Source organism: Trichechus manatus, unplaced genomic scaffold (genome assembly GCF_000243295.1).
Source record: "Trichechus manatus latirostris isolate Lorelei unplaced genomic scaffold, TriManLat1.0 scaffold00081, whole genome shotgun sequence".
NCBI lineage: Eukaryota > Metazoa > Chordata > Mammalia > Sirenia > Trichechidae > Trichechus > Trichechus manatus.
In genome coordinates this window covers 2,108,401-2,251,657 of record NW_004444017.1, presented here as the reverse complement: position 1 = coordinate 2,251,657, position 143,257 = coordinate 2,108,401, and the positions used below count along the sequence as shown (strand labels likewise).

At 48.5% G+C, this 143,257-nt stretch overlaps 2 protein-coding genes across 3 annotated transcripts in view; one reads left to right on the top strand and one right to left on the bottom strand.

The window, feature by feature from the left end:
- TSPAN9 (tetraspanin 9) overlaps positions 1-76,365 on the top strand; it is a 262,588-nt gene extending 186,223 nt beyond the window's left edge. For both annotated transcript variants that reach the window (XM_023735677.1, XM_004381179.3), the window contains 6 exons: positions 66,137-66,328; positions 66,710-66,784; positions 68,365-68,466; positions 69,197-69,328; positions 69,701-69,784; positions 72,672-76,365. In XM_023735677.1, coding sequence (XP_023591445.1) covers positions 66,137-66,328; positions 66,710-66,784; positions 68,365-68,466; positions 69,197-69,328; positions 69,701-69,784; positions 72,672-72,743 — 657 coding nt within the window. In that variant the 3' untranslated portion in view covers positions 72,744-76,365. The remainder of the gene's footprint in view (positions 1-66,136; positions 66,329-66,709; positions 66,785-68,364; positions 68,467-69,196; positions 69,329-69,700; positions 69,785-72,671) is intronic.
- A 13,529-nt stretch (positions 76,366-89,894) lies between these two features.
- On the bottom strand, positions 89,895-139,181 carry TSPAN11 (tetraspanin 11). The gene is made up of 7 exons (XM_004381178.3): positions 139,068-139,181; positions 124,105-124,296; positions 103,555-103,629; positions 102,154-102,258; positions 99,205-99,363; positions 98,748-98,834; positions 89,895-90,148 (listed from the first exon to the last, which is right to left on the bottom strand). The coding sequence occupies exons 1-7, from the start codon at positions 139,179-139,181 to the stop codon at positions 90,089-90,091; spliced, it is 792 nt and encodes a 263-aa protein (XP_004381235.2). The 3' UTR covers positions 89,895-90,088.
- Positions 139,182-143,257: the final 4,076 nt, after the last annotated feature.

Below are 143,257 nucleotides of genomic sequence, written 5' to 3'. Positions count from 1 at the left end.
GTCTATACATTTGCCTTTTCTTGTCTTTTTATATAAGTGAGGTCATATAATATTTGTCCTTTTGTTATTGGCTTATTTTGCTCACCATAATGTTCTCAAGTTCCATCTATACTGTAGCATGTATCAAGGCTTCATTTCTCCTACTGTCTAAGTAGTATTCCATTGTATGTATGTACCACATTTTGTTTATCCATTCATCCATTGATATGCATTTAGATTGTTTTCAGCTTTGGGCTATTGTGAATAGTGCTGCAATGAACATTTATGTACAAGTCTCTTTTTGAGCCTCTGCTTTCAAACCTTTTGGAGTGGAATTGCTGAGTCATATGGTAGTTTTATGAGGAACCACCACACTGTTTTCCACAAGGGCTGTACCATTTTACATTCCCACCAGTAATGGATAATTGTTCCAGTTTCCCCACATCCTCACCTACATTTGTTCTTTTCTTTTCTTTTTTTAATCTTAACCATTCTAGTGGGCGTGAAATGATATCTCATTGTGATTTTGATTTGCATCATTCTGATGGCTAATGATGCTGAACATCTTTTCATGTGTTCGGTGGCCATTTGAATGTCCTCTCTGTTGAAATGTCTATTCAGGTCCTTTGCCTATTTTATGATTGGGTTATTTGTCTTTTTGTTGTTAAGTTGTTGAAGTTTCATATATATTTTAGTTATTAGATTCTTGTTAGATATATGGTTTCCAAAGATTTCTCCCAGTTGGTGGCTTGTCTTCTAATGTCACCTTTTTGATAAAGTCTTTTGATGAACAAAAGTTTGTAATTTTCGTGAGGTCCTATTTATTTATTTTGTCTTTTGCTGTTTGTGCTTTTGTTATTATATTAGATATTACATTATATTAGATAATCCATTGTTGAAAGCTAGGCCTGACAGTTTTGCCTCTGCTTGTTCTTCTAAGGATTTTATGGTTTTAGTATGCACATTTAGATCTGTAATCCATTTTGAATATGTTTTTGTGTATGGTGTGAGGCATGGATCCTGTTTCATTTTTTTACATGTGGAAATCCAATTTTCCCAGCACCATTTATTGAAGAGACACTTCTTTACCCATCGAATGGATTTAGCACCTTTGCCAAAAATCAGTTGGCCATAGATGTGTGGGTTTATTTCTGGACTGTCAATTCTATTCCATTGGTCTATGTGTCTGTTGTTATACTAGTACCAGGCTGTTTTGATTATTGTAGCTGTATGTGGTTGTTGTGTGCCGTCGAGTTGACTCCAACTCATAGCTACCCTATAGGAAAAAGTGGAACTGCCCCATAGGGTTTCCAAGGATTGGCTGGTGGATTTGAACTGCCAACCTTTTGGTTAGCAGCCTGAACTCTTAACCACTTCGCCACTAGGACTCCACTGTAGCTGTGTAGTATGTTTTAAAATCAGAAAGTGTGATTCCTCCTACTTTGTTCTTCTCTTTCAGCATTGTTTTAGCTTTTTGAGGCCTCTTGCTGTCCCAAATAAAGTTGGGGATTGGTTTTTCTATTTCTTTAAAGAAAGCTGTTGGAATTTTGATGAGGATTGTGTTGAGTCTGTAGATTGCTTTGGGTAGTATTGACATCTCAACCATATTAAGTCTTCCAATCCATGAACATGGAACATCTTTCCATTTATTTAAGTCTTCTTTAATCTCTTTTAGCAGTGTTTTTTAGTTTTCATTGTATAAGTCCTTCATGTCCCTGGTTAGATTTATTCCTAGGTATTTTATTCTCTTAGATGCGATTGTAAATGGAATTATTTCCCTAATTTCCCTTTTAGATTTCTCATTGCTGGTGTATAGAAACCAAACTGAATTTTGTTTGTTGATCTTGTATCCTGCAACTTTACTAAGTTCCTCTTTTAGCTCTATAGGTTTTCTTATGGACTCTTTGGGATTTTCTATATATAGGATCATATCATCTGTGAATAGAGATAATTTTAGTTCTTTTCCTATCTGAATATCTTTTATTTCTTTTTCTTGTCTTATTGCTTTGGCTCAGACTTCTAATACAATATTGAATAGAAGTGGTGAAAGTGGGCACCCTTGTCTTACTCCCTATTTCAAAGGGAAAGCTCTCAGTGTTTCTCCATTAAGTGTAATGTTTGCTGTTGCCTTTTCATATATGCACTGAATCATATTGAAGATTTTCCCTTCTATTCCAATCTTTTTTAGGGTTTTCATCAAGAAAGGGTGTCAGATTTTATCAGATGCTTTTTCCACATCCATAGAGATGATCATGTTGTTCTTCTCCTTTGTTCTGTTGATGGGGTGTATTACGTTGATTGATTTTCTAATGTTGAACCATTCCTGTAATAAAGCCCACTTGGTCATGGTGTATGACTCTTTCAATATGCTGTTGGATTCTGCTTGATTAGTATTTTGTTGAGGATTTTTCCATCTGTATGCCTAAGGGATATTGGCATGTAGTTTTTTGGTTTTTTTTTTTTTTGTGGTGTCTTTGTCTGGTTTGGGTATCAGGGTTATGTTTGCTTCATAGAATGAATTAGGGAGTATTCCTTCCTTCTCTATCTTTTGGAAGAGTTTAAAAAGTATTGGTGTCAATTCTTCTGTAAATGTTTGCTGGAATTCCCTAGTGGAGCCATCTGAGTCAGTTTGGGTAGCTTGTGTGCTTCTAAGAATTTGTCCATTTCGTCTAGGTTATCCAGTTTGTTGCCATACAGTTGTTCGTAATATTCTGTCATGATTCTCTTTATTTCTATTGGGTTAGTTGTAATATTCCCTTTTTCATTTTTTATTTTGGCTATTTGCATCTTTTCTCTTCTTTGTCAGTTTAGCTAAAGGTTTGTCAGTCTTATTGATGTTTTCAAAGAACCAACTTCTGGCTTTATTAATTCTTTCTATTGGTTTTCTCTTTTTGATTTTATTTCTGCTCTGATCTTTGTTATTTCCTTTCTTCCTGTAGGTTCAGGCTTAGTTTGCACTTCTGTTCCTACTTCCTGGAGTTGTTGAGTTGGGCTGTTAATTTGAGATCTGTCTTCTTTTTTTGTGTAGGCATTTATTGCTGTAAGTTTCCATCTGGGTACTGCCTTCACTGCATACCATAAGTTTTGGTATATTGTACTTTCATTTTCATTTGACTCTAAGAAATTTGTCATTTCTCTTGACTTCTTCCCTGACCCATTGGTAGTTTAATAGAATGTTGTTTAATTTCCATGTTTATACGTATTTTCCAGGTTTTATTTTTTCTGATATTGATTTCTAGCTTCACTCCGTTGTGATCAGAGAAAATACTTTGTATGATTTCAGTCTTTTTAAATTAATCAAGACTTGCTCTGTGACCTAAAATGTGGTCTGTCCTGGAGAATGATCCATGTGCACTGGAGTAGAATGTATATTGTGCTGTTTTTGAGTAGAGTGTTCTGTATACGTGTGTTAAGTCTAGTTGGTTTATAGTGTCATTCAGGACCTCTGTTTCCTTGTTGATTTGTTCTTCTTTCTAGATGTTCTGTCCAGTATTGAAAGTGGTGTATTGACATCTCCAACTATTATTGTAATGCTATTTCTCCCTTCAATTCTATGAGTGTTTGCTTTGTATATTTAGGTGCCCTGATGTTGGGTGCATATATATTTATGATTGTTAAATCTTCTTGATTAATTGACCCTTTTATCACTATATATAATGTCCATCTTTATCTTTTCTGACAGATTTTATCTTTAAGTCTACTCTGTCTGATATTAAGATTGCCACCCCAGTTCTCTTTTGGTTATTATTTGCATGGAATATTTTTTTCCGTTCTTTCACTTTCAACCTGTTTGTGTCATTGGGTTTAAGGTGTGTCTCTTGTAAACAGCATGGAGTTGTATCATATTTTTTTAAATCCATTCTGCCACTGTCTGCCTTTTGATTGCAGCATTTAGTCTGTTTATATTCACTGTAATTACTGATAAGAAGTGACTTACTTCTGCCATTTTGTTATTTGTTTTTTGTGTGTCTTAAGCCTTCTTTGTCTTTGTCCTTTAGTACTGCTTGCTTTTGTGTTTTGTTAGTTTATTGTAGTGAGCCTTTTTGATTCCCTTTTCCTTTCCTTTTGCATATGTTTTTTATATATTAGTGGTTACTATAAGTGTTACATTTAAGAGCTTGTATTTATAACATGCTGGGGTAAGTTGCTAACAGCTTAACTTTAGTAACATACAAGAAATTCTATATCTTTATCATTCCTCTCTCCCCCCTTTAGTTGTTGTTATCACTAAGAACATCTTTATGCTTCATGTGCCCTGTAACATAATTTTATCCTTGCCTTTTATATATTTGTTATTAAAAAAACATGAAGAACAAAATATTTAGATTTATCAAGTATGGATACCTTATTACTAGCTCCTATACTTGTCCATTCATTTCCCTTTATTAGGGATCTTTCTTTTTATGTATAGCTTTGAATTAAACTTTCTAGTGTCTTTTCTCTTCCATCTGCAGAACCCCCATTATTATATTTTGTAGGGCCAGTCTGGTGGACTGCGAACTCTATCAGCTTATGTTTGTCTGGGAATATTCTAATTTCACCTGCATTCTTGAAGGATAGTTTAACTGGGTATAGTATTCTTGGTTGACAGTTTTTTTTTTTCTTTCAGCACTTTAAATATATCACTCTATTGCCTTTTGGCCTCCAGTGTTTCTGAGGAAAAATCAGCACTTAATCTTTTTGGGGATCCTTTGTATGTGACTGTTTGCTTCTCTCTCACTGCTTTCATAATTCTCTCTTTAGCTTTAATTTTTGAGAGCCTAACTATGATCTTAGTTTAGATCTCTTGGGTTTAACTTGCTTGGGGTTCTTTGAGTTTCTTGGATTTGTAGATTCATGTCTTTCATTAGACTGCGGAAATATTCTGTCATTTTTTCTTCAAATATTCTTTCTGTCCGTTTCTGTCTCTCATCTCCTTCTGGAATTCCCATGATACGTATATTAGGTCTCTTGTTGTTGTCCCATAATTCCATTAACCTGTGCTCAGCCTTCTTGAGCCTCCATTCTTGTTGCTCTCCAGCATCTGTCATTTTGACTATCTTATCCTGTAATTTGCTGATTCTTTCTTCTGCCTGATTAAATCTGTTGTTAAGTCCTTCTGTTGTGTTTCTCATTTCAGTTATTGTCCCTTTCAGTTGCAGTACCTCTTTTTTTAGATCCTTATTTTGTTACAGTATTGTTTTGCTTATTTCTTTAAGCTCTTTGTCTAAGTTTTCCTTTAGTTCTTTAACTGTGTTTAATGTGGCTGTGTTATATTTTTCCATTTTTTTCATTTGGTCATCCCTAGATACGCTTTCACTTCATTTGTCACGTTTATTTGGATGGGCCGTTGTTTCTCTGTTCTTTGTGTCTTGTGATTTTTTGTTGGGGTATTGGAATTTTTGAGGGTGTTAGCTTTCTCAGTTTTTCCCTGTATTTGTGTTTTTGCCCGCACCACTTTCTGCAGGAAACTCTTAGGTGGGCAGAGCCTTTGGTTTTTGCTTGCTGTTTCCTCTCCCTCTCTCTGATAGCTTCTCTCTCCATGGTTTAGTTGGGATTCAAAAGTTCTAGATCTCATTTTTCAACTTTCAGTCTCTCTCAAACACATCAGAGAACACTCTGTGGTCAGTTTGTTCCCAGTGGGAACCACCACTTAGGTGAGAGATAGTGTACTAATCAATTTGTCCACCAGGGGGCGTAGTTCCCTGTCCATGCTTATTACTCCCTTCCCTTCTCTGTTTCTGAAATCACGTTTTTAGTTGGAAAATCCACACCCAGCAAGCCCCCTTTGGGGCTGGGTTTTGCCCTCCAGTTTTGCCAAAGGTTTCCGTCTCTGTGCTGTGGGGGCTGCTTATATCTGAGCATTCAGGAGAAGCACAGGCAGACTTTCCTCCATTTCAGGAGGAAGAGGGGCTGGCACTCCTCAGAAGGACCTCTGAGAGATATGTCTAGTTGGTTTCAGAGCCCCAGTGGCCCTGAGGTGGTTGGGAGAGCAGTTACTCACTTTATGATTCAACTGTAGGGAGCCTTCTATAGGAGTTTGTATCAGTCTAGTAGCCAGCAGTTACTGGTTGGTGGAGAAGTAGTCACACTCCAAATGGACCTCTAGGAACATCTACCTTGTTGCTGTCTGCAGGGGCCTTCTGTAGCAGTTTGCAGCAGCCTGGCAACCAACAATTACCAGGTGGGGGAGGGGGTCTCACGCTCTGATCAGATCCCCATGGAGGTCTGCCTTGTTGCAATCAGAGTCCCCCCCAGTGGATTGCTGGCTGTGAATGCAGCCTCCGCGCAAGACTCCTGCTTCCTAACATACTGCAGCCTCAGTCAGCAGTCCTCAGTACCAACTGGAAGTGCAGGCAGACTAACCCTAACTGACCCCCAGGGAGGTTTGTCATGCTGGTTTCAGAGGCCAGAGCTATGGGTGTGCAGGGAGGTAGGTAGAGTGCTGACTATGGGAGCAGACTCTACTGCAAGGCCCTTCTGTAGCATTCACAGCAGGCTTGCAAATGACAGTCTCCCAGTGGAGGAGGGGCTGTCATTCTTCAAACAGACCTCCAAGGAGGTCTGCTGTGTTGCTGTCAGAGCCCTCTCTGTAGTATGTGTGTGTAGCCTCCACTGAAGATTCCTGCTTCTTAGCACACAGCAGCTTCAGTCAGCAGTGCTCAGCACCAACCAAAAGTGGGAGCAGACAGACTTGAACTGACTCCATGGGACATCTGTCCTGTTGATTTCAGAGGCCTGGGCTATGGGGTGCACAGGGAGGCCAGTAGATTGTTTACTGTGGGAGCCGACTCCACTGCACGGGCCTTCTATAGCAGTTCGCAGTAGGCTTGCACCCAGCAGTGCCAAGGTGGGGGAGGTGCTGGCACACTCCAGATGGACCCTTGGGGAGGTATGCCTCATTGCTGTCAGAGCTCCCCTGGAGTATGTTGGCTGTGGGTGCAGCCTCCACTAAAGATGCCTACTTCTTGGGACACAGCAGCCTCAGTCAGCAGTCCTCAGGATGGACTGAAAGAGGGAGCAGGCAGACCAGAACTGATTCCCCTGGAGGTCTGTCCTTTTGGTTTCAGAGGCCTGAGCTATTGGGTGTGCAGGGAGGCAGGCAAAATGTAGATTATGAGAGCAGACTCCACTGCATGGGCCTTCTGTAGCAATTCACAGTACGCTTGCAACTGACAGTATCTGGGTGGGGGAGGTGCTAGCACAATCCAAATGGACCCCCCCCCCCCCGGAAGGTCTGCCTTGTTGATTTTAGGGTAGAGGCTTGGGATCCTGTCTCTTTGTATGGGCAGGGCTTGAGGTGGTTAGGGAAGCAGGCTCTTTTTCTGAAGCCACTACCCTGGTTTATAGCAGTCGGCAGCCCACGTGGCTGGAGGAGGGGCAGTGATGGTGGGAAAAGTGATTTTCCTACCATATGTGATTCATTGATTTGTTGAGTCTTGCCTGTCTGCAGTTCCCACTACTTTCCTCTGCTCCCTGATTCAGAGTCCCTCAAAGCCGACCACCATTTCCGTGTTGTATTTCTTGTGTTTGTGGGGGAAGGTTGAAATGATGGTTTGTTTATACCGCCATCTTCCCAGAATCAAGTACCCTGTTTTTTTTAATTGTGGTAAATATATATAACATACAATTTGCATATTATGTATGCAATTCAGTGGCATTAATTATATTCACAATGTTGTATAACCATCACCACTATTATAATTTGAAAATTTTTCATCACCCCAAATAGAAACTCCATGCCCATTAAGCAGTAACTTCCCACCTCCCAACCATGAATCCACTTTCTGTATCTGTGCATTTGCCTATTCTAGATACTTCATTAAGTGGTATCATAAAATATTTATTCTTGTATGTCTGGCTTATTTCATTCAGCATAATGTTTCAGAGGTTTATCTGTGTGGTAACATGTATCAGAACTTCATTTCACTTTATGGCTGAATAATATTTCATTGTGTATTTGTACCACATTTTGTTTATCCATTTGTGTATGGATGCTTGGGTTGTTTCCACCTTTTGGCTATTGTGAATAATGTTGCAGTGAACATTGGTGTACAAGTATCTGTCCCTGCTTTCACTTCTTTTGGGTATATACCTCAGATTGGAATTGTTGAGTCATATGGGGTGACTTTATGTTTAACCTTTTGAGGAACCACCAAATTATTTTCCACAGCAGCTGCACCATTTTATATTCCTATCAGCAGTGGACAAGGGTTCCAATTTCTCCGCATCCTTGCCAACACTTATTTTCAGGGTTTTTTTTCTTTTTGTAATAGCCATCCTAGTGGGTGTGGAGTGGTATCTCAATGAGGTTTGAGTGCCCTGTTCTAAAAGTGTACCCAACGGGAAGACATTGTCTGATAAGCCCTCTTTTGGGGGCCACACCGTGATTTACTGTCATAACAATACAGCCCAGTATGAGTGGTGTCTCCCTCTTCCCTGCTCATCTCTCAGGATAGGAGTGTTACGTATTTGGCCATTCACTTGCATCCATTGTGATAATTTCTGCCTCTTGTTGAGTACTCAGAGGTGTACAGGCCTGTACAGAATGCCTCACCTTTATTATCCTCATCTGAATTATGTTTACCTGATTCTCCTGGGGACCCTGAAAGGTAATTACTGTTATCCCATTTATAATTCCACAGCAGATGAAACTGAAGCTAACCAGTTGCCATTTAGTTGGCCCCAATTCATGGTGACCCTATGTGTGTCAGAGTAGAACTGTGCTCCATAAGGTTTCCAATGGCTGATGTTTTGGAAGTAGATTGCCAGGCCTTTCTTCTGAGGCACCGCTGGGTGGACTTGAACCACCAACCTTTTGGTTAGCAGTGAAGCACATTAACCTTTTGCACCACCCAGGAAGTTAAGACACAGCTGGTATGTGAGGGAGGTGACATTCAAACTTAGGGCTATCTGGCTTCCAATCTGTTGCTTACACTATGCCATGCCTGTCTCCACTGTTCTGTGGTATTAAATACGAGCATAATATTAACTCTTGTTATTTAATGTGTATTTAATATATTAGAACAATAACCCTAAAATGGCATGGATTTCTGAGAGTGGTGGTTTACTGGCTGTTGCTGTAATTAGGTTTGTGTAAGAAGAAATATTAGTGATTAATAAACATGAGAAGGAATGTGTAATGTCACTAGTAATCAAAGAAATCCAAATTATGGCAGTAGTATGCTATTTTCTTGCCTTGCAAATGTGCAGATTTTTAAAGTGATAATTGCTAATATGATGCAGCACTGTAATACAGTGCTGGTGGGAGGCTAAAGTGCCATAGCTTCCGTGGAAAACAACTTTGTAAAGTGTATCCCGAGCCTTAAAAACAGTCTCACCTGCCGACTAAGGAGCCCTGGTGGCGTAACAGTTAAGCACTTGGCTACTAACTGAGAGGATGGCAATTCGAACCCACCTAGTGGCTCTGCGGGAGAAAAGACTTGGCAATCTGTTCCTGCAAAGATTACAGCCTAAGAAACCTTATGGAGAAGTTCTCTGCCCAGTAGGGCCACTATGAGTCAGAATCGACTTGACGGCACCCAACAGCAAAAACAGTAATAACCTGCTGACTAGTAACTGTACTTCTAAGAATCCAGCCTAGGAAAATAATCAGAAAAACTTTCAAATATATGTTAGGGTGATCACTAAAGAGCCATTTGTAATAAAGGAGAATAAAAGACAACCTAAGTGTCCTACATTAGGGGCATAGTTAAATAAATTATTGCCTATGGATGAGTGAGTTTGGGAAATTATTAAATGATACAGGGGAAGTGTTCACTATGTAATTTTTTTTTTTTGGTTAGGGTATGTATACTTTATAGACTGTAAAATTCACTGGTTTTGGTATACAGTTCTCTTAATTTTGACATGCACATATAGTCATGTAGCTACCACCACACCATATAATTTTTTTAAAAATAGACTTTATTTTTTAAAGCAGTTTTTAGTTTTACAGAGAAATTATTCAGAAAGTACATAGAGTGCCCATATACACCTCCTGCCACTGCATACGGTTCCCCTATTTTATTTTTAATTTTTGATAAAGCCACAATCTCCAGTCAACTTTTTATTAGTAGTAAAGATGATAATTTGACTTCTATCTGTTTGTCTTCTGGGTGTTTTTTTTTTTTTTTTTTTTAAATGCACTTTATATTTTAGAGCAGTTAAGTTTCTAGAAAAATTCTGCGTAAAGTACAGAGCATTCCCTCTCCCCTCCACACAGTTTGCCCTATTATTAACATCTTGCATTAGTATGATAATTCATTACAATTGATGAACCAATATTGATAACCTTATTGTTAACTAGAGTTCATACTTTATATTAAGGTTCATTCTTTGTGTTGTACGGTCCTATGGGGTTTGACAAATGGGTAATGTCATGGGTTCACCACTGCAGTATCATGCAGAATAGTTTCACTGTCCTAAAAATGCCCGGTGCTCTACCTATTCAGCCCTTTCTTCCCTTCCCTTTAAATGAGAAAAACTAGTTTACCATACTGAGTATTCAGCAAGTTTCTAAATTTTTAAAAATCTGTATGTATGACTGGACGGCCATCACCAGAATGGGATCACAGGAGAATGTGTGGCACTGGAGAAATGCGCTGTGTCATTTCAAACAAACCAGGTGTTCTCTCTGGGTCTCGGTTTCCTCCCTGTGAAATGCCAAGGCTGGACTCTGGAATCTGTAGGTTGCCTTCCCAGCCTTGATGTCCCACGAGTACTCTTATCCTAGCCGTGGTCAGTTTAGTGTGGTTGGTGTGGGCTTGGGCCTGACCTTGGGTGGAGGTCCCGGCCCTGCGCATGCGCCCAGTGGGAGGCAGTGGGGAGGCAGGGCCGGCTCTGTCAGCCTGGGGCTCTGGTGTGTGTCACTCCGCTCAGTATAGAATGGAATGCTGCTAGCCTGGGACATGTCCTGACTGAGGATCAGTAGAGGGCAAAGTCCTCTCCCCTGCCCCCTCCTACCCTCGCTGCCAGGCAGCTGCTTCAGAGTTGGGGCTCCAGCAGGTGGGGGGCTGCCAGCCCTGGATGGGAGCAGTTCCCCCTTTCTCCTAAAAGACCTGGAATTCCTCCCTCTTCTTCTGGGTAGGGTCGAGTCATCAAGGGAGAGAACATTTCTGCTGTCCATCCCTCTTGCTGCCTCCCTGCCGCTATGGTGTTCCCAGCTTCAGGGGTCTCTTCTTAGGGTAGCATTATTCTGATTTGTTCATCTTGTGCTTGGCAGCACCGTTCATCAGCAGGCAGGGAGACACCTGCACATGTGGTTGGTCTGAGCATCTCAAAACAGATCATTCAGTCATGAGCCAGAGTGGGAAGGAGCTGGGCTGCTTCAGGGCAAGTAGGGCACCCTGGGAGGGAGCTGCCCCTGCCTTCTCTGGACTGGAGTGGGCATGGAGAGGCCTGAGGCCCTAGGTATGCCTCTGCCTGGTGGCCTGGTGCCCTGGGATTCCACCCAGCCTGCCTCTCAGCACTAAGCTTCCTCTCCCACCTCACCCACCTCTATCTGGGAATCACAGATTCTTAGCCACCAGCTAGTACAGCTCCCATTCTGTAGATGAAGAGCAAGCTTAGAGATGTGACATGGCCTGCCTAAGCCTCAACAGTGAGTTCTGGGCAGAGCCTAGACTAGAATCTGGGGTGCCTGATGGCCAGGTGTTCACTTTTGCCTGCCAGCTCCCTGAGGATGGGGAGACCGTCCCTGCCCTCCTCTGTGCTGCCCAGCTCCCAACCCAGGGCTCCACACGGAGAGGATATAATGGACGACTGTCTGCGCATCTTTCAAAACAAGGGACGCCAGCAGTCAGCTGGGCTGGACTCATGCCCTGGCTGGGGGAGGTTGCTATAGTGGGGAGCCCTAGCTCTGCCCCGGATATGGGGTGATATCTTAGGCAACTTGTTTCCTCTCTGGGTCTTGGCATCACTGACTCTCTGGGACCCTCCCATCCTGGTTCCTTTCCTTGCAGGATTTTGAACAACATCAACTGTTGGACATCGCATTTACTTCTAGGGGGGCTGCTCCTGACTCCCCACACATGCCCTAGTATTACACAGAAGCAGATTATGAGCCTGTCCTGGAGGGAACCTGTGGCAGGGCATTCAAACAGGAACTCTGTAGGAGAACTGAGAGTCCCCATGCCTCCTAGCACAGCCTCTGAGCCACCCTAGAAAGTTGGGGTGTGGATGGACTGGTATATTTGGGGGATCAGGAAGGACATCACTGGGTCTTAAAATGGGCCTTAAAATCCAATGTATAAGAAAGAATAGAATATAGAGGTATCCCTTCAAACTTATGATGGCGATGTTTTAACTTTGTGACCTTTTTCATCTTTTTTCTTGTACTTAAGTCACTATACAATTGTTGAGTTCCGCATCTCATTTTCTACTGAACAACCCACCATGTTACCACTGTAGCCACCATTTGCGGAGCTTCTGCTGTGGCCCAGGCACTGAGCTGGGTGCTGCACTCATATTACCTTCTTGAATTCCCACTACAGCCAGGAGGCAGGGACGACTGTTATTCTTCTGCACGTAAGGAGGCTCAGAGAAGTTAAGTAACTGGCCCAGGTTTTCACAGTAGTTTGTGGTAGCACCAGCTCTGACTTGAGGCCCATGCTCTTCCCACAGGGCCCTGCTGTCCCCTTCACCCCCCAGATGGCAGAGCCCTGAGACGAGGAGGTAGGGCTGTTGGCTAAGCCTCTTAGTGCAGGACCAGATCACAGCCAAGGAACATTCAGTCATGGGGATCAGTAACAGGGAGAGCAGCTGGGCTTTAGGCCCCCTCCTCCGTCACCCTCCCCAACTCCCTTGCCACGGGCCTGCCTTGCCCAGGGTTGGCTGAGGAGGGTGGTGTGGACCCCGTTGAGTTCCTGTCTCTTCTGATCCAGGCTGTCAGGTGGGGAGGGCTTGGCTGAGTTGCCTTTGATGGGCAGCAGGGGGACAGAGGTGACCGAGCTCATAGCCATTGCCCCTTTCTCAGTCAGAGAAACCTTCTTTGACTGAGATACCCCCTTGCCAGCCCTCCTGGGGCTCCTCTGCCCCCACATATCCTCTAGTTCTGCACTGCTGGAAACCAAAGGCTTATCTAAGGCCAAGCCTTAGCTGTTAATCATAAGCTCTCAGGTCTCCATTTGCCATTGCCTGTTGTGGACAAGGATCCCTGGTGGTGCAGTAGTTAAGTGCTTGGCTGCTAACTGAAGGGTTGGTGGTTGGAACCCACCAGCCACTCCGTGGGAGGAAGATGTGGCAGTCTGCTTCCGTGAAGATTTATAGCGTTGGAAACCCTGTGGGGCAGTTTTATTCTCTCCTACAGGGTCACTATGAGTCGGAATCAATTCGATGGCAATAGATTTGTGTGTGTGTTTTTTTTTTTGGTGGACCGATGAGTGTGAGCTTCAGGAACAGAACAGGACCTGTCTGAGGGCATATTCCTCCAAGATGATGGGTGCTTAAGAGATACTATTTTGATGGTGACCCTGACAGTCTGCATGGAGGCAGGGAGATGTCTTTGTCCATGACGCAACTTTCTTGGCCTAGACTCTTTCCCCCTCCATTAGAGAGTGTGAGCTACACAGACCCTGGTCACCTGCAGGATGAGTGAGTCCAGGCAGGTCACGTCCTTACCCTGGGCCTCCGTTTCACTGAACCTCAAAGCCCTCTTGTCCCTCAACCATTCCCACAAAGCCTGTGGATATCCCTGGAAGTGAGGTGTGTGGGAGACCACCTGCTACCTCTCTGCCCAGCTGGGTAGGGGGCCTGGTCCTTCTCTGCCAGTCACAGCCTTCCCAGATGGCATGAGGCACACAGATGGGGCAGGAGAGGCTGCTGGCCACACATACTGGGCCTCTGGGGATGGCCAGTTGCTGTCTGCTTTGGGAGAACGTGCTGTCGGGTCAGCTCGTGCCCCACTGGACCCTGCGCTACAGGCAGACAGTGAACATCAGTGACAGCATGTCCTGCCAGATGGTGAGCCCCTGGCCGCTCCCCTAAAGGAGACCATCTGGTTGATGGTCTTTTTCATTATGGGTGTAAGAGCCCGGGTAATGAGGAGAAAGGGTTAGTGGGAGCCAAGTTGTGTCGGAGTCTGACAGCAGAGCAGGAGGAGAGTGGGGCCCACTAGGTTTGCACCTGCCCAGCCAGGCTCAGGAGCTTTCTTCCCTCGAGAGTCAGAAGCCTTGAGTGGCTTCCTTGTCAGGGCTCTTCTCTCCTCCTCCACCTCCTTCTGAAGACAGTCGATACAGCCCTGCCTCACTCTATCCAGCACCAAGCTGTTCTGGCTGCATTTACCCACTTCTTCTAAGCTGCACTGCCTCTCAGTGCCTTAGCTTCCCTGCTCTGTAGGCATCCCAGTCTTCCCAGGCTTTGGGGGAGAATACGTCTGTGTGCTGTAGCCCAGTTCAGCGAGGTGCTGAGTATTCCTGAGAAGAAGAGAGGAAAACAGACCATTCCAAATCTCCAGGTACTATCCATATAGCCCTGCAGCCCCAGGCAGGCTCTGCTCCTCAGCCTCTTGCTGGCAGAGTCTGCTTCTGGAACTCAGCACCACTCCGATTGGACCATCCTGGGGCAGCCAAGCAAGTGAGCAGATGCCTGGACCAAAGCACGTTTCTCACACCTGCCAGCCGGTGGAACAGCCCCGGAAGGTGCCAAGCCCATTTCCGGCTCTCAGGCCCCTGCCAAAGGGAGGTGCCCAGGGGGTGCAGGAAGGACAGATGGATGTCCTAGAAGCTGCTCCTGGGTTTCCACCCTGGAAAGGGAAAGAGAAAGCTGGCTCTTGCCAAGAAATATTTTTCAGCTTTCTTTTTATCAAACCTCATTTGAACGCTACAAAGGAAGGAAGCTAGTTGAGTGGAAACCTCTAGACGTGTTGGAGGGAAAGAGGGAATAAGGCAGGAGCAGGGTTTGCCCTTGATTTGCCACATGACCTTGGAGCACTTCTCTGGGCCCCAGCCACCCATACACCGAATAGGAAGAGGGCTGCCTGTGCCCCGAGCCTCACCACTCTGCTTCCTTGTAGTGTGTTGGTGAAATCAGAGCCACTGAAATGGTCAGAAGAAAGGGGTGGTGGAGGCCTGGGCTGCTTCTACCAGCCCCCAAACACCCTCTGTTCTCAGTGTGGCGAGCAGGTTTGAGAAGCAGAGGATCCAGGATCGCTATATATGCATCTTCGTGATTGGTGCGAGCTCTCTAGTTGCGTGAACTAAAGAGTCTTTTCCAGGCAGGTGTACCATTGTCTTGGACATTCTCTTCCAAAGTGAAGGGCAGATTGGGATGCCCAACCCCACCCTGCCTCTAACCTGTGGGGCTTGGGACAGTCTCTCCCCACCTTTCCTTTCCCCCGCCTTTGCCCAGCTCCAGGACTTCCCACCCCAGGACTCTGGTGAGCTTGTTGCAGCTACCCCGGGGCCAGACCTGTGGCTGATACACCAGAAGGTCTTGGACGCTGGTTACCCACTGAGGGTGCTCCTCGCAGTGGAAGAGAAGGAGGCAGATGGTCATCTGGCAACATTTCCTACTCAAAAAGTTTGGAATTCTGAGCCCATACCCCTGTCCATGCCAGGGAACAGTAGCCCAATTGTTACAAACCTGTGCTATCTGGGTCAGTGCGTTTGCATCCTTCCCCATGATGCCCCCTCCAAGTCCTGGGCCTAATACTACCCTCATTTGGGTTAGGGCAGAGCAAAACAAGAGTTGGTGGCTATTCAGACCCTGGCATCATCCCGAGGTCCCCTCTCCAAGTACCATCCAGCCACCTTGCCAGCCTCGCCCTCAAGGCTAGTGCACAGAGCTCCTTCTGCTTCTAATTCTCTAAGTCTTCCACAAAAAGACAACAACAAACCAGTCTAGTTGACTCTGACTCATGGCAACTTCATGTGTGTCAGAGTAGACCTGTACTCCATAGGATTTTCAATGGCTGACTTTTCGGAAGTAGATCACTAGGCCTTTCTTCTGAGGTACCTCTGGGTGGACTCTAACCACCAGCCTTTCGGATAGCAGCTGAGCACATTCATTGTTTGTACCCCCCAGGGTTGTTGTTGTTTGGTGTTGTTGAGTCGGTTCCATCTCATAGAGACCCTGTGTACAGCAGAACAATACACTGCCCAGTCGTGCATCATCCACAAGGTCGTTGCTGTGTTTGAGCCCATGGTTGCAGCCACTGTGTCAGTCTATCTTGTCGAGGGTCTTCCTTTTTTTTGCTGACCCTCTACTTTACCAAGCATGATGTCCTTCTCCAGGGGCTAGTCCTTCCTGAGAACACGTCCAAATTATATGGGACGAAGTCTCACCACTTTGTATCTAAGGAGCATTCTGGTTGTATTTCTTCCAAGACAGATTTGTTTGTTCATCTGGCAGTCCATGGTATATTCAGTATTCTTCACCACACCGTAATTCAAATACATCAATTCTTCTTTGATCTTCTTATTCATTGTCCAGCTTTTGCATGCAGATGAGACGATTGAAAATACTGAGGCTTGGGTCAGGCGCACCTTAGTCCTCAAGGTGACATCTTTGCTTTTTAACACTTTAAAGTGGTGTTTTGCAGCAGATTTGCCCAATGCAATATGTCACACCCAGGAACTCTTTCTAAATCTTCAGGGCAGGAGAAACTACAGGAATGCCTGAGATGTTAGGCCAAGATGACCGGTGAGATCTCAAAACCTCCTTAGGGTCACAGTGCTCTCAGAGACAGGCATGGTGGGGAGAAGAGAACTTGAGAGAAAGGAAGTGTTCCAGTCCAGAGGAACGACCCCACAGGGCACCCACCAAGCAGACGTGGCCATGCCTGTGAATCAATCTGACTCCATTCCCACTGTCACTTTTCTTTCCTGCTGCCATCACATTTCCAAGGCAGGCCGACCTGGAAGATTCAGATTCTGCTAAGCTACCTAGCTGGTCCTTTGCCCAGCTCCCTCACATCAATCCCTCAGTGGCAGACCACTGAACAGGTTGTGCTTGCTGCTTCCCTTGCTGACTTCCTTCTGAGCTATTTGTTTCCCTCAGCTGAGCTCCCAGGCTCACAGGGTGACAGCAGCTCCCCTACCATCCTACAGAAATGCCCCTGGCACCCCTGCCTTCCCAGCCCTTTGCCTGCCCATGTCTGTTGCCAGAACAGGGCAGTGTGTACCTTCAGGGGAGCACAGCGGGCATGGCGGATGATGGATTGGAAGTCTGCATCTTAATCACAAGACAGACTGCTTATCTGCCTGCCCCTCTCCCACCAAATGAGAGCAACAACTACTTGATTTTTATCAGGGAGCTAATTGCTCTCTGAATGCCTCCTTTCATGACAGTATCTGTCGCCAGGGGATTTTGATAAGGTCTCCCTCATGCTGACACTCACACCCCATAGTTACTTCCTTTGAGTTGCTGTGGTCCCCGTTGGCACACCCTCTACTTACCTTTTTGGGACAGATTTAGAGGTGTCATTCCTCGGGGGTCATTGTATAGTCCGATAGCACAGTCTTGGTGAGGACCAGCAGCATAGGTGCATAACTCTGGGCCGCAGGGGAGGACTGGGTGCTACAACTGGCTCCTTCATCGGAGAAGCTGTTCTCTTTCTTGGACTGTTGAGATGTTGTGCTCTCCTGGTTTTTCTGCCGCTTCTCTGTCTTCTTCAGGGTTGCTCCTTGCCTCTGGACCTAATGTTCCTGTAAGTTACGTCTCTGGGCCTCTCCCTTCTCCTTGCTTCTCTCTCTCTCCCTTGACAAACCTGCCCAGCCTCTTGGTTTCAGCTGTGAACTCCAATAATCACAACTGACATTTATTTTTGTATGCATTACATTTACTCCTTATAATATGCCTGTGGGCTGAAAGAGTTCATTCATTTTTCAGATGATGAAACAGAATGAGTAAGCCACAATTTGTTTGGTTACCTCTCCTCCTTCCCCTCGTTCCCAAAAGGATTTGACTTTGAATTTCACAATACATGGTAGAGCTAGGGATTGAACCCACACCTTCTGATACCAAATAGAGCAACCCTCCCTCACCACACTTCCACCTGCTCCCATGTCTTCACATGGGTATTCATATGGTTCTTCAAACTTGACTTGTTTCATCATCTTGCTTCCAAAGCCCTCCTTTGTCTCTGTTGGTGGGGCGATCCCACCATCTGCCAGAGTCCAGGCTCAAAACTTCTTCCTCTCCCCATCCACTCCACCTCCATGACGTCTCTTGTGTCCTTCCATCTCTCCATTTGATGGCCATTTCCTTAGGTCAGGCTTTTCTCACCTCTTGCCCAGACAGCAGGTTCTTCTCTGATCTCCTTGTCCCCAGTTTCTCCCAGTCTAGTTAATATATACCAGTTGCAGGAGGAGCTGTGGTGGTGCGGTGGTTAAAGCATTCGGCTGCTAACTGAAAGGTCAGTGGTTCAAACCCACCAGCCGCTCTGCGGGAGAAAGATGTGACAGTCTGCTTCTGTGAAGATTATAGCCCTGGAAATCCTATAGGGCAGTTCTGCTCAGTTCTGTAGGGTCACTGGGAGTCAAAATTGACTTGATGCAGTGGGTTTGGTTTGGTTTGTTATTCCAGCTGCCATCAAGTTCACTCCAACTCATGGCAACCCCATATGTGTCACAGTAGAACTGTGCTCCACAGGGTTTTCTTTTCTTTCTTTTTTTAATCTTATTGTGCTTTAGATGAAAGTTTACAATGCAAATTAGTTTCTTACTCAAAAATTTAAACACAAATTGTTTTGTGATTTTGGTTTTAATCCCCACAATGTGACAGCGCTCTCCCCCTTTCTACCTCTGATTCCCCATGTCCATTCGTCCAGTTTTCCTGTACCTTCCTGCCTTTTCACCTTGCTTTTGGGCTGGAGTTGCCCATTTGATCTCGTATATTTGATTGAATTAAGAAACACGTTCCTCATGTGTGTTATTGTTTGTTTCATTGTTTATTGTTTGTCTGAAAAGTGGGTTTTTTAGAGTGACTTCAGTTCTGAGTTAGCAGGGTATCTGGGGGCCATGGTCTCGGGAGTTCTCCAGTTTCTGTCAGACCAGTAAGTCTGGTCTTTTTTTTTGTGAATTTGTATTTTGTTCTACATTTTTCTCCTGCTCTGTCTGGGACTCTTTTGTGATCCCTATCAGAGCAGTGGGTGGTGGTAGCTGGGCACCATCTAGTTCTTCTGGGCTCAGGCTGGTGCAGGCTATGGTTTATGTGGTCCATTAGTCCTTTGGGCTAATATTTTCCTTGTGTCTTTAATTTTCTTCATTTTCCTTTGCTCTGGACAGGATGGAACCAATAGGTATATCTTAGATGGCCACTCGCAAGCTTTTAAGACCCCAGATGCTATCGCCAAAGTAGGATGTAGAACATTTTCTTTATGAACTGTGTTATGCCAGTTGACCTAGATGTCCCCTGAGACCATGGTCCCCAGCCCTCAGCCCCAACAGCTTGGTCCCTCAAACTGTTTGGATGTGTCTAGAAAGCTTCTATGACTTTGCCGTGGTCAGGTTGTGCTGACTTCTCCTACATTGTGTGTTGCCTTTCCCTTCACCAAAGTTGACACTTATCTACTATCTAGTTTAGTGGTTTCCCTCCCCATCCCTCCCCTCCCTCGTAACCATCCAAGATTGTTTTTTTTTCTGTATGTAAACCTTTTCTTGAGTTTTTATAATACTGGTCTCATACAATATTTGTCTTTTTGTGATTGACTTATTTTCACTCAGCATAAGGTCCTCTAAATCCATCCATGTTGTGAGATGTTTCATGGAATCATCATTGTTCTTTATCGGTGTGTAATATTCCATTGTGTGTATACACCATAATTTGTTTATCCATTCATCTGTTGATTGAGCACTGAGATTGCTTCCATCTTTTTGCTATTGTGAATAATGCTGCAATGAACATGGGTGTGCATATGTCTATTCATGTGAAGGCTTTTATTTCTGTAGGATCTATTCCTAGGAGTAGGATTCCTGGACTGTATAGTATTTCTATGTCTAGCTTTTTCAGGAGGTGCCTTATCGTTTTTCATAGTGGTTGTGTCATTTTACGTTCTCACTAGCAGTGCCTAAGAGTTCCAATCTCCCTGCAACCTCTCCAACATTTATTATTTTCTGTTTTTTTTTTTTAAATTAGTGCCAGTATTGTCAGGATGAGATGGTGTCTCACTGTAGTTTCGATTTACATTTTTCTAATGGCTAGTGATCATGAGCATTTCTTCATGTGTCTGTTAGCTGCCTGAATGTCTTCTTTGGTGAAGTGTCTATTCATATCCTTTCCTCATTTTTTAATTGGATTATTTGTCTTTTTGTTGTTGAGGTGTTGAAGTACTTTGTAGATTTTAGAGATTAGACCCTTGTCAGGTATGTCATAGCCAGTCTGTAGGTTCTCTTTTTACTCTTTTGGTGAAATCTTTTGATGAGCGTAAGTGTTTAATTTTTAGGAGCTCCCAGTTATCAAGTTAGTACATTGTCAGTTATCGTTTGTATTCTATTTATGCCATGTATTAGGGCCCCTAGTGTTGTCCTTAGTTTTTCTTCCATGATCTTTATCATTTTAGGTTTTATATTTAGGTCTTTGATCCATTTTGAGTTAGTTTTTTTGTATGGTATGTCCACAGGGTTTTCAATGACTGATTTTTTCAAAAGTAGATTGCCAGGGGAGATGGCCCAAGATGGCAACTTAGTCACACACAGCATGCCATCTCCCTACAGCAAAGAATGGAGAAACCACGTGAAACAGATACAGATGAAAATCTGGGAACCCAGAACAGCAAACTGAGGGATGAAGAATTAGATCAAACACCAAAGGGAAGGAGAAACTGAATGAAAATAGTGAACTAGGAGACTTAACAAATTATAGGCACCCTACTAGCCAGCCCTGCGCAGCATATCCATCTTGAGACAAAGTGAGCAGCATTCTCAGGTGAGGAGCACAAGAAGGCAACTTCACGGAATACCCAATAGAAGTCAGAGATACTGTGTGCAAAACAAGGTGAACAGAATGTGAACTGGATCTAAGGAAGGAAAGTGCAGGAAGGGAGGTGAGAGACCTATTGATTCAGGTGACCCTAGAGCAGGGAGGGAATCAGAAAATAGGGACAGAACTACTCACCAGCACTGGTCCCTAATCATTTGGGTGAGTGGCACTGGCAGAGTGGAGTATCCTTGGAGTGGTGGCTAGAGATCCCCCATCCAACCGGTTTCTGGACAGCCCTCCCTCCTTGCATTTGGTCAGGGCCAGGTCCTGATTGCCAGCCGCACTGTGTGGGGAGTGCCCCAGCACCAACGCCAGAGACTAGGGGAATATGGTGCCCCTCTACCCCCACCCCCCCACCTTCTTGGTGACCAGCGGTGAGCCCCCATCCCCTAACCTGGCGATCCATGGCATGAGCTTCCGTGCCATCGAACCTGTGAATGGAGGCTTCCGCCTGCCCCCACCCATACCCACGCTGCCTTGTCTGCCCGGCAATCTGCAGTGCATGCTCCCATGTTGTTGGACCTGCAACCAGAGGCTCATGCCCACCCCTGCCCATCCCCGTGCTGCCCTGTGCACCTGATGATAAGTGGTGTGATTTCCCATGTCATGGACCTGATGACCACTGACCTGTGTACTCTCACCGTGATCACTCAACAACTGATGGTGCGCACACACAGCATGCAACCCAGTGACCAGCAGGAATGCTTCTTGTACTCATGCCCCAGTGACCAGCTAAACAGATGCATCACCTCACTGGCAACACCAAATTCTGACAGGCGCCATCTGTACCTCTGCCAAACGATGGGCAGGAGATCTTAGTGCCCTCAGCTGCAACGTCACACATTCCATACCCAAACAGTTCCTGCAGGCCATCCGCACTTGCATTGAAACCCCTAGATACTCCGCCACCTACTGAGATGCCAGTTCATGCATGCACAGCAAGCCTGCCCCATCTATTTGGGTAGCACTGCCTCACAGCAGTACAGTGATGTCCTGCCCTGCCCTTCAGAGAACGCACTAACTGCTAGCACCAACCCAGGAGGATGCTACAGTTCCACAAGGGCTATAGAGGGACCCAGACTGTCCAAAACTTGTCACCCAATATCAGGGAAAAAACCTGCTCTTCCATCTCCTCTCAATCTGATAAAGGGAGACATACGAGCCTAACCATAGAGGACTCATATATGAGTGAGACCCACCATAACCACTAGTAAGAGGAAATCACGCAAAGCCAACAAATACCACCAAAGTCTCACATAGACCAGAACCACAAAACAACAACGATTAAAGTAATACAAAGAAGAAAGTCATTCAACAGAGAAATAGAAGAAGCAAAGCTCTGGTTACATCAAAACAAAACAAAATCATCACACAACAAATATACGTACAATCAATAAAGAAATGTAAATAAATAACACCTTAATGCCTTGGAGACAGCAGACAATAGCAAATCATATGATAAGATAGATCAAATAAGTGAGCAAAATAAAGAGGCAGAGAACCTTCCTGAGGAAGAAATGGTAATAGAAATACCTGATAAGGAATTCAAAAGACTTGTATATAGGATCCTCAAAGAGATCAAGGAAAACACAGACAAAACCCTAGAATAATTCAGGAAAACAACCCAAGAACAAAATGACAAAATAAACAATTAGAAAACATCCAAAACAACTAGAAATCCAGAAGATTAACAATAAAATATCCAGAAATAGGTAACTCAATGGAAGGACACAGAAGTAGAATTGAATCAATGGGAGAAAGATTCAGTGAAATAGAGGGCAAATCCTTTGATTCTGATTTGTTAGAGAAACAAACAGAAAAAAGAGTGAAGAAAAAATGAAGAAAGCCTAAGACTTATGTGGGACTCTATCGAGGAATAATTTATGTGTAATTGGAATTCCAGAAGAGAAGGAGAGGACAAAAGTACAGAGAGAATTTTTGAAGATTTATTGGCAGAAAACTTCCCTAATATCATGGAAGACAAGAAGGTTTCCATCCAAGAAACCCTATAAACCCCATATAGGATAGACCCCAACAGAAAGTCACCAAGACATATCATTTTTAAACTTCTCAAAACCAAAGACAAAGAAAGAATTCTGAGAGCAGCTTGTGAAAAATGAAATATCACCTACAAAGGGGCACCAATAAGACTAAACACTGATTTCTTTGCAGAAACTATGCAGGCAAGAAGACAATGGGATGACATATATAAAACCTTGAAAGAAAAGAATTGCCGACCAAGAATCATATATCCAGCAAAATTGTCTTTCAAATATGATGGCGAAACTAAGACATTCCCAGATAAACAGAAATTAAGGGAATTTGTAAAAATCAGACCAACTTTACAAGAAATATTAAAGAGAGTGCTTTGGTCAGAGAACCAATGACATCAGACAACAACCTGAGATTAAGACATATGCCAGCATCACCCAGATACCAACCCAGAAAAAGAATTATCAAAAGTAAAATAAAGCTGCAAAACTGAAAACGGGGAACTAGACATGTCAATCTGTAAATGGCAACTTCAAAACAGAAAGGGGAAATAATTGATGTAGTTATAGAACTTCCATAGGAAGAGGAGGTCCAGGTGATATGAAGATATAACAGACTGTTTTAAACTTAGGAAGATAAAGGTAAATTTCAGAGTAAACACACAAAAAAATTAATAAATCTACTAACCAAAATAAAGAAGAGAAAATAAAAAAGACTCAGCAAACACAAAATCAACAAAAATGCAGGAAACAAAAAGAAAATCCATAAACAAAAAGAACTCAGCACAAAAAATTAAGCGAAACAAAGAAACTGTTAGCACCACACACACACACACAAAGCATAACAAAATGGCAGCAGTAAATTCATACCTGTCAATAACCACACTGAAAGTAAATGGCTTAAATGTACCAGTCAAGAGACAGAGAGTGGCAGAATGGATTAAAACAAAAACAAAAACAAAAAAAAAAACCCATCAATACACAAAGGCATAAATAGGTTAAAAATAAAAGGATGGAAGAAAATTTATCAAGCAAACAGTAAGAAAAAGAGAGCAGGAGTGGCAATAATAATCTCTTATAAAAGAGACTTTAAGTTGAAATCCATTATAAGAGACAAGGTAGGGCATTATACAATGACTAAAGGGTAATCCACCAAGAGGACATAACCATAATAAATATTTATGTATCAAATGACAGAGCTCCAAAATACGTAAAATAAACTCTAACAGTGTTGGAAAGAGAAATAGACAGTTCTACAGTGATAATAGCAGGAGACTTTAACACACCACTTCTGATGACAGAACAACTAGAAAGAATTCCACAAAGATACAAAAGATCTAAATAACACAATCAATCAACTTGATGTCCTAGACACATAGAGAACACACCATCTAACAACAGCACAGCACACATTTTTCTTCAATGCACAGGAATCATTCTCTAGAATAGACCATGTTTTAGGCTATAAAGCAAGCCTCAGTAAATTCAAAAACATCAAAATAATGCAAAGCATCTTCTGTGATCATAATGCTATAAAACTAGAAATCTATAACAGAAAGAACAAGGGAAAAAAATGAAGTACATGCAAACTGAATAACGCCCTTAAAAACTACTGGTTAATAGAAGAAATTAAAAATGAAATTAAAAAATTCCTAGTATCTAATAAGAATAAAACACACCATACCAAACCTAACCTTTGGGATACAGCAAAAGCAGTGTTTAGAGGAGAATTTATAGCAATAAATGCACGCATCAAAAAAGAAGGGCCAAAATCAATAGCTTAACCCTGCAACTTGAACAAATAGAAAAGAAGCAGCAAAAGAAGTCTACAGCCATCAGAAGAAAGGAAATAATAAAGATCAAAACAGAAATAAATGAAATAGACAACAGAAAAACAATAGAAAGAATCAACCAGACTACTGTGTTTTAACACAAATAACATGTGCCTTCTGCATTTGTTTGCCAGCCACGCCCTCCCCCCTGCGAAGTAGTTTCATAAGCATACTATGTTATTTATTTATTTATTTTAACAACAACAGGTGGAAGAGGATTGGCATGGCAACGCTTGTGAGGATGCCTTGTTGGGGGAGGGCACAGCCGGCAAACAAACACAGAGGGTGTGCATTATTTGTGTAAATATATGGTAGAAGTTGGTTGTTTGAGAGAATCAATAAAACTGACCAACCACTGGCCAAAGTGACAAAGGAAAAAATGTAAAAATGCAAATAACCAAAATAAGAAATGAGATGATGACATTACAACAGAACCAACTGAGATAAAAAGGGTCATAATAGAATATTATGAAAAATTTGTACTACAGCGAATTTGAAAACCTAGAAGAAATGGACAGATTTCTAGAAACACATTAAAGTGACACAAATAGAGGTAGAAAATTTGAACAGACTCATAACAAAAGAAGAAATTGAAGAGGTAAAAAACAAAAACAAAAACAAAAAAATCTCCCAACCAAAAAATCCCTAGCCCAAACGGCTTCACTGGAGAATTCTACCAAACATTCAGAGAAGATTTGACACCGTTTCTCTTCAAAGTATTCCAGAATATAGAAAAGAAAAGAATACTCCCTAATTCATTCTATGAAGTCAGCATAACTCTGTTCCAAAGGCAGGCAAAGACACCACTGAAAAAGAAAATTACAGACCAACATCCCTCATAAATATAGACGCAGAAATTCTCAACAAAATTGTAGCCAACAGAATTCAACCAAATATAAAAAAAATAACACATCATGATCAAGTGGAATTCATACCAGGGATGCAAGTGTGGCTCAACATTAGAAAATCAACGTAATTCAGTACTTAAATAAAACAAAGGAAGAGAATCACATGATCATCTCAATTGACACAGAAAAGCATTTGAAAAATCCTACACTCTGATGAAAACTATCAGCAAAATAGGAATAGAAGGGAAATTCCTCAACATAAGTAAGGACATACATGCAAAACCAACAACCAAAATTATTCTCAGTGGAGAAAGATTGGGAGCATTCCCTTTGAGAATGAAATAAGGATGCCCTTTATCATCACTCTTATTAAATATTGTGCTAGAAGTCCTAGCTAGAGCAATAAGACAAGAAAGGGAAACAAAGGGTATCCAAATTGGAAAGGAAGACGTAATACTATCCTTATTTGCAAATGGCATGATCCTATACATAGAAAATCCCAGAGACTCCACAAGAAAGTTACTGGAACTAACAGAAAGATTCAGCGAAGTGGCAGAGTACAAGATCAACAAACAAAAATCCATTGGGTCTCACTACACTAACAAGGAGGACACTGAAAAGGACATACAGCAAGCAAACAAACCAACAAAAATACCATTTACAATCGCCCCCAAAAGTTAAAATACCTAGGAATAAACCTAACCAGAGAAGTAGAGGACTTATACAAGGAAAACTATAAAACACTACTGCAAGAAACTAAAAGAAATCTACATAAATGGAAAGATATTCCATGCTCATGGATTGGAAGACTTAACATTGTGAAAATGTCCATACTACCCAAAGCAATCTATGGATATAATGTAATCCGGATCCAAATCCCAACGGCATTCTTTAATGAAATGGAAAAACTTATTTCCAACTTTATATGGAAAGGAAGGAGGCCCCGAATAGCTAAAGCAAATATTGAAGAAAAAGGACAAAGTAGGGGTCCTCACACCAATCTCAAAACTTACTATACAGCCATGGTAATCAAGACAGCTGGTGCTGATTCAATGACAGATACATAGACCAATGATACAGAATTGAGAACCTAGAAGTAAATCCATCCGTCTACAGGCAGCTGATCTTCAACAGAGGGTCATAAAATTCATTCAATGGGGAAGAAACAGTCTCTTTAACAAATGGCGCTGGCAAAACTGGATATCCATCTGCAGAAAAATGAATCAGGATACATACTTCACACTATACACGAAAACTAACTCAAAATGGGTCAAAACCTAAATGTTAAAGCTAAAACTATAAAGTTCCTGGAAGATAACATAGGGTCAAAACTAGGGGATCTAATTTTCAGCAAAAATAGCCTAACAAACAAAACTAAAAATGCGTGAATGACAGAAGATAAATTAGATAACTGGGACCGCCTGAAAATTAAATACTTATACTCATCAAAGGCTTTGCCAACAGAGTAAAAAGACAACCTACAGAAGGGGAAAAAATCTTTGGCAAAGACATATCTGATAAAGGTCTAACTTCTAAAATATATAGAAAACTTCAATGACAAAAAGACAAACAATCTGTAAAAAACGGTGTGGCAGAGGTATCTGATCTCCTCCTCTGACTTCACAAGGGAAAAGAGAGAATCATTTTCAGCATCAACAGCCCAGAGCTGATTCCTATGAAGCAGAGTTCAGACATACCTTCAACCTCCATTTTACCAGTTCTGATACCAGCCCTCCCTCCCATGGCCCTCTACTTCTTGGCTGGATTCGGTAATTCATTGTGGTGGCCACACAGAACTCACAGACTATACTTACAGTTATGGGGTGTATTAGGGAAGTAACAGGTATCAGGGACAACTCAGGATACAGTTCATCAATCGAGACAGCTTCTTGGCTGTGACCACAGGCAGGCCTCTTGGGCTGGCCTGGCCTCTGACATGCTCAGGCAAGTGTTACAAAGCTCTTTAGTTCTGCCAATAAGTACCCAGGGGCACCCTGCTCTGCCAGTAAACCTTGTCCCATAGGTGCTCAGCTCTCTGTCTGGGTCCGCACACCCATCTGTTTCTCTGCTGCTGTTTCTCACTGACTTGCACCATCTCTGATGTTACAGCTCTCTCTCTCTGTCTCCTGGGTCTAGGAGGTTCTCAGCACAGGGATCCCGGGTCCAAAGGACACACTGCACTCCTAGCTCTTCATTCCTGGTGGTAGTGAAGTCCCCCTTTTCCGCCTCGGGAATGGATCGTTTTAAGCCTAGCAGGATGACAATACTGACTAATCCCCTCGTTAGTGTTCCATGCACCTTATTTGCATAGTCCCACCCCCCAAAAAGGTGCCATGCACCTTATTTGTATTATTAGCAAACTGTCCAATCCCCTTGATGGGCCACAAGCACCTTATTTGCATAGTCCCACCCAATCTTTTGGTGGGAGTTACAAGACCATGGCTAGAAAGGCCATATAAAAGCCATCCATCTCACCACACAATCCAGTCAAAAAATGGGCAAAGGACCTGAACAGACACTTCATCAAAGACAACATTCAGGCAGCCAACAAATATTTGAAAAGATGCTCATGATCATTAGCCATTAGAGAGATGCAAATCAAAACTACAATGAGATACATCTCACCCCTGCAAAAATGACAATGATCAAAACACAGAAGACAACAAAGGTTGTGGTGAGACTGGAACTCTTATACACTGCTGGTGGGAATGTAAAATGGTACAGCAACTATGGAAAACAGAATGGTACTTCCTCAAAAAGCTAGAAATCGAAATACCTTATAATCCAGCAATCTCACTCCTAGGTATATATTCTGGAGATATAAGAGCAGTGACATGAATAGACATGCATACCCGTGTTCATTGCAGCATTATTCAGAATAGCAAAAAGATGGAAACAACCTAAGTGCCCATCAACGGATGAATGGATAAACAAACTGTAATACATACATACAACGGGAACTACACAACTGTAAAGAATAATTGTGAGTCCTCAAAACATCTTATAATATGGATGAATCTGGAGGACATTATGTTGAATGAAATAAGTCAAACACAAAAGGACAAGTATTGTATGGTCCCACTATTATTAAAAGTCAAGAATAGATATAGACACAGAAAGTAAATTTCTTTGATAGTTACCAGGATGGGAGGGAGAGGGAGGGTGAATCACTTTCTAGATAGTAGACACTTATTACTTTTGGTGATGGGAAAGGCAAGACCAATATGGGTGAAGTCAGCACAACTTGACCAAGTTAAGTAAAGACACTAAGACGTACACGAGAAAAAGGGATAAATTCAGTAAATGGTATAACATATATAATTTTGTGACAATAGTAAACAACCGAAAAGAATGTGTGTGGTTACATAGGTAGATATGGATGCATATATGTGTATAGGAAGGCATATGTGAGTAAATGCACGTGTGTATATAGGTATATCTGTTGTTGTTAGGATCCATCGAGTTGTTTCCGACTCATAGCGACCCTGTGTACAACAGAACGAAACTCTGCCCGGTCTTGTGCCATTCTCATGATCGTTGTTACGCTTGAGGCCATTGTTGCAGCCACTGTGTCAGCCCATCTCATTGAGGGCCTTCCTCTTTTCCGCTGACCCTCTAGTCTACCAAGCATGGTGTCCTCCAGGAACTGGTCCCTCCTGATAACATGTCCGAAGTATGTAAGACGAAGTCTCATCATCCTTGCTTCTAAGGAGCATTCTGGCTGTACTTCTTCCAAAACAGATTTGTTCATTCTTTTGGCAGTCCATGGTATATTCAATATTCTTCACCAACACCACAACTCAAAGGTGTCAGTTCTTCAGTCTTGATTATTCATCGTCCAGCTTTTGCATGCATATGAGGTGATGGAAAACACCATGGCTTGGGTTAGGCACACCTTAGTCCTCAAAGTGACATCTTCGCTTTTGAACACTTTAAAGAGGTCTTTTGCAGCAGATTTGCCCAGTGCAACGTGTTGTTTGATTTCTTGACTGCAGCTTCCATGGGTGTTGATTGTGGATCCAAGTAAAATGAAATCCTTAAAAACTTCAGTCTTTTCTCCATTTATCATGATTTTGCTTATTGGCCCAGTTGTGAGGACTTTTGTTTTCTTTATGTTGAGATGTAATCCATACGGAAGGCTGTAGCCTTTGATCTTCATCAGTAAGTGCTTCAAGTCCTCTTCACTTTCAGCAAGCAAGGTTGTGTCATCTGCATAACGCAGGTTGTTAATGAGTCTTCCTCGAATCCTGATGCCCCATTCTTCTGTAGGCATATTTATATGCACATTTGTGTGGGCTGCGTATATATCCACATATATAACAAACCACATGGGGGCACAGTTACGGAGGCTTCCAAACAACTGGTAGGATTACTTTACTGGGTTAAAAGTCTTCGGACCATAGTCTCAGGGAACAACTTAGTCAATTGGCATAACATAGTTCATAAAGGTAATGTTCTACATCCTAGTTTGGTGAGTAGCATCTGGGGTCTTAAAAGCTTGTGAGCGGCCATCTAAGATATAACTGTTGATCTCTACTCATATAGAGCAAAAGAGAATGAAGAAAATCAAAGACTCAAAGAAGAAACTACCCCATCAGACTAATAGCCCACATGAACCACAGCCTCTTCTAACCTGAGACCAGAGGAACTAGATGGTGCCCAGCTACCACTACTGACAGTTCTGACCAGGGACACAATAGAAGGTCCTGGATAGAATGGGAGAAAAATATAGACCAAAACTCGAATTCCTGAAAAAGGCCAGACCTACTGGACCAATAGAGAATAGAGGAACCCCCGAGACTATCACCCTAAAATAATCTTTGAAATTGGAATTGAAGCTATTTCTGCGGGTCACCTTTCAGCCAAATAATAGATTGGCTTATAAAATAAACAATACCACCCATGAGTAATGTGCTGTCTTAAACAATTAACTATATGAGACCAAATGATTAGCATTTACCCCAAAGCAAAGGTGAGAAGGCAAGGAGGGGAGGAAAAGCTAGATCAATGGAAACAGAACAAACAATGCAAGTAACGAAAATGCTGACACCTTGTAAAAGTTGTAACCAATGGCGTGGAACAATTTGTATAAAAATTGTTAAAGGGGAACCCAACTGGCTGTGTAAGTTTTCCCCTAAAACACAATAAAATATTATTTAAAAAACAAAAAAACCTAAACTGAACCTTAAACCTAACCCAAACACTAAACCAAAGCCTAACCATAAACCTCACCCTAACTCAAAACCTAAACCTAACCTTAAATTTATCACTAAACCTAACGCTAAACTTAAACTTAACCGTAAACCTAAATCTAACGCTAAATATTAATCTAAACCTAACACTAAACCGAAATGTAATCCTAATCCTACCCTAACCCCAATTCTTAATTCTAACCATAAACTTGACCCTAACTTAAACCTATCATTAACACTAAACCTAACTTGAATATCTAATCCTAACCTTTAATTTAGCCCTAAACGTAAACCTAACCTTAAGCCTTAACCCTAAATGAAAATCTAAACCTAACCGAAACCCTAAACCTAAACCTAAGCCTAATCCTGAACCTAACTGACACCTTGACCTAATAACACAAAATGAACTTTAAAAACCTGGAAAAGTTATAACTTAATGTACTTGAATTGGAAAAACTCCATATTGTATTTTAATTCAAAAATGTGTTGGCAGCCTCATCCTTGTTATACACAATGTAGACAGAAACCAGGATAACTCTCTTGACTCATGTCCTTGCATGAAAGAATCTTTGTAGTGTTTTTTCATTTAAAGACTGTATTGGGAACTTTCCCATCCTCATAATACAGATACACTTTGAAAACCTGGGGGAAAAAAAGTAGATCACCAGGCGTTTTTTCCAAGGCACCTCTGGGTAGACTTGAACATCTAACCTTTTGGTTAGCAGCTGAATGTGTTAATGGTTTGCACCCCCTAAAGACTCCCCATTTAGTATGTATGTCTGCTGAATTCTACTTCCCAATGCCTTAGCCATATTGACAGCTCTGACTCTGCTCCCACACAATGTACCACCATTACCACTGCTTTCACTCAGAAACCAACAGAGTTCAAACTCCTCAGTCTCTATCACCTGGACCTTCTAACCTTGTGGTGGGCTCTTGACTTTCAGACACCCTGTGGGCCAGCCAAACACACCCCTCACTGATATCTACTCAAACCTGTCACCCACAGAGCACCCTGGGTGGCCCACAGGAAGTGCTCAGGAGATGTCACTTGCCTGTTTTACTTCCTTCCTGGGTCATATGAGGCTTGAGCTTTCCTTCTTGTCCATGATTCTTTCCATATCATCCATCTGTGTACATTACAAGCCTGCCCCCTTTTTCTTTAAAATCCCATCTTGAATACCACTTCTCCTACAAAATCTTTTCTAACTCCTCCCAGTGGAACTTCTGAACTCCTCTTGCACTTTGCCTTTCTTCTACAATCCTTAGCACTTTTGACTGGTGCCTTGCTTGTTTATGTATGCCTCTGATGTTCCTTGAGGGCAGAGGCCATATCTGACATGTCCATCAAGTGAATATGGATTGTCGTGAGCTGCTGTTTACTGAGCACCTTCTGTGTTACAGGCACCATCCCAGAGGTTCACATATGCTCTTTGGTTTAATCCTCAGATCATTCCTGCAGGGCAGGCATCCTTACCTTTGTTTTACAGTGAGGACACAGCCCCAGAGAAGTTGTGTAATTTACAGACAGCCTCCGAGTAGTGATGGTGCTGGGTCTTCTGACTCGTCCTGTACGCCTCCCTCTCGTTTACACCACATCTTGGCGATAAGTGGCGTTGACCACGCACATGGACAGAGCTGGCTTAAAGGATTTAATGCCAGTCTTGGTTGAAGAAAGTAGGGCTCCCTGTGCTAGGTGGAAGGAGCCCTGGTGGCACCACAGTTAAGCGCTCGGCTGCCAGCCAAAAAGTCGGCAGTTTGAACCCACCAGCGGCTCCATGGGAGAAAAGACCTGATGATCTCCTCTCATAAAGATTTCAGCCTAAAGGTCATGGAAGCTCCATAGACACATCCATACTCCCTGAGAGACCTAATTACTGGGCTGAGGGCTGGGAAACATGGTGTCGGGGGACGTCTAGCTCAATTGGCATAGTTGATAAAGAAAATGTTCTACATCCTACTTTGATGAGTAGCATCTGGGCTCTTAAAAGTTTGTGAGCAGCCATCTAAGATACACTGATCCTACCCCATCTGGAGCATGGGAGGATGAAGAAAACCAAAGACAACAAGAAAAGATTTGTTCAAAGAACTAATGGACCGCAACTACCACAGCCTCCTCCAGACTGACTCCAGCACAACTAGATGGTGCTGGGCTGCCACCACCTACTGCTCTGACAGAGATCACAATAGACGGTCCCAGACAGAGCTGGAGAAAAATGTAGGACAAAATTCTAACTCACAAAAAAAGACCAGATTTACTGGTCTGACAGAGACTGGAAAAACCCCCAAGAGTATGGGCCCCGGACACCCTTTTAACTCAGTACTGAAGTCACTCCTGAGGTTCACACATCAGCGAAAGATTAGACAGGCCCATAAAACAAAATGAAACTAAATGGGCACACCAGCCCAGGGTCAAGGACAAGAAGGCAGGAGGGGACAGGAAAGCTGGTAATAGGGAACCCAAGGTCGAGAAGGGGAGAGTGTTGACATGTGGTGGGGTTGGCAACCAATGTCAGAAAACAATATGTGTACTAATAGTTCAATGAGAAACTGATTTGCTCTGTAAACGTTCATCTAAAGCATAATAAAAACTGATCAAAAAAAAAAAAAAGATTACAGCCTAGAACACCCTATGGGGCAGTCCCACTCTGTCACATGAGGTCATTATGAGTCAAAATCGATTCAGTGGCATCTAACAACAACAACAAGGTAGGTGAGCAGCCTGCCCATTGGCCTTTATGGTGGGGTGGGGCAGGGTGTCCTTCACAGGACCATCTGCAGAGATCAGGAGTGCCCCAGCACCCCTGCTTCCCTGAACGGCCCACTGTGGTTCTGAGTTGATCTGAAGCTCTCTTGATCTGAGCCGTGTTTTCATCCTATGCCACTCACATGGTAATGAGCCCCTTGCATTTGGTGTTGTGTAAAGCTGAACTGCCTTTTATTTGTCCTCAGATAATTTCTTTCAAACTTCAAGGAATGCCTGAGGTTCTATTTTGGGATCTCTTGAACAGGTCTGTATCAGCCCTATTGTTGTCCTTCATGAATTCGCAGACTTTGATTCAGCCCCCTTTCAGCCCTGTTTTTCCAGAATGAGGAGTTAATGGCTTTTTAAGAGTCACCCTCATGCCTCACTTTTTCACTTGCCTCTTGCATAACTGGTGTGTTTCATGTGTGAGGCTGAGTCTCATTGGAATTGGGGCACCCTGAAGGGAGGGCCGTTATATTCCTTCCCTAGACTTCTGCACAGCTGTACACACTGAGAACTCCCACTGTACAGACATAACCTCACGGAGCCAAGCCTGCGTCTCTGCTCCCACTGCCCGCCTGCCCACCCACCTGTGCTTAGGTCAGCTTCTCAGCAGCCACAAATACCTTCCATCCCAGTTTGGCTGGCTCGTGGTGCCGTGTCCATGACACCAGAACCCTTTCCTGGTACTATGACGGAGTGCCGGACGTATGCAGAGCTTGGCTCTTGGATTTCTGTGCCAGCTGTAGGCTGGCAGGCCCAGAGGAATGACTAGATTAATGGCTGCAATGGGCACATTGACCTGCCCTGAAGAAGGAGTTTGGGCTCCAGGAGAGACTCAAGTGAGACCGAGGCAGGCAGGGTGGTATGTGAGGATGGCACTGTGCTCTGTTCCATGGATCTCTGCTGCTTTCCTTTCTTTCTCGGCTCTTTTTATTCCTTCTTTTTCTCTCCTTCCTCTGTGTTTTGGGAGTCACCCTAATCATGGGCATGATCTAGTACCACCCCATTCCAAGATAGGGATCTCAAGAAATTCCTGACTGTTGGCTTCATGCCATCATAGGTTACTTAAAAGAGGTTGTGGACCTTTTAAAGGTTGAAGAATGTCTCTGGAGATGGTTAGGGAGTCTTGGTGGCATGAAAAGCCATAGTAGACACTACTTACAAGACTACCGGTACCAGTAACCAGTTGCCATTGAGTTGATCCCAACTCATGGCGACCCCATGTGTGTAAGAGTAGAACTGTGCTCCATAGTATTTTCAATAACTAATTTTTCAGAAGTGGATCACCAGGCCTTTCTTCCAAGGCACCTGTGGATGGATTCCAACTGCTGACTTTTCGGTTAGTAGTGAGTGCATTAACCATTTGCACTACCCAAAAACTCCACTTCTTGCCAGGTCTAGGGGAAGACAGTTATACCTACTGTGTTTCAGGTGCTGTTACAAAGGGGTCCAGTACCTGAAACAGGGAAATCTGAGTGCTGCTCCTTTCCCAGCAACGCGTTACCCTAGAAGTGAAATCACTTGCATTATGACATTCTCCCCAGGTGTGTGTGTGAGTGTACCAGGGGTATTGGAAACAGAAGGGACAGGGTAGAGTTCTCTGAGTGCTGACCCTGGCTAATGGTGAGGGTATCTGAAAGGGTAGAAGAAAGTTGGTTCTTCGTTTAGAAAAAAAGTTTATTTCAGACTATAAAACTAGTATGTGGTCTTTGGAGAGTATTGGAAAGAACAGAGAGGTATAAAAATAGCATAAATTAAGAGTTCACAATGCTGTCATCCAGATGTGTCTAGGTGTGTGTCAGGGGGAGGTGTGTGGGCATTCTTTTGTGGCAGAGGGCACCTTTAGTTACAAGGAACAGAGGGACACAGAGGACAGTGGGTTCTCTGCCCCTTCCAGGTTCAAAATCTGGGCTCATTCCCTTGCTGGGCCTCAGTTTCCCTGTGTGAGATGGGGATGCATCTCTTCCCTGTGTGAGGCCAGACCCCTCACCAGAGTTTGGCAGCAGTGTTTACCGTGAGGTACCAGGGAAGCAGATTTCTCCACTTAGCTGATTTCTCATCCTCACCCTGGAAAGGGGCTGGGTTGGGGCAGCTGCCTTTGCCCTTAGGGAAAGAAGCTGCATGTCCGACTTCTTGCCTCTGATTCCAGCCTCCCACTCCTGGACCCCTGGGCAGCCAGTTGGCACCATGCTTGAGCACCTACTGAGGTCAGAGTTGGGAGAACTAACCTGGAAAGAGGACCCTGTTCCAGGGCGCGCCTAGTGTGGTGACTAGAGCCACAGCAGCTCATGTGACAGCCCCTGCCCACTGCAGAGGCCCTTGGCAGGTGGCCATAGAGTTTCTGCCCAGGTTTCTAGTGGCGGGACTTCACAGCCACGTTGGTCAGCTCTGGGTTTCTGGGTGAGTGAGGTCAAGGGATCATTTTTCACCCTGTAGGTTCTAACACTTGGTCCCATTCTGCCCTCCAGAGCCTCGCGGAATAAACCCCAGACTTGATGAACCATGGCGGCCCTTCTTGTGCATAAAATCTGCTCCCATGCTCTTTGCCACCTCCCCCAAGTCCTCTCAGGCCAGACACCTCAAGTTCCCTTATCAGCAACTTGTGGGCAATGTTATTTTCACACCCTCTTGCTCAGGAGGTGCCGGTGTGGCTAGAGAGAGGTGGAGACCCTGTCAAGTCTTCCGGAGCAGGTGAGACTACAACAGTGTTTGGAGGGTATAGTGATGGCAGTGAGATGGGGAAGCCCATTCCAGGCCAGAGAATGGCATGCAGGAATGTTCATCCGCGGCAGGTGTGTGCACACGCCTAGCGGGGTGTGAGCGCCGGTTGGGGCCAGGGAGCAATCGCAGTCCCTGGCCTCCCCCCAGCCCCTGCCCTCTCCTCAGCCTCTGCTCTGCCCCCAGCCCCATGCCCTTATATAGACATCACTAGGCTTCCAGAACTCTGGGGGTGAGGACAGAGCCCCCTCCTACTGTACCCATGCAGGGAGCCTGCCACTAGCTGGGCCTGGGCTGACTCTCGCAGGATTGGCTTGTCACAGCCAGAGTCAGCTGTTGGTTTGGGAAGCCTGCCCTGGTCCAGCGTTTCACGGTGCACAGCCAGAAATATAACCCTCCTGTTTGCCAAGAGCACTGGATCTTGGCAAGCATCCTCATGGTCTATTTTAAACTGAAGGGAGCAGGGAGAGGTGCCTCCTGGGCTGAGCCGAGGACCCTTCGTTTATGGGGCCGAGTGGGCTGCCTGGGGGGCTTGGCACTTTCTCTGCCATGAGCCAATGGGCACCTGTCTTGGGGGGTAGGGTTATTTTAAGGCGATCGGGAAGGGTCTTTAACAAGTACGTGGTGGCCCTGAACTGGCATTTGGAGACCTGGCTTGTCCAGCTCTTCCACTTCACTGGTGTGAGGCCATGTCTGAGTGAGCTGCTCAGCTACTCTGTTCATGTTCCCACCTGGAAATCGGGCGCTCACATTGATCTGACCTCCCTCTCCAAGGCACTCCTGTGACCCCAGAGAATGATTATCCACATGCTCTGGGACATCTATGGTGCTTCTGTCATCCTACTTCGTTGCCAAAGTCACTCTGTCCTGCCTGCCAAAGCCTACCCTACGCAGATACAAGTTCCTAAGAAAACCAAATGAAAAGATGAGACAGGGAAGGCAGTAAAGGCTGTTCAGTTACTTATGAGGCTGCCTGCTGGCTCAATGAACTAAGTAATAATCACTCGTGAAGGATCCAGCATAGCCTGGCTTAAGATCTTGGATTCTGGATTTGACCTGCCGAGCCTGTTGCCTTGTAAACCTTGGGCAAGTTCCTTAATCTCTGTAAGCCATGGTTTCTCATCTGTAACTAGGGATAATAATGACACCCACCTTGTAGGCCATAGTGAGGCTGCAATGAGATAATGGGTGGAAAGGACCAGTGTCTGCCCCAAGTAAGTGCTTAATGAGCCGTGGCCCACTGCTGCGAATCTCGTGGCCTGTGTAAAGTTTCCAGGATGACCTTGTAGGCAGTTGGTACCTGCTATGATGCTGTCCCACTTTGCAGTCAAGGAAGCTGATGCTTAAGAGGACAGGCCATCGATCAGCCCATGATCCTCTGGGTAGAGAACAGTCTCTTCATTGAAAGCCTCTAGAACTCCAGGTCGGGATTGGGATCTGGTCACTGCCCCATGACCCCTGTCATTAGAGGTGGAATACCAGTGGTGGTGGTGACAGGGTGTTCATTCTGGAGGGAGGTGGTGAGGGACCACAGTATGTCAGGCCTCAAGGAACAGTGACTCTGGTCAATGGCAGGAGCGTGGGGAGGAGATGAGCCAGCATATCCCTGGGAATGTTTCTGTCTGCCGTGCGTTGGTCCAGTGAGGCTCACACCTGGTGGGACATCAGCATCACCTGTGGAACTTTTAGAAACTACAGCTGCATGATTACAGCCCTGGAGACTCTGATGCACAGCAGATCCAGGATGGGGCCCACGCATCTGGAATTCAGAAACTTCTTGGGTGATTCTGACACTCCGGCAGGGGAGTGGAGGGATAAGGACTGGAGACAAACAGAGCTGGGAACTGATCCTGACTCTACTGGCATAACCTTGGGTCATTGTGCCTACCCCCAGGATGATGCGAGGGTTAAATGAAATAATGCATCTGAAAACACCCCGCTCAGTGCCTCATAGGCATCCTCCAGTAACTGGTGATGCTGATAGTTATCTTTGAAGCACAGGCTCAGCAGGGGCCCGCATCCACCATGCCCTGCCTTCTTTCTTTGGACCAGGTGCTCATTGCCTTCAGGACTCAAGCTTCTTTTCTGTATCTTTTCAATTCTTTGATGCCCTCTTTCTTGCCCCTGCCCCCAGCATCCTGACATTAGAGGTCTCAATGCAGAGGGAGTCTTCCCATTTTAGAGGTTAGGAGAAGTGAAGGAGAAGCAACTGCAAGTCAAGAGAATTGGAGACTTGAGCGCAACTTTGCCCCTTCTCCTGGCTCAGGCTTGTGGGGGCTCCTACCCAGCCTTGTGCCTAAAGTCCAGGCCCCAGACTAAATACTCAAATCATTTCTTTACCAAAAAGAGAGCCAAAATGAATGACTCTTGGGTTCTGTCTGCCCATACTGATGATGATGGTTCAATGATGATGATGATGACAGTGAGGATAGTACCCAGCACCTGATGAGCATTTACTCGGCACCAGGTACAGTTTCAAGTGCTTTTCATACATTAACTTATTTAAGCTCTGTGACAACCCTGAAGGAGGTACTACTAGTAATCCCACTTAACAGATATGGAAAATGAACTGTGAATTGCTAAGGGCTATGTGTTCAAGTGTGCCTTTACCCCATCCTGCCCTTGTAATGTTGATTCTAATTGAGTTTCCATTAATGGCTCACTAATGGTGATGGAGTGGAGCCCTGGTGGCACAGTGGCTAAGAGCTTGGCTGCTAATCAAAAGGTTAGCAGTTTGAACCCACCAGCTGCTCTTTGGAAACCCTGTGGGGCAGTTCTACTCTGTCCTGTAGGGTCACTGTGAGTTGGAATTGACTCGATGGCAATGGGTTTGGTTTGTTTTTTTTTAAACGGTGATGGAAGGAGCCTTGGTGGCACACTGGTTAAAGTGCTCTGCTGCTAACTGAAAGGTCAGTGGTTTGAACCCACCAGCTGTTCTGCAGGAGAAAGATTGAATAGTCTGCTCCCGTAAAGATTACAGCCTTGAAAACCCTATGGGGCAGTTCTGCTCTGTCCTGTAGGGTCACTGTGAGTCAGAATCAACCCAATGTCAACAGGTTTAATGGTGATGAGTCTCATGTGGAAATTTCTCTGCAGTCCGTAAGCACAGCATGGGGTGGATGCTCCATGCACACATGTGTGTTGACTGTTGAGCGAATTGTATTTGTCGGTTTCCAGGGGACAGAGGGAGAGGCTGAAAGAGGGCAGCAGCTGCCCTGTCACCAGGAGAACTGCTCTGCCACCATCCTGCCCACCCTGTGGGCTTCCTGCTGCAGTCATCAGCTCCCCTTTGTCCCCCAGAGCCCAAAATAGCAGTCTACAGTCAAGAGAGACAATGAGGAGCAAGACACGTGGCTGGGCTGGAGGGCCGATGGGTGCAGGGACAGTCAACCTTGGGGCTTCCGGCAGGGCTCTGCCCCGCCAGCTCCAGGCTTTTTATAGAGCTGCTGCATTAGGCGAGCCTGAGTGAGTCCGTGTATGGGCCTCATCTTACCGTGGCATGTGGACCCTTCGCAGAGGTGGCCTAAGGAGACGTGGCCCCCAGGCTGACCTGGGTTTGAATCTCCCAGCAGCTGACTCGCCCTGCCCACAGCCACATCGCGTAATGGGAGCAGCCAGTCAGGGCAACTGAAAAAGGAAACGGGCAGTGCCCAACCGAGCTCTATTATTAAACTTTTCTCTAGCACTTTCTCCCTGCCCAGCCCTTCGCCACCATATTTGTGATATTATCCCTGTGCCATCCCAAAGGTATATGGCCATTGTAAGCTGGTATAGGGAGGACAGCACAGGGACTTGTGTTATTTTCATAGACCCACCAATGGTATTTCCTTTTGGTGGCAGAAAGATTCGTAGCTTTGAGAAAGAACTTTTTGGGATGTCTAGCTCAGTAACCCAGAAGCCATAAAACCTTTCCCTTTAGGCTACCTTTAAAATAAGGTGAATGTCTTTTAGGTAAACATGCTTTAGGTGAAGACTTTGTGGAGGCAAAGGAGTGAATCCTCGAGGACATGGCCGTGTTGGGGAATCTTGGAATTCTCCCTGGTCCAGAGATGAGAGAAAGGTTCAATAGAGATACGTCCTTGGTGTTGTGTAGGAAGAAAGCTGGACTATCCTTTCGTGTCTCTGGTATCAGAGGTGGTTGCAGGCAGGGCATGAGTGTCCACTTTTGTTTGTTCCCTTGAGTTCTCTTGCCCACTGCATCCTTGGAGGCAAGGCTATTAGCTAGTCCCTCACCTCTTTTACAGAGTGTGGGGAGACCTACTGCACAGGGGACTAGACCTGACCCCAGTTCACGGCTCATTTACACAAGTGCCCCCTACTCCTGCCTCTTGTGTCATTCTGCCCTTTCTTCAGATTTGTTGGTTGTCAGAGGCGGGGAGGTAGTGAAGGGATGAAGAGGGAGGAGAACTGTGGTGGGAGCCAGCAGCTGGAGGGAGGTGGGGACAGCCAGGTCTGAGGCCCAACGGTGAGCTGCTGAGGGAGGCTGGAAGAGCCCAACCACATATGGTTGCAGGCCTGGGGTCTTCATAAGGAGCTACCTAGGAAACACAAGACCCTGCTTACTGAGGCACTCACTAAATCAGAGATGACAGCGCAAGGGCCACACGGAACCTGGGGAGGGAGCCTCTTGCAGTGGTCCCGAGCAGGAGCAGCCTAGCGCATTGGAGTCCCTGAGGCCAAGGCCACAGGCCTGGCGCTTGGCACTGCGCTGTAGCGGGAGGTGTCTGGTTCCCCCTAGAAGGCGAATGAGTTATAAATAGCTGATGATGGGCTGCAGCAAGAGCTGCCTCTAGCGTAATTGTCGATTTTGGGAGTGTCCTGGCCAGGGTTGGGAGGGATGGATGAGGTTAAATTCGGCCCTGTTGGCTGATTGGCATTTCTCGGGCTGGGTGCTAATCCCTTCAGGAGGTCAGATAAGCTCCTTAGCGGCGCCCCTGATCTTGACTTTGGAGGCCAGATGAACTCTTTCACAGGGACTGCAGAAAAACCCAGAAGTCATAACTACCATGCATTGTTTGAAACAGAGCAAAAGCCATCATAAACCAAAAATGAAACAATTTGCCATTGAGTCGATTCTGACTCATGGCGATCCTATGTGTGTCATTGTGGAACTGCTCCATAGGGTTTTCAGTGGCTAATTTTTCAGAAGTAGATTGCCAGGCCGTTCTTCCAAGGTGTGTCTGGGTGGATTCAAACCTCCAACCTTTAGGTGAGCAGCTGACTGCCTTAACTGTTTGTAATACCCAGGGATCCCAAAAGCCATCAGAGCAGGAGCTTAAGAGGGTTCCCTCCAAAGGAAGGTTGTTTCCTGAAACACAAAATGGACTCTGCTATATGGCCATCTCTCCAACAAGGCCATCCCACAAGGAGCACTGTTCTGGGAGAGCTCCGTAATTATTGAAGAAAACAACTTCTCCCTGGGGAGTAGCTTAGGCTAGGGAGACCCTGGCTTTGTTGAATATCACGGGTGAGTCGGGTAGAAGGTTCTAGGCAGGCAAAACTGAAGGTTGGGATTTCCTTCTACCAGTCCTGTTTGTCACCCCTCTCCAAGGTCTGATGGATCAGGAGACCCCTCCCCACCAAATTTCCAATGACTCCTGTGCCATTCTCCAACCTTGTAAGTGAGGGCAGAAAGCTACCAGTCTGTATTTCATTGCTTTTGGGGTTTCCTGCTCCCACTCCGGTCTGCTGTTGGCATAAAGTCTTACGCTTCCTGCAGAGAGTAAGGATAGGTTTCCAACCCTGCTTACTCCGAAGGAGTCTCTAGGGTAGTGGGTGGGCTTAGTTCTCTGCTGCCAGCTTTGTATGAGACACTTGTTCCTTTCTCTTCCAGTGCCCTGGGGTTTTGGCCTGGTTTTCTGCTCCAAGTCTTATCCCAGTTTCTTCCCCGAGGTTGGAGGATCCTGGTCTGCTTCCTGCTGGGATTTATAGGCCATGCTCATGGGTTTCTTGGAACTTCCTCTTTCCAGGACTGTAAAACCTGGTCCCCATGGAGTGTTGCGTCCCCTGATGGGCCATCCTCTGCTTTATGGCTGCTGTCTCTCTGTGGCACTCACTCCCCCATCACAGAGCCGAGACATCCAAGAACAACAGTGACTGCTTGTTCCATTATAAACTCAACTAGCTGAAACCCGCTGAGACACTGCAGGAATAAATTATCCCCAACAAGCTCTCCTGTTAAAAGCTAGGCCCCTCTGCTGCTCCCCCTGTCTCCCTCCTTGCTGGCATCTCAGCAGGGTTTCCTGAGCCAGCCTGCTGTCTGTCCCCATTCTTGTGCCCTTTGTATCTACTGGGATGGCTTCTTTCTAACCACGAGATGTGACAATCCAGGGGACTTTGATGGTCAGAGAGCTTATGATGCAGGTGCCCAGAAATGAAGAGGATCGTATTTCATTCCTTTCGTTTTTTTACGCTCTTCACCAGAGAAAGATCTTTATGAAGGAGGAGGAACTTAGCTGATCTTGCAGGAGGTCTTCCTTCCTGACAGGCTTGGTATGAACAAGGGCACATTTGGGGGACGATGAAGCATCCCTGTCCATTTTTCTGGAGTGTGTGGTTCACAGTGGGGTATACTGGGAAACGAGCCTGTGGTCAGCTCATGGAAGACCCGCAGTCAGGCCAGAAGATCTGGGCTTTAACCCGATGGGCAGTGGTGAGCCAGTGAAGGTTCTTGAGCATGGAAATGGCATGGTGAAAGTGATTTTGGAAAGAATAATTGAGAGGGTGGGAAGGACAGTGGTGCTGGGATGGTGTTGGCAAGGATGAGCAGCTCAAGGGTCACTTGAGAGTTAAACCATTTGTAGGTACAGTGGGACTCTGTCTTGTATTGAACCTGCATCCAGGTGTCCAGCTCACAGCTTTGGGGATTCAAGAAGTGAGGTCCTCGCCAAGATTCATTTTGCGTCTGAGTGCTGTGGACCCAGGACATGTCCTCCCCACCCAAGGATATTCCTTGGAGCTTGAAATTACCCTGGTGTCCTCTCCTTTGGGATGGGGAAGGAGAAGGCAGGTCTAGATCCCTGGAGGGAGGGAGACTCCAGTGAGCATTTCTGGCCTCGGCAGTGGAGCTTGTCATCTCCTTTAGGGAATGATTGCAGGTAGTGGTAGTGGTCTTGGCCCCTTCCCTGGGTATTTAGCTGCTGCTTGGCATTTGAGACCAAGATGTGAGGCAGTCTTGTGGACACCATTTCTTATTTTCCTTCTTCCCCCTCCACAAGGAGCTTGGCATAACCCTAGAACACAGGCAGCATTGAACAACAGCATATCATGACCTTTCCCTCTTGCCTCCTCCATGAGTGCCTGGTCCCAGGACCTTCTACCAAGCCACTGTCGAGAATGATGGGCCAGTCTGGGGCCAATCTCCCCTTGGTGAGTCCTGCCCTGCAGAGGTTTTCTGGAATCCCAATGCATGTGCAAATGTGCTTATGATCTCTGTGGACAGCACAGCACCCCTCTGGCAACTTTACCACATCCCTCATTTTCTTGGCCTTTAGGTGAGATCCTGAGGTGAGGCGGGCTGACACATAGGTGATGGTGACACCTAGGCAGACCTAGGGAGCCAGAGAATGAGCTAATTTAATAAGAAAGAGTATGTGGGTCTGAGCCCCCAGCATCCCTTGACAAGGCCGTTTAATGTAAGTATCCACTCTCTACCAGGCACTGCGCTTATAGCAGCTCCATGAGCTTGGTATTGTTATCTCCATTGTTTAAATGAGGAATGAAGGCTTAGAGAGGTTCAGTAGCTTTCCCAAGGTTGCATGGCTGGGGCAGGGATTTTAATTCACTCAAGTCCATTTGACTTTATAGCCATGTTCCTTCTTGTTCTTATTTTCAGAGCTTTTCAAATCCTGCAGCATTTTCTCTTTGCTGTAACTCAAGTTTCTGCTAACTCTCCCAGGATCTTGGAGATGCCATGGAAGTGTAATCCACATATGGTACATGCCTTTTTAGAGAAGAATTCTCAATGACAGATCTCCAAGTCCTTGGTGTGCTGCCTTCCTTTGTTCTTCCCTCCCACAGATATTTATTGAGCGTTTACTATGTGCCTGGCACAACACAATGCCCCAAGGATACACAGGAGGACAAGTCAGAGATCCCTAACCTCATGGAGCTCAAATTCTAGTTGGGAAGACAGACAGTAATAAATAAACATTTAAAGCAATTCCAGATTGTCACAAAAGTTGGGAAAGAAGCAAGGAAGACTTGAAGAATAAGAATGAGCCAATCATGTGACCATTTAAGGAGGAGCATTTGGGTAAAGGAAACACCAAATGCAAAATAGCATGGTGTGCTCAGGAATTAGCTAGTGAGCAAGAGCAGAGTGAGAAGGAGGCAGTGAGGAAGGCAGAGGCCAGATCACAAAGAGTCTTGTAGGCTATGAGAAGCAGTTTGGACTTTTTTCTACATGTGGTGGGGAACCATTGCAGAGATTTGAACAAGAACCCTTCTGGCTGATGGCTGGAGAATGGGTTTTAGAAGGGTAAGAGTATCAGCTGGGAAAACAGAAAATGATTGCAGAAGTTCAGAGATGAGATGGTTGTAGAAGTGGAGATGGAGAGAAATGACCGGACTACAGATAGAAACTGGCGGTAGAAATGCTAGGACTTGCTGATGGATTTGATGTGGGGCACAAAGGAGAGGGAAGAGTCACTGATAGCTCTTGGGTTCTTTACAGCTTGAGCATCAAGATTTCTGTTGTAGACCTGTTATGTGTAAGATGCCTGTGAGGCTTCCAAACAGAGATAACAAGTAGGCAAGTGGATGCGTGGTCTGGAGCTCAGAGAGAGGGCTCCCCACTTCTGTCCAATGATCAACAGTCAGATGGACCAATTTCTCAGAACACTTTGAGCTCCTGCTAGGTGCTCAGTGATGCTACTTTATGCTTAATAAATGATTATGGAAAGAAAGCAAGATGATTGTGTGAGTTACACAAGGGAAGCGCAAGTAATCCCTGTTGTCACATACCTTGTAGTGGGGAATGAGATGAAGCCACATTTGGTGTAACATTTCAATGCTGCTAAAGAAACCGTTATTCATGGAAGTGGGGCTTGCTTGACCCTTATGATCCTTGATAGCATAAGTGGAGCCTTTTTCCCAGGTTACCAGCTGGGTGCTGCACAGAACAAGTGGTACCATTGTAGTGCTGTGCCTCTGGGATTTTACCTCTGTGAAAATATAGTTCAACTTAAAAATACCTCTTGGAAAATAGTTTGGCAGTTCCTCAAAAAGTTAAACATAGAATTACCATATGATCCAGCGGTTCCTCCTCTAGGTATATACCCAAAAGAATTGAAAGCAAGAACACAGACACTTGTACACCAGTGTTCATTGTTGCCCTAGTGACGATTGCCAAAAGGTAGGAACAGCCTAAATGTCCATCCACAGATGAATGGATAAACAAAATGTGGCACATACATACAATGAAATATTATTCAGTCATAAAGAGAAATTCAGTCCTGATACATGCTACAACATGGATGAACCTTGAAAACATTATGCTGAGTGAAATAAATCAGATACAAAAGGGCAAATGTTGTATGATGCCACTTATATGAAATATCTAGAATAGGCAAGTATATAGAGACCAGAGTGGTTACTGGGGGGGAGCGGGGGGTTGGGAGGTAGAGGGAGGAAAGACTCATTTTTTAGGGAATACTGAGTTTCTGTTAAGGGTGATGGAAAGGTTTGGAAGTAGATAATAGTGACGGTTGAACAACATGATGAATGTAATTAAAATCACTGAATTGTACATGTAAGAAATGTTAAAAATGGCAAATGTTTTCTTACATATATATTTATTATAATAAAAAAAATCTCTTGTGTTCTTGGAAGCTGGCTGTGTAGAAGGCACTGCAGGAGATACAAAATAAAGCAGGACATGGGCCCTACCTTCAAGGAGTTGACTTCGGAAAACCAAAACAAGGAATGGATGTCTGCAAGGCAGAATGTGTGAGGTGCTGTGAGGAAGGTGTAAGGTACTTCTAGTACTCAGAGGTGGAGGGGGGTGGGAGGGTAGAGACCATAGACCCTTCCTGAAAATGATAGGCCTTGCTGAGTGATAGGGGATGGAGGAAAGGGTACGACTGGTGCAGGAAGAGCTAGGGGAGAAGCATAGGGGCTGCAGGACATGTGGTGTATTTGCAGAGGGATGAGTACTCTGGACTGTAGGGTAAGTGGCAAACTAACATTGAAAGGATGAGCCTGTGGAAGGTCTCTAATGAATGCAATGCTGAGGAGTTCAAACCATGTCCTATGGGCTGTAGGACTCCTATGGGGTCTTGAAGAGGAGGCATGATGTGCTCTAGGCAGTGTTTAGATTGTTAGTGGTGACAGAGAGGAGGTTGGGTGACCAACAGGTATGGCTTCCCAGAGTTCTGGCCAAAGGAATAAGGCCTGTAACTGGGCAGTGGGAGTGGAGAGGAAGAGGTGGATGCAGGAGATTTGCAGGGATATGGCCAAAGGATTTGGAGATGAATGAGAGGTAGAGGGTAATAATGATGATGGTAGTTAACGTTTATGAGTATTTACTCCATGTTAGGCTGTGTTCTTGTTCTAAAAGCTTTAGAAACTTTATCCTATTTAACCTTCACAACAACTGTTTTGGTGAGTACTAGGTGTATTTTTTGGGAAATAGCATCATTATCCACATTTTACAGATGAGGATTTGGAGTCACAGAGGTCACCTTGCCCAAGACTGTACATCTAATAAAGGGTAGAGCTGAGATTCAGAAACAAGGCATCAACTCCGGAGCCTGTGCTCTTAACCACTGGCCACAGATTCAAATTTCTACTATTGGGTGGTGGAATAATAGATGCGGAAACAAGTCCCCAAGACAGAGGACATGGGTAGAGAAGCAGGCTTTCCGGAGACTAGGACAGACACTGCTGATTGAGAAGACAATTGTTCGAGGTGTATGTGGAGCCATGGAAAGGGAATCCTGACTTTTCGTGCAAGCAAAGGGTCTTGGGCACCTTGTGACTTGAGAAGGAATGTGGGCATCCTGTGTGGAGAGCTGAGATGACCATCCTCCCGATGTACTGGGACAGGAAAACAAGTATCCCCAGGTATGTGCCCACAAGCACATGGTGCAGCTTGCAACATTCTCATTCGTGTCCTGCGTTTCCAGCATCCATCATGTTGTGGCCACAGACTGAGGACACGTTGTTTTGCGTGACTCTTAGGACCCTTGACATGGAATTATGCCCCTTCCCACAAGGGTGGCCTGGCACCACTCTGACGTTCTGGACTTCACTGGCAGAGTGTCATCCCTTCCTGGGCCTTGGTGACCCACTTTCTGCAGAAGGGGCAGACTCTAGGACTACCTTGGAGGTTTGTTTTTACAAAAGAGGTCAGCTTTCCTGAAATAAAGCCAGACTCTAGCTCCCTTGAGCAACTGGTGCCAGGAACCATAAAGGTTCCATCTCTGAGTAAATTCTTTTAAAAGATTTTTTAAAATTATTATTATTTTTTTAGTAACTTGTATTCCAAAGATGCAAAGCTGCCAAGTGGATGGGAGTGGCATCTTACCCTATTGGTTTGAGTGTGTCTATTTTGTGGGTTCCCTGGAGGCAGCACCCTAAATCCCTCTGCTTACAATATTATTTCTTCTGACTCCCATGCCAGCCTGTATCTCTAAAAACACTCTTTTGAGAGCTTAAGGGAAATAATTGAGCCACAAAGTGCAAGCGTCTGCATTCTGCTGTGTCCTCCTCATCTCTCTCCAGCTACTGCTCTCTCTCTCTCATTTCTGTTGAATAAGCAAAAGCAAGAGCAAATTTATTCCTGGGATCTCCTATGAAAATGCGTAGTAATTGTTTCTTTTTGCTATTGTCAATATGTTTCTGTTCCGTTCATTGAACTTTGTTCCCAGCTTCTGCCAGCTCACAATTTAACAGAGAGGTTATTTCCTCCTCCTGTTTGACTTGTATAAAATGGCATCATTTCACCCCTCCAGGTCTTAGTGGAGGGAGCGCTTATCTTTATTGTGGGGTGGGGGGGGGTGGGGGGAGAAGGCAGGGCCTGTTGGGATCTGCTTTAGAGCCTCCACTGATCCCCCTTTGAGCCATCCTACAGCCTTGACTTGATCAAGGGCCTCACACAGCTTCACTCCTTCCAGGGATGGGAAGTACCTGAACTCAGAAGTAAGCGATTCTGATTTATATCCAGGTTGGGGTATAATTAGCAGTCTTGATTTAATGTCATTGTGGCCTGAAACTTTGCTATATCCAGCCTCTCTGTTTGTGTGTATTTAAATGGCAAGTTCCTGAGGTAGGATGGTGCATTGACCCAGACCTTGATGGTGGGACCCTGAGCAGGTCACTTCTCTGGATCTCCATTTCTTTAACTGGGGAATTTGGATTATGATGTCACCTCACAAGGGGGTGAGGGGTGGTGGGTGACATAGCACTTCTTAGGCTCAGCTCAGGGACTGGGTGGGCATTGTTCCCTTCCTGGAGAGAAGTGTGGCCACCCTTAGAGAGTCAGGGGCTCCAGCTCACTCTGTGAGCAACTCACTTAGCCTCGGAGGCCTCAGCTTCCTCCTCCATAAAATGGACTGATAGCGGTTGTTTTACCTGACTCAGACAACTATGGTGAGGATTAATTAGGAATGAAGTCATAGGATCTTAAATCTGGAAAGTACTTTGGATATTATTAAGTTCAACCTTTTGTTTCATAGACGGGGAAACTGAGGCTCAGAGAAGTGAATCGAGTTGCCCAATTTTACCTAGCTGGTTCGCAGCACTTAGTGTGCTGTGCTGCTTTGGGTTTCATCGCACCCCTTCATCTAAAGACGTCCACACCCCTCTAACTATTAATTCTTAAACATATGCAGAGACGTGCCTCTCTCTGTGTGTGGTGGTGGACGGGCAGATGGCCCTTCTCCTGCCATATGCTCCGGCGTGTTTAGGAGTGTCAGGGATGAAGGAAGTTGTGTAACGTTGCACCAGGGGAGTCACTTCTGTTGCTGAGCAGAAACTCGTTTTGTTTCAGGGCTCCCACCTCCCTCCTTCACCTCGGCTCACTCAGTCAGTATTTCGCTGTTTACAAATGAGGCCCTCGCTGTGCCCAACATTATGCTCGATGCAGAGATGTGCACAGAGAAGTCTGAAGCCCTGTGCAGCATTTGTAGGCTAGAACACTTACCCTCAAAGGTCAGCACTCACATGGTGCGGAACATTTGAAGGCCATGTGTGTGGTGCAGCCAGTCAGAGCCGCTGTAGTGTGAGGTGAGGGCTGAATGAGGTCAGTAGGCCGGGCGGCTTCAGCTGGGCCTTGAAGGCCCTAGATGGGATTAAGAAAGGTGAAAAGGGGGAGAGGATGACTTTTCGGGTAGGGGGAAGTGCTGGGAGCCAAGTGAGGAGGCAGGGGTGTGTGAGGTGCACTTGGGGGAACCAAGGGTTCCTGCTGAGGAGCAGTGGAAATTCTGTAAGAACAACCTATTCATTTTTGGAGGAGGTGTATAATGTTAGTAATTGGGCAGGCAAGTGTCTGATGGATTTAGCTTGTGCTACGCTGTGATTGGGATCATTATTTCGGCTCAGAGCATTGCTGAACTTGCTTTTATCTGTCACGGTGACGGCTAACCGACACGAGCATATCATGGTATCAGACGTGACACGGTGGCTTCCCCAGTCTCCTCCCTCTGAGAAGCCTGGGCTGGATGGGACACTTGGGGTCCAGGTGAGGTGATGAGCCCCAGCCCGGCTTTGGGTTTGCTTTGGCCCCTTCTGAGTCGCAGAGCAACTACTTGCCTGCCCGCCTGCCCGCCTCAGCCTGCCTCCTTTCGAGCCGGCTTTCCGCTTATCTTAATTTATTGATGAAAACTTGTTTTACGGTCCAGAGCACAGGCAGCAACAGCTCCCTGCCAAAAGAAAGCATGCTTGCAAATCGGGAAAGTGAGCCGCCTTGCGGAGATGGGTGGCTGGGGAATCGGGACGGCAGAGTGAGTAAAGCACTTCTGGGCCGACACGGGCTTCGCGGTCTGGATTGATGAAGTTCGAGGCCAGTGAGGCTGGCCACCGAGGGTGTGTGGTCTGGGGACACAAGGGACCTCCTAGCCCCATACAGGACCTCTCAGCCTCTCTCTACCTCTGGTTGTAGGCATGCGGCTGCTCTACCTGGTCTCATAACCTGGGTGAATGACGACTGCAAGCCATAAATACTCATAATGGCTCCCACTTGTAGCTGTGTACAAGGTGCCGTGCTAGGAAGTTTATTTTCATGAATCTCATTTAATCCCAACTACAACTCTACGTGGTGGGTACCATTAATCCCCTATTTTTTAAAAAAAGGGCTGCAAAGGAAGGCATTTTCCAAGGTCCTCCCAGCTGGTAAATGAGGGAACCAGGAACTTGAACCTGGTCTACTGGTTCCAAGGCCAGATTAGTCCACAGCCTTCCCTGACCTTGATACTCCAACACTGGACTATGTTCTCTTACATTATAGCCACGTTTTAGCCTGGACTTGTTGGCCCAGCTGGATTGGATGTTCCCGGGGTAGGGACCCCATCTCACAGTCTCACAGGCACAGTGCCGGGCTCACGACAGATGCTCATGAGGCACCTAGTGAGTAACTGATCCCCTGAAGGAGTTAACGAGCAGATGACCAGCCAAGCTTCCTTTGTCATTTCTTTCTAAAAAGGCTTGGGGTTGTTTCTGTGAGTTCGTCTGCGACTCAGTTTCCTTGTCTATAAAATGAGGGTGTCTACAGTGTCACCGCTTATTATGTAGGTTGTTGTTGTTAGGTGCCGTCCAGTTGATTCCGACTCGTAGTGGCCCTGTGTACAACAGAACAAAACATGGCCCAGTCATGTGCCATCCTCACAATCATTGCTGTGTTTAAGCCCATTGTTGCAGTCACTGTGTCAATCCATCTCTTTTAGGGTCTTCCTCTTTTTCACTGACCCTCTGCTTTACCAAGCATGATGTCCTTCTCCAGGGACTGATCCCTCCTGATAAAATTTCCAAAGTACGAAAGACAAAGCCTCATCATCCTCCCTTCTCAGGAGCTTTCTGGCTGTACTTCTTCCAAGACAGATTTGTTCATTCTCCTGGCAGTCCATATATTCAATATTCTTAGCCAACAGCATAATTCAAAGACATCAATTCTTCTTCAGTCTTCCTTATTCATTATCCAGCTTTCACTTGCATATGAGGTGATTGAAAATACCATGGCTTGGGTCAGGCACACCTTGGTCCTCAAAGTGACATCTTTGCTTTTTAACACTTTAAAGAATCTTTTGCAGCAGATTTTCCCAGTGTAATACGTCGTTTGATATTTGACTGCTGCTTCCATGGGCACTGATTGTGGATCCAAGTAAAATTAAATCTTGACAACTTCAACCTTTTCTGTTTATTGTGATGTTGCTTATTGGTTCAGTTGTGAGGATTTTTGTTTTCTTTATGTTGAGATGTGTCTTAGTTATCTAGTATTGCTCTAACAGAAATACCATAGGGGGCTTTAACAAAGAGAAATTTATTCTCTTACAGTCTATAGGCTACAAGTACAAATTCAGGACGTCAGCTCCAGGGGAAGGCTTCTCTGTCGGCTCTGGAGGAAGGTCCATGTCAGCAATCTTCCTTTGGTCTAGGAGCTTCTCTGCGCAGGAACCTCCAGTCCAAAAGACACGCTTTGCTCCCACCACTGCTTTCTTGGTGGTATAAGGTCCCCATGTCTCTCTTCTCACTTCTCTCTTTTATATCTCAAAAGAGATTGGCTTAAGACACTATCTAATCTTGTAGATCTCATCAATATAACTGCTACTAATCCATCTCATTACATTGTAGTGATAGGATTTACAACACTTAGGGAAATCACATCAGATGACAAAATGGTAGAGAGTCATACAATACTGGGAATCATGACCTAGCCAAGTTTACAGATATTTTTGGAGGATACAGTTTAATCCATGACAAGATATAATCCATACTGAAGGCTGTGATCTTTGATCTTCATCAGTAAATGCTTCTAGTCCTCTTCACTTTCAGCAAGCAAGGTTGTGTCATCTACATATCACAGGTTGTTAATGAGTCTTTCTCCAATCCTGATGCCATGTTCTTCTTTATATAGCTTTTTGGATTATTTGCTCAGCATGCAGATTGACTACATATGGTGAAAGGATACAATCCTGAGGCACACCTTTCCTGATTTGAAACCACGCAGTATCCCCTTGTTCTGTTTGAACGACTGTCTCTTGGTCTATGTACAGGTTCCGCATGAGCACAATTAAGTCTTTTGGAATTCCCATTCACAGTGTTATCCATAGTTTGTTATGATCCACACGGTAGAATGCCTTTGCATAGTCAGTAAAACCAGGTAAACATCTTTCTGTTATTCTCTGCTTTCAGCCAAGATCCATCTGGCATCAGCAATGATATAACTTGTTCCACATCCGCTTCTGAATCTGGCTTGAATTTCTGGCAGTTCCCTGTCGATGTACTGCTGCAACCATTTTTGAATGATCTTCAGCAAAATTTTGCTTGCGTGTGATATTAGTGGTATTGTTTGATAACATCTGCATTCTGTTGGATCACGTTTCTTTGGAATGGGCACAAATATGGATCACTTCTGGTCAGTTAGCCAGGTAGCTGTCTTCCAAATTTCTTGGCATAGACAAGTGAGCGCTTCCAGTGTTGCATCCATTTTTTGAAACATCTTAGTTGGTATTCCGTCAATTCCTGGAGCCTTGTTTTCCACCAGTGTCTTCAGTACACCTTGGACTTCTTCCTTCAATACCATCTGTTCTTGATCATATGCTACCTCCTGAAATGGTTGAACATCGATCAATTCTTATAGTTACTAACATAAGTTAGTTAGAGGCATTGTATGATATAAAGGAAGGTCACTTGACTCTTGTGAGCCCCAATATCCTCATCTTTAAAATGGCAATAATGACCCTTCCCAAGATTATTGTGTTTGCGTGAGCCAGCGTATGTGAAAGCACTCTGTAGAGAGGATCGTTGTTTCCACACGCTGTTCTGTTTTGTGGAAATGTAGGAGCCAAAAGGTCTATCGAGTGCCAGATTAGTTTATCTTGTTCCTTCTTCCTTCCTTTTGCAAAGGTATCAGTTAAGACCAGCTACGTTGCTGGACTACCACTACCTCTGCCCCCAAACACACATGTACACCCATACACATCTACGTGCATATTCACCCCTACCTGCAGAATGGACACCCTCACTGGGCATGCCCTCTTCCCCTCCATTTGCTCCCTATCCTTGTGTTCCTTCTCTGCACCCCCACACTGCTATGCCTTCACCCCATCCAGCCGGCTCCCGAGGACAAGACCCCGCATGCTCCTCCTGCCCGCTGTGGCCTTGCTTCCCTCCCTCCTCCTTGGGACTGAGCTCCTGGTCCCCACACTCTTGGACACTCCATTCCCACATCCGCCAACTCAGATTTGGCTGGAAAGTTGTTGCTAATGTCTAATAAAATGAGGTTTTGGATTTTTCTTAGATCTGTAGTAGGCAGATCTATAGAGGTTACGGTCATGGGATTTGGTGTCACATCCAGTTGGGTTAAAATTCCACCTCTGCTACTTAACTATGTGTGAGCTTAGATAAGATCTTTAACCTCTCTGATCTTGCGTTTTCCCCATTTGTAACATGGGGGGAAATAATAGTAACTACCTTGTGTGGTTTTTGTGAAAAGGGCTTAAACACTGTTCTGGTATGTAATGTGGACTCAATAAATATTAGTTTCATCATTGATATTATTACTAAAATCATCATCATTATCAACATCCCAACCACCACTACACCACCACCACCACCACCATTACCGTTGTCATCACTGTCACTGCTTTTTTCTGTCCTACTAGTCTACACATCACTTTGGCTGCAAATTCTGAGTTTTCCAGGCCATGAAGGTTTGCTTAGACATATTATACCATAGCTAGCCTGCCTCTCTCAAAGTAGGGACATGTCTAGGTGACACCCTAAGCAGAGCTTATTTGGGGAAGAGCCAGGTAGATGACCTATCTCTAAGCAACTGGGGCATGGTGGTTAAGAGCATGGTTTCTGGAGTCAGATTTCCTGAGTTCCTTCACCACTTAAGGAATTCCTGGGTGGTGCAAATAGTTGAGCAGTTAGCTACTAACTGAAAGGTTGGCGATTCCAGTCCACCCAGAGGCACTTCAGAAGAAAGGCCTGGTGATCTACTTCTGAAAAAGCAGCCACCGGAAACCCTATGGAGCACATTTCTACTCTGACACACATGGGGTCACCATGAATTAGAATCGACTCTATGGCAACTGGTTTGGTTTTTTGGTTTTGTCACCACTTAATTTCTCTGTGCCTTAGTTGTCACATCTGTAAAACGAGAAGGACAAAAATAGTACCTACCCATTGGATTAGGAGGTTTAAGTGAGGCAATAGAAGGAAGGCACTTAGAACTTTGCCTGGCACGTAGTCAGTGCCCATGAGTGCTGGTGCATTGCCTTCTATAGCAGCAGAATCAAGGGATTAAACAGGGTAGTCAGGCTGTGGGTACTGGGAGCAAGGAATGGCTCCACCATGAATGAGCACTGTGACCTTGGACAAGTTTGTCTGGTAAAACCATGGATGGCTTTCAGCAGAAGAACCCAAATTGCAGTACACATGTAGAAGAGTAATGGACAAGCTGTAGTCTCCCATCCTACCAGGCAAAAGGTGAGGCTGGCCAAGCTTGGTCCAGGGCAGGCAGGGATCTCAGGTTGTCACTTAAGTTGGTGCTGAGACCATCTCTGGCAGAAGGACCCGAACTTAACTGGCCCTCACAAAGCATGTCAGAAATGCCAAAATCCTGGCGTGGGCGGACATGGTTCCCAGCTGGCAGTATAAATAATCAGGCTGTAGGCATAGGATCCCTAGAGAGAAGAAAAAAATCATGTGTTGGACATGTCAAAGGGTTATAGCAAAAGTGTGTGTGGGTGGCTGTCCACACACGCCAGAGCTGGACCTGGCTGTCAGCCACAATCTTTCCCGATATCTATATGTGTAATTATAGAGTGTTATTTGCTGAACTTGAGCTGTAGAAGAGCGCCCCCATTACATTATTAAAATGGCTTCTATTCCGTGAGAGGCAGGACTGAGGCACCTTCGCTGTATGAGAGACAGCCAGTAACACAAGTATCTTCACTGCCTGACTTCCCTTTACGTCCAGGACATCCTTTCCCCATGGACAAAAAGGGGGAGAACCGTCCCCATGCCCCCCATCCTATAGGAGGAGTTAGAGTCTCCTGGCTAATTTGAGCTCTTTACCAGAAAGATGCAATGTGAATTCAGCATACCCTTGTCCTCTTCCCCCTGCCTTTTCCAAAAAGTTTGAATAATAGCACTATACCTTGTACCATATTTATATTCCAAGGCACACAAAGTGCTCGGCAGGCATAATCGTATTAATCTCACAGTGTCCCTGTGTGCTGGGGAGCTGCTTTCTCTCCCTTGGTCTTTAGTGAAGAAACAGCTCAGAAGGGTTAAGTGACTTGCCAGAACCGCACAGCGCATCACGGTTCCCCTGGGCTTCGAGTCCTGAGTCTGGGCTATTGACGGTTCTGATATCTCAGTGAAGCCCAGGTGGCCGCCAGTTTCAATATGATCCTTGAAGACTGGTTTCTTAAGCCGAGCCCTGCTTCCCACCACAGCCCTGGCTTCACATACGTCTTGATGCTTTGATGCTGTCAGAAACGCCTTTCTCCCCAGATGCACAAAATGAAACAAATGCAGGAAGGACAAAATATGCTGGTGATTGGAAAATCCTTTCTCCAGACTCCTGACAAGCTATTCTGAGACCTTGGCTCCTTCCCTCCCCATTTACAGTGACCTTGGGAGTTAAGACAGTGCCTCGCGCTGCATTCCCAGGCTGTCTTCTCCCTGTGGCTCCTCCCCAGGCCCAGAGCTGGGGCAGCCATGGCCCTTGGGGCTCAGTAATGAGAGCTGTGTGTCCTGGCCACCCCCTCGCCCCAGCACAGAGCTCACCCCCTCCTACACCGGCACTTTGGCTGCAAGTGTCAGTGGGCTCGGGTGGTCTAAGGTCCCATGCTGCTTCCTGTCGAGTGTTGACAAGTTCCAGAGTTTGGGGAAAAGATGCATCCAAGTGTCATCCTTCCCCTACTCTCCCAGCAAAGGGCAGTCATTGGACTAGCTCAGAGCACAGAACCTCCAGTGGAGGAGATGACTACGGACTGTCAGCCTCCCTCCCGGGATGTTCTTCTCCATGCCTGACACCAGCCCCTCAGCGTGTTAGCCTGTTTCCTCTATGTGTTCCTGAACAGGGATGGAAAACAGCTGTGCACGTCCTCTTGCATCATCCATCCGGGGGCTTGAGCAGAAGCTCACTGTCTAGGGGCTGCCTTCCCATAGCCAGCAGTGAGCAGGAGGTGGACAGGCTGGTACCAGCTCAGAGAACACTGAGTTACGAGTGCCCCCGTGGGCCCCTCCTTCCCTGCACCCACCCTCACCCCATTTCATTGGCACATTGTGTCTTCATCAGCATGCAAATAGCCCACGATCCCCCAGCCCGGGCCCTGAACGTGCTTGCCTGCAAAGAAAGTATGGTTCTACCACCGGCATGGCTGGCCCTAGTGGGGCTGCGGTGGGATGGCGTGAATCAATGTTTATGGACTGGTGAATGATCACTGCTCCTTCACGGGGCTAGCAGGTACTCTGCGTCATCCACGGCTCTTTGGCATCCTGGCCACACATCATTTGTGGTTCCTCTGGGGCTGCTCCTCAGGCTTCCTTCCGGCTGCAGCCTCAGCCCCACTTTGGGCCCCCACAGGAGGGAGGGTCTAAACTTGCCTCTACCTCCGTTTCCATTTCTCTGTGGAGGGGTAGGTCTGTGGGTCTGTTTGAGAGGTGGAGAGATGCTGGCACTTGAGAAGGTTGACCTAGGGCCTGCTGTCAGCTCTGAGGAGTCCAGATGACCCAGGAATGGGGGTACAGGGGAAGGTGAGCTGCGTCACTGTGCAGGCCTTGAACGACTGTGGGAGAACAGTTATAAAGGGGCCTGACACCCCCACCTACTCCCCAACACTAGTCCTTGCCTGCTAGGCATCAGCTGTCCTGGGTACTGGGCCTACTCTCAGCACCCCTGCCCTGGCTTTTGAAGCCCCCAGGGCTGTGCCAGCCTGGAGTCCCACAGATGCCTTGTTTGGAGTGAGACCCAGGGCAGGGTGAACACCCCAATGCTGAGGCCAGGCTAGAACCTACAACAGATGCTCTGCATTTCAGCAGAGCACCCCATCCCCCGACCCAGGGCGGGAAGACACTATAGCCAGCTAGGGGCCAGGATTGCCAGTGGAGCACTTACCCTACCCAAGGCGATTAACCCGCTGGAGGGTGGCAAGGAGATGTCCTTAAAATGTCAAATGAGATCTACCTCATCAGGGAATCTCTTATTCTCTTGTACTCTTTGGGGTTTTGGACTCCAAGAGGTGTTGTAACAGGACCCATTCTCAACTGCTAGTAGTTTTGATGAATTAAGGAAGGTGTTACCATGGTTTTTAACGCCCTCACAAAGTTTGCTAGAGGGAATTAGCACTCCTGAAACGTAGACTTGTGACTACCAAACACAGCACCCCTTAAGTTGGCCATGTTTAAACACTCTTGCCTCGAACCATCTCAGAGAATAACCCCATTCTGAAATAATCAAAATGTAACTGGGGTGTAGATATGCAAATGCTTTATGTAATGTTTATTTGGAGGAAAATGAGTCTCAGAAATATGGGTGTGATCTCTCTGTCACCTATGCAAGCTGGTGATTTTGGAGGCTGCAAAGTGAAGTTGTGAAGAAATGGAGGCTTTGAGAGAAACTGGGGGGTCGAAAAAAAGAATGACCGAGGAATCATGCCATTTGGCTTTAACCTGTGTTCAAGCTCAGTATGAGCCAGAACTGTGCCGTTGAGGACTTGGGCTGGATTATGAGAAGTATAGGGCACAGAGTGTAGGAGGAGAGAGTGGTGTCTTTGTACTCTGCTTTGATCCTTCCATAACTAGAGTCTAACTTTCTGTTAGAGACAGAGATGACCAGTGAAGGGTGACTCAGAAGTGAAAGATCTAAAAGACCTTTTGTAGACCAGGACAAGACTTGGGTAAGGATGTTGTTAGATGCCTTTAGATACACAGAGGCCTCTCACACTTGTTCTTAGTGGGATTCTTGGGCAAAAGTAGGACTGATGCATGTTAGCCACCCGGAAGTGGATTCTTGAGTTAATGACAAAGTATTCTTGACTAATTAAAAAAAAGAAAAAACCAGTTGCCATCAAGTCGCTCTGACTCATGGTGACCGTATGTGTGTCAGAGTAGAACTATGCTCCATAGGTTTTCAGTGGCTGATTTTTCGGAAGGAGATCGCCTGGACTTTCTTCCGAGACTCCTCTGGCTGTACTCAAACCTCCAGCCTTTTGGTTAGCAGCTGAGTACATTAAGTTTGGACCATCCAGGGACTCCCTTGACTAATTAGAGCTGTGTGAAAAAACAAATAGATTGCATTTGTATAATGGTGAGCATCCAACCCTGGGGGCTGAAGAAGAGGATGGACCCCTCAGATCACCAGGTTGTCTGCCAAGGAGATTTTCTTGCTGGGTGGTTTCTTCTGCCTCTGCAGTTCCACAGTGCTGGGATCTTCTTGCCTGCTGGGTGACTTTGGCAGAGACGTCTCTGTGACTTTGTCTCTTCATTTCCCTCTGTGCAGAATTGGAAGCATTGTACAGCTCTACCTGCCTCCTCATCCCTCCTGTCCCTCCCTTTATGGCTGTGAGAATGAATGAGCTGCAGGGGCCCACTTCTGGCCCTGATGCATTGTCCCTTCTTCCCAAGATGAAGTTCTTGGCAGGATGGCTTCTCCCAGGGCCAGGCAGTTTCATTTCTAGCCGGCACATCAGGCTGTGAAATTAAAGTCGCCTTGGTTTTCCTTTTTATTCTCCACATCCACTAATTTATTAAATGCCATTAAATATTACGACAGACCCTGGCTCACAGAAAGCATTGGGGAGGGCCGAGACTCAGTGCTTGAAAGCTGCGGCAAGGAAAGGGGGGATGAGGGTGGCAGGTCGGCCCCGGGGCTGGGCTAGGGGAGCCACCAGTGACATCCGACCCCAGGAACCTGAGTGTCTTGTTGGACTTTGCAGAGATGCATGAGGCTGCAGGGATTAAAATAGCCTGAGAGTGTGATGTGCTCCAGTGGGCTGTGATGGGAGCTGGGGCAGGTGGAGCGGGTGGTTGACACTAGGTAAGTGAGGGACCAAGGTGGGGGGTGGGGTTTGGGAGCAACTGGGGACACTGAGGGGTTCTGGGAGTGGGAAAGATGGGGTTCAGAGGGTTATCTTCTTCCCCAGGTGGGTTTGTGTGTCTGTGTCTGGTCCTGTTCCCAGGATATGGCCTGTTCAGACTCCCCACACCCATTCCCATCATCCATTCATTCACTGAACAAATATTTATATAGTATGCCAGACATGATCTGGGCCCTACAGTGGAAGAAAGATGGATAAGGCATGAACCTGGGTCCTGGAAATGCTGGTGTTTTTAGCGAGGGTGAGCAGGAAGTCTACATGGAAGGCTGGGAGGGTCTTGATGTGTCCAGTCCTGGCACATGAGGTCACCCCTAGGAGGGGCCTTCCCACACTGGCGAGAGACTGTTAGAAGAGGAGATTTGGGGATTGCTGTTCTCTGAGCTCAAAGCAGTTTGCAAGGAGAGTAGAAGCTTGGAACGGGGGCGGGTAGTTTGAAGAGCAAATTGGGGACCCCATCCGCAGAGAAACAGAATGCCTGCATGAAAAATATGTAAGGACACATGGCAGAAACATGTATTAAAACCACAAATCAATATGGTTCAAACAGAAGATGAGGAAAACTGCTACGGGGAAATTAGGCTTATTACAGCAGGCATAATAAATGAGCTGAGTCTGGAGTGCTTGTTCACTAAGTGGCTGTAGCCTGACTGGGCCTCAGTTTACCTGCCGTGCATCTGTCGAACGGGCCTGAGGCTGATGAGGATGATCCTAAGATGGCCTGTTGACTGGAGGACTCTTCTCTGTACCCAGGGGCCTGCACCTTCTCCCTCCTGTGGGGTCACTGCAGGGCCCAGGCAGGATAGCCCTGTAGAAGGGAGACCCAAAGACATTGCTAAAGGCAAGAGACTGTTCTGGGCACTGGGGATTTAACGGTGAGCAAAACAGACCCAAATCCTGGCCATCATAGAGATCAAGACCACAGGTAAGTGCAAGGGTGGGAATTTGTCTTCTCAAATGTAGATGTGGATTTATTTGGAGCCCTGAATTGACAGTATTTGGAAATGCCCTCTGTTTAGGGGTAGGTGGGCAAGAGACAGGGGAGGCTTGTTAGTCAGGAAGGCTTCTAGGCCTGCGTCTGCTCTGACAGGTGCTGACCATGCCCAGACCACACCAGGAGTGCCTGGTGACCTCCGGCTCGTCAGTGGTAACATTGGCTGGGTTCCGGTCCCCTGAGTCACCCAGCCTCACCCTAGATTCTCCTTCTGCCTTGGGCTTGACTATAGCTCGGTCATCTCAGCTGAGACAACCCTCTGGTTTTAGAAGAGAATTTTCCCAAATGCTACCAGCTGAGCTCTCCGGCATGGAGCTTTGGCTGTGCCGCCGCAGGCCTTGCCTCCTTCCTGTGCTTGGCACCCTCCGCGTGGGGCAGCTCCCCTCCCCCCTCCCTTCCCTGCCCCTGCCCATGTCTCTCCCTGCCCCCTGCTCTGGCTTCAGAGGTCAGCTTCCTGTCTTTTTGCCCTACTGCCTATCCAGGGCCAGTTTCACCAGCCACAGCTCTGCTTCTGTTGTCACCTCCTCCCTCCTTCTGCCCATTGCCGCTCCCCGGGCCATCGGCCTCTAACTGCCCATGCCCTGGCCCTCACCGGCTCCCCAGACGGAGAATTCCCAAGACTCTTCCTCCCTCCGTGTTGTGTCATCCCAACCAGGAGCCTTCCAGAGCCAGGACTGTCTTCAGCTACCCCTGCCCACCCTTGGAGGGAACACCCTAGGTTCTTCCTCTGATGGCCAGAGGGTGGGCACCTGGCTTGGCGATGGGGCTGGGGCAGGGTTTCTCAGCCTGGGCACTGTGGACATTTGGGGCTGGATGATTCTTTGTTGAGGAGCCTGGGTGGCACAAGCAGTTTGTAATTAGCTGCTAACCGAAAGGTTGGCAGTTGGAACCCACCCAGTGGCTCCACAGAAGAAAGTCCTGGCAGTCTGCTTCTGTAAAGATTATAGCCAAGAAAACCCTATGAGGCGGTTCTGCTCTGTCACATGGCGTCGCTATGAGTTGGAGGCCAACGTGATGGAAGCTAACGACAATAATTATTTGTTGTAGGGGGATGTCCTGTGCATTGTAGGATGGTTAGCAGATCCCTGGCCTCCACCTATCAGATGACAGTAGCACCCCCCGCCCCCCCAGGTGTGACAACCAAAAAAGACGTCTCCAGACACTGCCAAATGCCCCTGGGAGGCAAAATCGCTGTCAGTCGAGAACTACTAGGCTAGGGGATGAACGCAGCATGTCTCAGGCTTGGCTTAAAATCCTCAAATGGCTGTGCTTGGAAAGGACCATAGAAATCATCTAGTCCAAATCCCACATTTTAAGGGAAATCGGGCCTCAGAGAACTAAAGAATCTTAAGGTCACACAGGGGAGCAGCATGATGAAAGATGTGTTTTAGAGAAAGGATCCAGGCAGCACTGTGCAGGCCGTGCTGAAAAACAGGCTGGAGGCAGGCAGGAGAGCATGGGCTGTGGTCAGGGCGTGAAGCAGAGGGCTACCGTGGGTTGTCTTGGTGCCTTTCTGCTGTCAGGCAGCAGCTCAGTGGCTCACTCGCAGGTTTCCTAGGGAGCTGGTGGTGGTGCAGAAGGAACTCAGGTCCACAAACCGGGAGACCACATTCTGGTCCCAGCTGTACAGTGTGACTTGGGCCACCGTGTCCCTTCTTAGTTTCCTTATCTGTAAAATCAAGGCTGATCTTTGGGTATTATCTCGTCTGGAGGCTCTGCTAGTTCTGGGTCCTCCCAAGATGGCAACAGAGGGTTTGTCTCAGACTCCTGAAGATGTGGAGGAGTGCCGATGGGATGTGCAGTAGTACCCCCCATGTTGCACTGCAGGAGCCCGCCATTCACTTCGGGCTCTGTTTACGCAGAATATGTTGGACAAGGCAGGGGCCTTGATGGGGGTAGGGAATAGGTAGGAGGGTTTTGAGAGGAAGGCTTGCCAGGGCTTAGTAACAGGCAGCTTACTGAGACTGTCCCAGCTGCAGGCAGCAAATCTTACCTGGGTCTTAGCCTGGGGCATACTAGGACCCAGGACAGGAGGTGAGAAGGAAGCAGGGAAATGGGCAACAACTGTGTTCTTGAGTGGTGGAAGGAGGCTCCTGTTGGGAAGTTCGCAGACAAGGTCAAAGAACGTGTTGTGTGAAGTCAGAGAACCAACTTTAAGGGAGATAAATGACCAGTTTCTGGAGTTTCTAAACTGTCAAGGTTTTCCCAGATGGATGCTCCTTGACCTCACTGCAGTTCCCACTGAGGGGAAGGGAGGATAGAAGCACAGAGGGGACTCCCACCAGGCCTGCCCTCAGTGAGACATGGCTTCTGGGAAAAGCTATACTCAGAACTTTTCCAGGTCTGGTGGGGGCTCAGGCTGTGAGGTCTTGCGGGACCCTTGGGTTGTCTCCAGCTTCAGGGTGGGGGCATCCTGCAGCTTCAGGGGTCCCTGAGCCAGGTCCCTTTGTCACACGCTGCTCTGCTGTAGTAAGTGACCTGGCAATCTCGGGCTTTCCACTTACTCATTCCACAGTCTAGCTTTTGGAGCCATAAATCTTCAGCATGAAGATCAAGAGTTTTCCATGGTATGATTAATGAAAGACAAATTGAGACAGCAGCATAGGAACTGACCAGATTGAAGAAAGAGTGACAAGTTGGCTGAAAAGTTTCAGCAAGTCAGCAGCAAACCCAAAGAGCTTCTGAGCCAGCCTGGAGCGCCACCTAGTGGTTACAGGGAGTGGTGGTACCCATCGCCCCTGCAGAGCTTTGTGGACTCTCTGGGTGGGTGGTTGCGTGGTTGCTCTGAGCCTGCGTGTGGCTGTGCCTTGACCCAGTTCTTCCTCTAAAGGAGGCACAGGACCACTCTGCAATGAGGGGGACCCGGGCAGCTGCTTCACTTGCCTAACTCCAATCCACGTGCAACAACACGTGGAAAGACCCTCACTGGTTTTTTCTTGCCAGGCTGGACCACCTTTCTTTGTTTCACCATTTATCAAAACCCTACTCATTCTTCAAAGCAAGCCCTGTTGGTATCACCTTCAAAACAGATCTCAAGTTGACCGTTCCTCCCCTCTCTTTCATAACTACCCTGGTGTAAGTCGCTACCAGCTCGCACTTGATCACTACGGTATTCACTGATTTGCAGTGATATTACAGTCTCACTGATTGCTCTTCTGTCCATCTCCCACCCCCCCACCCCCCGCCTTCCAATGGTCTGTTCTTTGCACAGCAGCCAGAGTGATCTACTGAAAACATAAATCAGCTCACGCCATCCCTCATTCCAGGGGCTTCCCATCACACTGAGAACAACATCCATGTTTTTTTTACCATTGACTGCAAGGCCCCCCTGGTCTGTCTCATAGCTGCCCCACCTGTTAACTCTCCCACACTTTTCTCCCCATGACTCTGTTGCCACAACAGTGGGAAGCTCGTTCTTCCTTCAGCCGGCCAAGCTCATTCCCACCTCAGGGCTTTTGTACTTGCTGTTCCCTGTCTAGAACACTCTTCCCCCAAGATATTTATGTAACTCACTCCTTCCTCTTCATTTGGATTCCTACTCAAACGCCACCTTTTCCAAGAGACCTTCCCTGACCACCCTGTCCCCTAGTTACTTTCTAACCCATTCTTAACCCTTACTCACTCTTATTTTTCTTTACGGCACATGTTGGCACCTGAAATTCTGTTATATGTCTGCTTATATGATATTTGTGTCCTCTGTAAGAATCTAGAGTCTCTGGGTGGTGCTTACAGCTAACATGCTCTGCTGCTAACCGAAAGATTTGAGGTTTGAGTCCACCCAGAGGTGCCTTGAAAGAAGGGCCCGGTGATCTACTTCCAAAAAAATCAGCCATTGAAAACTCTACGGAGCACATTTCTGCTCAGACACACATGGGGCTGTCATGACTTGAAATTGACTAGATGGCAGCTGGCAACTATAAGAATCTACTCTTCATGAGGACAGGGTCTTTGCTGTCCTGTTTACCACTATCTCAGCCCAGCATCTGGAACAGGGCCTAGTACTTAATAAGCAGGTGCTCAATTAAGGTGTGTGGACTGAATGAGCGAAGGAGATGCCATCTCCTTAGGGACCCTCTGCCTCTTCCCCTCACCTTTCCATATGCCTGGCAGTTCCCTCTCTGGTGCAGTTATTGTAGGCTGCATTGTCATAGCTGGGCACATCTGCGTTTCCTCCCTGGAGCATGAGCAATTTGAGAGCAGGGGTGTACGTGATTCCTGGGAGTCCCGCAGTTAGCACAGCTCCTGGCCCCTAGTAACTGCTCAGTGAGTGCCTTTTCAGCGAGCAGTGCCTGGTTCTGGCCACTCAGTTTGCATATGTCACCTCATTTACATTCTAACAGTAACCCAGCCAGTAGGTGACACTCCTCATTCTGCATAAAATGAGTTTGCAAGGTCCCACAGCCTGGACAAGCTGGAGCCAAGCGTCAAATCCACATCTGTGAGTCTCAACCCCTTGCTGTCTACACTTCCATCCCGTATGGAATGTTCTTATCCCCCACTGCCGCCATTCCACTCGTCCTTTAGGGATGACCTCCTCCAACTGGTATTGCTAACCAGTACAGTGATTGCTTCCTCTGAATGCTGTAGCATTTATATGGCACCAGTGTTTACTGCCTGGGGGTAGATGCTGCTTTTTTATTGCTTCTGTCCTCTCTCCAGCCAGAGCCGGGGCCCCTGGAAGGCAGGTCTCTGAAGTGGTTGTAGCTTTTCTGGCACAGGACCCCCTCATGCTGTAGGTACTCAATAAATATTGGTTGACTGATTGATTGGTTCCTTAGACTCCGCAACCTTCCCCTGAGTTGGCGGAGGGTGTGGAGGGAGTGTCAGCTATATCGAGCATAAAATAAAGCAGATGTGGAGATTTGCAGCCAATGAAACTGAAGCTTCCCCAGGTGGAGCTGGTGGTGTCTGCAGCCCCAGGGGTGCTGAAGAGGAGAGTCAGTTTTTGGACCCATAATGCCGGCTGCTTGGCTGAATTGGAGGGATGGTGAAGGTAGTGAGCAACTCCATGCCCTGCACATCAGCCAGCCCCTCAGCCAGCCAGATGAGTTCTTTTCTTTCTCCATGTGTGGGAAATATGTTCTTTGGGTTTCTGAGAACAGTGGGCAAATGACCCTTCCAGTCAGGGCAACCGCACAGAGCCCCTGGGAGTTCTGGTGCTGAGAAACTGGACTCTGAGATCCTCTTCCCAACCCCAGACACAAGTCTTTCCTTGCTTCCCCTGACCACTATGGTCCCTTCTCCCTCTGCCTACTTCCTGAATCCCAGATCCTCTTCTCTGTCAGGTGGAATAATCTAAACCACTCATATGTGTCTAGCATCTTTGATCTGTTTTTAAAATGTTTTTGCCCGTGTCTTATTTAATTTGATCCTCAGAGTGACCCTGTGAGGTCTGTGAAGCTGGCATTATCCCATTTGCCACATGGGGAGACTGAGACACAGAGAGGCTGTGGAATCTGTCCAGGTCATAACTGACATGTCTTTGGCTTGTGATCAGAATCTGGGCCATCACTTCAAGACCACATGTGGCTACCACATCTGACCAGCAGGACAGTCCTCACCCTTTTCTGTGTCTCAGAATTGGGGGTGGGGGACATGCAGTCTTTTGAGTTCTACGGTGATAAATCCAAGAACAATATTGATCTAATGGGCTTTCCTTTATCTCTAGCTCTGTGGCTGTGGGCTGCTTGGAGTGGGCATCTGGCTCTCCGTGTCCCAAGGCAACTTTGCCACCTTCTCCCCCAGCTTCCCCTCGCTGTCTGCAGCCAACCTAGTCATCGCTGTAGGCACCATTGTCATGGTGACGGGCTTCCTCGGCTGCCTGGGGGCCATCAAGGAAAACAAGTGCCTCCTTCTCAGTGTAAGTAGGACTTTGTATCTCAACCATGTGAACTCTGGGTCTCCCTGTACTTGGGCCACTGAGACAGACAAGGCCAACTGGGTGCCCAAGCTGAGCCCAGGGAAGTTGCTTCTAGAATGTTCTATGCCTAACCACACCCCTCTTCCTCATGATTGGCTGTCTCTGCCCCTAGTTGTCCCTCCCACTCCTTGATCAGTTGTCTGCTTCTACTTTATCTTCCTTCCCTACCTATCTGGGTTTCCTCAGGAATGGGCAAATCTGCCAATATCTCAGAAGCCCTGCCTAGGTGCCACCTGTCCCCTGCCTCCCCACCACCCTTCTCGTTTGCACCCCGTCCCCGGCGTCACCATCAGTTGCCCACACCTGGATCTTTCCTTTCAGTTTTTCATCGTCCTGTTGATCATCCTCCTAGCAGAGTTGATCTTACTTATCCTGTTCTTTGTCTACATGGACAAGGTAAGCCCCACAGGAAGGAAGGGCCATATGGAATGTCACTGCCCTTGGGGTTGGAGCCAGGGCAAGTTAGGATCCTTTCCTAGACAGAGGAAAAGGGCTGGTAAGCATGAGGAAAGGAGAATGGAACTGAGAGAATTAGACTGCCTAGGAAAGGCCCAGGTGGAAGATTTTGATGGGAGGCAGCATGGAGTTAATAAGAAAGTTAATGACTTTGTGTAGTATTAGGAAGTAGACTACTCTAAATTACTGAGGGATGGAAGGGGCTGCATTAGGAAGCTTCATCACTGGAAGTTATTCAAGCATCGTTCAATGTGACCACTTGATAGGCAGTTTAGAGACAAGACTCAACTCACCAGGTGGTTGGACTGGATGATTTGATGGTTATTCAGTAAAAACAAGGAAGAACTTTCCTGATGACACTGGCGAGTAGGGCTAACATGGAGGTGGCTGAGTTTTCTTTTCTAGAGACTTCTGAGGACAGGATGCCTGTTCCTAGGCTCAGCCTACACCTCGGGGTTCAGGAGGATGGGGGTGGCCCCTAGTGACCTTGCCAGGTGGGGCAGTTTGCAGTCAGATTAGAGAACCTCCTTATTAGTACCACCAAGAATGATTGGCCAAACTTAGTCTCTTAATAGGGACTTAGTAGGCCCTAGTGACACAGTGGTTAAGTGCTTGACTGCTAAGCAGAAGCTTAGTGGTTCAAACCCACCAGCTACTCCACAGGAGAAGGATGAGGCCATCTGCTTCTGTAAAGATTATAGTGTTGGAAACTGTATAGGGCAGTTCTACTCTGTCCTGTAGGGTTGCTATGAGTAAGAATTGACTCGAGGGCAACAGGTTTATCCTAGAACTAAGTATTTGTCCCTTGAGTTCTTGAAATAGTTGCCCAAGCCACTGAAAGTTAGAGGCATTCTTGGAGTTAGAAACAACAATTCTTTGGTTTTGTACTTGTGAAAGGGAAGAAATAACAGTGACATTTATTGAGTGAGTCCTTTGTGCCGGCCCTGTTCTTAGCTGCTTATCAGAATTGTTCTCTTTAATCCTTGCAACAACCCAGTGAGGTAGATACTGTTATTCCAACATTACAGATAAAGAAGCAGAGGCAAGAGCGGTTAGGTTACTTGCTAGTAAGAGATGAAGGTATAATGAACTGGCCACCCTCTTGCCCCTAAGGTGTATTTTTTTTTAATTGTTGTAAAAATATATCTAGCACAATATTCACCAATTCAACATTTTCCAGGGCCTGTTTTGACAGCGGCAGAGCCTTACACCTAGGATGTGGGAATCTGTTGAGGGAGGGCGGCAGAGTGGCCTGTGTGTGTGGCTGGTCCTGGGACCAGAGCAGTTGAGGTGCTGTCTTTTTGCCTCTTAGTTTTACGGCCCTGGCCCTAAGAGCTTAACTTTCCTAAGAGTCAGTGGGAACATCAGGGAATACTGCAGACTGAAGCTGGGAGAGTGAACCCACATCTGTGGCCAGCCCCTCCCCTCTTCACCCCTGTCTAGTTGATCTGGGGCAGGTTGGGAAAATGAGCTGCATCTTGGTCCAGACCAACCTGTCCTGTCTGCCCTCAACCTGACAGGTAAACGAGAATGCCAAGGAGGACCTGAAACAAGGCCTGCACCTGTACAACACGGAGAACAACGTGGGCCTTAAGAACGCCTGGAACATCATCCAGGCTGAGGTGAGGGCTGGGGCTACTTGAGGGGCTCAGCCCAGTGGGGAGGGGTGGCAGCCTGGAGGCCTCGGGGCTCTTACCCAGGGGATGGAGTTGGGGGGAACCTGTGCCTTCTCGATGATAACAGGGCATGGGTAATACAGCCTCACTGCGACATTTGCCTGAATTGCTGGGTCAGTCACAGTACAGTGGGATCGATTGGACAGGGACGTGGATGAGGGTGGAGGCAGGTGAGCAGAGCCTCAATGCAGCAGTGGACAGGTCTCAGGGAGCTATGGCAGGTGGCTAAGCGGGCATAGGGAGCTGGGAAGGCAGGATAACCACCAAGGGCAGATCAGTCAAGCCTTTCTTTTCTAAAGCTTTGGGATGAGTGACAGACTTTATTTTAGCAACAGGTTTGCCTCCCTGATCACGCCTGGCTCAGGCAAAGAGGCAGTGGTTGTAGATGAAAACAAATCAATATGCCCCAGACACACCATTTTAAGCACTGGGGAGGGACCAGCAGTGGGTCAGCTGGCAGCCGGCTAGGATGATCCACAAAGCAGAGACCTGGAGGTGCTGGTGGCAGAGGAGGGAGCAGTCTCTTACTTCCTTTTGGAGCTGCTGAGACACAGAAGGACTGAGAAGAAGGCCCTTTTCTCCTCCCTGAAAGGTCCACTTGGGCTGGGGAAGGCCCAGAGGAGGGTGGGGCAGGCCGTGGCGTGTTCTGACTGTCCCTCTCCATCCCTGCTGGCAGATGCGATGCTGTGGTGTCACCGACTACACAGACTGGTACTTAGTGCTGGGAGAGAACACGGTTCCCGACCGCTGCTGCATAGAGAACTCCCAGGGCTGTGGGCGCAACGCCACCACCCCCCTGTGGCAAACGGTGAGGCTAGCTCACTGGCTTCACCCTCCCCGGAGCCTGTGTGATGGGTAGTCTGGCAGGTGGAGACCTAGAGGGGAGGTGGGGGCAGGATAGTAAGGAACTGACTGAATGTGGGGTGGGGTAGAGGACACATAGGACTGAAGCCAAAGAACAGGTGGAAGGTAGAGGGGGGCTAGACCCACAGTTGGAAGAGCCAGAAGGTGAGGGATGGATGGGGTTTGAGGCTATGCACTGGGGTCTTATGAGGCCAGGGGCCAAGGGTCAGGAGGTAAGAGCAAGGACAGGGGCTGAAGGGGAAAGTGAGGTGGGGCAGGCAGGAGTGGGAGCTCACGGTCATGGCAGGACCTTCACCGTGTGCTCCTCGCTCCCCAGGGCTGCTACGATAAGGTGAAGATGTGGTTTGATGACAACAAGTATGTGCTCGGCACGGTGGGGATGTGCATCCTTATCATGCAGGTAAGAGGGGCGTGCTGAGCCTCAGTCCCTCCTGACTAGACCTGAGCCAGAGGAGGAAAATGAAATGTTAAGGAGTTAAATAGTTTGTTAGTACTCAGAGGAGCCAAGACTTGACCCCCGGCCACCTGCACTTACCTGTCTGCCGGGCCTCTTCTTCTCTTAAGATGCTGGTCCAGACCCTGCCAGGCAGAGCCAGCATCCTCAGCACTCCTGAGCGTGGGCTTGGTGGGTGTTGTCTGTACTGCCTGTGTGCACTTGTTTGTGGACAGCCTGTCTCCCGAGCTACAGGGACTATTTACCTTGTACAGGTAGTCCCTGATTTACGACATATTTGAGTTACAACAAACCTCACTTAAAAATGTCTGTGTTTTTTTTTTTTATTGGTACATCTTAGTAATATGTATGTATTAAAATATATCTGTAAGTTTATATGCAATGTTGCCAACCCCCAAAGACAAAGATCAGATTTATAAAGATACTGATAATAAAAGACAATAATGATGAAAACTAAAAACAAACAAAAAAGAGGTATTTGACTTACGTCAGAACCAATTTATGACGGAGTCGTTGGAATGGAACCCCGTCGTAAGTTGGGGACTACCTGTACTGCACTAAATTAAACCTGAGTCTTTAATAGTGATATGAGCACAGGCTTACAAGCCAGACTCCATGGACAATTTACTTAGCTTCTCTGTGCCTTAATTTTTATAGCAGGATAATGGGTATGATAATGGTGCCACTTCTTAGCACTGAGTGGGTTTAATACACATAAGTGCCAAGAGCAGTAGAAGACACATAGGAAGTACTCTGTAAACATTAGCTGTTATTGTAACCATTTAATGAGCAACTGTTCTTTTCAAGGCCATAGACTAGTTGATGAGGGCAATGGTGATTCAGTGGTAGAATTCGCACCTTCCATACAGGAGACCTGGGTTTGATTCCTAGCCTGTGCACCTTATGCATAGCCACCACCTGTCCATTGGTGGAGGTTGTGTGTTGCTATGATGTTGAACAGGTTTCAGCGGAGTTTCTAGACTAAGATGGACTAGGAAGAAAGATCTGGTGATCTACTTCTGAAAATCAGCCAGTGAAGCCCTGTGAAACACAATGGTCCAGTCCACAACCGATCGTGGGCATGGCACAGGACCAGGCAACATTTTGTTCCATTGTGCATGGGGTCACCTTGAGTTGGGGGCCGACTCAATGGCAGCTAACGACAGAAGCAGCCTAGTTGATGGAAACGGAGGTGGAGGGGATCCAGACTCGATCCCTGCCTTCCCTCTTGAAGACGAGGCCATTGTGGCTGATTGGGAGCAGGAGCCCCCCTTACCTGTCTGGGAAGATGCACAGAGGTTGCCCCAAGGGAAAGAGCATCTCCTGGGCTCCCTGTTCGCCTAGACTTTTGGATGACTCCTGCCCCTGGTGACCAGGAGTCTTCAGTGTCTGAGTCCCCTGGCAGCATTCGAACTTGATTGGTTGGTCCATGGGAATATGGTTGACATCCTGCATGAAGTTATCTTTCTTACCAGGTTCCTAAACTCTGGGTCCTAGGGCCTCATCATGCCTGAGGTTTATCTCAGAGCTTTCAGAGATCAGCAGACCGGCCTGCTCATTTTCACAGAGCTCTTGGGAGTTGCATATACAGTGAGCAAGATCCTATTCAGTACCTAGAGGAATGGGGCCCGTCGGGGCTGCCTGCGGCAAGCCCAGACCAGAACACAGGAGCCAGGTCACCAGCCCTGAACCTTTCCACTTAGGTCTTCTCCTCCTGTATGCCCAGACCATGAGCCACAAGGGCCATGGAAGGCATGCACAGTGTCCCTCGGCTGTCCTCTTATGACTGGTGCATGTGGCAGACTCTGTGTTGACCGTGAGGTCACAGGTTGGCTTCCTTCTGCCTCCAGTACTTCCCTGGGTCATCAGCCTTTTCAGGATTCAGGATCTGAGGGAACACAAACAGTATGAATACTGTCCTAAGCACAGCACAATCGGAGCCTGGTGGCTCATATGGTTAAGTGCTCAGCTGCTAATTGAAAGGTTGGCAGTTCAAACCCACCTAGTGGCTCTGCAGGAGAAAGACCTGGTGATCTGCTCCCATAAATATTACAGCATAGAGACCCTATGGGGCAGTTTTGCTTTTGTCACATGGGGTCACTATGAGTCGAAATTGACTTGACGGCACTTAACAAAAACATAGAAAGCACAGCGCGATCAGTAAGCCAAACGTGCTGCAAAGAAATCACTTTAGTATTCCAGAACCACTCAGAAAGGGCTTGCCATCAGTTTTCAATTCCTCTTCCTCTCCTGAGTTCCTTGCTAGCTGCCATTTAGGGTCAGGCCCTTTATGCGTGTGATCTCATGTAGTTCTCACAGTCACCCCTGTGAGACATATGATTCCCATTTTATAATGAAGAAGCAGCCTCTGAGACAGCTTTGAGGGGCTGAGCCAGGATTTGATGCCAAAGGTCACCTGTGTGTGACCCTGAGCTGGTCACTGTAGTTGCAAAAAAAACCAGTTGAGGTCGAGTGAGTTCTGAATATGTGTGTATCAGAGTTGAACTGTGCTCCATAGAGCTTTTAGTGGCTGATTTTTCAGAAGTAGATCACCAGGTCTTTCTTCTGGGGCACCTCTGAGCGGAACTCGAGCCTCCAACATTTCAGTTAGCAGCTGGGCACATTAACACTTTGCACCATCCAGGGACTCCGTAATGGTAAGGTCCTCCGCTGTTCACCATTTTCTTGATTCCACAAGCGTTTTTCAAGCCTCCCCAGTGGATACACCCACTTGTTGTAGTCACCGTGTGACGTTACAAAGGTTTACGAGGCTGAGGTCAGATCCCAGTCCGATAGGCCTTCCGTTTAAGGTCCTTTCCCCTGTGTCTTTCAGATTCTGGGCATGGCCTTCTCCATGACCCTCTTCCAACACATCCACCGGACGGGTAAAAAGTATGACGCGTGAGAGGGCAGCTGGGAGCGCCCCAGTCCCCCACCCGGACGCTCTGTACGAGGGAAGATTTGAGCTTTGTGTCTCCTGCCTGCACTCTCCAGACTGCTGACCCCTGCACCCTTCCCCGCCCAACCTGCCCTCCCCTGCCAGCCCCACCTTGGCCTAAGACTTCTCTGTGGATGGAGGGCCAGGGAGGAGGCACACAGAGACCTCAGGGAGCTGGGGGCGCTGGGCTCCACACCTGCATCTATCTGTGTAATTGCCAAAGAAGACAGGGTGGGCTGGGGGCATGCTCGAGGAGGAAAGTCCCCTGGCACTGATGCATTTCTGCCCTCTGCCCCTCCTCATACTGACACTGTCTCTCCTTGTGGACAGACTGTCCCAGCAGAGGCTACTGCCGTCCACGACGCCCCATGGGAACATGGGAGAGCTGGTGGGGTGGGGAGCCTGACGGCGTCCAGGCCAGGCCCCTGGGAGCATCTTGCCCAGGCTTTTTATACCTTACAGTGTAACTTTTTTATTGTATTTTACTCTAATTACGATTATTCAGGAATATTATCTCGCAGATACACTTAGGGGTAGCTTTCTGATGTATAACTTTTTACTGCGTTGATTTCTTTAATGGTTTAAATTTTTTTTTTTTCCTGAGGGTGGGGGACAGGTGGGGAGAGAGGACATTGTCCAGTTTCAATCAGGACAAACCATGGCTCCACACTCAGGAGGCCCTTGGGTGAGATGCACCAGGCCCTCGCTCAAATGCACTGGGAAGAAGTGGTGCGTACCTTGGATGGAGGACCATGGCCAGGGTGTGGCCAGGAGGTGGGAGCCGTGTGAAGATGGCTGTCTTTGGCCTGGTGTCTGGGATTCTGCAGGGGGGCAGAAGAGCCTGGAAGAGCAGGTGAAGTCGAGGAGCATGAAGCAAGCATGGAAGAGGATCCTGCACAGAGCAATGATGTTTGCTAGCTGAGGGTTAGAGGCCTGAGCAGTGGGGGAGTCCTCTAGGGGCCAGCTAAGTGCTTTGCCAGGAATGCGGCCGGAGCTGGCATGGGTCCTTACAGTTTTCACTGATGAGCATATTTTCCCTTCTTCCTCCTGCCCTCTGCTGACACAGGAGGCCTCCCCTTCCACCCCATGCGGGCATTCCCGCACCAGGTTCTGCAAACCCGTTACTTTCACAGACATTCCTGCTAGAAACTCTCAGACAAATACCTCTCTAGTTCAGATGCTGCTCACTTTTCTTACATTGCTTTTGGAAGGGGAAACAGTCCTTACATTTTTGTTGCTCAGAGGGTGGCAAAGGACCTGTGACCACTAGATGTTGGAGGTAGAGCTGGCGCCCACAATCATCCCAGCCAGAATCACTCGGCCTGATTACCCTGCCAGGAAGGGGTGCAAGACATCCATTGGGTCTCAGGACCCTCATCTTCTTCCTCAGGGCCCAGCCATCTCTGCGGCAGGGCCTCCTTAGCGGGGTGGGTAGTGATCATGTCCCAGGTGATCCCAAGGACGAATGACAGAGAAGTCAGACTGGATCTTGTTGCAGCTGTTCCACGAAGAAAGCAGCTGAAGTCATGGCGTGTAGCGTGAACAAGTAGGGTGTGGTGAGGTGTCCAACTACAGTAGGATCTGACTTATGCTGGCCTCATTTAACAATCTGCAGTAAAAAAAAAAAAAAGTCAAGAATCCATGGAACTGAATTCAAAAATGTTACCCCCCAGCTAGCTTGGATCCAGTGGCAGTGTGCTGGCTGGGACCTTGCGTGGGCGGCTGCCTTTCACCTGTAATATTTGGCTCTTTACCTGGATTTCGCACTCGATCTGCTCTCTCCTTTAACGTCCATCGTCCTGTTCCAAGATCCAAGACATGGCCATCCAGCCAACCAGTAATTCATCCATTTACCTTAAATAACGTGCAAATTGGGACCAGGAGTATAGGACTTTTGGCGTGTTCAGGATTCATGCATTTGGGGGGGGTGGTTTGGGTGAGGGGTGGAGAGTAGGGCGGTCTCAGAGCGTTGGGCCAGGTCCAGGCCACCTCCCTGAGAGGGGAGTGGTGGTGCTGATGGGAAGCACCAGGAAGGCAGGTTCCAGATGGGGCCAGTAGCACACGGTAGAAACAAGCTGCCTTTCAGTCCTGGCCCATCTTCCTGGTAAGGAGCTTCCGCTGCCTGCCTGGAACCTGAAACTGTAGAACGCAGAGCAGACACGCTCCCGCAGAGACACTTAGCAAACAAGTGTTCAAGTCACACAGTGGGACCTGGTGCATAATGAGTTTTCTCTGTGGGTGGGAGGGGTGGGTTTGTTTATGCCTATCAATGCAATTTTTCATTTTTGTTAAAATCAACAGCAGAAGCCTAGTGCACTGGGGGCGAATGACCTCCCTGGCAAACAACGTTTCTGGTGAGCTTCAGGGGCTTCCTCTGGCCCTGGAGCCTTTGCCACAGCCCCCTCCCTCCCCCACCAAACCCCACCTTGTCTGTCTGTTTGTAGAGCCTTGTCCAGGGTTCCCCAAACTGCCTTCTTGCCTCACCCTGTGCTTGGCTGTTGGTCACTTGGCCGAGTCTACATTGGCCTGGAGTCTCTGTGGACAGGGGTGGGCTACTGCCAAGCCCCTCACCTGTCTGTCTGTAAGTGGTCCCCATGCCACGCAGTAAGGCTGTTGTGGAGTGCCAGTGATGGCGGTCAGGTCTTCTCAGCTTCTCCTGACTTGGATCTCATTGGGGCAGAATTAACTGAGTGCATTTCCTCACTCTCAGCTTCCCTTGCTAACGTCAGAGTTAGTTCAATCAGGTCTGTTGCAAGCAATTTACAGACTTGACTCAGAAGTCCCTTAGGATTTTCAGACAACTTCAAGGAATGTCTAATGTAGACTCAGCCTTCCTCTGCAGCCCTCTCTCAGAGGAGGTGGGAGGGCAGGGCTGAGGACTGCCCCGGGGAGGGTGGGCAGTAGGTGTCGGGCACGAGTCTCCACCTGCCACCCTCTGCACCCCCAGCTGATCCTCTACCACCCGCCCCCTACCCAGAGCTGGAGTGCTGTCACCCCCTCCCTGCCAGCATGGGCCTGCATCTTGGGCTCTCAATCTGGAAAGGTTGCCGACCTGACCCCAGACCCCAGGCCCTCTCGCAGATGTTCTGGCTTTGAATGAGGTGACCATCTGTCCTTTGGTGGCCAAGGAGCAATCTAAGCAGATGGATGTGACTGTCCCCTCCTCTCCAGCCCCCTGCCCACCCACTGGTGGAGGTGCTAACTAGCAGGGACATGGCATAGGACAGGAGCTGGGTGCGAGGTGCTCCAGGTCACTCCTTGTCCCTTAGCCTTTCAGAGTCCATCCAGCCCCCCAGGGTTCCCGTTAGCCCATTTTCCTCCTCTCCACCGCAGTAAGGAGTCGTCAGGAGTGGGGCCTGGCTCCCTGCTTGGAAGGGGGCTCTGAGGAGGGGAGGCCTTGGGGGAGCCTCCCCACACCCCGACTGCCACCCGCCTCAGGGCAGAATGGGAGAGCACGCTTGTGGGTTTCAGATGCACTTTTCTGCTTGCAATGCCGTACCTGCGCGTTTCCTCCATCCTGGTCCCGGCTTTATTTAACACCATGTTTATAGCATGTTTTTGAATAAAAACTGATAATGTGTCAACAGCACAAGCAGGCTGTCTCTTTGTGGTGAGTTTTTGTTAATTCAGCCACAACTGTGCTTTATTTCATGCATGGTTGTTGTGAGGGACCCAAAGGGGGATCAGACACCAGTCCTGCCCTTGGTCAAATACACATCCCTCAGGGAGGACCTCAGCTCCCATTCAGGGTCTAGGTTAAAGATCTGCTGGGAGGGGAGGGTCTCAGTCTCTCTGGGTGCCTGAGGAACCCTGTTGTTGGATGCTGTTGAGTCGATTCTGACTCATAGCAACCCCACGTGACAGAGTAGAACGGCCCCATAGGGTTTCCTAGGTTGTAATCTTCGTGGGAGCTGATTGCCAGGTGTTTTCTCCCAAAGAGCCACTGGTGGGTTCGAACAGCCAACCTTTTGGTTAGCAGCCAAGCCTTTAACCATTGTGCCACCAGGGCTCCTTTGAGGAACCCTAGCTCCATCTTTTGCCTGGTGAGCTGATGCAGGCATGACCCAGGGTCAGTCCAAGTGGCCAAGCACTCTGCATGCAAGGCCATCTGCCCACCTTGAGTCTGTGCCCCCCACCACATCAAGGATAACCGTATTGAGGGTCAGGCCCATCTGTGTGTTGAGGGAGGGGCGAGGTGCAGTCACAAATGGCTTCCTGTAGGGATGGGGCCTGGGATGTCAGTTTTAGGTCCAATCTCTAGGATGTTCCCAGGTTTGTCTGAGCCTGATGGCTCTTCCAGGTGTGGGGGACCTCACATTGTGACCTGGCCCATAGGGATCCTCTTAGATGGCTGTGAGATAGGTTCAGAGAAGACTTAGAAACACAAAGTCAACACACTCAGGAAAAGCAGAGCAGAATGCAGCATGGTCAGTGGGGAGTGGGGAGGCATTTAAAACCATGGGACTAGGAAGAGCCATTGACAAGCCCCTGAACTTGCTACCTTACTGCAGTAGAAGTCGCCCAGCTCCCTTGGGTCCGGGTTTTGGTTAATGAGCTTTCCTTGACTATCGCAGCCACTGTGACAAGTTGCAGGTGAAGGAAGCGCAGAATGCATGCTGGCCCTGAGGCATTGCTGTACAGCGTGTATGGAGGGATGGGCAGGATCCCACAGCAGTGGGAGGTGAGGCATCGCTGACCCCCTCCAGGTGAGAGGTCTGTCTCCCTCCCTCCTCCTCATGGTATGGCCAGGGTGGCCCAACACTGTCCCAAAACATCACCTTCGGGGTCCAGATCCAGCGTCAGGGGAGATGGCCCCATCCTGCAGTGCTCTGTCCCAAAGCCTCCAGAGGCTTTACCGAGGACTGCAGAATCTGAGGTGACCTGTCAAAGATCCAGTTGGAATGGGTCCCTGAGAGTTTCCCAAGGAGATTTACTGAGGGGGTGTTGTGGCTGTGTGGGTCAGGAGTTGGTTATGGCCTTCTAGGGGGCAGGGTGAGTGGTGGTAGTGACCCTCCATTGTCTGCTGAGGACCAAGTCATGGAGATTAGAAGTGGAAGCCACTTCCTCTCTGTCCATTCTTGCTCTCCTGTCCCCTAGACCTGTGGATGAACCTGCTGGGATGCCCTCTGGATTGGTGTGCTGTCTGCAGCATCTGGAGAATAGAGAGTAGTGGTGCACAGGGCAGTGGAGCCCACTGACCACTCTATTAGCACTGGGCAGAACGGGGTGTTCATATCAGGACAGGGGCAGGCTTTTTTTTTTTCCCTGCAGACTTGTAAAGATTAGGCTAGAGTCTTCTGGGATGGGCTGTAGGCTCTTCAGCCCATGGGAGGGGTGGCAGAGATGTCTCTAGGGACCCCTCCTTTACTCCCCCTTTCCTGCATGATGTGATGGGAGAATTGCTTCACCATCTGGTACCAGGGAGGAGAGTTTACAAGCAGCAGCAGAGCAGGCTTGGGGACCACACAAGAATGCTGCCAGCCATCACAATGACCAACACATGTGCTTGCACAGACGAAATATTTATTCACTCAGAAAAGACCTATTGAACCCTGATGGCACAATGGTTAAGTGCTTAGCTGCTAACCAAAAGGTTGGCAGTTAGAACCCACCCAGCGGCTCTGTGGGAGAAAGACCTGGTGATCTGCTTCCGTAAAGATGACAATCTAGAAAACCCTATGGTGAAGTTCTACTGTCACATGGTATCTCAGTCATCTAGTGCTGCTCCAACAGAAATACCACAAGTGGATGGCTTTACAAAGAGAAATTTATTCTCTCACAGCCCAGTAGGTTACAAGTCCAAATTCAGGGCATCAGCTCCAGGGAAACGCTTTCTCTGTTGGCTCTGGAGGAAGGTCCGTGTCATCAATCTTCCTTTGGTTTGGGAGCTTCTCTGCGCAGGAACCTCAGGTCCAAAGGACACGCTCTGCTCCCGGCACTGCTTTCTTGGTGGTATGAGGTTCCCGTGTGTCTCTGCTCACTTCTCTCTTTTATATCTCAAAAGAGATTGCATTAAGACACTAATCTTGTCAACCTCATCAGTATAACCTCATCACAGTGATAGAGTTTACAACACATAAGGAAATCACATCAGATAACACAATCATACAATACTGGGAATCATGACCTAGCCAAGTTGCTACACACGTTTTTTTGGGGGACACAAGTCAATTCATGACACGTGGGGTCTCTGTGAGTTGGAATTGACTCCACGGCCCCTAACACCACCATGTGCCAAGCACCTGGAATACAATGATGAATGATACAGACCTAATCCCCGTACTCACAGACCCACAATGTAATGGGGGCCACAGAAAAGTAAACTGGTGGTTGCAACTCAGTGGTATGCTAGTGATACGCACAGGGGAAGTGTGGGGAGGGGCACCAACCCAAACTTTGGAAGGGCAAGGCCTCCAGAGGAGGTGATGCCAGAGCTAAGAGCTGGAGGCAGGAGGAGTCACCTGGCAAGGGTGGAAGGAAGTGTGTCCCAGGCAGAGGGAATGGCACATGCAAAGGCCCAGAGCTTTGGAGCTGGAGCCCCGAGGGCCAAGGGGACTGTCTGGGGAGGGTGGCAGCTGCAAGATCACAATGTGGCAACTTGGCTAAAGAGGTGGAACTTTAAGCTAAGAGCCATGGGGCACCTGTTGAAAGGTTTTAAGCCCAGGCTCTGATCTGGCCTTTAGAAAGAGTTCTGTGGCCGCAGTGGAGAATGGTTAAAGGGTGGCTAGAATGGATGCAGGGAGATCAGGGAGAGGCTGCTGGAGTGATTTAGGTGCCCTAGGATGGATCCTGGAGGGAAGCAGCAGCAAGACAGAGACAAAAACCATAGTAGCTCTGAGAGACGGGCAGTAAAATGACAAGGCCTGGTGATTAGATTTATTGGGGGCAGAAGGCGCCTCCTTGCCACTCACCCAGCATGGCATCCCTCACCCTGAACAGGTAGGTAGATGACTAATTGTTGGCACCAAATGGATGGATGAGTGTATTTTCTGGTCTCAGGGCTTATGAGCAGGAGATGGGCAGAGACCAAAACCCAAACCAAATCCATTGCCCTTGAGTTGATTCTGACTCATAGCAGTGACCCTATAGGACAGAGTAGAACTGCCACATAGGGTTTCCAAGGCTGTAAATCTTTATAGAAGCAGACTGCCACATCTTTCTCCTGTGGAACGGCTGCTGAGTTTGCACCATTCACCTTTCAGTTCGCAGCTGAGCACTTTAAGCACTGTACCACCAAGGCTAGGCAGAGACCAGCATGATGTAATTAAATCTTTCCTTTTATCTGAAATTGAGCCTTATAGTTTGCAAAATGCTTTCATATACATTACCAAGGTTCCTCCTGCCCCCCAATGTGTTATTGGCTGTCACTGTACCGGAAAGTACACCATTGGTGATGGTCCACAGTGTGGGTGGAAAGAGCATGGGTTGGGAAGTTGGAGAGCCTGGGCCAATTCTCCCTCTGCGTTTGGTATCTGTGTGAGCCTTGAGCAGTCATTGAAATTGTCCAGGCCTTGGTTTTGTCATCTGCAAATTGAAGATAATGCCGATTTTACAGGTTTGCTGTGAGCATTAAATAAAGATATGTGTGTAATCAATTTTTCATGGAATTCAAACTTTCTGGAGCCAGTGGAGGCTGGATAAACCCCTCTGAAACTATTGCCCTGAGATAGTCTTTAAACCTTAAACCAAAAATATCCCCTAAAGCTTTCTTTAAACCAAACAGTAATTTAACTAAATTAGTGAAGAATGTCTGCCTTGACCATTGTGCTCTTTTAAAGAACTATCTATGTGGGACAAATTGACAACAGCTACTCCAAAGGTTAGACAGGAAGCTTAGGGGGGCAGTGAGTTTGTTAATGGTGGAGGAATAATTTAGAAAAGGAGAGTGAGGATGGTTGCACAACTTGAAGGATGTAATCAATGTCACTGAGTCGTACATGTAGAAGTTGTTGAATTGGTGTATGTTTTGCTGTATATATTTTCAACAACATTAAAAAAGAAAGAAATGAAGAAGAAGGAAAAAAGCATGTATGTAAAGGCATCTAGCTTGTTCCTGGAACAGAGTAGGTGCTTGGCAAGAAATTGATTGAATCTGGGTCCTTAGGAGTCCCCAAACTAAAGGCAGAGCCCCAACAAGACTATCCATCTGGTTGAAAGCTGGGGGCACAGGCCAGTGATCTGGGAAGGGGTTAGTGTATCAGGGAGGAGGGATTGGGCTGCCAAAGGAGCCGTGTGGACTTGGCGGACAAGCTTCTCCCAGGGCCTCATTTTTGCTCTTGGCTGGCCCAGCAGCAGCACTCAATAATCTGCAGAAGCAAGAGGAAAGCCAGATTAAATAAATGCCATTTTGGACACAAAAATATTGGCATTGCAAAGGTTCCTTCTTAAAGCATTCAGCTAAGAGTGGGAGGCTATCGATTTGGCCATCTCGTTTCTGCTGAGTTTAATGACAGCAGTGTAGATGGACTATTGTGTTTCCTGAAACTAATAAAAAGAATAACAACACTCCACAGGGCGTGCCTCAGCTAAGCCCTTCTGACAGAAGCTGCCCGTCTGGAACTCTCCCTCCTGTGGCCCTAGAGACTCTCAGACAGCTGAGGGCCAAAGCCAGCCCAGGCTCACCTGGGCCTGCCCCGTTTCCCTTTGGTGTCCCTTGAGGCAGAGGAGGCAGGTGAACAGGTAGAGCAAGGCCACAAGTGGGCTGTGACTGGCTCTTGCCATGTTATGGATTGAATTGTGTCGCCCCAAAATACCTGTTTAAATCCCAGCCCCCTATACCTGTGGATAGAATCCTATTTGGAAATAGGGTTTTCCTTGTGATGTTAATGAGGCCATACCAGTGTAGGGTGGGTCCTAAACCTTATCACTTCTGCATTATAAAAAGAGCGGGTTAAACACAAAAGCAAGCACAATGGGGTTAAGGGGTGGGACTAGATGCCATATGAAGTTCTCCAAGGAACTGAGGAATGCCAGGGCTACAGAAACTGAAAGAGACAAGGCTCTACCCCCAGAGCTGACAGAGAGAGAAAGCCTTCCCCTAGAGCCAGCACCCTGAATTTAGACTTCCAGCCTCACGAACTGTGAGAAAATAAATGTCTGTTCTTTAAAACCACCCACTTGTGGTATTTGTGTTACAGCAGCACTAGCTAACTGAGGCACCCTTGAACCCACTGCCTGGAGATTTGTCTTCTGGTGGCTGCCGAGAGGGCCACCATCAGAGTTCTGGGAACTGTCCAGAGCAGGGCGGGTCCAACAAGTGGACAAGGCTGGCAGCAAGCCAGGTTCTGCAATTTAGTAGCTTCAGGAAGCTTCTTTTCCTTCTCCTCCCAGCTTCACCCAAATCTCCCTCAATGAATCCCTGAAATCCCAATGTATTGTCAATATTGTCCTTTTTTTATTTTTCTCAAGCGACTCCAGTTTCTGAAAGGACCCATTCTTCTTATTTAGTGGTCAGCAACTCAAGGAGAGCATGCTGAACTTGATCTCGGGCTCCCAACTTGGGGGTCTCTAAAGTAGAATTAGGGATTCACGAGCTATTTGCAATATTTTTTAAAGTCTAATGGAGATTGCTCCCATCTTCGTAGTAAGAGTGCGCAGGCTCATAGGGATGCTGACCCTCTTGGCTCTGGCTGAATTTGTTACATCATCAGTGCAGTGACGTTCTTCCACCTCTCTGGTGGAAAGAACTAGATTCAAGCTCACCTCACTTTTCTCTTTACGCTGGCCTGATCCAAAGGACCCCATCTGGGACCCCCGCAGTGCCCTCTCCTCTTTCTGTTCAAGGGATTGCCAGGCAGGGTTTCAACTGGCAGCAGAAGCAAGAGGAAAAGGGAAGTAGGTGCTTCTTGTGTATTTGTTTTTAAGAAGAAAAGTGGAGTGGTCTCGGCTTTTTGGCCCCTGTGCCTCCCTTCCTCCGGCAGCCTCTCTGTTCTCAGTTGTCGAGAGGGAGTGGGAGCCAGGCCCCCAGCTCCAAGCAGCCCACCCAGAGGCAGCAATGACAGCCCAGCCTTCATGGCTGACATGAGACATCCATGCCTGCTGGGAAGTGGTGGCAGGTGACAGGCCAGCTGGCAGCCGCCATGGGGAACAGCTTCCCCAAAAACTTTGCGCTCTCTGCCCGCCTGACAAGGCCCTTGTCAGCAGCTGGGGTGTTTAGACAGCAGTCACAGGCCATTGCCTGTTTCCAGCAGGGACAGGTCTGGCATGGTGCTCGTCCCTCCTCAGGTACGGCACGTGCTGGTGCATACACATGTACACACACTCACACTTACTGTGACTGATGGCTAAAGTGAGTAGACGTCAGTCCAAGGGGACCCATGGCCATGGCCGTGCCCTAGGCTTGTTCATTTCCTGTCTAATGCCCAAACAGTCCAAGGGCTGCTGCTGTGATGGTGCAGTGAATAATCTGGACCCAAGGGGCCCTGGAAGTCACAGGAGAGCAGGACAGGAGCTCACAGCTCCCCTGCAAGGTGGGTCCCCGCCTGGGGACTTCCTCAGATGGATCAGTCTGCTTACACAACAAGTGATCAGGCCCCCTTCAGGTTCACTATGAATGAGCAGCCCAGTTCCCAGCCTGCCTCCCTCTGTCTTGGAGGTTTCTTGGGCTCAGCTTACCTAGGCACTCTTCAGGCTCTCCCATTGATCCCACCCCCACCTTAAGCAAGTTTTCTAGACAGGGCAGTGAATTGAATAGGATGAATGTCTTGTGTTATAGGGACAAAGCACTTCCTTTTAGCTCTGCACGGGCGCCCTGGCGCCCTCAAGATTAGCAAAGGTTCCACTCTTTTAACATTGGGATAAAAAGTGTCCCAGCCCAGGATTTGGGGATGAGGACAAATTAGCTGGTCCAAGTGGAGAAACCCTACCCCTCTGGAGTGAGATGGTTTGGGGGTCCAGCGTGTGTCTCAGCTGGTGCCCAGCCAGAAGAGCCCCCTTGCTTCTGGCCTCTCCCCAAATCCTGCATCTGTTGCGCCAGGCCGAGGGAGACTCCCGCAGCAGGGAAGAGCGAACTGCAGGTTCACTAACACAGGCAGGTTGTGGATCATGGTAAGTGGTGGGAAAATATTGACTGACCGAAGGCAGAAAGCTTTCAGAGGAACACAATTCAAGCAGACACATTTGAGCCTGGCTCTCCCTTGCAGCCTGGAGCTAGTGACACTCATGGGCGGGAGAGATCAGTTCAAACAAATCAAGGATTTGTTGACAAAGTGAGTTGACTAAAGAACGGTGGGCAGGACCCTGATTAATGTGGTCAATAGGTTTATTAATCATGGAGGGGAGGCCTTTAGCAGGGCTAACATACAGGCTTCAGTATGTAGCACTGGGACGCAATGCACTTAAGGACCCGCTGGCCAGCCTGGGATTTACCTGCAAAGGAGAACAAACAGAGCGACAGAAGGTAGTACTACATACAATTCCTTTATTATCATGCCTCCTAGCGGAGGAAGCAGGGCTAACACTGAGTGTGGTTAAGGAGAGGGGTGTGTTTACAACTAGAGAAATTCTCTATACACAGTAGGTTAAGGCGACTTTGCTGAGTTGAAAATGGACTTGATGGCACCCAACAACAATAGCAAAGGCGACTTCTGTTTCTAGAAAATTGTTATGACCCATTTCCAGGGCCAGCTGGTTCCAGGAGCCCACCTGGCCTGGAATTCTCAATGGCACTTGAACAGGGGTGTCTTGGGTGCATAAGCAAGAGGGAAAGGGGCCAGTCTTCCATGCATCTGTCTTCTTTGGGGAGGGGAAGGTGGCACATGCAGGCTCTGAGCCATGGGAGGACAGGGTTGGCTATTGCGCTGAAATAGAAAACAGGAGCAATGAGGATTTAGAGGGGCTCTCCCCGGGCACAAAGAAGGAGATGGGGAAACAGGGTTCGGGTTCCAAGAAGAGGACCCAGGCACCCAGTCTCCCAGCCAAGGCCACAGTCCCACTGGGAGAGCCCTCCAGGGTGGAGCAGGCGCTGCAGGAATGCACAGCACTGGAGGCACTTTCCTGGCTGCTTGTGAACTGGGGACAGTGGCGATGCTTCTTCCACCCGCTCACGATGAGTCTGGTGGGGACAGTCTTATGCTGCTGCAAGTGGGACTCAAGCTGGACATCCCGAGGGGCGTTTGAGCCCTGAGGGCTGGGAGACAGAATGGAAGGTAGTGAAGTGTGCTCTTTTGTGGTGTTGTCTAAAGCAGTGGTTCTCAAAGTCTGGATCCAGGACCACCAGCAGCAGCATCACCTGGGGACTTGTTGGAAATACAAATTCTTGGCCCGACCCCTACCGATTAGAAACTCTGGGGGGTGGGGCCCCTAATCTGTGTTTTAAACATTACCATCAGGTGATTCTGACACACACCCAAGTTTGAGAACTACCTACTGGTTTAAGGACTGGGTGGTGTAATAACGCAAAGGTTGGTGGTAGGAACCCACCCAGAAAGGTGCCTGGTAAGAAAGGCCGGGTGATCTGCCTCTGAAAGGTCACTGCCTTAAAAATCCTAGGGAGTGAAGGTCCACTCTGACACACATGGGGTTGCCATGAGTTGGAGCTGACTGGATGGCAACTGGTTTGTTTTTTTTTCTGTTCGTTTGATCACTAACATCCTTGGCTGATGTGAGCAACCCCCAGAGGTGATACAAAAGGCTGGTTTCCTCCTCAGCCAGTCAAAAGGACTTCCCCTTCTCCTCCTTTCCCTCCCCAGGCCCCAAACCCACTGCTGTTGAGTCAATTCTGACTCAGGTCAAAACAACAGGACAGAGTAGAACTGCCCCATAGGGTTTCCAAGGAGCAGCTGGTGGATTCGAACAGCCGACCTTTTGGTTAGCAGCCCAGCTCTTAACCACTATGCCCAAAGTGGTCAGTAAGTAGAGGATGTTTTCAAGGCTGATAGTGGGGTGAGTGGTGACAAAGACTCTGTTCCAATGCACTTCCCTACCTCCAAACTCTGAAGATGGGGCCAGAGTGGCAGACTCCGATATCAAAACTGTCTGTAGGGCATGAGGGTCCTGGGGGCACGTTACAGAGATCTCACTCTCTGCTCCTGGGTGGTCAAACGGTTAAGCACTCGACTACTAACTGAAAGGTTGGTGGTTCGAACCCACCCAGAGGCACCTCGGAAGACAGGCCTGGAGATCTGCTTCCGAAAGGTCACAGCCTTGAAAACTCTAAGGAGCAGTTCTACTCTAACACGTGGGGTCATCAGTCAAAGTCAACTTGACAGCAACAGGTTTGGTTTGCCCCTCCTCCGTGCCACCTTGGGCCCCTCTGGATCGAAATGCTGTGCACAGGGGTGGGCAGGCTGATGAGATTCTACGCTACGAGCGTCCCAAGACCAAAACCACACTGTTTCTATCCCGGAGCCCCAGCAGCACAGGCGAGGGGAATGAAAGCAGGAAAAGGCTTCACCTGAAGGCGAGGTGGTGGCTCTGTGGATTCATGGGGCAGGGAAAGGTATTTCCTGTGTCCTTGCCAGCCTGTGTCCCAGAAAATGACTTCCACGCAGCATGACATTCCACCCTCAGGTTGAGGGCTCTGAGAGCTGAGGGATGGTCCCCGCCCACTTGGGCAGCTCTGAGCAGGGGTGGTGTCACCTGAGATGGTGGGCTGGGCTGTTTCCTATGAGCTATGGTCCCTCAGGCTTGAGGCTGTCTAAGCCACTCTGCCAGGAGGCCCGGCTGTCAGCCTGAAATAAGCCATACTTCTCTGCCGACTGCAACCTCGCGGGGCAGCTGGCGCCTCGGCCCTGATGGATGGCTCAGTGCAACCTGGGAGGGGGTGTGAGGCGGCCCCCTAAGGGGCACTTTGTTCCTGAATGTCAGCCTGACAGCTTATTACACAGAGATAGAGAATGGGAGGCTGGTTCCATCTGCTGGGGGCGGCGTGGCAAAAGCCATTACTAGTGACTAGCAAATCTCTTGCCTTCTCTAAGCCTTAATGTCCACATCTGTAAAATGGGGGAAAATAACACCCTTTTATTACCATAATATGAGATAATGCACTTACAGTGATTCAAACGTTCTGTGCAAGCACATAGTTGTCCCTCAGTAAACACAAGTAGTCCCTGGACACCCCCACCCCAAATGGCTACGCTAAGGGGCTGCTGCAGTTGGGGCCAGACTGTTGGGGAGGGGGCAGGGAGAAAAAGAACGGTAGCAAACATTTTCAACAATGGATCCTCTCACCAAAGGCTGAGTTTTTTCTCCTCCTCCCCAAAGCACTCACCATCTGGGGGGCTTGGGGATGTACCATTCCCTCTCAGGGTGTCTGTGAGCGGAGGGGAGGGGAAGGGGAAGAGCCGCTTGATGCATTCAGAATGGGAACGGGCTCTCCCGACCTGTGTGGGGTTCAAGGCACCTGATGTGTCCTGGATGTACAGGAGTCTTCTGCCTACACAGGACGATGGTGACTTTCAACAGGAATGTCCTCTCTCCCTGAGGATCCGATGACTGGGGTAGCCCCAAGCAGGGGCCTGGGGGAGGAGCTGGTCCTGGTGCAGGCGTGCATCTCGCTGGCAGGAGGGGCACACCCACTGGATATCGCCTCCTTGGCTCGAGACCCCGGCCCTTTTGTGCCCCTTGGCAGTGATCTGTCACATCTGGGCCTACACTTCCTCCATCCCTGTCCCATCTTCCAGGCTGTTGGCATGAACAAGGAGGTCATGTTTCCAAAAAGTTCTGGGCTGTTCTCTCACACTCTGCGGCTTGGACCAGCCATCCCCTCAGTGGCTGTCTAGGCTGGATGATGCCCAGAGCAGAAATCACAGCTAATTCTGCTGGCAGTCACACCAACCCAACCCAACACGTGGGGCTGGGGGCAGAGGAGTCAGGCTCTCCTATACCCCCACCCACCCACTCACACACACAAGGCTGTGCAAAGGATGCCTTCGGATTTTTCTCTCTTCCAGTTGCTGTCAAGCTGATTCTGACTCACGGCGACCCCATACGTTTCAGAGTAGAACTGCACTCCATAGGGTCTTCGATGGCTGTGATCTTTTGAAGGAGATTGCCAGGGCTTTCTTCCGAGGTGCTTCTGGGTGGACTAGAAACTCCAAACTTTCGGTTTAGTAGTGAAGTACTTAACTGTCTGCACCACCCAGGAACTCTTTCGGATTTTAATTTCTGGCCTATGACACTCTGTGTCCTATCTCCATGAGCCTGGCTGACCTCCGTGAAGGGCTAAGGGGACCCACCAGGGGCAGACACGTGTAAGGCCACAGCACTCCCTGCCCACAGCCCGAGGCACCTCAGCAGGAAGAACATGCTCTCTAGCCCAGCAGCCCATTCTCTTTTCAGCCCTCACTCCGTAAGACTTCTTAGTCTGATTAAGCCTTTCACGGAGCTTGTAAGTCATGCTTATTTTTGGATTATCTGCACGAATCCCAGGAAGTTGGAGGGTAGCAAACAAAACCATTTCTTTTGGCCTTGGTGCAGTCTGTGGTTGCTGGGAGAGCTGGTCTCCCTTCTTCATGACTTTGCACTGGCAACCTCTCCAAGCAGACGAGACAAAGCAGGCCAGGTTCCAAGAAGCCCTTGGGGAATTCCCAGAGGAGGCTTTCCTCCCCGATAGCCCAGCCTTCCGCCTGTTCACGTGGATAATGCCTGTTCTGAGGATGTGCAGTTTCTGCACAGTTCAGGCCTATGCTGGGGACAGGCAGTGAGTGACCTGGGGTGGGAGAGAGGACACCCAGGACCAACCTGTGCTCATCAGACTGTGTACTAGATCAAGTAGGAGGCAAGGTCTGACCTTTCTTGGCCATGGTCTTAGCCTTTTCATGGGGTGGGAAGTACATGGTCCAGGGTACCCCAGGACCTGGGAGGTATGGAAGCCAGGTGTGGGCTTGCACCCCACTTGTCACAGACATTTGGAGGGGCACTATGGTCCTCTTATGAGCTGATACCTGTTCTTTAGAAAACTGCCAGCATCTAGACTCTATTTTCTAGATAGATTCTCCTTTTGTTCTCCTTTATTCGAGAGGATTTCCTGGGTAGTGCAAATGGTTAACATGCTTGGCTGATAACCAAAAGGTTGAAGGTCTGAGTCCACCCAGAGGGGCCTCGGAAGAAAGGCTGGCGATGGACTTCTGAAAAATCAGCCATTGAAAATACTCTGGAGCACAGTTCTACTCTGACACAAGGGGGTCATCGTGAGTCTGAACTGACTCAAAAGCAACTGGTTGAAAATCCTCTGCCTAATTCAGTGGTGCAAGAGAGAACCAACTGCATTCACTCTGGAGCTGGTGGGAACAGGAGCAGAGGTGGCCCTCTGTGAGGCAGCATGGGTGACCATGTGGTCAGGGTGAGAGGACCTGGGAAAGTGAGGCCCAGGACAAAGCACCTCTCTACTCAGAACTTCACCTCCCCAGTGGCTCCAACATTTTGGGGTCCGTGATTTGGTCTCATTGAGAAGATTTTTACATCCATCAACATGTAACAGCTGAAGATGGTTTTAAAATCTGGCATTCCTGAGAATCAGGCCATGGAGCAGGGGATCCCCACGGGGCACGGTAGTAATCTACTGTACTGCTACACTGGAGGCTGGGGCTTGGGGCCATGCCCCCTCGTTGGAGCTCTCTGGGAAAAGCCTCGAAGCAGAGTGCAGGGCTCTGTTCCCAATGCAGCAGGTACTGGAGTAGCCAACTTTCCTCCACCTTGCCTGATGCCCATCTGCCCTGGTAGCCTCACTCAGCCTACAGCCCATTGCCAGCTCCTGGGCGGCCTCACCTTGGGACTCCACTCCCAGATCAAAAGGAAGGAACAAGGCTGTCAGGACATCGCTCTCTAGATGAGGGGACTTTGGGCAAAGATGGCAGATCAAAGCTGCTAGGTCTTTGGGAAAAGAGCCAGTTCTAATTGATACATTTCCCAGAGGGGAGAGCAAAGCTCGCACAGCCTGCAGCAGAGGCCGATAGGGTTAGGGCTCCTCAGCTCAGGTGGGGCCACCTCCCCTAAGAAGGAAATCTACCACTGGAAGCAGGAGTCCCAGAGGGACCGAGGGGTTCCGCCCTCGATTCCACGTACTGGAGCCGGAGAGAGCAGAGTGCCCAGCTCTCACCCTCCAAGTCCACAGGAGCCTGGCAGGATCTCCATTCCCTGCCCACCAGGTCTGACAGTGAGCGCTCAGCGGTGGTGGGAGGGGCTGAGGGTCCCTGGTCTAGGCAGGAGCAGTGGAGCCGTGTGTGGTCTCAGGCACTTCGTGGTTCCCAGGGGCTGGGCACAGAGTCAGTGGAGTCTAAGGCCCTAGTTGAGCTGATGCCGCTCTCCAGGCCTGGCAGAGGGGATCTGGGCATCTGTACTTGGAGAGGCAGTAGGAGGGGACAGGGTGGCCATTAGTAAAAATGCAGCTGGAGCCTCCGGTGCAAGCAGCAGGTGAGCACCATCCCGCAGATCTGCCAGGTGGAGACAGGAGAGGAGCAAAGAGCAATCAGAACCCCATTAAGCTGCCGCCCGGCAGTGCCCTAGCCCAGTGTTTCTCACACTTCAGTGCACACGAGAACCTCCACCCGTGGACCTCGTTAAAGGGTAGATTCCTGCTCAGTCGGTGGGGGGTGGGGCCTGGGACTGTGCATACCTAACAAGCGCCCAGGGGGTGGGGGCCTAGCGGCCACACTTTGAGAAACCACTAAGAGCAGAGCTTCTCACACTTCAATGTGCACGAATCGCCGGGGGACCTTGTTAAACCGCAGATTCCGATTCGGCAGGCCTGTCTGGGTGCGCGCCTGAGACTCTGCATTTCTAACAAGCTCCCAGGTGATGCTGGTGGTCTGTGGTCCTAGATCTTCTCGTGAGATGACCTGATTTAATTAGGTCCCTAGGGGTAATGTTTCCACTCCCTCATTACAGCTGTCTGAAGCAGTCTTTTTCTCTAGGAGTCTGTCTGCATCTTACTGCCCTCAGACCTCAGAGCAAAAAACCAAGGTCCATAGTCAATCCTCTGGCTGATTTGCAGAAGCCATGGGGAAACTGAGGCTCTAAGAGGGGCAACCAGAGCTGTCACCAGCCCATCCTGTAAATCAGCTTGGAACAGGGCACCAAGCCCAGGCCCTAGGCATCTTGCCTCGCAGCCCTCTTCTGCATCCAAGAGCCGAGCAAGAAGGGGCCAGCAGCACCTGTCCAAACACACACGCGGTGTTGGGAAAATCACTTTTTCCCCTGGGGTGGTCTCACGTTTCCCATTTCTAACATGCAGAGAATCTTTATTCCTCCACCTTGCTCTTTATTTGTCCTCCTCCTTGCCTTCCCTCCCACCCAAGGAGATGAGAGACCTGCCAGGTCTCTGGAGAGAAGACCAAGGAGCCCATGGCTGTGATCCTGACCATGACAATGACATGCCATTGGGTCTTGACTGCCCACAGGAAAGGGAGTGCTGATGTTAGGGAAGGGGGAGATGGGGATGAGGGTGGACTTTCCAAGTACAGGAAACAATACCCCAAATGACTGCTGCTGATCTGGTAGTGCCAGAGCAACTCTGGATGCATGTGGAAAGCTCAAACCCGTGCCACTGTGGGGAGGTGGACAGGCTGGTGAAGATGCTCAGGAGCTAGTGAGCATTTTGCTTCTCTTGGCAAGGCTAGCTTAAGGAAGTCTCATAGGATGAGCCCATCTTCCTCCTCCTTCCTCTCTCCTCTCCATCCAACCCAACTTGGGATGAGATGTGAGGACAGTGGAGACCTGTGAATGCAGTTTTCAGCTTTCAACGTTGGTGCTAAAAGTGGTGTTAATCCACCTCAGAGACTCAGAATCACAAGCTGGAAAGCGGTTAAGAGGTTATCTCATCTCCCACTAGCTTTAAGCAGGTGGCTCTCACAACCTTCCACCCAGGTGTCCTGCAGCATGCCCTGTCCTTGTCCCCTTGACATCCTGTGGGGTTCTCTGGATGTTTCTGATCCTTGCTAAGGGAAACCCCAGAAAGGAGATGTTGGACCAGACAGACTTGGTTGCAATGACTGTGTCCATATTCCCTAGAGTGTACACCTCCTGCTGGAGAGCACTGGCAGGGCTGAGTGCCCCAGCATGCACACTTTTGTACGAGATGTGTTTCCAGGGTACCTCCCAGGGAGGATGCTCTCACCGATGTGTGTGCACATGACATACATACACGTGCATGTCCATGTGCAGAGGGGAAAGAATGATCTCATCCATGTATGCACACGTGTACCCACACACACACAGGTGCACACACACCCCACACTGATTCATGCAGAGAGGTAATGGATGCTCTCATCAATGCGTGTGCACATGTATACACACCACATACACAAACGTGCACAGACACCATTCTGATTCGTGCAGAGAGGTAAGGGACACTAACCCACCAGATCCTGAGTAAGCATCAGCATCTTTCTCCTGACAGAGGACCCAGAAAAACCAGACAGCATGGAATGCTCCACGCAGCCAGCCCGGGGCTGAGCAGAGGCACACATGACAAGTTAACTGCAGGAGCCAGAGACGGCAGCAGGTGGGGTCGGGACTGGCTGCTGGAACCCAGACTGCCTGGATGCAGCCCAGAGCCCACACGGGGGATATTTTAACAGGCAGCTGCCACGCATTTAGCTTTTTACAGGTTTTCTGAGCCAGCACCTAGCTGTCATCAGTGAGCATCAAGGAAGGGCCAGGGCTCTGGGAAGTCATTCCAGACCTCTTTTGGTTTCCCTTTTCATAGCCAGCAGATCCCTTGTGAGTTTCCTGGGCTCTGAAATATGTTTCCATCCTATATACGTGGGAATGTTGGGATGGTGGTGGGCTAGCTTCTTGCACCAATGGCTGTGTGACCTTAGGCACAGTTATATCCCTCTCTGAGCCTCAACTGCCCCCTTAATCATAAGGAAAACCTCCAGTCTGTTCCCTGGTGAGATTCTTTAGAAATTAAGATGACAGTCTAAAGGAACGAACAGTACCACACTCACCCCGTCCTGGGACCTGCAGTGTTGAATAAGCTAGAAATTTAACCAGCCCCACCTGCCCCTGGAGCCTTGGAGAGGCCAGGCAGTACTCCCCACTCCACATTGGTCAGCCAGGGCTGCTCCCTCACCCTGGCACTCTTCCCCCTTCTGCTACTTCTCCTGTTCAACTCCTTCAAGTTTTAATTACATCATTTCCCTGAAAGCCTTCCCTGCCCATGACTGCTTAGTGACTTGTAGGTGTGTCCCCAAGCCCCAGAGCTCACCCTAACCCAGCCCCTCTGCCTGCACTGTAACTGCTGGGCACCTGTCTGTCTCCTCCCCTCAAATGAAAGTGCCCTGGGAGAGGGGACTACCTCCTGCCCACACTGGGGTGCCTCAGCACTGGGCACAGCCTGGCACATGCAGGCACTCAGTACAAGGCAGACAGACCACTTGCCCCTCAGCCTTCTCAGCACTGCTCGTGAGACTCTGGGAGCCATAAGAAAATGGGGCTAGGCCACTAGGTCCTTTGTAGTAAGAAATCTCCCAGCCAAAACATTCTGGAAATTAACTTCCAAAGTTACCTCAAAGCGGAGTGCCTCCAGAGCCCACCCACAAGAGGGCAAACTGTAGAGCAGGGTTCGTTCGACCTTTAGCAAGTGACTTTGTATGGCTGGGCTTGTCGTCCTCGGATGTGTATGAACAAGGTGGGCTTAGTGGGTCTCAGCCCTGAATGCACATTTGGGTCACCTGGGTGGGGAGGGGGCTTTAAAAAAAATCTCCATGCACAGGCCTCATCCCAGACAATGTACACGAGCATCTCGGGAGGTGGGCCTGAGCAGGATTTTAAACCTGCTGTGTAGCCAGGGCAGAGCAGCACCAGCCTAGATGATCCATAAGGTCCTTCCAGGTCCACGGGTCTATGATTTGGGGGTACACCTTGAGATCCCGATTGTCCCCTCCAGGTCGGAAACTCCCTCCAGTATAGTGAGTTCCACAAGGTGGGACTGAGGAGTCCTCAGGTTCTTGCTAAAGTGAACAAGTGCGCTCCCAGAATGTATAACCTCAGAGTGGAAGGGACTGCTGGGCTACTGCGCCTAGCAAGGGCAGGAATTCTCCCAGCATCTTGCTAGCCCCCAACCTCTGCTCCAACTTGTGGTGGCAGGGAGTTTAGTACTCTGCAGGGAATGCTGATTGGCCAATCATAATTGTTAAAATGACCTTGAATCCTTCTCCTTGTAAATCCTACCTACTGTTCCTGTTCTGTCCTCGAGCCTCCCAGAAGTCCACTCCCTCTCCCACGTGACTGCTGTTGGCTGTTTAAAGACAGTGATGGTACTGTCTTCTCCCAGGTAACCGTTCTGCATCCCCTGACCTCTCCCACATTCAATTTCCAGGCCCACTTAGCCCTTGTTGCTCCCTCTGGGCCAGTGGTTCTCAACCCTAGCTGCACATTAGAAAAAAAACCAAAACAAACTGGTCGCTGTCAAGTCAATTCCGACTCTTGGCGACCCCATGCGTGTGAGAGTAGAATTGTGCTCCAGGGGGTTTTCAATGACTGTGATCTTCAGATCTTTTTTCCAAAATGTCTCTGGGTGGGTTCGAACTGCCAGCCTTTTGGAATCACTAGGGAAGCTGTACAAATACACTGATGCCTGGGTGCCAACTTCAGACAACTTTATTTAATCGTTCTGGGGTATAGCCTGGGCCTTGGGCAGCTTGTAATGCTCACCTGGTGATCCCAGTGTGCAGCTGAGCTTGAAGACCACTGCCCCGGAGGCTCTCCAGAGATGTGGTCCCTCCTGGAAGGTAGGTTGGATCAGAACCTTAATGTGGCCTGACTGGACATCACCCTGGCTCTCACCATTTCCTCCAGCGCAGACCCAGGTTGCATTTGCTTGGGTAGCACCCATCACGTAACTCAAGCCAGATGCCCTCTGTCTGTATTACAGGCTTGATTTTTTTTTTTTTAACTTAAATGCAAGGACTTAACTCTGTTAAATGTTATAACTGTGGTTTCAGCACTTCTTTCCCCCTCCATCAAGCAGTTTTTCAAACCTGGCTTTATCATTCAGCAAACCAGCTATCCCTGCAGACTTGGCTAGATATCAGAGTTGGTTAGCATACTTCCCGAATCTTTATCAAAATCACTGAGGAAAATGTTGAAGAGACAGGTCTGAGGCTAGAACGCCACAGACCGCTATTGGAGACCTTTCGCCAGGCTGCCATTAATCCACTCATCTATCCTCTTGCAGTTAGGTTATCCAACCCTCCACAATGTCTCCTAAGCATATTAGTGCCTGGTCCACATGTCCGTGTGACAACAAGTGACATGCTGTCAAATATCTGGCTGAAACAAGGGTTCATTATGTTCACTGCATTTTCTGTTTGGTTTTCAGAATGTTCAAAAACCAACTGCTTTTACATTCTAGAACAGTGCAGGACATCAATCTCAAGAAAATTGGTCACTGAAGTATGATCCTTACCAGAAAATCATAGAATACTGGAGCTAGAAGATTCCTTAGAGATGGGCTAGACCAGCAGTTTTCAAACCGTATTTGAAACCCAAAGTGTAGCTCAGGGACGCGGAGAGTAGTGAGGGGAAGGCCCTCAACTAGATTTGTCTCCAGGCCCCAACTCCTGCTTTAATTAGAACATGTTATGTTTAACGTACTGGGCTCCTGTGTGAGATTTCCTCTGATAAGAGAAGGGTGCTGTTAAAAGAGGCTTGAACCTCAACAGTATGGCCCCCGGAAACCCTTACAGCTCAGTAATGAAGTCACTCCTGAGGTTCACCCTTCAGCCAAAGATTAGACAGGCCCATAAAACAAAATGAGACCAAATGGGCACAACAGCCCAAGGGCAAAGACAAAGACAGGAGGGGACAGGAAAGTTGGTTAATGGGGAACCCAAGGTCAAGAAGGGAATAGTGTTGACACATCATGGGGTTGGCAACCGATGTCGTAACGCAATATGTGTATTAATTGTTTAACGAGAAACTAATTTGTTCTGTAAATCTTCATCTAAAATACAATTTAAAAAAAAAAGGCTTGAAAATGGCGAATCCAGTCCAATCTCTCCATTTTACAGAAAAGGAAGCTGAGGCTCAGAGAGTAAACATGACTTCCCAAGGTCACGACTTGTCAAGCAAGTAACAGAACTACATCTAAATTTCAGGCCCTCTGATTTCCTCCAGTTGCTAGGGAGCAGGGAAACATAATGGTACCATCTTGGGTTTATATTTCCTGAGTCTTAGGAGGTCTTTGATGTGCCAGGCCTTCGTGTGTGCAGGAAGTACCAGGCATGCTCTGGCTGGGAGGATGACTGACTGAGAGTGGGGAGGCCTGGTGTGAGCCCTTCCTCAAGGCTGTCGACCTGGAGGACTTGGGAGGCTTCCCAGCGTCGGCCAGCAGAGGGAGCCCTAACACAAGGCTTGGCCACGACAAGGCCAGATCAGCAGAATGGAGGGGAAACAACCGGGCAAGGGGTTGCAACCCACAGCCTTGGCCAGGTGAAGCTCTCTCTCAGGAACACTGGGTGCAATTCCACAGTGAGCCCTGGAGGAACCGAGACTTTTCAAGGTGGAGGGCTGTGAGTGGGGAGGTGGTATCTGTGGGCCTGAAGGTACACTGCCCAGTGGCAGCCCTCCTGGGCCTTGGACTTATATACTGCAGACGTTATTCCACCGTGCCCTTAGGTTCAGTCCTCTCTCTGCCCTGAGCCTCACTGCCCTTTTTATTTGCAGCCTCTACAAGCTCTCGAGGCCAGTGGGGTAAGGAAGAAATAGAGTGACCCAGGCTTGGCCCTGTCCATACAAAGCAGGCTCCCTCAAAGCTGACAGTCAATAGCAGGTTTCCACAGAGCAGCCCCTTCCCCAGCTCTGACTGGAGAATCCTCCGGGGTTCAGCCTGCGAGACAGAGGCCTGCCCTGGGGAGGTACAAAACAGGGACAATGCCCAATGCCACATGGTGCTCCCTGGCCCTGAATGTCAGTGAAGGTGAAGAGGACCATGCTGGTCGGGCCAGGGCATGAGGGCTTTTTTTGAGAGACAATATGCCCAAGTAGAGATGATAAAAATAATGACGGTGCCATTTAAGAAGCCCTAGCGGAGCAATGGTTAAGTGCTCGGCTGCTAACCAAAAAGTTGGGGGTTCAAACCGACCCAGTGGCTCTGCAGGAGAAAGACCTGGCAATCTGCTCCCATAAAGATTACAGCCTAGGAAACCCTGTGGGGCAGTTCTACTCTGTCACATGGGGTTGCTATGAGTCGGAATCGACTCGAGGGCCCCTACCACCGCCACCATTTATTGAATACCTGCTGTCTGCTTGGTGATGAGCCAAGTGCTTTACCAAATCTCTCTAATCCTCGCAATGAGCCATCAAACTTGGAGTAATTAGACCCATTTTACAAATGAGTAACTGGGGCTCGGAGACGAAATAACCTGCCCTGGGTCACACAGCTCATAGATGGCAGAAGCAAGATGGGTCTCCCTCCAGAGACTGAGGGTGCTCCTCCCAGTAGTCTAGGCTGCATCTAGCCCTCCAGGCCCACAGACCAATGTGGGTAGGCAGCATGGTGATCTAGAAGTTTCCCCAAGCCAGTCGACACCACCATCCCTACTTCTCTTGTCCTGAAACACTGTGTTGGGGTAGAGAGTTTGGAAAGCAAAGGAGCAAGAGCCAGGAGACTTGGGTGCCAGTTTAGGGTATGCCTCTTTGTCAGTCACCTTCCTGGGTCTGTTTTCTGATCTGTAAAATGGGGAGAACATGATTACTTGCCTGGCCTCGGTCTCAGGCGGTTGCGAGGATCCGCTGAGAGAAAGTATCTGAAAACACTCTGATGTCTAGATATCTGGATAAAGACAGCTTCTACTCTGAGGGCTTAGCGCCTGCTAGGTGCTGTAAGTGGGTCACGTGCATTGCCTCATTCTTATTTAGACAATTAATTAATTAGGCAATTATCCTCATTTTTTTTCAGGTGAGGAAGTTGAGGGACAGAAAAGTTGAGTAACTGCTCAAGGTCACACAGGAGCAGAGCCAGGAATGAACTCAGGTCTTCTGATGCCAAAGCCACTGCTCTTACCTTCCCTGCTGTTGTTAGCTGCCGTTGGGTCGGCCCCTGACTCATAGTGACACCATCCACAACAGAATGGGACACTGCCTGGGCCTGGACCATCCCCACGGTCGGCTGCATATCAGACCAGTGTGATCCATAGGGCTTTCACTGGCTGATTTTCGGAGGCAGATCACCAGGCCTTTCTCCCTAGTCTATCTTACCTTCCCTAGACAGTGCTTATAGTACTGGGAATAGGGAGAGCTGGCCAGTACTACTCACTTTCAAACCCCTCAGGGCTGCCGAGCTCCCACAAGAATGAGAGCCCACCCACAGCTCCTGCTGTGGACTTCAGGGACCCTCGCTCGCTTGCATGCTGTGTGTGCCTGAGCCGATAAAGGTTTCCTCCTGGGGACTCCCCTCTCAACCCTTGACTGGGGCAACCAGACAGAATGGCGCTGACTTCTTGGGGGGCTGGTGAGAGAGGGGTGTGGAGGAGAGAACCAGCAGCAAAGGGCATAGCTCATCCTCCGAGCTGAGAGCTGTGTGTACGGAGGAGCACATACACTCAATTATGCGTGCATGCACACACTTAGGAATATACGCAAAGGGATGAGTGCATGTACATGCACACACATAAACACACATGCAGAAGCACACCCAACCACATACACGTGCAAACAATCCAACTACACACACGCAGAAGCATGCAGAGACACTCATGTACACACATACCACAGCAGGCCTGTGCCCACACATACATCCACGTGCACACACGTAGAGTGCATGCACATACCTGAGCCCACACTCATACTCCTCCCAGGTCCCTGTTCTTTACAAGTTTAAGGTATCCCACAGGCCCCAGGCATTTTCATGGCTTCTGGGGGAAGAGACTGACCATGTGATCCACCCTTAGCTGTAAAAGGGAGGAGAGGAGAGGGTAGGGCAGGGCAGGGGCATGGAAAGTGTCAGTTATTTGAGCTCAGCCAATGGGAGAGGCGGTGGGAACTCCTCCAGACAACCCCCTCCCCTACTCCCCCACCTTAGCTCACCTGCAGGCAGGCCACCCCGATGCCCACTGCCCCCATGAGAAGCAGGTGGTCTGCCAGGAACTGCTCCAGCTTGGTAATGCAGCCTCCCTGCAAGGTAACCACAGGTTAGTCTTGTCCTGGGCCCAGGAGTGGGGAGGGAAGGTTGGCCCTGATATGCATTCTGCCGAGGCTGAGGAAATGCCTGAGAATTAAAGGGTCTGGCCCCGGCCCTTGAACCGCACATAGGCTTATTAGATGATTCCGGGGGCATGTCATGCATGGTGACCTAGCTCTTCCCACTAGGAGCTGCTTGTCCCCAGGGCTTGCTAGAGACCTTTGCAGGCCCAGGTACTGTGGTTGCCCCGGTCAGTGTTCTGTCCCCAACCCATCTGCCCAAGCCCACTTTCCTGGGGCTCGTGGGGGCTCTGAGTGCTGGATGGGATCCCCTCGATGGCCCAGCTTGAGCTCGGGTGCTCACCTCCACCTTGTAGATGTTGGAAGGGTGGGCCCGCTGGCCGCAGCGTGCCACCACTGTCTTGCAGCAGCTGTCAGGCACCCGGCGGCCCTCGGCCTCCTGAGATAGGATGTAAGCACTGTGCTGCCAGTCGGCCGAGCTGTTGCTGCCGCAGCACTTGAACTAGGGGGACAGGCAGAGGCTGTGGGTGAGAGAAGGCCAGGGTGGGGGCCCTCGAGCCCCTGGGTGATGGGGCTGGCAGGACACACTACTCAAACACTCATCCAACACCGACTGGTTCCCCTGATGATTTTCCCTTCCCCTGTCTTGAGCAGGAGCTGGTCCCTCTGGGGTTCTTCTTTCCAGGCCCAGGGCAGAGGCTGCCTGCAAGACACCTGTTTCCTAGCTTTTGTATAACAACCCGTTGAAAAACCCGTTGCCGTCGAGTTGATTCTGACTCATAGCGACCCTACAGGACAGAGCAGAACTGCCCCATAGGGTTTCCAAGGAGTTGCTGATGGAGTCGAACTGCCGATCTTTTGGTTAGCAGCTGAGCTCTTAACCACTGCGCCACCAGGACTCCTTTGTATAATAGAGCTCCTTAAATGGTACATCATTATTTTTATCATCTCTACTTGGACGTATTGTCTTTCAAAAAAAGCCCTTTCTTGGCCAGACCAGCATGGTCCTCTTCACCTTCACTGACATGCAGGGCCAGGGAGCCCCAGATGGCATTACATATAGTCCCTTTTTTGCACCTCCCCAGGGCAGGCCTCTGTTTCCTAGACTGAACCCCAAAGGCACCCAAACCCTTTAAGGAGATGACGCAGTGTCTTAGGGCAGAGAGGGTCTGCAAGAAGATGTAGGGGGGATGGATGCTGGCGGGTTCCTGGGAGAATGGGGTGTGTACTATTCGGGGGCAGAGCCCAGGGCAGAGGCAGAATGCACAGGGATGGTTTCCTGGTCATCCAGTGAAGCAGGACCCCAGGGATACCCTGCCAGAGGCTCCAAGGCCCCCATTCAGGCCTCGAATCCTCAGAGCCCCAGCTGTGCAGGACACGAAGGGCTCCCAGAGGCCACAGTGTGGGCAGATCACCACTGACCAGAGGGCCCAGTGTGAGTGCTCAATAAGACCTGGGATATTTCCCACCATTCCAGGCGGGGACCCCAGTCTGACTGAGAGAGAATTCCCAGGTCCAAGTGGATTCCAAAACAATCAGAAATTGGTATTTCTTGCCATCTTGAGTTGGGAGACTGAGATACATGGGATGTGTGTGCGTGTATCACATTCATTTCTGTTAACAAGTGTTTGTTAGGCACCTACCGTGTGCCAGGAAGGAAGCTAAGCAGTAGTGTTGAAACATGAATAAGATACAGTTCTTGCCTGGAAGTAGCCTGTCCTGTCCTGATCTTTGTCTCCAGAGTTTCTCAGAGTGTGAGGTCCAACCAGTGTACACTTCCTTGAGGACAGGGTAGACCCAGCAGCATGTGCTGACTATGTGTGTTTTCAAGAGTCCCCCCAGGCCCCACCCCAGGTCCTGGCCAAACACGTGTGTGTGCATGTGTATGTGGGCCCATGTGTACCCATATACCCATGGCCACTATTTCAGAGAAGAAGGGTCCCCCGCTGTGCAGAGCTGACTGAGCACTGAGCCTGAGTCTTGGGGAGATGGGGAAGGTGCCTCCTCAATTGGATTATGATATCCCTAGAGCTTGGAGCCCACCTACCTCTACCTGCCTGACTTTCCCAGGTTCAAGACCAAAGCCTCAAGTCCAGGTGAGGTCTGAGGAGGCCGGTGGAGCAGAGATGATGAGGGGAGGGAGGCAGAAGAGGGACCAGAGTGGGCAGATGAAGTTGCCTCAACTTTTTAGGAATAAATCAGGATTACAGAGCTGCCAAATAGAACTTTCTGTGATGATGGAAATGTTCTATATCTGTCCTGTCCAATGTAGTAGCCACTAGCCACATGGAAGAGCACTGGTGGTGCAATGGTTAAGCACTCAGCTGTTAACTGAAAAGTCTGAGGTTCGAACCCACCGGCTGCTCTGTGGGAGAAAGACTGGGCGATCTGCTCCCATTAAGATTACAGCATAGACAACTCTAGGGGGCAGTTCTACTCTGTCCTATAGGGTCTGTGAGTTGGAATCAACTCGATGGCACACAAGGACAAACAATGGTCATGAGGGTCTAGTGAGCACTAGAAATGTGGATAGTGTGACTAAGAAATGAGTTTTTAGTTTTAATTTAAAACGCCAACAGCCACATGCGGCTAGTGGCTACCATCCTGGACTGTATAGGTCTGGAGGGCCATTTGCCCACCCCCTGCCTCTGGCCAAGGCCGTGGGCCTCCTTGGAAGAATCTGCCAAGACTCATTGGGGAAAAAGAATCCACTTTCTATCCCCAGCGTTCTGCCTGATGGCTCTCAATTGGAAAGTTCTCTCAGCGGCTTAACTGAGATATTCCTACCAGTTATGGTTCCCTCCTCGAGGGCCTGAGCACCCAGCTCTCCAAGGAATGGAGGAAGAAGGCAGGTCGTGCAGATGGAAGGAGCCTGGAGAGGAACTTCCTGGCCCGGATCCTTGCCAGGAGACACAGTTCTTCTCCTGGCACAGCCGGCTTCCTTCCCACAGGGGACCCAGAACAGGAAGGCAGCAGGGCGTGGGGTGCAGAGGAGGTAGTCACGGGGGAGCATAGTGGAGGCGAGGGCAGGGGAGGAGGAAGGAAAGGAGCCAGCACTCAGTAAGCACTTGTCAGGGGCAGGACTCATTGGTGGGGACTCCTACATATGTGATCATATTTAATACTCACACAACTGTAAGGCTATATGGATTTCATTTTAGAGATGTGGCAACTGAGCTCAGAGAGGGTAAGTAACTTGCCCAGGGTCACCCAGATGGGGGAGAGGAGGGGACAGAGTCAGGATTTGAACCCAGGTCTGTTTAGCTTGTACGCCCACGGGCCAGGGGCTTACATCCTGCTGCAGACGGTCCACCGAGGTTGTGATCTCCGTCGCTCTGGGCTGCCCGTAGTTCTCAGTCAGAGTCCGGTTCAAGTGCTGCTTTAGCTCGTCACTCAGCTGAGGAGGGTAGAGAGGGGAGGTGGAGTCAACAGGAAGTCCTCACCCCCACCCCAGAACCCCGGTACCCAGGCCTGCTCCAGAGCCATGCCAGCGAACTCTAGGACATAGGATGGCAGAGGTTTTCCAAACGGTGCAATGGAGTCCCAGTGGGAGACTTTCTAGATGTTCATGGAGAAGATGTTGCAAAAATTGGGGCCCTGAGCACTCAGGTGAGGGCAGAGGTGTGATGGGCTGAGCTGAGAAAGAGGCTGTGGAGGAGACCAGGGGTGCTTTTCAGTATCTATTTATTCTTATTTTGATTATGAGGTGATATCTGGTGGTGAAGTGGTTAAGAGCCTGGCTGCTAGCCAAAAGGTCGGCAGTTTGAATCCACCAACTGCTCCTTGGAAACTCTGTGGGGAAGTTCTACTCTGTCCTACAGGGTCACTATGAGTTGAAATCGACTTGATGGCAATGGGTATGTTTTTTTTTTTAACTGCAAACATTTACAGTCATTACTCTGGGGGCATTGTTTGGTCTGCATGGGCGCTGGCTTGAAACAACTGGCATAGTTGTACTGTCTCGGTCAGCCAGGTATCACCCTAGTCCTGACTGCAAATCTCTGAGTCAGAGGATACCAGGGCTGGAGAGGACCTGATGGGCATGTCCTCCTTGTTGAACGGAGGTGGGCGAAGACTGCTCCTGTCTTTTCAATCTGCCAGTTAACCTGGCCCAAGCCTTTCTCCTTGGGTGTCTTCAACAAATGGATTCATCCTCCACCTGTCCTTGGAAAGAGAGGGATGACCCCATCTCTCTCATGGAGAACTCCCACTCCCCAGCTCCCCTGCCAAAGATATCCTCATCAACAGCTGTAGCAGAGAGTTGCTGGAACTGGGTCAAGAGCTGGGATCCAGATGTGCAGAGGATTGCTGGGGGCCTGGGAAAGAGGGAGGAGGAGCCCTCGTGGCACAGTGGCTAAAGTGCTCAGCTGCCAACCAAAAGGTCAGTGGTTTGAACCCACCAGCCACTCCACAGGAGAAAGATGTAGCAGTCTGCTTCCATAAAGATTACAGCCTTGGAAACCCTATGGGACAATTCTACTCTGCTCTACAGGGTTGCTATAAGTTGGAATTTACTTAATGGCAATGGGTTTGGGTTTTTCTTTGTTTGTTTGTTTTTGGGAACGTGAACTACCCATGTGCCATGTGTCTCTGCCTCAGCTTCCCCCATCACAATGCATCCCCCCCTTTCCTGCATTGTTGTTGCTCCTGGGGGCACTGGTGGAGAATGTAGGAAGAAGAAACTTCTACTCACCTTCTGGTAGTACATGTGGGCCAGGACTCCTGCCACCAGCTCCACGAGGAAGATGACAAGCAACAAGCAGAAATACTAGGGTCAAGCAGAGGAGATGGTCACCACCGGGTATCAGGCCTGGGTAGGCAGATGGGGGTTTCAGGGAACGCCGTGGGCAAATGTTCTCCCAAAGCAGTGAGGTAGTCATATCTGCCAGGGACCTCATCACCCATACCATCTCCCTCCTTGTGCCAGCCTCTCTGGGCATACTAGCCTCTGCTGGCCGCAGGCTCTGAGTTCCGCACTAACCCCTCCACTCATTGGGCAGTTGTTGATCCATTAATCCATCCACCCCTCCAATACTTATTTACTACCTACTGTACGCCCGGGGACATTGGTGATCCAGTGGTAGAATTCTCCCCTTCCATGCTGAGACCTGGTTCGATTCCCTGCCAGCATCCCCCATCCACAGCCACCACCCATCTGTCAGTGGAGGCTATGATGCTGAATAGGTTTCAGTGGAGCTTTCAGACTAAGATGGACTAGGAAGAAAGGGCTGGGGATCTACTTCCAAAAATCAGCCAGTGAAAACCCTATGGATCACAGTGGTCTGATCTGTAACTCATTAAGGGTATGCTACAGGACTGGGCAGTATTTTGTTCCGTTGTGCGTGGGGTCACCATGAGTCAGGGGCCGACTCAACAACAGCTAACAACAACTATATGCCAGGTATCATGAGCAAGACAGTTATTGCCCTCAAGGAGCTCATAGGCTAGTGTGTGCGTAGGATGCAGATAAGCAAATCCTTACAATGTTGGGAAACCCTGGTTGCGCAGTAGTTAAGAGTTCAGCTGCTAATCAAAAAGTCGGCATTTCGAATCTACCAGGCGCTCCTTGGAAACCCTATGGGGCAGTTCTACTCTGTCCTATAGGGTCGCTATGAATCGGAATCGACTCGATGGAGACAGGTTTGTTTTTTTTTGTTTTTTTTTTTTTTGGTTTTTTACAATGTTGGGTTGTAAATGCTACTATGGGGTAAGCCCCAGAAACTATGGGAGGCCCTGGTGGGGTGGGGCAGTCAGAGAAGGCTTCCTGGGGAAGGTGACACCTAAGTGGCATCCCTAATGATGAGTCAGCATTTGCAAGGTGGAGGGAAGAGCATTCCAGGCAGAGAGGGCAGTATGTGCAAAGCCCAGAAGGTTGCAGAAAGCACGGAGGGTTTGTGTCCAGGGAGTGGAGACGGCGGATGTGGCTGGAGTGGAGGGTGCAGGCTGAGCGGCAGCAACCAAGACACGTGAAAAAGCAAAGGGAGAGGTCCTGGGAAGGTGATTCAGGTGCCACCTTCCAGCCCTGAGGCCCATTTCCCACCCTTCCTGGCCTTGCCGGGGCATTTTGAATTCCCCTCTCCACTGCGGGCCTTCCCCAGGCTCCAGGGCTGCTCTTCATGCTTCACGGGCCTGCTGATACTGCTGGCTGGTTTCCTGGCTGCTCACTGGACTGCGACCAGCAGGAGGCCGAGGGCTGCATCCTCTCCCCTCCCACCTGGCTTTACATAGTCAGGGAGGCTCCTAGGACACTCATTGACCCTGGTGTGTTCTTGCAGGAGTGCAGATAAAAACGCATGCCAGGCCCAAGTGGGCTGGGAGGACGCAGGGAGGGAGACAAAGCAGGCTGTGAGAAGCCAGGGCATCGGGCAGAGAAGAGGAGAAAGAAGAGCAGAGGGTGGCACTGTTGATGGAAACTGGCCCTGCTCTGGGCAAGCTCAGCTTCAATCATGGTCTTGCTGAGCGCTGGTGGGTGATGCCCCTCCTCCCCTAAGGCTGCCCCGCAGATACTGCCCATATACCCAGTAACACCAGGGCAGCACCCAGGGTCACTCGGATTCCTGACTTCTCAGGAAGGCCCAGCCTAGGAGTGGGATCTGAAGCTCTAGGGCTCATCACAGATGAAAAGGTGGGCAGAAGGGTATGTGAGCAGGACAGAGAGAGCTGGCAGGGGTAGGGACCACAGGGAGGGCAAGGGGCCATCTGGCCACGTCAGAAGCAATGCTAACCCATGGCCTGTAGCCTGGCCTGACCATCCTCCTAGCACACTCAGCAGGGGGCCTGGTAGGGGCAGGGTTTAAAAAACACGGTGGGGGCGGGGGAGGAAATTTCTTCCTGCAGAAAAAACTCAGACCTCAGAGCAAATCTACTTTTCAAGTTAAGTCAATCACTTCCGTGTCCCCAGCAATTTTATTAAGCCTTATTTTATCTAGTGGGTGACCCTGGGTGGTACAAACAGTTAAGGTACTTGGCTGCTAATCAAAAGGTTGGAGGTTCAAGTCCACTCAGAGGTGCCTCAGAAGAAAGGCCTGGCAATCTACTGCTGAAAAATCAGCCATTGAAAACCCTATGGAGCACAGTTATCCTTGATAGACTGGCATGCATGGAGTCACTATGAGTTGGAATCAACTCAATGGCAACTGGCTTGGTTTTGGTTTTTACTGTACCCAGCACGAACTGGGCACCGTCAGGGACACATGGAAGTGTACCAGTCTTTCTGAATAATGATGTCAGGCCAGCCCGTCGTTTGTGGCAAGCATATAAATGGAGGCTCCTGGCCCTTGCCCACCCTCTTCCCTTCCTGCTCCAGGCTCTACCCTGCAGCCCACACACTCAAGATCTGTCCATCCCTCCCCCAGGAACAGATGTCCACCAGCCATCCCTTGATGAGAATGTGGAGAGGGCCGGGTATGGCTGAAGTGTGGGTGCAGGCTAGGGGCACACACCTCTGGGGGCTGTCTGGCAGGGGTTTCCAAGCATCTGGGTATCCTGGGTGAGGTTTAGACATAGAGAGGGGTGTCTGCAGGCTCCATGAAGGCACATGCCTTTGGCCCCAGGGACTCCTGACTCCACGGGAGGGGTTTGCATGCAGGAGAGCAGAGTGGGCCCAGGCAGGGTATAAGGGTGGTACTGAAGGGTGTCCAGACTGAGCAAAGGCAGGAGGCTGACCAGGTCTGTGGTTGGCCCCTCCCTTGTGGAACCTCTGAGCAGTAAGTGCCTGAACACCTTAAGGACGCTGGTGGAGGGTCAGCCAACCTGGGTTAGGGTCCAGGCTCTGCCACTTTCTGGCTCTGGTTGGGTGGCCATGAGTATCTTGGTTTGAATTAGAAAAATGTGCTCCCACTCTGGAGGTCTGCAGCCTCCAGCAGGATGCTTGGCTCAGCTAGAGTTGGGTGGGCTGGATGTCAGCCCTCACATATCCCCTTGTGCAGGGCACTGAAGCCTCCCCGGCCATCCACAGTGGTCCAGACTGTGGGCCTCGAGCCTCACTTTCCCCACCAGTGAAAGAGGATAAAAATAGTATCACCTGCTATGCCTGCTGTGAGGGGCGGTGAGGATCCATGGAGCAGGGGAACTGTGTGCAATGACACTTTCTCAGTTAAGTGCTTCATTGTGATCTGGTGAGGCTCCTGCCAGCCCAGGGCCGGGGTCCAATGGCACAAGGTGAGTGGTACTTGGAAGACAGCGGCAGGTGCAGGGGGCCCAGGCCAGGTCACTGCCCTCCTGGCAGCAGTCCTGCCCATTACACAGGGCGTGGCTGCACCGATCCCACCCAGGAGGCTCTCCCGCACTAACGCAGCTCAGGACCCGGGGGCCAGGTGCTGGGCCCAGCAGCTCCTTTGACATAATGCCCTTACTACTGGCTCCAAATGGCCTCCACACCCCTGCCCCACTGTGGTACTCTGAGGCCGGCCTCATCTTGCCACCAAAAAACCAAACACCAAACCAGCTGCTGTTGAGTTGATTCTGACTCACGGTGACCCCATGTGTGTCAGAGTAGAACTGTGCTCCACAGGGTTTTCAGTAGCTGATTTTTCAGAAGTAGACTGCCAGGCCTTTCTTCTAAGGCACCTCTGGGTAGACTCGAACCTCCAACTTTTTGGTTAGCAGTCAAACATGTTAACTGTCTGCACCACCCAGAGACTCCCATCCTGCCACACAGGACCCTAAACGTAGTGACTGCTGGTGGATCCCAAGCTTCCTGGGTGTACCCTGAGTGCCTTCTGTGGCATGGCAGGAAAAGCCACAGAGTACCCACCCACCCCAAGAAGTCCGTGGCCTCCCGGAGGACCCAGGCCATCGGCACCAAGGAGGGTAGCCTCTTAGCATCTTGCCATCCTCCTGCAGGGGGTTGTAGGGGGGCAGCTCCTCTCTCCATCCCTGCTGCCAGCTTCAAGTCATGCTCGACGACAGCCCTGCAGATGTGGCAGTGTAGTGCTGCTTCCCAGGGGATGTCATTGCCACAGTTGCTACCGAAGATGGGTGGGGAAGAGGAATGGAGGGATGATGGGAAGGGAGCAAACCTGAACCACACCCCTTGATTTAATGGCAGGCTAAATCAGCACATGCCAACCCCTCAAAGACTTGTTCTGAGGCATCAAACAGGCTCTCAAACCTGATGGTGTTGTCAGGAGTCGGGAAGAGTTTTCCCAAGAGGCAGTGTGCGTAGTGGAGGTGCCTACTCCTCATGCAGCTCCAGCATGCAGAGACCACTTGCAGGGAAGCAACGGCCAGGGTGGGGGGCTTCGAGTGCAACCGTAAGCGGGGGTCAGGCAGCATACTGGATGGGGGCTCCAGGCAGCAGCTTTGGCGGCAGGAAAGCTGCAGGTGTGTGACTGCCCCCAGGAAGCAGGTGAAGGGCCTTGCTCATTTGGATGCTCTCACCCTGAGGACTGTCAGCCCACACTCAAGTGGCTGGCTCGAGTGCCTGGGAGGTGCGGCCAGGCTGGTGGGATTTCTGCCTTGTGATTTCATAGCCACGGACTCTAACAAATCTCTCTCCTTGGCCCCTCCATCCTTCTCGAACTCTCTCCCAGCCCATCTTAATCATCTCAGGACTCCTTTGACACCTGTCATCTGTCTGTACAAATCTGCACAGCATTCCCTGCATCCCTGTATATGGCTCCCTACGCACAGGCCAAGATGTCCAGCCTCCATGCCTTTGCTCTCACTGTTCCTCCACTGAGAATTCCAGTGCCTGCCTGCCCTTCCCTACACAGCTCAGTCACGGTCTCTGCTAGCCAGCCCCTAGCCGGCAGTGCCTGCCCCAACCCCCTTGCCCAAGTGCCACAGGGTTCTATGCTTCTCCTGGCAGGAGAACTTTCTGCTTTGCAGGAGAACTTTCTCCTTTGCCCCTTCTCTCAGATACACCTGTTTCCCCCACCCTGCCTGTACGCCAACAGTTTCCCATGGAACAGCATAACTTCAACTCCTGTTCTGTATCGGCTGCTATTGCTTCAGGTGTTACCACCCTGTCTCCCCGGAATGACTGTGAGGTTCGGGGGAACAGGGACCACATCTTGGGTTTCTTTCGGATCTTCCTCAGTGTCTGGCACAGTGCTAGGTCTAGACAGATGCTCGGTAAACACCTTTCGATTAGGATGTGGGAGTGCACGTTCTTACAAAGCATACCTGGGAGGCCAACAGGAACTGGCCAGAGAATGCCAACCCCACCTTTGGGTGTGGTCACACAATCTTTTTCTGATCCCCAGGTAGCACAGGAAGTCCCTGCATAGTGCAAACAGTTAACGTGCTAGCTAAAAGGTTGGAGGTCTGAGTCCACGCAGAGGAACCTCAGAAGAAAGGCCCAGTGATCTACTTCTAAAAAATCAGCCACTGAAAACCCTATGGAGCACCGTTCTACCCTCACACACATAGGGTCACCATGAGTCAGAATCCACTGAAGGGCAACTGGTTAGGTAGCACAGAATTGTTCCCTTAGTTTAATTTACACCAGTGATTCTCAACTGGGAGTGATTTTACCCCTAGATGACATTTGGCAATATCTGGAGATGTTTTTGGTTGTCACAACTAAGGGTAGGGGCACTCTAGTGGGTACAGGCAGGGATGCCTCTGAACATCCTATACGGCATAGGAGAGCCCCATCAAAAAAAATTATCTGGTTGACAATGTCAATAGTGCCAAGGTTGAGAAGTCCTGATTTACACACTGACCTTCAGGCTCTAAGGCTGATGCTGGTACCTGATTTGCATATGTGCCCCTATGCACTGTGGGAGGCACAAAAAGAAGATGTGAGGAATGCTATCCAGTTCCTGTGAGAAGCCTGAAACCAAACATGGACAGAAGCATGTGAGGGGTTTTACTCTATACCCACCTGGCAGGGCACCTTTGAGGCATGAAGATGCTCACCCTGACTCAAGAAGTACCAGTGAAGCCTACACTACTTCAGCTCCCATCACTCATGCCCAAAACGCCCAGTAGGGAGTTCTGTTACATCCTGAGTACTCTAGCTTGGTCTCTGTAGACTGTTAGTTTTCTGAAGCAGCTGGAGAGCTAGGGAAGAGTGCTGTTATCACATCAGACTTATATACAGACTGACTCTAGGAAGTGTCCAGAAGGCTCCAATGCCACCCTTTTGCTTAAGTTTGGTCTGGTCTTGTTTTTGGAAATATTAAACCAAAGCCAATAGTAAGAAGTTATCAGATAGTCTGTGTGTTATTTGGGGAAGAGTTATATTTCAATATTGTTGTTATGTGCTGTATGGCCCAGTCCTCTGACATCCTCACAATTGTCAGTATGTTTGAGCCCATTGTTGCAGCCACTGTGTCAATCCATCTCAGCTGAGGGTTTTCCGCTTTTTCACTGACCCTCTACTTTACCAAGCATGATGTTCTTCTCTTTATATTTCAATATAAAAGTCAATATTTACTCGACACCATGCAATACTGCTTCTCTAAGCTAACAATGCTGGCCTTGTTTTTCAAAGCATATTGGGGAAGACATGTGGTTTCTTTATAGTGGATAAGGCATCCCTTCCACCAAAATAATAATAATAATAATAAATGCTCCCATAGCACAATCAAATGTCTTATTCACCTGAGCAGCTCCCACCCAGTGGATGGGGACGGTGGTGCTCCCCAACAGTAACAGCCAACATCTATGAGTTTCCCCATGTGCCATCCCCTCTTGTAAGCACTTTGCATGACCTCTCTTGATAGTCAGTCCTCCGAGATGAATCCTGGCATTAGCCTCATTTTACAGATGAGGACATATGCTCGGAGAGGCTGAGTAGCGTGTCTTAGTTTATGCAGCAAATACGTAACAGAGTCAGGATTTGAATGCAGGCCTGTGGGCTGCAGAACCCATGCTCTTAGTGTGGTAGTGCCCCTCAAGTGGCGGATGGGTGGGTGGATGAGATCCCTGAGCTTACTTAGGGTGGATTTAGCATGTTAGGGTGGATGTGGTTCAGGTGGTATGGTGGTGTCAAGGGCTTCTACAAAGCGTGTCGGGAGAGCAGCTTCAGAGAGGTGGAAGTGGGTGAAGATGTAGAGATAAAATCCAGGGAAACCCCTCCCCAAGCACACAAGTATCTCCTGGCCCTCACTCGGTCCCCAGCCAGCTGCCCTCAGCAGCTAGCAGGGCCAGCCCTTCATGCCCCCTCTGCCCTTCACTTCACAAGGCCTTCCGGGACTCACTCAGCCCAGCCTAATCCAGAACCTAACACTGTACAGATCCGTTAAACACTCTGTGTGCGTGTGTGTGTGTGTGCGCGCACGCGCGCGCATTTCTCTACGCAGAGCCAAGCCTCGAACCTCCAGGCCTTTGTGCCCCCTCTCCCCCTGCCTGGAATTCCCTGCCGACCATATCTGTGTTCTGCAGCTGTTATCCATCAGGACTCAGCCCCCACAAAGCCCTCCCTGAGCCAGAAGTCCCTCACCTGGGACCTTGTTGCTGACATACTTGCTTCCGAGCCTCCGTGTGACTGCTGGCTCTCACTGCTTGTCTCCTTCCTCTGATTTATGTACTTTGATCCTCGTTTGCCCTTCTGGCTCCCACCCAGGGCCAGATTACCCAACAAGCAAGGTACGCACGGGCCCAATTGTGCCTTTCCACCAATTTGCAGTGCACAATTTCACCTGTCCCCCACCACAGCAAAGACGTGGTGAAACTCATGTGAAATTGCTCACCACAGATCAGCAAGTAAATACAATTAAGCCCATGTGTACCTTGCTCAGTGCAAACCAGTGCATACCGTGTTTATTAGTTACTCCGCCTCTGCTCCCAGCTGTATCTGGTTCTGCCTTCACAGTCCCTGTGCACCATGGTGTGAACTGAACCAATCCCACCTAAACTCCTTCCCGACCTCCAGCCCCTGCTGACTCAGGGCTCCCCGAGTTGTTCAGAAGCAGCCACCTATGCCTAATGTGAAAAGAACCAGGAATGAGGATTCCAAAGAAGGCTCTGCCTCAGGACAGTGCTTATGTCCCATAGAACTATCCTATTTCAAAATACAAAAACTAGAAATACGCCAAACTGGACCCCAAGCATAGAAGGAACCAGTTTGTTAAGATCGGAACGGGACCCAAACATTAATCTTCCCCCGTACCATGTATCGGAGATTTTGTCTTTAGATCTGTGATTAATGGAACAGTTTGAACTAGAAGCAAAGTTGGATATTTTCTGACACTACAGATCCAAAACAAAGCTGGCACAGCACAGTACTCTCTGAATCACACCAGTACTGTCTTTAATGAGTGGCTCTGTAGGAAATCTGTAGAAATATTTCTCAGTGTGACATAGAGTTGATTAATTAGAAAATGAGTCTTCAGAAGGATTTTCACTGTGTAGGGGCAGATTTGCTGGTGTATGAGGGGCAGGGCAGCTCAGGGCCAGCTGGTGACATCCTTAAGGTAAGTTTTAAGAACTTTATAAAATTTTCCATTGGACTGATTCTGCCAAAATAGGGAGCTTTATCAAAGGTTTCCTCTTCTGTCTCCGCTATCATTCTGTAGGATTAGAGATAGAAATGAAGCCCCCTGCCAAACCACAGTCTGAAAGTTGAGGCTTAGAGTCCAGACACTAGCCTATTCTCACAGCGGTGGAAACAGTAAAAGAGAAGAATCAAGTGCTGTCAAGCTAAGCAGCAGGGAGAAGAGCCCAGTCTGAGGCTCCCAGCTTGCCTGTGTGTGAGAGGATTACAGCGGAAGGCCAAACGAGGGTCAGAGAACTGAGAACACCGCATGCCAAGCAGAGAAGATGGAGCTAGCTGTTTAAGCGGCAATGACCTCAGGGCGCATTATTTTCTGGCAATTAACCGCAGGCTGGAGGCAGTGAGAACACTGAGGTGCAGCTGCCTGGCCTGTTCATGCACAGACGAGAGGATGTGGATTTGGGAGCCTCAAGCCATTCCTGTAACAAGATGTCACTCTTGGAAGGATGAAGGTGACCCTACCTTCCCTGGCTGAAGCCTGGGCCATCCGGCCACGCCCATGCAGGTGCTGAAACTGCAGGCTAGTGAAATCAGCCATTCCACTTGGGGCCTGCTCTCTGGGGAGGAAGCTAGGATAGGCTCTGGCTGATGTCTATGCATCTGGCTAACGCCCAGCTCTGGCCCAAGGTGCTGGAAGCAGGGAAGAGGACAGGGCTAGGGTGAGGAGAAAATGGTGGAGCGAGGGGAAGCTTGAAGAGGGCAGGGGAGAGAGCAAACCAGGCCATGGGGAGGCAGGAGGTATTCAAGAGGCACATCAAGAGAATGTGGCTGAGGCCATCCAAAGTCCAACCCAAATGTTGGAGGTCCAAGAGGATCACACTGAGGTGGGGGGGTCACAAAAGGAGAACACAGTTCCAGAACTACAAGCCAAAGGCGGGTGTCCACTAGATTGCAGCTGAGACTGTGCTGACAGTTCAGTCTGAATGGGCTGAGGGCGAGCAGGATCCAGAGTGGATGGTAGGGCCTGGCCAGCTGGTGGAGGGATGGGGACCAGACTCCCCATGGGGGGTTATTAATTGCTGCCTCTTACTAGCCCCCTAGGAGTCCTTGGGTAGTGCAAATGGTTAACACAGTTGGCTGCTAACTGAAAGGTTGGGGATTCAAGTCTACCCAGAGGCACCTCGGAAGAAAGGACTGGTGATCTGCTTCCTAAAAATCAGCCATTGAAAACCCTGTGGAGCACAGTTCTACTCTGACACATACGGCATCACCATGAGTCGAAATCCACTCAACATCACGTGGTACTAGTTCTAGCCCCGTGGAAGGACCTAGACTTTCTCACAGACTGGAGCAACCTGCAGGCCCCTGTGCGCACGCCTGAAACAGAAGGGACTGTGCATGAGGGCAGGGGTAGGACAAAGGGCTGTGGCAAGAACTCCAAGATGGAACTGCTGATGGGGTCTCTAGCGGTGGTGATTCTACGATAGGACTGGCTATAGGAGAAAAGGAGAGGCTGAGGAGGGGAAATTCCTACCAAGAACAAGAATAATGAGACACCAGCTCCAGGGCACAGAAGAGGCCTGGAGGTTAGGAAAAGTCCTGGGGCTCAGAGAGATCAGAGCCGCTGACCAAAATCAAACACAAATTTCAGACCACCTGCCTGGCTGTTTACCTTTTAATGCAGGTGTCTGATACTCCTCACTAGACTCCTAGCTAAGAACTGGGCCTTAGTCCCTTTGTATCTCCTTCCCCGTTTCACCTGCCTTGTGCCCCGCAAAGCAGGTGTGCTGCACGTGCTCACTGATGTCGATGGATTAGACAGCGCCACCAAGTTCACAGGGATCGTTAGTTGCAGAATGTCAGAGGGGGGTGGTGGTGGTGGAGATTAACTGGCTGTAAAAACCCATATAGAACATCTGCTGTTGGAGGTGGCTGTAATGAAGTATATCCTCTGCAGCTGGAGAGAGGTGGCGCTTAAAACGAGAATGGTGCTGATCAGAGAGAAGGAGCCCTGGTGGCGCAATGGTTAAGTGCTCGGCTGCTAACCAAAAGGTCCGCTGTTCGAACCCACCAGCAGCTCCACGTGAGAAAAGACCTGGTAATCTGCTTCTGTGAAGATTACAGCCTTGGAGACCCTATGGGGCAGTTCTACTCTGTCCTATAGGGTCACTATGAGTTGGAATTGCCTGGATGGCATGCAACAAGAGCAACAACATAGAAGACACTCTGGCCTGGAGTCTGGGGACCACCTCGCCTCTGTGACAAGATGCTGTGTGACTCTGGGTGAACCACTCACCTTCTCTGGGTCTTTTGAAGAAAATGGGCTTAGACAGGAGGATGCCTTAGTGCTCTAGCTCTATCAGTCAGTGAAGGGTTAGGACCTAACCTCTCTCCCAGCCCCCTGCTTCCTCTTTCAGGGACTTCTAGAGGAACACTCCTGGCTAGTCTGTTCTGTGAGCTGGCTTTCCTCTAGGTGGGGCCAGATGGCCCTCAGGATGCCACGTTTCTGCTCTCCAGCACGAAGTTAGCTGGATAAGGCAGGGTCTCTCACCTGCAGCTGTCTTTGCAGGCATGTAAGCTCGCCTCACTCGGGGGTGAAGACAGGCTAAGGCTTTCTGGCTGCAGATATACAGCCACACGTTTCAATCAGCCTCATTAGTAATAATGATGACAATCTGACCCCCATCTCTCTGTCTTCTGGGTCTTTTTTTTTTTAATACATTTTCTTTTTTAGAGTAGTTTTAGTTTTACAGAAAAATTGTGCAGGAAGTACAGAGTTCCCTCACGCCCCTCTCCTCCCTACACAGTTTTCCCTATTATTAACATCTTGAATTCCTGTGGTACATTTGTTACAATTAATCAACCAATATTGACACATTAAGGAGCCCTGGTTGAGCAGTGGTTAGAGCACTCAACTGCTAACTGAAAGGTTGGGGGTTGGAACTCACCCAGCAGCTCCCGGGGAAGAACTACCTGGAGATCTGCTCCTGTAAAGATCACAGCCAAGAAAACCCTATGGAGCAATTCTTCTCTGTCACATGGGGTTGCTATGAGTTGGAATCGACTCGAATGGCTCATTATCAACCCTACAGGACAGAGAAGAACTGCCCCATAGGATTTCCAAGGAGCGGCTGGTGGATTCGAACTGACAACATTTTGGTTAGCAGCTGAGCTCTTAACCACTGCACCACCAAGGCCCCTCCCTAACAACAACACTGACACATTATATTAACTGAAGTCCACAGGTCACATTAGGGTTCACAATTTGTGTTGCACAGTTCTATGGGTTTTGACAAATGTATAATGTCATGTGTCTGCCATTACAGTATCAAACAGAATAGTTTCACTGTCCAAAAAATGCCCTGTGCTCTACCTCTCCATCTCTCCTCCCTCCCCCTGAACTAGGTCTTATTTTTCAATTGATTCTAAGCTCCCCTAAAACCTCAATTTGATGTATGGTGAGACCGAGCGGGATGCCAAGTGTCAATATGGCGGCACAGACTTTCTAAAAGCCTGTGCCAGACCTAGCATGAAAGGTTGTGTCCAGCTGCCACTCCTTTTCCAGTCCTAGGGGTATAGAGGGGTGCCTGTAAGTTGGAGTCTCTGGGTGGTACAAATGGCCAAGCACTCAGTTACTAACCAAAAGGTTGGTGGTTCCAATCCACCCACTGATGCCTTGGAAGAAAGGCCTGGTAACCTATTTCTGAAAGATCACAGTCACTGAAAACCCTATGGAGCACAGTTCTACTCTGACACATATGGGGTCGTTGTGAGTAGGAATTGAGTCGATGGCAACTGGTTTAGAAGTCCTTGGGTGGTGCAAATGGTTAACGCACTTGGCTGCTAACCCAAAGGTTGGAGGTTCAAGTCCACCCAGCAATGCCTCAGAAGAAAGGCCTGGCAATCTACTTCCAAAAAAATCAGCCATTAAAAACCGTATGGAGCACAGTTGTACTCTAACACACATAGGGTTGCCATAAGTTGGTATCGACTCAAGAACAACTGGTTTTTATTTTGCTTTTTTCTGTAGCTTGGAGGTCTGCTGTTGCTGCCACAGCAAAGATGGGAATGGGGTGCAGACCAGACACTTGAGAAGGAAGGGGGGTCCTTGCCCCTGCTTCCATCCCATGGCTCTTGGCAGGGAACACAGCCAACTCATGCTCCCTGGTGAAGAACTCCGTGTGCCAAGGCCGAGTGGGGAAACGTGGTGATTCTTTAAATGATGAACTTGCCCCCACAAACCGTATACTTCAATCAGCCCATTAGAACAGAACAATAATACTGACATCTCACACCAGCCAAGGGAGGTTCCCAACACGGACCTCGTGATGAGAAGATTTTTTTCATCTCAGATCAATTTTCCTCAACCGCTAGCCCACTTCCAGACCATCCTTTGTGGGTATGCATTTGTGCAATAAGCAGAGTTTGTTTTAACATCAACTGGGCTGAAATGTTCCTGGGAAGGAGAAAATATCTGCATGTAAACAAGAGGCTTCCAAAGAATTTGTTGAAGGATTATCTGCTGTTTAGTTCATCTGTTCCTGGGCTCTGCTCACTCAAGTGTTCAGTTATTGGGGCAGCGAATGGGCCTAGTTAGGTTAGGGTGACTGAATCCCATCTCTTTCCAGTAATATGGTTAAATCTAGAGTCTTTGCCAAGGAGAGGAAGCAAGCAACTGAATAATGGAAAGACAAGGCAACGTATAACCCTCAAATAAACTGTTCGATCTGGGATGCAAACAGATGCTGCATGCGCACGCGCGCACACACACACACACACACACACACACACACACAAACACACAAACACTCTCTCTCTCTGACCCTCCTTTTTCAGCCCTGTTCTGAGACTTGCTCAGGGCCCAGCTGGAAGGGTGGGGAGACAAAGAGACCGTCTACTGGGGATAATCCACCCACACATCATTGCGTTGGACTGTTCTCCAACTAGACCAAAAGCTTGTTTTGGTATGCAAACCGAGCCGGTTTCAGCAACACTGCTAACACCCCGAAGCTTCATCTCCACGTTTTGAGTGGGTCAGGTGGCAGGGAGCCAGGTAGCTGACCTCCAATTTTTACCTCAGTGCTTCATTTTCCATCTGGAAATCAAACCACAGGCCTTGAGTCATGAAAAATCGAGCACTCGTTGCCTGTACTGGAGAAACCCACGACGAGGGGGAATAAGCCAGCCTAGAACAGCAGCAAAGGCCCTGGACCAAGGCCCAGGCTGTGTGGTCTTGGGCATGTCTGCTTCTCTCTCTGGCTAAGGAGATGGGTTAGGGTTCATCTCCAAGGCGCAGGGCTGCCCTTTTGTATAGGCCTAGGGCCAAGTGAGGTCAGTGTGAAGGAGGCTGAGGGGTGAGATGTAGTGGGGTCTTGAGAGGAAGTGGGGGCTACATGCAGCTGTGTGGTTGTCCTGGCCCAGAACAGAGCCAATTCCAGCCCAAGACTTTTCCCGAACGACCTCAACAGGACCCAGCTGGGGAAGGCAGAGCCGGCTTGGCTCTATGGGTCTCTGTGCAGCCATGCTGGGTTCTCAAGGTTGGCTCTTGGGACATCTGTATCCTGCTTCCCAAAAAGCCTGGCAAGAGGTCCCCTTGTCCGAAGCAGATTACTGGTATTTAAACTCCAGTTCCAGCACTGCTTCCTCCCTGTCTCTGAGCCTGGCTTTCTCCTCTCTCAGGCAGGGTGAATCATACCTTCTTGGAGGCAGCATAGTGTGGTGGATCAGAGAGCACAGGCTTGGAAGCCTGATGCATGGTTTGAATCCTAGCTCTGCCACTCCACTAGCAGGGTGGCCTTGGGCAGATTACTTAACTTCTCTGTGCCCCCAGTGTCCTCATCTATAGAATGCAGGTGATAACAGTAAACACCCCATAGGGATGGGGTGGGGACTAAAGAGTCAATTTGCATAAACGTTAAGAACACTGCTCGGCACACAGAAAGGTCACTATTATTGTGACTTTGCCGGGCTGTTGTAAGGAATATAGGTAGGTTGTTCTCAATGAACGGTGGCCATTTCGGTTATAATTGGGCCTCCACTGCATTAAACTATGCCAGAGGAAGAAAGGATCCCTCCTCCTCCAGATTCCTTGGAGAGGAGTTAAGGATTCTCACAGCCCTGGCTGCAGGATGTGTCCCTCGAGAGCATGCAGGCAGCTGATTTAAAGGTCAAGGTGCCACCAAGCAGGCGAGGCTATGACAACATGGGGTTGGGTAGCTGGTAGAGTACTACCAGAGCGATCTGTGGGTGACAAACAAGCCCTGGGGAGGATGCTGGGATGCAGGCTGCCCCCATCCTTCCCGTCATCACCAGCTTCATTAGTGGTCGTTGCCAGCCCAAGCTGTGGGGACTCTGGCAATAATGGCCCTAAGAATAACTATTTTTTAGGTTCCTTCTCCAAGGAGCTTGGTCATAGTGATGATGATGTAAATGATAATTATAGCCATATTTTCATGATCTTTATGTAATGTGGTGACTCCTCAGACCTGAAAATACTTCCTCATTATCCTCACACATCATCCCTGTATAAAGATGGGGACACCAGCTAGCAAAGAAAAGCGGAGTGACTTACCCAAGGCCCGAGACCAAGTTGGGCAGGCTACACTATAAGCTGCTTTTGAGCCCCTGCCCAGGTATTTCTGCCTTTGATTCTAGACCTTATTACCTTGGTTAACCAAGTCTTGGCGTATTTGATGGAAGGAAGCGTTGAAATTTTGGGTCCCCCCATTTTCAGAAATTGGCGTCTAGAACTTTCCTACTTTTTAATCCCCTAAATATAAAAGAACCCCTGATAAAGGCCCAGTTTAACCTGAACCATCCATCATGATCCTCGCTTGGCTTAAGGCATATAAGTTTTCAGAGCCCATATTCTAGCCTCTAAAAATACCCTGTTCGTTTGATCAGGGCACATCTGTCATGGTCATTGGCTTTGGGCTCAGATGGCCTGAATTATTTGGTTCCCTCATGTACCCTTAGCTAAAAAAGAAGATCTGGTGTGAATAATTTAAACCCCATTCCCTTTCCCCCTCTGCAGGTTTCCGATGCCGAGCTGATCATCATCTCAGCACCCAGCCAAGATGTGCTATTCATGTCCCCGATGAACATTTCCTTCTTGGGAAGATGACTCTGAGGGGCTGCAGATGCGCTAGCAGGAAGGGTTTGGGCCAGGACAGACGTGTTTATGGGTGAGCCCGGATGACCCCTCCCTGGATATTTCTCTGGGAACTTTTGATGTCAGTCCTCTCCTCTCCTCCTAATCCAAACTGGATGCACACCATTCAGATGCCTTCTTTTTCATCCATCCACTTCCTCTTTGGAGACCACGTTGCATAAAGCTAGACTTGCTACATTTCTCCTCTGGAGCTTCCCTCAGCTTTCAGCTGATTAAAGATTTCAAAAGCAAGTTAGATATGGAGGGTAGGGGGGAAACCAATTCAGTGAAACCAGGAAGGAACCTCTGGGAACCACAGAACACTTTTAAAACTGCCTTAACCACACCACATGACTCTAAATGGGAGCCTGGGTTTTAAAAGTCCTACTTCTGTGAGCCCAAGAAGGTTTTACAGCCACTCTCTTGATTTAAACAATCAAGTGCTCAATAATTCAGGGGCTGATGGGCCAGGATGTAGATTACCCAGGATCCTCTGCTTCCCCTCCTGTTCTGTCAGTCCTTGGGGCGGTTCTGTCTTTGGTTCTTTCAGAGGAGGGCAGGGAAAAACAAAGAAACAAGATTCTAGGCTGTGGGCTTTGCTACTTGTTAGCCCCCTGGGAGAGATGTCCCCATACTCCTGCTTTCCTGCACTGGTGGCTGAGTGTGTATGTGTGCACGTGTGTGCGTGTGTGTGCAAGCATGTTGTGTGTGTGTGTGCTCACTTTTTCATGACCTCAGTTTCAAGCTGTTGCCTCCCCAATGTGTCTGCTCAGTGATGTTGAACCAGAGAGATCATCAGTTCTGTGTGGGATGGATGTAACCGTAGGCAGGTGTCTATGGAAGGAAGGGAAAGTGGAGCTGAGAAGAAGGAAAGCGTCTCGCACGAGCCAGTCCAACAACCCGTGTCCTCAGGGTTGCCTCAGCCTCAGAGGGATGAGAATGTTCTCTCTGTTTGTTGACCCTCTGAAGCTTTAGAAGGGCAGGGCCAGAGGTGTCCATTGAGCCCTTAGGCAAACACATGGCCCTGACATTCCAGTAAGTCTCCATATCTCTCCGGCACAGCCCCGGGCACAGAGAGGACTTGGTCCCCTCTGGGCAGGCCATTCAGACTAAATGACAGTCAGGCCATGACTGGGAGGCTGGAGACATCAGCTGTCTTCATGGATCAGCTGAATGGTGGGGCAGACCTTGAATAGTGATCATGTAAGAAGAGAACGAGGAAGGGGAGGCTGTGGTTAGTGGCGTAGGGAACTGAGCCCTGTCAGCTGCCAAGCCTTCCACTCTCCTCTTGGTCTTGGAGGCTACCAAGGGGAGGAGCTTTTATGACTGGACTGTTCTCCAAAAAAGTCGACGATACTAGGTATCCCGCCATTAATGCCTGGGTGACCCACACTCTCACCCAGTGTCCTTCAGCATGGAACCTCTGATTCCAGCACTGGATGGAGTGTTGGACTCGGTGACTCTCAAGTTCCTTTGTAAACTGGATATGCTCTGATCCATGTACATGTGTGCGTGTGTGTATGCAAGCTGTGGTTTCCATATGCTAATGGGAGCAAGGGACACTCAAGAGGCCAAAGCCTCTAGGGTCTCACTGCAAGCCCCTTGGTCTCTTGCCCTAGGGTTCTGGACTGGGCCTTTCTTTCATCTAATTATCACTGAGTGCAGCTGCTCAGTGCTGACGTTCACGGAGATGGAGAACTGTGCGCGCCTCTGAGCACAGTACTGGCCTCTTCTCTACCTTCCACCAGGCTGGCACTCCCCAGGAGAAGCTGACTCTTGGAGGTGATTCAGACTGACTGGGATTCAAACTCCAGCTCCAGGACTTGTATCCTCCCTGTCTCTGAGCCTGGCTTTCTCCTCTCTCAGGTGGGGTGAATCATACCTTCTTGGAGGCAGTGTAGTGTGGTGGACCCAATCATGGGATCGGGAGCCAGAACTCATGGCAGGAATCCTGGCCCTGCTGCTCAGTCGCTGTGTAGCCTTGGGCAGATTACTTAACCTCTCTGTGCCCTCATCTATAACATGCATGTGATAATAGTAAATGCCTCATAGGGCTGGGGTAAGGATTAGAGTTAATATGTACAAATATTGAGAACGGTGGTTGGCATGCAGAGAGGTCACTATTATTGTAACCTTGCAGGGTTGTTGTAAGGATAGAGGTAGGTGGTTCTCAGTGAACGGTGGCCATTTGGGTTATAACTGGGCTTGGGGGGAAAGCAGGGGGCTAGTTTCCAGTGCTGCTTGGAGACAAGTGGTCTTTAGGGGCTCCTTTAGAACCAAGAGAGATGGCTTTGAATCAGAAGGGAGGTTCCCTGAGTGAGGGTCTGTGCCTTCCTTCTCGGGTTATAGGGAGACTGGGCTTGGGTGAACCCTGTCCTCCCTCAGCAAGATTACATGCTGGAAGAAAGAAAGCAGCGGAGAGCACATGGTTCAGCAGCCTGCCTCTGTGGGCCAGACCTCCTGGTGTGAGGAGCGAGAGGGCTCAGCCTAAAACCCCGAGGCCAATCTGAAGGCCTCGTTTTCTAAGAGGTGCAGAGCTGAGCAGGACAAAGATGGAATCTCTGATGATGTAGGGGGAGAAGGTTCTCTCTCTGAGCTCAACAGCACTGGTCAACAAAGTCTGGGCTGTCCCTGTATGCTGGTCCCTGTACAGGCTGGTCAGTGCTGCACCAGGGCTCTCTCTTCCTGGCCAACTACACCTCGGTTCACTCGGTCATGCTCTATGTCTTCACCCAGTTCACAATGACCAGGTCTGTGCTATGCCCAGGAGCTTGCAGGGACCTCAACTTCCCCACTCTGCAAGTGGTTGGCCATGTGAAGGAGGACTGGATGGGGATGTAGTTGGCTCTGGGCACACCTGCCCCCACTGCTGGAAAAACAGCTCCAAGCCCAGGCTCTGGTGGCAAGTCCCCGGTGGCACTTCACCTTCACCGGTGCATCACCATCCATGCTGCCAGCACCTGGGCTCTGCACTATCCCGCAGAGCAGAATCAAGGAGTTCTTCAAGCAGAGAAGAGGTATCCCACTGAGCCTGCGCACAGGCTTCTATATCTGGGGCTAAAAAACTAGGTCACACTAGTGAGAGAGGTTGTAGGGGCTGTCCCTCCGTCTCTCTCTCTGCATGCCCCTCACCCCCCTCCTCTACCTCCTGCGCCCTTGATCTTGGTTGTGCAGGACAGAAGTTGTGAAGCCAATGTTGGAGACCTGGATGCAGGGTAAGGAGAACACAAGGGCTCTTCAAAGGCTTGTTCCCCACTGCCTGATTCCTTCAGACACAACCTGGTTTCTCTTTGAGACTTGGACTGGCTCTGCCTCTGGCACTTCCTTGCTAAGCTGGGATGCTTTTCAGCCTCCTCTGTCCTTTCTCCCTCTTCTCACCCATGGGCTTTGGCCCTCCAGAAGGAGATGGAGGGTGGGGAGAGGCCACCCTGGCACCAGAGACCTTGTCACTACTGATGAGTATACGGGACTTGAGGTATTGCGGTCTGCTGGGACCCGGAGCTTGACTCCAGGACTTTGTCCCCTGCAGGTCACACTCTGGTCTCCTTTCCTGACATTCTGGACCAGCTATGGGTAACCTCCCCAGTGTCCCAGGTGGAAGCCTGTCAAGAAGTCTGTGGTACCCACACCACCAGCCATGGAATAGTCTTGTCAAAACAATCCAACCTGAATCTGATCAAGCTTCTAGATCCAACTATCAGAACATATTAAACTCCACCACAGGGGTGTCATCAGAAAACCCAGACTGAGAGAAACTCTACAGGACAAATGACTGGTTTCTTCAACAAATAAATTACAAGGGGGAAAAAAAGAGACTGATGGGGAACTTATAGACTAAAAGACACTTGAGAGACAAATCAACCAATTTTAACGTATGAACCTAATTTTGACTCTGATTCAAACAAACTGTGAAAAACAAAACAAAAATGAACCAGTTTATGGGTCACTTGGGGAAATCTGAAACTGCCTGGTTATTTCATGGTATTAAGAGAGATGGCTAATTGTTCTTAGCTTTGATAATGCTAATGTCATTGTGTTGTTAAAAAAAAGATCCTTAAGTTTTATAAGTACATACCAAGATATTTACAGATGACGTGGTGTCTGGGATTGTTTCAAAATAATCTGGGGTGGGGGAGGGGGCAGGAAGAAGGGGAGGGTGTAGATGAAACCCAATTGGTCATGAGATGATCAAACTGTTGAATCAGGGTGATGGGAACCGGGAGCTTCATCATACCTTTCTTTTGATTTTTGTATATATTTGAAAATTCCCATAATAAAATCTAGAAGGAGGAAGAGGAGGAGAAGGAGGAGGAGGAAGAAGAGGAGGGGGAGAAGGGGTAGGAGGGAGGAAGGGAGAAGGAGGAGGAGAACAGGAGGAGGAAGAAGAGGAAGAGCAGAGGGAGGAGGACAAGGAGGGTAAGGACCCACAACCAAGCTGCCCTCCTGGCCTAGGTCCTGAGAACATGGAAAACAGAACAAACACCACCCAAGAGCAGCCACCTCTCTGCAGCTTTCCCTTGGTCTCAGCATGCTTCTCAGTCCAGGGTTGGAGCCCCTATTACTTGACGGGGGTTCTTAGCATAGGGAAATCTGATTGGGGGACGGGGCGGTGGTGAGGGGTCTCCAGCATGATTCCTGAGGCCCTGGGCAGGTTTCCTTCTCCCTGTGGGCAGAGTGCAAGCAGCTCAGGGGCAGGTGGCACTCACCGTGGAGAGGCAGCTCTTCTGCTCACGGATGATGGCGCAGAAGCCCAGGAAGCCGGTCACCATGACGAGTGTGCCTGCAAAGATGAGGATGTAGGCAGAGGTGGCGAAGGTGCTGGAGGCCAGGATGCTCAGGTAGCCGCTCTTCTCCACCAGGGTCCAGACGCCCACGGCCATGACCCCTGCGCCCCCCACCTGCAGGAAGTCACAGGGTTAGAGCTGGGTGGTGGCAGGGGCCTCAGTGCTCCTGTTTGCTGAGTGCCTGCTGTGCACTGGGCACATTTACACATCATCTCATTTAATCCGCCAAAGAGTCTGGGAGAATAGTTTGGTTACCCAATTTTATAGATGAGGAAATCGAGGCTTAGAGAGGTTAGGTGACTTGCTCAAGGTCAGACACCTAGCAAGTTGTAGGGCCCAATTCTGAATCCAGGTCTGACTGCAGACTGTGCTTTTTACTATGATGCCTACTGCATCCTTGTAATGAGATAGGAGAGACTACTGCAGTCATGGGAATGACTGGTGTGTCTGAGGTCCTTTGTCCCTCCCAATTCCTGGTCACCCTGGGCTCTTTCTCCCCTCAGAGTGCTTCTTCACATTGACATCGACGGCATTTTCATACACAGCCCCTTGTTTAATCCTTACGTTTGCCCATTGAGGAAGCACGACTGGGCTTCTCATTCCTATTTTACAGATGAAAAAACCGAGGCCCACAGAGGGAAGGCAAATTAACTGAGGTCCTGGGAAGTATAATAGGGTGGCTCTTCTTGCCCTGTCCTTTCTGCAAGGGGGCTGAATAGTCCTTTCTGTGACTGTTATGAGCCCTGGTGGTGCACTGATTAAGCGCTCAGCAGCTAACTGAAACGTCGGCAGTTTGAAACCACCAGTTACTTGGAAGATGTGGCAGTCTGCTTCTGTAAAGATTACAGCCTTGAAAACCCTGTGGGGCAGTTCTGCTCTATCCTGTTGGGTTGCTATGAGTTGGAATCGACTCGACAGCAAAAGGTTCAGTGACTGTTATGCTCAGCAGAAGAGGGTGCGTGCGTGTACCCGTGTGTCCTCAAGATGCCAGATGGGGAGTCCTAGAGGTGACTTCCCAGGATTTGGGGAGCAGGACCCCTGGAACCTCTGCCACCTATTTCTGGGAAGGCAGGCTTCTGTCTGGCCCAAAGTACCCCTGCTCCCATTTAGGGTGGGTCCTTCCTTGGATTGGTGGTGGATACTTCCTCAAGAGGTCCCAGGTATGGCCAAGGCTAGAGAAGCCACACTGGGCTCCATCCACTTCCTCTGAGGCCTATCACTGTGACGTGTTCCTCACCTGCGGAACACCTCCCTGAAAAACCCACCCTGTCATTTCACAGTTCTGGGCAGGTACGGACATCAGCTGAGCAAATGGAAGGTGGTTCTTGCCATGAACATGCATCAAAAACCTGTAAAACCAAACGCGTTGACATCGAGTCGATTCTGACTCATAGCAACCCTATAGGACAGAGAAGAACTGCCCCATAGGGTTTCCAAGCAGTGGCTGGTGAATTCGAACTGCTGACCTTCTGGTTAGCAGCCGAGCTCTTAACCACTACGTCACCAGGGCTCCAAACATGCATTAGGCACCGAAATTACTCAACTTGCATGTATTGTACCATTTTCTCTTCTCAGCTTTGCAACAGTTCTGTGAGGGATGGAGGGGGGCAGATATCTCTATTTTTCAAACGAGGAAAGTGGGCTTGGGGGGAATAAGAATTTGCCCCAGATGACACTGCTAGAAAGCTTCGGAACTGAAATTCAAACCCAAGTCTTTTGAGAACAAATCTAGGATTCTGTCCTCTGGTCCCACAGAGTGGGCTGAGCCTGCTCCTCTACTCCCACTTTTTACAATCTAAATATTTTATTCCAAGTGTCATTTAATCCTCCATTAGCACCTTTACCAGGGAAGAGAACCAGCTGGAAGAAAACCACATAGAACTGCAGCTATGCCACTCAGAATGGAATGAGAGAGGCTAATGTATCATTTTTCTTCGATTCCAACATGCACATTTTCTCTCACATTTTAACATCTCTAAAATTGGGATGCATTATATGATTGATGGCCTCTTAGAATTATACTTGGCTGTGCTTTTTCTTAGTGGTACAAAAATGATAGTATATCTTACAATGGGTGATAGATTTGACGAAATACTAAACTACAGTAGGTTTTTTAACTCTCTGTGGGTGTAGGTTATCTGCGGCTCACATACCTGCATGACCAGTGAGGAATTTCCCAAGTCTGGGTCAAAGTGAGGGTTTCCAGCAAAATATTCTGCACATATTTATTTGTCCCTACAGCATGCCTGCAAGGCTTGAGTGAGGGTTCCAACATTTCTGTAACTAGCTGTGTGACCTAAAGATGGCCCCTTAACCTCTCTGGGTCTCAGTTTCTTCATCTCTTAAATAAGTGGGTTGTATTAGACTAGTGGAGTCCTTAGGTGGTGCAAACGGTTAATGCACTTGGCTGCTAACCAAAAGGTTGGAGGTTGGAGTCCATCTGGATGTGCCTCAGAAGAAAGGCCTGGTGATCTACTTCTGAAAAACCAATTGTTGAAAACCTCATGAAGCACAGTTCTACTCTGACATATATGGCATCACACACGGGGTTGCCAGGGATTAGAGCTGACTTGAAGGCAACTGGTTTGTTTCTTTTTTATTAGGTTAGTGGTTCCCAGCTTGTTACCACCAAAGACCCCTTGGATTAATTTTTTTCCCCCGGATCTTATGTTTTGAGGGCTTTTGCCTACCAGACACAGTGTATTAATTAAGCAGTAATTCACTTCTTATTTTTTATCAATCAAAAGCATGTAACACTGCCAGGAAGAGACTCCGTGCAGCATGAACTAGTCAGTGTGACCACACTGAGTGGATCTAACAAAGCTAAGAAACTTGACTTTTAATGGGTGTGGTCTCTTTACAGAAACATGCACATTATCCATTAAGCCTTTAAATGGCTTGTCAACTCCCTTTCTTGCCCCCAATCCAGAATTTTGGCTGAGCATCTAGATCTGGCACCATCAAAAGGGACACATCTGAACTGGACTCTTGATCTGTTGGGGGTCATGGAACCCACTGAGAATCTGAGAAAAATGTATGTCCCAATCCTCCAGAGAAATGGATGTCCACATAAAATAACGCATTCAAGTTCAGGCGCAGGAGCCTCTTCTTGTTCCATGTGATGAATCCTGGTGTGGATGGTCTCTAAGGCCTCCTCTGCCTCTACATCCCTCTAACACAGTGGCTGTCAGTCCTGGATGCACAATCACCTGGAGCTGTGAAAATCCCCCAGCCCAGGCCACATCCCAGGCCAATTAAATCAGAATCTCTGGGAGTGGGACACAGGCATCAATATTTCATAAAGTTCCCAGGTGATTCTAGTTGAGAACTACTGCCTAGGTTTCATATTTAATATGGGGTCAAAGTGTCCTGCCCTACTCCCACCAGTAGATGGTGCTGTGCTGAATCTCACAGAACACACTCCTTGCTTCCGGAGACACCTCAGTCCTAGAGGGGTGCCTCCTGAAGCTCTGGACTTTTCCTCTGGGAACTGTTGTCATTTGTTCAGGACTTGAACTCCATTCTTTTCTTCTGTCTGCTAGGATGTTTGCTTTCGTAGAAACTTTGGGGTAGGTGTGGTAATGAGGGCACACTTTTCAATTCTAAGGGGCAAAAATCAGGCTATGCAAGAATGGAACAAACATATGGGAAGGGAGGTGGAGAGGCTGTGAGAAAGGGCAGCCCCAGGAGAGAAGCCGTATTGATCCTACTAATGGAGGGCTGCTCTCTGCCAGAGCATTTGCTGGTTACACAGAAAAGGCTGGAATCTTGAAAAAAGGCTGAGCCCACAGGTCAGCCAGGGTCACAGCTGGGTCCACAGACACATGGGAGAGTCTGGGATGGGTCCAGAAGGACATGCTGCCCTGCTTAAGGTCCAGAAACAACAAATTCACACTTGTTCTGATGTCCAGAAGAAATCAGGAGGTGAGACTGAATCAACTGGGTCTCCAATGCTTTCTTTAGAGTATTATATCAGGTGGAGAAGTTAGTGTCTAAAGAAGAACTTGGAGTGGGATTTGCCATAAGAAGTAAGAGAGTTCCAAGTCCTTCAGGGGATCTAAAGATTGGGACTTGGTCAGCTCTCTAGAAGTTACTAAATGTTGGAATGGGTCACAAAGGGTGTCACATGAGGGTAGAAGTCATCAGGCCTGGGTTTCAGTGGCTCTGCCTCTTACTAACCATATGACCATGGGCAAGACACTTCTACTCTCTAAGCCTCAGTTTCTTTCATCTGTAAAATGGGGTGCTGGATGACATTATCCCTAAGACACCCTCCACGGAGGTAAAATGTCCCTGTTAATACCAGGGGATAACCTCCTGCCAACACACCGCCAGTGAGATGCTTCTGGACCACTGGCTCAAGGCTTTCACTCAGGCCATTTGGAAACTGTCTAAGTCAGCAGAAAGAGCAGTGGAAGAGGAACACAGATGAGGATTGATTGGGACAAGGATCAATCTGACCCCAATGAGCTATTTCAACAGCCATTTGCATAGAGTCGATTCAACAGTATTTGGTTCTTTACAGAAACTGGGTTGGTTTTCTGTAGAATATTAACTACATTTTTCAAAGCCATAGCCTGTAGCAGATTATCCAGAAAACCCTGCAGAGGGTGAAGCTGGCCTTCTTACCAATGAGGACATAAGCAGGCCAGGAGGGGCAGAGCAGGTCACTTATGCCATGTAATTTTAGGAACTTTCCATTTATAGAAAAGAAACATCGCCAAAAGTCACTCACGTCATCATCGGGAGAAGGATTAGCCTGAACGGCCGCACAGCTCAGGGTCTGGTAGAAATCAGGCAGCAAGCCTGAAGGAAAGCAGGCAGAGGGTATAAAAGCAATTGCAGGATTTTTCTTTATCAGGCTACTTTAGGATTTCTGTGCTAGGAGCTAGGCAGAGGATGAGGGTGCAGCAGGGGCTAGGACCATGGGGTTTCCAATAAGGAAGGTTCCATTGGGCAAGAGACTTCTCTCAGTGCAAGGGGGAGCCCAGGGCCTGGGAAGGCAGGAAATGCACAGGGTGGCAGTGCAGTTAATTTATCTAAGTGTTCCCTGGGTGTCTACTGTGTGCCAGGAACTATGCTGGACTGGAAAGGTTTTTGGTTGGCTATGTGTTCACCTATTTAGAACCACACTCATCATCTATGCTCTTCCTCCTCTAGCGAGGCTCATTAATAGCACACCCACTCATGAAGGCAGCCCCAGGCCAGAAAGCCCAGGGTAATTATTGGGTTTTAGTTTTTTTGGCTATGTTCTAAGGCAGTAGTAGTTGTTCTTATTAGTTGCCATTGAGTCTATTTGGACTCATGGCAACCCCATGTGTGCAGAGTAGAACTGCTCCATAGGGCTTTCAAGGCTGTGACTTTTTGGAAGCAGATTGCCAGGTCTGTCTTCTGAGGTGCCTCTGAGTGGGTCTGAACCTTGGCTAGTAGTCGAGCACTTAACTTTTCGCAAGTGTAGAGTGGATAAGATTGTGAACTCTGCTGGGATCAGGATCCCACCTTCTCTGTTCATTGGCTGTGTGAGTTTGGACAAGTTACATAGCCTCTCTGGGCCTCACCGCCCTCATCTCTTATTACCTCCCAACCTTTATTTGCACTGTTCTCCTTGCCCTTTCGCTTCTGCTGAAATCCTTGTTGTTGTTGTTGTCGTCAGGTGTCACTGGGTCGATTTTGACTCATGGTGATCCAATGTGACAGAGTAGAACTGTTCCATAGGGTTTCCTAGGCTGTAACCTTTACAGGAACGAATCACCAGGTCTTTCTCCCATGGAGCCGCTGAGTGGGTTCAAACCGCCAACCTTTCGGTTAGCAGTTGAGCGCTTAACCCTTTTCATCACTGCTGAACTCCTACACACCCATTAAGGCCCATTTCAACTGTGATGTCTTCTCTGACCTTCCCAGCAGGCTGTGTCCTTCCCTCCATACACCAGCAGAGCACTGTTTTACAGCAGCCCTTAGCCAGCACGGGCCCTGGCACGCAGGAGCCACTCCAGTGGCGTGGGACTTGCTGAATGGGCCTTGTGTAGCAGGCTGTGAAATAACGTAACATGCTCCTCCAGCCTGCCTCTGTTTTGTCTGCCGAATCGCTGGGGCAACGATTAGGATTTGTCTTTCCAGGTTTCTGGCAATGCCTTATTTTCAGAGGTGCAGACCAAGTGCCAGAAGGGAATGGACCTTTCTATTGAGCCCTGGTGGTGTAGTGGTTAAGAGAGATGGCTGATAACCAAAAGATCAGCAGTTCAAATCCACCAATTGCTCCTTGGAAACCCTATGGGGCAGTTCTACCCTGTCCTATAGGGTCTCTATGAGTCGGAATCAACTTGACAGCAATGTGTTTATTGGTCATTAGGAAGCCTCTGGAAAGGTCTGGGGTAGCAGCCAAGTTTTTTTTTTTTTTTTTTGGTAGTAAAATATATATAAAATAAAATTTGTCATTTTAACTATCTTTATGTCTACCATTCAGTGGCATAAATTACATCCATAATGCTGTGCAACCATCACCATTATCTATTCCCAAATAGGAACTCGGTACGCCTTAAGCAATAACTCTCCTCTCCCCAGACCCTGGTAATCACTAATAAACTTCTGTCTCCATGCATTTGCCTATTCCAGAGATTTCATAAAAGTAGGATCGCACGCTATTTGTCCTTTTATGTCTGGCTTATTTCACTCACCATGTTTTCAAGATTCACCCATGTTGAAGCACGTATCAGAACTTCATTTCTCTTTATGGCTGAGTAATATTCCATTGCATGGCCATACCACATTTTGGTTATCCATTGATTTGTTGGTGGAGACTTGGGTTGTTTCACCTTTTGGCTATTGTGAATAGTGCTGCAACCCAGGGAGTTCTTAATATCAGTGTAATGCTGCATTAAAGAGCCCTGGTGGCACAATGGTTAAGCACTCAGCTGCTACCTGAAAGGTGCGCAGTTCAAACTCACCCAGCAACTCCATGGGAGAACGACTTGGTGATCTGCTCCCATAAAAATTACAACCTAGAAAACCTTACGGGAAGTTCTGCTCTGTCACATGGGGTCACCGTAAGTTGAAATTGACTCAATGACACCTAGCAACAACAATGCTGCATTATTCCCCCTTCCTCTCTCCCACCCCACTCCTTCCTCTTTGCTCATCTACTGTGTGCACCTACTATGGCCAGCCACTATGCTAGGCTCTCAGGCTGTAGTGGTGCCTATGCCTAAGACTGACTCTACATCTGCCCTCTTGCCTCCTGCAGGTGAGCAAGTAGGAAGACCCTGAATAAGTAATCACAAGGTAATCCCCACTATGGAGAAATGGAGGGCACAATAAGAACCCATTGCCTTCGAGTCGATTCTGACTCATAGTGACCCTACAGGACAGAGTAGAACTGCCCCATAGGGTTTCCAAGGAGTGGCTGGTGGATTTGAACTGCCGACTTTTTGATTAGCAACCATGCTCTTAACCACTGTGCCACAAGGGCTTCAGAGGGCACAGTGAACAGGTCTAATTTGGAGCGCAAACGTAGCCTATGGTTCAGCGAGAGCCTCTGGGTCTGAGCAAGGCTGGGTCCCATAGGGCTGGCTGGGTCGCTTTTAAAGAATAGCTCCATGCTACCAAATCAGAAGAGTCAGCTGAACTCTGAGGGCCGGGGGCATCAGCCCCAACACAGCCCTGCTGAGCTCTTCGCGCATGTGTGGGGCCGTCTGTCAGCACTCCAAGCCCACACCCACTCCTCTGAGCTTTCCAGGAAGGCACAAGTAAGTATGCATTCAAAACCAGCTTCCGTTGAGTTGATTCTGACTCATGGTGACTGCATGTGGGTCAGAGTAGAACTGTGCTCCATAGGGTTTTCACAGTGGCTGATTTTTTGGAAGTAGATGGCCAGAACTTTCTTCTGAGGTGCCTCTGGTTGGCTTTTGATTAGTAGCTGAGCACATTAACCATCTGCACCATCCAGGGACCCCAAGCTTGCATTAAGTACTGCCATTCACCTTATTAATGATCAACAGCTCTCTGAGCACCAGCACAGGCATTTCTCCCAGGCTCTACCCTAGTGCTCCTGTGGTCTTGGTGCCTGTTCTATGTGAGTTGAATCTTCAAGGATAGGCTTGTCATGCTAAGGGCCATTTTCCACTTCAAGGCATTCTTTTCTCAGCTCTCATTTGAAAGAGCCCTCGATAAAATCAATCAGAGCACTACTCCCCCCTTTCTCTTCCCTAATTCCCTCTACCCTTGTAACAAGAGCAAAAGCTCATGAGACTTATTGAGGGTTGGAGCTGGGAGAGAACTTGTCACTTGTTCATTTTTCAAAATCCAGCTCAGCGCCTGGAGGAAACCTTCCTTGGCACCCTCCATGGCCCCCAGTCCAAGCAAATCATCGTCCTCTGCACGGTTTCCACATCTTGTTCATGTTCCTATAGTCACATTCATCACGGTGGATTGTATTTTACCTTGTCTGTCTCCCCTTCGAGCTTCTCAGTTAAACCTTATTCATCTTAGCATCCCTAGAACACTGCTATACTTTGTAGATGCCCAATAACCCATATTGAAGGAAGGAAGGAAAGAAGGGAGGGAGAGGAGGAGGAAGGAAGGAAAGAAGGCACTGAATCCAACCCCTTTTATATACTGTGTGATGCAACTATCTGATGCAGGAACGTGCCAAATGTCCAGTGTTGATGCACAGTTTTCTGGAGAAGGACTGAGCTCATCTTTCCAGCTGCAATGGTGGCCCCCTGAGATTTTTTTCACTACCACCATCACCACTGACAAATTCAGCCTGAGGTTCTACCTCTCCTGTTAGTTCCCAGGCTCTCTGTGCAAATAGAAGCCTCTAATGGTGGCAGAAAGGAGCCCTCGAGGCAAAACGGTTAAGCACTCAGCTGCTAACCAAAAGGTTAGCGGTTTGAATCTAACCAGTGGCTCTGTGGAAGAAAGGCCTGGAGATTTGCTTCTGTAAAGATTAAAAAAAAGAAAAAAACCTGTTGCCTTCAAGCTGATTCCAACTCATAGTGACACTATAGGACAGAGTAGACTTCCCTATAGGGTTTCCAAGGCTGTGATCATTATGGAAGCAGACTGCCACATTTTTCTCTCACTTAGCTGCTGGTGGGTTCGAACTAGTGACCTTTTGTTTAGCAGCCAAGCGCTTAACCACTGTGCCATCAGGGCTCCTTTTCTGTAAACATTACAGCCTAAAAACCTTCTGAGGCAGTTCTACTCGTCACATGCTGTTGATGTGAGTCAGAATCGACTTGATGGCACCTAACAACCACAATGATGCAACTAAGACCCAGAGAGAAGTGACTTTTCCAAGGTCACATAACCAGCCAGTGGCAGAGTGGGGACTAGAACTCAAGAGTCCTAACTTCCAGTTTGGTACCCCTTTTACCAACTGCGCTGCTGACCCATACAAAGCTGCTTTGTCCATGAAGTGGGTCACCCTGTGTCTGGGCCACAGCCAGGCCGAGAGTCCCTGAGCTACAGCTGAGAGGTGGCACCACAGGCTCATCCTCGACTCATCTCTTGTGCCATGGCCCTGTGAAGGCCAAACGTGCGCACAGATGCAGAGGTACCTCAAACACCAGGGGATCCTGGGCCACTCAGCATCTTAGGAAGGGTTGCAACAGGAAAACCAACCACTGGGCCCCTCATCCATTCTTTCTGAGATGGCATGGCCTGGGAGAAGGGCAAAGGCCACATTCAGTAGGCTGATGATGGACAACGTGAAGGGCTTTTAAAACATTGGCACGGAAGCCAGCAGAAGGCTCTGTGACTCCTGACTTGACACTGTTAATGCTCTCAAGCCTACTTCTTCCCCTGGTCTTCTCATGTGGCCCCAGTCCTCCAGCTTCTCTGCCTCCTGTCTTGGCCCCAGGTCTCTCTTAAAAGACTCCAGGGGTTCCCTGCAGGCCCAGCCCTCCATGCCCTCACAGGTAAGTAGCAATGCCTCAGCTGGTCGCTCGGGGGCAGGACAGAGCTTCGGGAGCAGAAGCTGCTCTTAGTCAAAGGAGATGCTGATTCCTCAGTTCTTCCCATAGGCTGGCATAGCTCCTGGGAGGTTGGAAAAGTTTTGATTATTAACACAGCCAAGCCGGTAATTAAAATAATAAATTAGAGAACAACATTGCAGGGGTGATGGGAGCCGTAGGGAGCTGTGTAGGAAAAGGAAGGAGTAAGAAACACAATTCCTAGGTGGCCACATAAGAAAGCCTGGGCCACATTCTCTTTTTAGTTAGGGTCACAAAGGAGGCATATAAGCGTTGGTGTTTTGGGCTCCCGACCCAGAGCTCTAGCCAAGGGAGCCTACCCTGTTCAGTGGGATCACCATGGTCAACACTGGGTTAATTGAAAAGAAAGTGGCTGGGGATCAGAATGGGGGTAGGAGTCAGGGATAGGGTGATGGTGAGGAGTGGGGGGGTCAGGGATGGGTTGAGTGTTGAGGGTAGGGTCCAGAGGTGGAGCCGGATGTAGGCACAGGTGGGGTGTCTGCTGTGTACACTTCTTACGTCTTGCTTACATCCTTCATACTCTGCATGTCTGAATATCCACAGTATCAAAACACCCTGCTCCAAGTTCAACCTTGAACCTTGGGATCCCAAGTGAAAGTTTACCAAAGCAGTGGATCTCAGGCCATGGTTATGAGTCCAATGGTCTTTGGAGATTTGAGTCAGAAAACCAGGTTGACACAGTTCTCTGCATTACCACTCTGTGAGGAAGGCAGAAGACGGTGTTACACAGCAAGGAGGGTGGCATGGGTCAATGAAGATGCAGGCACTACTATGTGTCTAATAAAAGGGGCTCAGATGGGAGGGGCAGCAGTTGGATTTTGTGATGTGTCTGGGAGTGAAACTTTTCTTGGTGGGGGAGTGGTAGGGGAGCCTTATGACAATGACTCTTCCCTGGGGAATTCTGGTAAATTCCCAGGGACTTTGTGGGCCGTTGGAAGTGGAAAGCTGTGATCTGCTATGGAAGACCAAGTCTCAGGATGACACAAATCGTCTGTGCTTGACTACTAACCTAAAAATTGGCAGTTCAAACCCACCCAGCAGTGTTGGAGAAGAAAGCCCTGATGATCTGGTTCCATAATTATAGCCAAGAAAACCCTAGGGAGAGCAGTTCTACTCTGTACCACAAGGGGGCGTTATGAGTTGGAATGGACCTGATGGCAATGGGTTTGGTTTTGGTTTGCCATGGGAGAAGATGGGCCAGCATTCTGCCCCTTATGCACTCTAAGGGGATCGCAGTGAGTCCAGGGGACGGACTCCACAGTCTGGAGACCGAGGCCAAGTTGTGATGAGAGCTTGGGGGCCATGGGGGCTTTTTCTGAACCTTCAAAAGCTGGCCAACTCCCAAAAGGGGACTGAGGCTCAGCCGAATGGGTCCCTGGGAAGCTGGCCTGAGGCCAGCCAGGCCCCCGAGCAAGGGTATTTTTAACTTGACGCAGGAAGATGTACATGGGAGAAGGTTCTCTGTTGCTGGTAGCTGTTCTGGTTCCACGCTTGCTGCCCATCTGCCTGTGTCGCCGCCCACTCGTCCTTCTCCTCACTGTTCCCGAAGAAATGCAAACACTGAAGAGACAGACTCCCAGTCTGCTCAGGTGGGAAGGGACCCCTGAGGGTGGTCACTGTATCTACTACCCACTCCCTCCTATGGCACCTCAGCGGCACAGGCAGAACATGCAAGTTCACAGCCCTTCCACAAATATTCTGGGTTTATAACCGCACAACAGCCCTAGGTTCTAAAGAGATGTGAGAACCAACAACCCTCCGGCCCACCAGTATTGCCCGCCCCTCTTTTCCTGGTCCTCAGCTGGCGTCTACACTGAGTCTTCACTTCCTCAGGTCCCTGCCTCCACTACTCTCCTGAAAGTGCTCTCGGCACAGCCACCAATGAAGTCTTTGCTGCTAAACTCAATGGCCCCTTTCTAGGCCTTACAAAACTCCATGTCTCCTTGGCCTTTAACACTGTTGACAACTCCCTGATCTCCAAGCTTCTACCACACTTGTTTCTCCTGGTTTTCCTCCCTCCTCTCTGACTGCTCCTTCTCGAGCTCCTCTGTGGACCTCTCTTCCTCCCACTCCCCCCGGGTGACCATCTTGTCCTGGTTTGCCTGGGACTTTCCTGGTTTAGCATTGAAAGTCCCGTATCCTGGGAACACCCTGACTCCTGGGCAAACCGAAAGAGCTGGTCACCCTAGACTTACCCCTGGGCCATGGGGATGCCGCTGTCTCATTCTTTTATCTCCTCTCTTCTTAATCTCCAGCTCCCCTGGGGACTCTCACCTATTTCTGTGACTGCCATCACCACCTGGGTGGGGACAATCCCAAGTCTGTGGTTCAAGCCTCTCTCCTGAGACACAGACCCATGAGCTAACTGCCCCCTCGACACCTCTACTTGGATGTCTCCTGGCAACTCAAACTCACTATGTCTAAATCTGCACTCGCCATCTAACGAGTTCAACATCAAATTATTCTTCATTTCTGTCTCTTGTCGCAAAAGTTATATATCCTGGACACCTCTCTCCCTCTCGACCCCATCCAGTTAATGTCCTAATCTTGTCAATATTTCCATCCCAACTGCCACTCCCATAGCGTAGGCCCCCACCGTCTTTCCTGTTGATCAGTCCAAAGTCTGGAGGGAATGTCTATAGTGGTCATTTGGGGATGGTTAGATATGGGCAATGTTTATTTTCTTCTTTATACTTTCTAGTATTTTGGAGATTATCTATAACCAATATATAAGACTTTTATGATCAGAAAAACATGCTTATGCTTTAAAAAGAAATCTGTACTCAGTAAGAATCGGAAACACTATCAGATTTATCTCTGAGAGCTGAAATCATCTACGCCCACACAGCTTAACGTCCACATCAACATGGCTATTATTCCACTGTCCTTCATCAACATGGCTTTCCTATTCCAGGAAACTGTTGCCCAGGAAGATAAAAGTTGCAAATAAATCTTATTGTGCGTTTCAGGAACTTTGCAGAAAAACATTTAAACAAACATCAGATTGTTCAACTTGTTAATAGATAGCATCAAATGACTATTTACACGCTAAGACTCTTGGAAACCCTTGCCTTGCTGTGCTCACCAATCCTAAAGCATTACAATCCTAAACTACTCTATGATTCTTCCCCATCTTAATAAGCTCCTGCATGAAAGACCCTCAGACCACATACGTATTTCGCCTTTACTCTCGCCTCTCTGAGATGCTACTAAGACCCTGCTGAGGTAGTGTTCTAGAACACCTTACCATGTTCGACCTTACTGAGGTAAGCAGGAAACTAGGCTCTGCCTTGGGAGCTGGCTGATTTGGTGGCGTTTTCAGGGAGCCAGCATTTGTTTTGACATCTCACATTCTGAAATACTGCCTTACTAATTATTATGATTGGCTGCTAACCTATAAGCTGGCAGTTCAAACCCCCCCAGCGGTTCTGTGGAAGGGAGGCCTGTCAATCTGCTTCTGTAAAGGTTATAGCTAAGAAAACCCTATGGAGCAGTTCCACTCTGTAACACATGGGGTCACCATGAGTTGGAATCGACTTGACAGCAGGGGGTTTAGTTTTGGGTTTTAATGATCTCACTACTTTTATCGAATGCCTTCTGTATGCAGAGACTGGGCTAAGCACTTTACATATACCATTTCAGGGCATCGGCAGAACAAACAAAGGTCTCTGGGTGGCACAAACAGTTTGCACTTGACTACTAACCTTCAAAGGACCCTGGTGGCACAACAGTTAAGTGTCTGGCTGCAAACAAAAAGGTTGGCGGTTCGAACCCAGTAGCTCTGCAGGAGAAAGACTTGGCGATCTGTTCCCATAGCGATTACAGCCTAGAAAGCCCTATGGGGCAATTCTACTGTGTCACATGGGGTTGCTATGAGTCAAAATTGACTTGATGGCACCTAACAACAACAACAACGCTAACTTAAAGGTTGGCAGTTCGAATCTACCCAGCGGCTCTGCAGAAGAAAGGCCTAGTGATCTGCTTAAATAAAGATTACAGCCAAGAAAACCCTATGGAGAGGTTCTATTCTGAAACACATGGGGTTGCCATGAGTCAGAACTGACGCGACAGCAATGGGTTTGGTTTCTGGTTGGCAGAACGACCCGAGCAGTTAAAAACTATCCCCATTTTGCAGATGGGAAAACCAAGTAAGAAGACTTAAGTAACTTGCCCAAGGCCACACCATTAGTAAGCAGCAGAGCTCAGGTGCATCTAACACCAAAGGCTGTGCTCTTAGTACTCCACTGCCTCTCCAAATTTAGTGAGATTTGACTGTAATACAAAATATACACACTCCCGTATCTGGTTATTTTTGGGAATTGGTGGTATTCTGCTCCAAATTACCCAGGTAATTGCTTCAAGAGGACAGGCTCTATGCTCATTCTGGAAGATCTCACCCAGGCAGGTTTCCTGAGAGGAGTCGCTATAGAAACCATTCCCTTTGCTGGCATCGGCAGCCCCAGCCCCCCAGGTCTTCTTCTCTGCCCTAGGCCTGGAGAACGTTAACCATGAAGGGCAAATGGACTTCAGTGGAAAACAAGCAACTATTTCAGGCAGTAACATTTCCCACAAGGCTCTGGTGCAACAAGTTAGTGGGGAAGAAAGAGTTGGACCCTTTGTACAGCGGGGCTGGAACACAAAGCTCGTTGTTATGTTTATGCATCCTCTATTCAGATGGCATGTGGTAGGGACTCCATGCCAACCTGAAGACCGGATTCTTTTCTTCCCCCTCAGTAGCAAATGTACATATTTGCCATAAAGTAGGCAGAACTTGCCCATGGGTGGTCTTTGATTTGGAAGAAACCAACTTCAGAGTGGTGACTCACAAAAAACAAAGGTGGCTTGACTCATTCAGTGCTCGGGGAAGGGGATGTGTGTGCAGAATTCACTTACCCAGAAGAAGAAGTTGAAGACAAAGAGTAAATACTTCAGATAGACAGTCAGCCAGTCATCCTGCTGGCCCTTGTAATGGGCCATGGTTGCTGGGCCTGCAAAGAAGACACACATGCTTGGCTTGGGAATTCACCTGGAACAATCTCGTCCAGACTGTTGCCCCTTCCCACAGCCAGGGCTTGTTGGCAGGGTTCCCTTCAAGTGGTTCCAAGGGCTTAAAAGTCTGCCTAGCCAGGTGGGTTTGAGGCTGTGGGTGTGCAATATGGAGCAAAGACTGGGAAACATAAAGGCTTTGGACGCACAATGCAGGTGAATTTGGGCAGAATTTTCTAGACCTTGGCTTTGGATCTCACTTTTGCCCTCTCAAAACAGGCCTAACCTACACTTTGCATTGGCCAGTGCATTCTTACCCTCTTCCTCTGTCTCATCAGGTTTGCATGATGCATGTTTTCCTGTCCTACACAGACACACACAGACACAGACACACAGACACACAGACACACACACACACACGACATACTGGTTTTGCATTGGAAATCTGTACTCTGCACCATTTAAACAGGACCTCTGCATGCAGAACCGTGGGATATGCCCCAAATCAGAAAGTCTACGCTGGCAAGGACCTTGATGACCACCTAGTCCCCCCCCACCTGTCTTCTGTGCCCTGACTTCCAGATGAGGAAGCAGGCCAGGACAGGCCTGGTGACTTGGCAGAAAGAAGTGCAGACCCTCTGGAGTCTGACCCCCGGGTTCAAACTCTGATCTGCCTCAGGCTGTCAACTCTCATTTCCGTGTCCTCATCTGTAAATGGGGATAATAATGATATCTATGTCATAGAGCTGTTTTGAAGATGAGATTAAAAAAGTCTATGTGAGGTGTTTAGTACAGTCCTTGACACATAGTAAGTACTCAGTAAATGTTAGCTATTATTATTTCAGAGTCACTGGGTGGGGGAAACAGTTAACGTGCTCAGCTGCTAACCAAAATGTTGGAGGTTTGAGCTCACCCAGAAGCACCTCAGATGAAAGGCCTGGTGATCTACTTCTGAAAAATCACCCATTGAAAACCCTATGGAGCACAGTTCTACTCTGATACTCATGCGGTCTCCATGAGTCGGCAGCTGGTTTACTACTATTACATGTCATAGAGCTGGGATTAAAAGCTAGAACTCCAGTCCTCAGACTCGCAGTCTTTGCCCAACACCATCCTCCCACTTCTTGTCCTGATGCCCACTGATGGGCTTGCTTGGAACTGTGATGTCAATGGTGGTGATAAAGGCAGAGAAGGGCCACTGTGCCCGGTAATGCTGTTTTCCTCTCAATGGATCTGAGCAACAGTCTTTGTGGTTTCCACTTCTCCTCGAGCTACATGTCCCCCTGTGCAACCACTCACTCACACATGCACACTCACAGTTGCACTTTTAAAAAACTGCCCCCCTGTAGGGAACCTCTTTTGTTACAGAATCCTAACAATGAGTTATGGATTTTGCCCATTTCCCTCTTTCCCCATCGTTCCCAACCCCGATTGTGCCCTCCTTGCCCATCCCCCTGCTGCTTCTCCCTGGCTGGTGCTGGGTCAAGTCCAAATTACTTCCTCCTGAGCCCCTGCTCTGCCTTTTATTTCAAGCTCATGAGCTCATGGAGACAGAAAGAAAGAGAGAAAAGAATAGGTGGCTGTCTTATTTGGGGATTTCTATTTGCAGACCTTGAAGAAGGTAATTTAAGATGCTTAGTCTTCTTGTTAAAAAAAAGACAGAACTCATTTTTCTCCGATTTAGTTTGAGAGAAAAGGTGGTAGAAGAAAAAGAGAAGGAGGAAAAAACGAAGCCTGTAAAGAAGTGTAAAAAATGGTGATAGATGGACTAGCCAGGCAACTGGGACCGGAGCTATTACACGGTCATCTGTAGGCAGCCATGGCAGGAGACGGGTGTCAGGATCCTCTTGGCCACCGCCGGCCCTTAGTAAAGTCAGAGTTGCTTTGGGGCCTCAGCCTCTCCTGTCTGCATTCTATTCTCCCTTTGCAGGCCCCTCCCTCCTGACCAGGTCCCACTGGACTCATGCCACGGAACCCTCTCTAGACTCTGAGAAAAGGAACCCAAAAATATATGCTGAATATATGTTCACACCTGTGAACGTGACCTTGTCTGGAAATACCTTTGACACTGTTATCAGTTAGGTTAACAGGAGGTCATACTGGAGTCGGGTGGGCCCTATTCTAATATTAAAAAAAAAACTAGTTGCTATCAAGTCGATTCTGACTCGTGGCGACCCATGTGTATCAGAGTAGAACTGTGCTCCGTTGGGTTTTCAAGGCTGTGTGAACTTTTGGAATTTGATTGTCAGGCCCTTCTTCCAAGGCACCTCCGGGTGGGTTTGAACTGCCAACCTTCTGGCTAGCAGTCAAGCACTTAACTGTTTGTACCACCCATGAGGCCAATTCCAATACCAGTGGCGTCCTTACAAAAGAGAAGAGAAAGTCAGAGGAAGAGGAAGGACAACCATGTGCAGATGCCTCTATAAGCCAAGGACACCTAGACTACCAGAAGCTGGGAGAGACAAGAAAGGATCTTTCCCTAGAGCCTTCTGAGGTATCATGGGCCAGCTGACGCACTGATTTGGACTCCCAGCCTCCAAAACTGTGAGACAACACATTTCTGTTCTTATAAGTCACGGTGTTTGTGGTATTTTGTTACGGCAGCCCTGGGAAGCTAATACAGGACCCTGTAATGGAAAACTATTTTTAAAAAAGAGCTTCAGGAAGAAGGCAGAGATTAACAAAAAGAAACACATTTCTAATGGTGAAATTTCAGCCATTAGTGGTAGAGAAGATAGAACCACAGAATGTCAGGGACAGGGGAAATCTTTGGGCTCACTTAATTCAATCCACTATGAGTTGGAATCGACTCGACGGCAGTGGGTTTGGTACTGGGTCGGGGTGGGACCCTAAGAATTTGCTCCTGGTAGGGTGACCAATCATCCCAATTTGTCCAGGACTGAGGGTTTTCCTGGAATACCAGGTTTCTGTGCTAAACCTGGATAGTGCTGGGCAAACAGGGACAGCTGGTCACCCCACTCCCAGATGATACTGATGCTGCTGGTGTAGGGATCACACTTTGAATCAATGTTCTTCAAGGCCCCTTCTAGTTCTGAAAGTCCATGATCCCTGAAATGTAATTCTCCTTTATCTGACACAGACATAACTGGTTGGGATGGGGTGGTGCACAAGGGTGGGTGTAACCTCTCATGTAAAATCCACATTTAGGACAGAGTTCTTATTGAGATGCCAGATTTTTCCAGGCAGCCTGGTAATGCAGCCTCAGGGGGCCTTCCCCTCCAGGCCAAGGTTCGGACTACAGAACAAAGCCAGGATTCAGGGGCAGCCAGCAGGCCTGGGGGCCGTTAATGCCACAGTTGAGACACACACCATGGGACATCTCAGAAAAGCAACCGCAAATGCCTTCATGATGAAGTGATGTATTTTGGAGACTTTTATCAGGGCTGGATGTGTAATGTCATGGGCTGTGAGACTTCTGGGGTTACTGTCTTTCCTAGCTCCCCACCCCAAGTGAATAAGTCTCAAAGTGCAGAAAAGAAGAGGAAAATGTTGAAAGAACCCAGCTGGCTGGCCAGATGTGCCTGGAACTCCCAGCGAGCAGGGCAAGGCTCCAGCTTGGGCAAGCGCCCAGGAGAGAGTAGGCTGCAACCAGGCTGTTGGGTGGTGGGCACAGCTGAGCCCTTTAGAGGTTATGGATTGAATGGTGTCCCTCCAAAAAGATATGTTGAAGTCCTAACCCCTGGTACCCATAAACATGACCTTGTTTGGAAACTGGGTCTTTAAGATGTTGTCGGTTAACATGAGGTTCCACCAGGGTAAGGAGTCCCTGTTGTTGTTTGTCAGGTTGATTCTGACACATAGCGACCCTACAGGACAGAGGTTTCCTAGGCTGTAATCTTTACAAGAGCAGATTGCCAAGTCTTTTCTCCTGCTAAGTGGCTGGTGGGTTCAAACTGCCACTGATCTGGTTAACAGCTGAGTGTTTAACCATTGTGCCACTAGGGTTCCTTCAAGGGGCTGAGCTGCTAACTGAAAGTTCGGATGTTTGAGTCCACCTGAGGTGCCTCAGAAGAAAGATCTGGCAATTTACTTCCAAAAATCAGTCACTGAAAACCCCATGGATCACAGTTCTACTC

Coding starts and splice junctions, on each gene's coding strand:
- TSPAN11 (XM_004381178.3), bottom strand. CDS start 139,181: ATGTGTGTCTTCTTTGCAGGCCCAGCAACCATGGCCCATTACAAGGGC. Junction 124,297..139,067: donor TCTTCAACTTCTTCTTCTGG/GTAAGTGAATTC, acceptor GACTTCCTGCAG/GTGGGGGGCGCAGGGGTCAT. Junction 103,630..124,104: donor AGAAGAGCTGCCTCTCCACG/GTGAGTGCCACC, acceptor GCTTGACCCTAG/TATTTCTGCTTGTTGCTTGT.